The sequence below is a fragment of the Aulonocara stuartgranti genome (genome assembly GCF_965226115.1).
Source record: "Aulonocara stuartgranti genome assembly, chromosome: 7".
Classification (NCBI taxonomy): Eukaryota; Metazoa; Chordata; class Actinopteri; order Cichliformes; family Cichlidae; genus Aulonocara; species Aulonocara stuartgranti.
In genome coordinates, this window is record NC_138945.1 from 21,333,887 (window position 1) to 21,462,813 (window position 128,927).

Here is a 128,927-nt window from a genome sequence, read left to right on the forward strand (position 1 = left end):
ACTTGGTCATGAAGAAGTATAGAAAGTCTCATGGTGATTTTTTGGTCACTAGCAGGTTGTCCAATTTACCAGGAGCTTGTATGGAAGATGCCATCTTGTCTGCACTTGCCTAGTGGAAGTGAAAAAGTGAAAAGTGTGACGCAAACTGGAAACCATTCACCTATAAAGTAAAAGTTGTCAACTGTGAAATGTGCAGGTTTCAGCAGTAAGGCACAACTTTTACTTTCAGTACTACTTGGATAGTTGTTGGCCAGCATTTGCAGACAATTCGGTATCCTCCCTGTGAACTATCCGCAACGCCGCCATTCTGCAAGCAACCAGGGGTTGTTTTGTGCAGCAGCCTCTTTGTGACTGATTTTGACCTACACTGAAAAAAAGGCCATGTTGGATTTACTTGATTCAATAGTGGACATTAGTTGCACACAAATGTTTTGCTTTGGCAGAAACTTAAACAACTGAGTTAAATCAACACAACTTTTTCATATTCAGTAAACCTGTGCATTTTGTGTTCATAAAACGCGATTGAAACATGTTTAGATGAAGTAAGTTGAGCTCTTGGAATATTTTAATTCTTTACAATTCTGTCATTTTATTTCAACACTATTCAATAACTTTTACCCCAATACTACTTGGTCACTTAAATACTACATGCTGTCTTCATATTACATAATCTTCAACAAAGTCTAGAGTCTGGTTACTATAAAAATTGAATGGGTCTTCAACAACTACCATCCTTCTATCTTTATCCTGGTTGCAGGAGGGCTGGGAAATAACCCTGAAGTGATAGGTTACAAGGCAGGGTACACCCTGGACAGCTGACCAGTCTATCACATAGAAACAAACAACCATTTACACTTACATTCACAGGTAATTTAGAATCACCAGTTAACCCTAACTCTAATAACTGCATGACTTTTAACTGCAGGAGGAAACCAGAATACCCAGAGAGAAACCTGCAAACTAGCCAGAATGTGGATTTGAACCCAGGACCTTCTTACTGTGAAGCAACAGCACTAACCACCATGCCAACAATCTAGGAAATGTAGGAAAGCTATTCAAAGGAGCTTGGAAAGAAAAGCGTCTGGACTTCTTTAAGTTGCTTGAAGACGTTTCACCTCTCATCCGAGAAGCTTCTTCAGTTCTAAGGTCAAATGGTGGAGAGTCCCAGATATAAACCTAGTGGGAGGACCCCCCACAGAGGGACAAAAGGACCCCCTGATGATCCTCTAATCGCCTGAGCCAAGGTGGGAAACTGGGCGTGGGTCCCAATCAGCCAGAGTTTCGGGTGTGTTCATTGTGAAACCTGGCCCCACCTTATCATGCGAATTCCTGAGGTCAGATGGCCCAGGATGTGAGTGGGCGTTAAGGCGTCTGGGAAGGGATCTCAAAACTGGATTATAGATGGTAGAGAGTTGGTGTCGTAAACCACCGCCTCTGTTCAAAGATGGTCGCTCACAGTGGACATAGATGGCTTCTTTCACTCCTCTTTCAAACCATCTGTCCTCTCTGTCCAAAATGTGAACATTGGCATCCTCGAAAGAGTGTCCTTTATCCTTAAGATGCAGATGGACTGCTGAGTCTTGTCCTGTGCAGGTGGCTCTTCTGTGTTGTGCCATGCGCTTGTGAAGTGGCTGTTTGGTCTCTCCAATGTAGAGGTCTGGGCATTCCTCGCTGCACTGTACAGCATACACCACATTGTTAAGTCTGTGTTTTGGAGTTTTGTCTTTCGGGTGAACCAGTTTCTGTCTGAGCGTGTTGCTGGGTCTGAAATACACTGGGATGTCGTGCTTGGAGAAAACTCTCCTGAGTTTCTCTGATACGCCGGCTACATAGGGGATGACAATGTTGTTGCGTCTGTCCTCCCTCGCTGGTGTCTGATCTTCTTTTCTGTGCCTCTTTGCTGACTTTAAGAACGCCCATTTAGGATAGCCGCACGTTTTGAGTGCTTCCTTTACATGTGTGTGTTCCTTCTTTTTTCCTTCAGGCTTAGAGGGAACATGTTCTGCCGGTGGTGTAGGGTCCTGATTACTCCAAGTTTGTGTTCCAAAGGGTGATGGGAGTCAAAGAGGAGGTACTGGTCCGTGTGTGTGGGCTTCCGGTAAACTTCGATGTTGCTGCTTCATGCCCTGGAGGACGGGGCTGTGGCCCCCCCACACCCTCTAGCAGATTATTACAAGAAGGAACCTTTTAAAAAACAAAAAACAAGCGCGTCCATGCTCACAGGTGTACACACGAGTGATCACACCCACAAACTGCACCCGTTCTGTTGGTTTTTGTCTTTTGCCCTTCTCCCCCGTCCCTCTTCTCAGCTGTTTCTCTTTCCCTCTTTCTTTCTCCCCGTCTTTCCCCCAGTCAAGTCTGTCCCGTATTCAGTAAGTGAAAATAAAAGAAACAATAAAAGGTGAATCAAATGGACCATTACGGCAAGGCTGGGATGGTCAATTTGGTAAAGTAAATCCGTTGGGCATCTTTCTTTGCCTTTAGACAACAATTCTGATGGCAAAAGAGCCAAACGGGACAGGCACAAAAAAAAAAACAAAAAACAAAAAAAAACAAACTTCGATGTTGAGTTTGCCGTTCTCTTCAATGTGCACGGCGCAGTCCAGGAAAGGAAGAGTACCCAGCCACTGGTACAGATATGTGGACGACACCTGGGTCAAAATCAAGACACAAGAAGTGGAATCCTTCACTGCGCACATTAACGCTGTGGATAAGAACATCAAGTTCACCAGGGAAGACACAAAGGACAACTGTCTGCCTTTCCTGGACTGCGCCGTGCACATTGAAGAGAACGGCAAACTCAACATCGAAGTTTACCGGAAGCCCACACACACTGACAGTATGCTGTACAGTGCAGCGAGGAATGCCCAGACCTCTACATTGGAGAGACCAAACAGCCACTTCACAAGCGCATGGCACAACACAGAAGAGCCACCTCCACAGGACAAGACTCAGCAGTCCATCTGCATCTTAAGGATAAAGGACACTCTTTCGAGGATGTTCACATTTTGGACAGAGAGGACAGATGGTTTGAAAGAGGAGTGAAAGAAGCCATCTATGTCCACTGTGAGCGACCATCTTTGAACAGAGGCGGGGGTTTACAACACCAACTCTCTGCCATCTATAATCCAGTTTTGAGATCCCTTCCCAGACGCCTTAACGCCCACTCACATCCTGGGCCATCTGACCTCAGGAATTCGCATGATAAGGTGGGGCCAGGTTTCACAATGAACACACCCGAAACTCTGGCTGATTGGGACCCACGCCCAGTTTCCCACCTTGGCTCAGGCGATTAGAGGATCATCAGGGGGTCCTTTTGTCCCTCTGTGGGGGGTCCTCCCACTAGGTTTATATCTGGGACTCTCCACCATTTGACCTTAGAACTGAAGAAGCTTCTCGGATGAGAGGTGAAACGTCTTCAAGCAACTTAAAGAAGTCCAGACGCTTTTCTTTGCAAGCTCCTTTGACTACGATGACCTGGATGACTGAGAACCTTCACAGACGTAGGAAAGCTATGATTTCCTGTATTTGATGCAGAATTTTTTTGTTTTTGTAATAATACACAATAAATAGCAATAGCATGCACGTGGTGCGTGTGTAGTTGTCTGCCTCTTCTAACTCCAGTGATTTTCCTGCAGTTTGAAATCTTGTGCGATCTTGTGAATTTCATGAGTTCAGCAACTAAGCACTCTTACTAGATTGTATCATGTCGTCTCAACAAGAACAAATTAAGTTGTTGAATTTTGTACAGATTCTTCATGATTTAACTACGTTCATAGAAACATGAAATTATTGTGTTCAAATTACAAGTTAGACTTTTTTAATGCAACAACCACCCAATTTACTTTTTTTGGTATACTAAAAAAACTAGAGGTGGCTGCTCGACTTGACTGAGATGGATGCCTTCCTGAAACCACGATCTAAAGAGCGCGAGTCTGAAACCCGTGCAGTGTCGCGGGATTTAACATTGATATATTATTGACTTACTTCACTTGAACATGATATGAACAATTTAATCTAGCCTCTCTGCATATCATGTCGTTTCTACACTATGTAGTTACACTTAACTTTAAAGCATGAGGCAATTGTGTTAAATACACGCAAGATGCTTACGTAAGAGCTGGCCAATCCCTTTTTTTCACTATAGTGAAAGTCAGAAACCTCAAGTAACCATTCGTCAGCTGGATGGGGAATACACATTTTTACCTAGCAACCAGTGGTTACCATGGGGTCACTTATCAGACTCAGGGCCTGCATGACTGGGTCTTAGCAACTGAGTTTTCATCAACTCTGCCAACCAACCAGTGTGGGAATGCTCATTCTTTTCTTGCTAGTTATCGGTGGTTGCCAAATGGTCACCAATTTTTTGTTGTTTTTTTATTTTGTTTTTCTCGCTATTTGTTTGTTTGTTTGTTTGTGTTTTCAAGTTTTACCCTGGCCTGGTGATGGGGAAGGAGGGCTTACTATATTTCCAAATTTTCCCAAGAGTCTTGCAAAGTTTGTTCGCTTTGCCCTTGCAGTCATGAAGCTGTTACTAATTAAATACTAGGATATTTTTTCAGGTGGGAATTAACGGGGGAAGGGGGGGCATTTGATGGCATCAATAAAGTTATACAAAATAAAACACAGGGTGCAAAAAACTTGAGTGCAGCTGTGTAGAAGAGCTGGTGAGCAAGGCTGATTTCCAAAGCTCTGCTCTCAATAACGGAGAAAAACCTGACATTTTAGTAGGTTACCAGACTCGTGACAGATTACATTGGTATGATACTTCATGATAAAGCCAAGTTTTCTGTAACCCTTGATCTGGGATCATGTTATTGTTTATAATGGCATCAAGCAAACCAAACTAAATAACTGCAATGCTCATTAAAACTCCAAATTAAATCCAGGTTATAAAGTGTATATGAATCCAGTAAAGCTGGCTTTTTCTTATTGCAATAAAAGCCTACAGAAAAACAAAGCTAACGAGGCAGTGATCCTAACAAGTATTTGCTAATTTAAACAATGAACATGCACGCTCAAGATTAATTTTAAGTCAGTCCAACATACATGTACTGTACAGCTCTGAAGCTGCATTTAAAAAGACAAAGGCAACAACTCCGTCTTTATATCTTTCTCTTTACCTTTCCTACTAAATTTATATCCATTTATATCCAATCCAATTTTTCACTCTGTCATCATATTTTTTCTCCACTTTTCCTGCTGTCGATGCAGCAGTGCTGTGCTGACCCACCTTACAGTACTGACACCTTCCTGTCTTGTCCCATCCCATCCTGTCATGCCTCGCCTTTCCCTGTCACCCCACCCCATCCTGTCCACTTCTGTCCCATCCATACTGATTTCCATACCTCTTCTCAGACTGTCGCTTCCCTTAGTCAGTTTCTCTTAGTCTTTGTCTCTAAACTACCTTGCATTCCTTCCAGTTTTAGTCTTTAATGAACGTAATCATTGTGATATTTACCAGGCAGCTAAAATATTGACAAACACGATTTGAATCTGAGCAGAGAGCCCTTTATAAACTGTACAAATTAGCGCAAGAAAGCCAAGCCTCAGATTGTTTAAATTAGAGCAACTGCGTCTTTCAGCCTCGCTTCTTCTACACACACACACACACACACACACACACACACACACACACACACACACACACACACACACACACACACACACACACACACACACACACACAGGCAGTGGGTGAAGGAATTGTTACAATCCAGCTGCCTCCCATCTGAGACTTTTCCAACCCAAGCCAAAAGATGATGCTGATGATGATGAAGTTACACTGGACAGCAGGCCAGCGTTGGTCCCATGATGACATCACAGGCTGATGTCAAGCAGATGGGTGTGGTGATTAGACAGGCAGCTGAGAGGGGTATGTGTACTTGGTGTGTGTGTGTGTGTGCTTGTTAGGGCAGGGTGAAAATATGCAGTGTCCTCTGGGGTTTTCTGCAGTCAGAGTTTTGGATGGACACTCGCTATTACATTTGTGCTGGAGCAGGATAAGATTGAGGAAGAGGAGTAGAAGGAAGTGGAGGGGGAGGAGGAGAAAAGAGGAAAGATTAGCAGGAAGGAAAAGAGCTCAGATGATTGATTTAGAGGTGGAAACGATAATGGAGACTAAGAGACTGAAGTCGTTTTCACACATACACTGAAGCTCTGAAGTTTTCCAGACCAGAAAGCAAATGTCTGAAGCAGTTAGACTGGATACTAGCCCTTTAACCTGCCGGGTCCCAAGTGCAAAGTCTATCTGATGTTGGACTGTAGCAACGTGTAACTAACATATCTAAAAGTGTGCTTGTGTCCTGCTCGTTGCACACTTTATCCAGTTTTTGCCTTTACATATACCAGATAGTCAAAACTGGAAAACTAAAGGAATGTGTGGAAAAAATGCATTTTAGATAACAGTAAAAAATAAAATTTAACCTTTTTTAATGCAAAAAACAAACAAACAAACTGAAATAATGTGCACCTAACTAATACAGTGAATTCCCCTTTGCAAGTCAGCAAAGTGTTACTTGTATTGCTTTTCTATGTCTGTTATTATTATTAGTTTGTGCTCACAAACTGCAGTTCCTCCTATGGCCACTTGAGGCTGGCTATAACAACAAGTCAATACTAATAAGACTCCAACTGATCCATTTGCTCACAACCCCAAAACCTGGCTCAAAGGTGGGAGCTAGTTAACATTAGTTATCTTACCTGACAACTCCCCAGGTTTAAATATAAATTTATAAAAACATGTGGCATCCAGATCTAAAATCCAGAAGTATCTCAAACCTGTTTTCTTTCCAATGACCAGCAGTCCCGTGGTTATAAAAAGTCCAGGATACAGTAACACTGCCCTCTTCTCCATTTCTCTATGACTTCAAGAACTTTCCTGATGACTGAATACAGTCTGAGTTTGAAACGCCAAAGTGTCTACGGCAGAAATGCTCATCAACAATCAGTACTTTAAATTCAAAACTGTGTTTTCTCTAAGTCGATGTATGGAGCTGAGAACTGGCATGATGTGCCCTCTCTTCTCGGTTTTTGTTAAAGTTCTACATAAAATGTGTTAATCAACATGTCACATCTCCAACATGCAACACGCATCTCCAGTGTTGAACTGTTACTCCAAACAGACATGTTATTACACATTATTTGATACTATGATACTTTGATAAGTAACAGTGCATTATATTGTTTAATTACTTCCTGGAGAAAGAATTCTGTTGCCTTTATCACTACTGTCATATAACTGTCATATTACATCTCAATTACTGAAGTGCATTGTCAGTATAATGACCAGTTGACAGTACAGTAACACACGCTGACACAAACTTCTAATGATGACAAATACAAATAAAGGAATATCTACAGGTGACTGCAGTGATAGTGCACAGGGAACAAAAGCATATTTGATGATTTTTGGGGTAAATAGTTTCTTTCTATTTGCTTCTTTCTACTTACTTGAGGAGCCACTGTAACACAAGTAAAAACACAACTGTAACTTTAATGTGATTACTGAATTTAGTCTTTAGTCTTTATGTACTATAACACATTACTATGTTACAGTACATTGTAATGTATAACACTGTAAAGTAACTGTAACACATTACACTATAACATGTTACACTTTGTAACCTTTAATGCTTTAAGAAATTACACCTTGTAATGTTTAGCACTGGGTAGCATATTACACTTTGTAACATAATACACTTTTTAACAGATTACACCTTGTAATGTATAACACTTTGTGATTATAACATACGGTAACATATTACACCGAACACCTCTACACCTATTCTCAGTTTAGTATGTTGTCATATAGCATTTTCTTTCTCTCTCTCTTTTTACACACACACACACACACACACACACACACACACACACACACACACACACACACACACACACATAGGATTAGGATGTTTTTTGTCTTTCATCCACAACCAAAATAAGTTTTAATTAAGTTGGAACATTTTGGCATTCATGTCACCAAACTTGTTACTGGAAATCCATAAACCATCTGTAATCACTGATTTAGCTCATACGTGGTCCACAATACCGCATACATTTGATAGCAACTCTAATCTAATCTCTACAGTTGCTTACAGTACACCGGAGTAGTGGGTTTGGCTTAAAGCTTAATTTTGTCCTCTCCTTCCTGTCAGTAAGCAAAACCCTGTATAATTTCTTGGACTTTGCGTGGCCTCCTTGTGGCACTACATTGCACGACAAACCTCCCACGCAGTGCACAAGCGATAAGACTATATCAGCAGCTGTGGCTGCTCATAACTTTAGGTTATGACAACAGTAAACGAGGCACATTATGCGGTACTGCCAGCATTAAGAAAGCAAAAATATTATTTGAGGAATGGGTAGGATATTTGAAAATAGTAACAGGAGACACGCAGGTACACAAACTTGCTTTCTCAAAATAGAGGCCAGGACAAAGAGTCTTTATCAGATAGCAGGCTAGAGATGAGTCATGTGTGGGTGAAAGTAGGGCAGTCAGAGAACGAGAGACACAGGTATTCATGGGTGGAATGTTACCATGGAGCGGAGCCACAAATCATAGCCTCACCTGTCTGCTTATACACTGCAGAAAATGTATGGATAACTATGCGTATGACTGAATGGATAGAGTCTTAAAGAAAATGATACAAAGAAATAACATAAATCAGTTACAGTGTAGAAAATGTAACATGAGAGTCAAATGGGACACCACATTTACGCAGAAGAAATTTCTAGTATCTTACACTGACAAGTTTTGACTAGCTAACATGCTACTGAACGGAGAATGACTAACAGATTTGAATGGAGTAAACAGTTGTTTATACCACAGTGGAAAGGACTTTTGTATTTGAAAAGTACAAAATCATAAAAACTGTGCGCTGTTAAGCATTGAGGGTTTAGATGAGAAAGCTGTGGCTCGGTTTGGTGATCTTCTTTAAAAATAGAAACTTAACATTTTGTTGATAATGTAGGACTTTTGTCAAAAACAGATAAAGGAAGAAGCTTGGCAACCCAAACCAACTTGATACTTTATTAATTAATTAATTAATTAATTTTTGGTGTAGAGAGTATGACTGCATGTTACATAACTTAGGGTTTGTTTTGCTGCAGTGAAGCAACTTCGAATATGGCCCCACAAACCCAGGAGGTTCGTTTATAGACATGCAATTTACTTTTATAAGCTCAACTTTTAGTAGATGAGAGTCAGGGATGAGGAAGGAAAAAATAAGTCTGCCAATGTTTGCATGGCCCGCTTAAGAAACGGTGCCCAGCAGAATGATAAAAGATTATGTGTGCGCAGTTATGAACGCGTCTTAAAATAAAATGACCAACACAGAAACTGATATGTTATGGTAAACATACAGATTTAGTGATACGGTGGAAGTCTGTAAGTGTTTGGACAGTGATAGACTTTAATTGTTTTGGCCCTGCTCCAGCACTTAGTGCAGTACTTGTGAGAGGAACAATGCCTTTGAGGTTCAAGTGTTGACTCTTGGTATAAAGGGGTTTCTGGGTGTTCCATACTAGTTGAACATTACAGGAATATTTACACACTGTAAGCCAGCTATTTTTAATTCCTTATCTGTTCATCCATTTCTTCAATTTCTTAACTGCTTGTGTTCCAGTGCAGTTAGTGCAAAGCATAAAGCAGCCGAAAAATTTGCCTCAGGGCAAGAAAATACAAAACAAAGGCAAAAAAAAAGAAGATGTGACGTGCAAAAATTTACACTTCAGACAATGTTTACCTTTTTTTAAAAAAAAGAGTGTTTAATATACTAGCTGCTGACACTGTGGAGGGCAGGGCAGGAATGCTGACTGCCAGACTGTAACAGTCGAGGCAGACAGGTAGTGAGGTCTGTAGTGGTTGATTGCTGGCCAAGGGGGTGTGGGTCCACTTCCTTTGCCAGCGTCGTGTCAAATCTTTGCTACTAGGTGGATGGAGAGATTCTGATGATGAAGTGCCCCGTCATGGCACAAGAATTAGGGAGGAGATGAAAGACTTAGGGTAGGCATGGATGCTGTCTACACTGACTTTTTAAATATAAGGTGAGTAGATCCAAATATCTCCAGCACTGGTAAGCAGATAGGCTTACATGGGTGTGTTTGCATTCCTTGTTTTTGGCTGGGCCCTTCTTGTGTGTATCCCTCCAGTTGACAGAAGCTTCCTGATGTAGTAATTGTCTTCTCTTTTTTTTAACTAGACTGAGGCGCCCTGTAGTCCACAGCACTTCAATCACCTGCTAGACAGCCGAGAACAAGTTCAGTGAAGGACTGGAAAGTAAAGCGGAAGAGAACAGACAAGGCTTTGAGGTGAGTGTAGGAATGTTAAAAATGTCACAAGGCGCAGAGGCCAGTCACTAAAGCACTTCAACTAGCATGAAGTGGCAGTAGCCATTCTCGACGCTGCATAAGTTTGGCTTCATTCAGTTCCCCTTGAACTACATGGATCTGAATTATGGCCTTCTCTATAAAAGGAGCCTATAATTGTTAGTGAAATGAATAGTAACAAGATTAGACCTGGCTTGCCTTTGTGTCTGTAATAACTCCACCTCTGTGGCATTCATAACACAAGCCTGGGTCAGAGTTAAGAAAGCGAAAGGATAAAATAAAGCAGCAGCAACATTCTTATCCAGTGCTCCCCTCCCTTCTCTTTTCCTTCCTGCAAAATCATATCTGGCTTGTCTCTGCTCCTGGCCCCCGGAGAGCGAGAGGGGGAGATCTGTCTGTCCTCAGCGCTTCCTCCCTAGCCTCGCCAACATGGGTGGCGCTGGGAATGTTGCATAATTGCGGGTGGACAACATAAAATTATGAGGTCATCGCCCTTTGACCGAAGGTATGCCTCCTTACACTCGAGCAAGTCCTTTCCTTTCCTCTGATGTAGTGAAAGTAGGTCAGTCTAAGGTTACGTCAGGCTACAATAGGTGCATGAATGTATGTAAGGATAGAGACAATGACACTGAGGTATTATGTCATAGTTCAAAAAATAAAATAAAATAATGGCAGAGGCTGAAGCAAAAAACAAACAAAACAAAAAAAGCTACAAAAAAAGCATTAGTTGTGATTTACTAATCACACTGATGGACAGAACCAACAAGGATTGGCCACTTCAAAGAGTAACTGGAATAATATCAGTATTAGTCTCACATGGAACTATTGCAGCCACTATTTGACAGATCAGTGTGAAATGTAGTACATGCATAATGCACAGCATTTAAGAATGATGATGGTAGAGTTATTCAGTAGCACCATAGTGATGATGATTTATAGCCTGTGCTGCGGACATTACTTTAAAAAGTATTGTATTACACATTACACATTAGTTTTCTTAAAAGTAACGCAGTGCATTACGTAGGACCACTACTTGTCACATTACTATAACATTACTGAATAACAAGAGCTGAAATACACTGTCGCATGATTGTCAGTCAACAAAATACCTGAGGCTATAGTCCCAAGCACCAACACATAACAACACATCAAAAGTTGTTGATTCTTTTCCTCCTCCCTGCATATGAACCAAAATCAGCTAATTGTAGTGCAAGTGTGGATTAATAAAAACACATATTTTATGTTTTTTTAATGAGTGTTATGCAGATAACTTAAGAATCCTTGTGACGCAAGTTAAAATATAATTATGATATTGAGTTCGATTGTGAATTACATTAGAGCATCACTGATGCAAAATTGTAATATGATTACAGTAACATGGACATGTTACCCCAAACACTACTTATAGCTGTACAGAGTTAAATATACAAAATTATTTTTATTCAGCTTGCAGAATGCTATAAGGGCAGACCTGTCCTTTCCATTCAAGATTTTAAAAAGATTCGTGTAGCCATTGTGACATCACGCACCGGTTCATGATGTCATGCTGCATTTTAAAGGCTATAAAAAAAAAGAAAATGCATGACATATGAATAGACTGGATTGGCACACTGCACGGTAACAAACCAGCTTCCTAATCAGCATTAGTATATAGCCTAATTCGTTAGCTTTATGCTATAACAACATTTTTGGTGGGCATTTTAACATTGAAGTCAGCGCACTTGGTATAAACACGCTATGCCTTTAGAAGTAGTTAGATTTTGTTTCAGGCATACTTACTTGTGTTACTGAGTGCTTTTGCCTTAATGGATGCCTTGATTCTCTCGAACAGTGTTTTGAACTACACTCACGTCTGGCTCAAATGGGCCTACATGAACAAAAATTACATTATGACACCTTCCAGCTTCAACTTCTCTACTTTTAGACTGGTGCCTGCAATCGGCGATAATATGAGAGTGTGTCTTTGTGCTTATCAGTGGAAGCATCAGTGAACTCAAACAGGAAATGTCTTTTTAATGACCACGCTGTCCTTGTACCGTAACGCTATGCTAGCCAATTAGTTGCCAATAATTGCGTGCTTGTGTGTGTTTAAGAAATGGACCTTAGCTCTGAGCACATTTATTCGTTTTGTTTAGACAGTGAAGTCACAAACAGTCCCTTTGAGAAGCTCCTCAGGTGTATTCTGTCACTGTGGTCTGTGAGGCCAGCTTTCTGTGGTCGACTTTAATGTTTCCTATTGCAAAATTGTAACATTTTGTGCCGTAGCTGGCCACGACATAGAGTGGAGACCAAGTGGCGCACTGAAATTGCGATAAGCATCAAATTGCTCCCGTCAGTGACAAAAAACGCCTCTGTTTCTCAACTTTTGCGGCTCGGGCAATGATCCTTAGAAAAAGGACGCCCTTTGAAAAGGAGCTGAATAACATATTATGGAGGAGTGAATAGAAAAGGAGAGCTATTTCAGCGTCTAGTTAGGGAATGACAAGTGGCTGAACCCTGTAGCATGTATATTAACGTTTATATCAACATTTTTCAGACAGGCAGCACAGCTAGAGCACTTGACATGCGATGCAGTCTGGCCTTAAATGCATATTTATTTACCATTTTATTCATTTTTAAAACTTTCCGTGTTCACTAAAGATGCTCCATCAGCAGTTTCTCATTGCTCTGTGCTGTTAGTTTTCTGTCTGGTCACCATTACAGAGCCTGTGTGTGTATAGTTTAAGATAAAAGGCTCCTCCTATCTGTGGGCAGAGGGTGTGTACTCCAGATCAGCACGCATGCCATCGTCAAGTGGATATTTACCCTCTGGCACGGTTCCCTAGCGTTTTTCTCACAATGGCATGTGACGTGGTTTCTGTGCCTTCGTGCTTGCTGAGCATGTCCCAACAGTGGCCGGTGCCACACTTTGATCCGTGCCCAAGCAAATTTTCACATTCGTATATGCCATTTTTCCTCTCGGTTTCAGACACTGACCAGAGCTGTGTCTAATATTGTCATACAGAAAAGCTGATACAGTGACAGGTTTGATATTTTATGAAGCCAAGTGTAATAGTATTGCTGGCAGTAGCCACTGTGACATTATAATTTAGGTAACACCCTCATTATAGCTTAATGGAGCTGTAAGAGTGACATAATACTACAGAGACCCTAAACTTCACTGGAAAATCCCCCTGACGCAGTCTTTCTTTGACCCAGAGTTGAGTTTCTTCGTCCTCAGCACCTGCTGATTGCCTTCGCTGGCTTTCTCCTGGACTTCACATCTTCACATCCTCACTCTTTCACTCCAAATATCCCTCTCTGCTTTCACATACTTTTGCCGCTTGTCACTATGTAGTTAGTGGATTGTTTTACTACCCAGACTTAGCAGTCCAATCTTAAATTGCACTTTAAGAAAAAGAAACAAATTCAACAGCTGAACATTTCTATGAAGGTGCAACCTAACCCAACTGCTACATCTTTTTGCATAGCTGTCAGTTACAGCAGCTTGGCACGGGGAACCGGCACTACAGCAACACCAACCATGATGATGATGCCGGTGAAGACGACATGACGGTAGTAGATAATGGCAGGAGTCATGGAATACTACTCTATGGCATGTAGCGGCTGCTTACGCTCTTATGAGAATGAGTCACAGGGAGGGGAGGGTCCTTCCTCCCTCTGCAGCTTTGTGGTTTGGTATTTAAGTAGTGAGGAGAAAAAAAACTGGTTTGACAGACGGTTACACAATCAGGATTCTTCTGTTATGTGTCGTGTCCAAATTCATGGGCTGCATTCTCCTGAGGCCGCATTTGTAGACCGATTACGTCACAGCGACGCGCCGAAGGCTGTCCAAATTCGTAGACCCCTCCGAATGCAGCCGACAAATGCGTGCTCCTTTTTCCGAATTTGAAGGATGGGTCGGGTGTGTCCTTCGTGGCCCACCATATCCCAGAATTCATAGCGCGGCCCAGCCAAGCTCCAGTTTCCGGCTAATGGCGGCCGCTACTAAGTTTTAAAATTACTCTTATTAATCTTTCTGGGTCACAAAATAAACTTTTAACATATTTTCAGGCGAGAAAGTAGCTGTGTAAACATCAAGATATCGCATCTTTGCTAAAGTGCTTCGACGTTTTCGGAGACGTCTGCTACCCACCAGCTCGATAGCGAGCCGGGAGCTCGAGGGTTACTGATGCGGCCGAGAATGGCACAACTCCCGGCACATCATTTTCAGATCACCGCGGACTTTCGCTGCTCGGGTTAAACGTTGTCAGCGGGGCCGGGGTTAAAAGAGAGACGCCACCCACCTGTTCGCCACTCAGACATCATTCTCTTCGTGTCAGGAGCTCCGAAACTCTGCCGACGTCAGTCTCCGCCTGATTCAGCAACCGTGAGTGATTATCCCTTCAATCCTTTTTCTCTTCCCGGCTCCGCTCGCTCTCTGTCGGTAACGACCGTTCCGAAGCCACGCTTCGTGCACTGATCGTTACTAGAATAACTGCGTGCCTGCTCCAAACCCACCGCTAGCCTTCGCCGCGCTTGGGTCTAGCCAGCACGCCACACGGGCACGCCGAATTACTGTGTGTAACCCGCCCGGCCGTGACAAACGTAATATATAAGTCACTTAGACAACCTAAAAATGTTATTGTTGGGCTTTTTTCAGTGTTTTGTTTGTTCGTGAGTAAATCGGTTTGGCTGAGATTAAAGTTATTAGATTAGATAAAATAAGACTTTATTAATCCCCCGGGTGGGTTCCTCCTTGGTTTTTACACAGCTGACTAAACGTCAAACAGAAAACTGATTAAACAGAAGTGTGAGATGGCCGAGAGTTTACTCCAGTGTCCTGTTATATTTTAGACAGCAAGGAGCAGACGGCTGAGTTTATTAAACTCCACCGAGACAGCGGTGACGCTAATCAGAAGGCTAGACCATCCAATTTCACGGCCGTTTACTTCCGGCCTACCCGATCTTCTGAGGACCCGGCCCACGTAGACCGCGAAGGCCGGGTCCTCAGGAGGATGCAGCCCATGAATTTGGACACGACCATGGAACGAGGGAAAGTAATTGTTGATGTGCTGGTGAGAGGCAACCGTGCACATGCCTGTGCTGTAAATGCGAGGACAAACAAGGCGACGTGCAAGTATTGTTTAAAGGAGAAAAATAAAAAGACAAAAAAGTCAGTGTGGTATTTGAAACAGATCACATTTTTTATTACATCCTCCGTCCTCCACTTTACCTTAAAGGAGCCAAACTGGAACCTAAAAATGACTTTGGTGGGAACATTTAGGACAAATATGTCTTGGCATAATGTAACCTGCATGTGTGAGCAACTAAATACATTTCGGTGTCACTGTATATGCAGAGTAGTTTGGTGTAAGAAAATAGTGAAGTCTGCAACTTGATGTTTAGAGTAAACATCTTGGGGTAAATCTTTACTGCTTGCTTTTATTTTTTCAAACAATTCGAACCCTAGACTTTGTTTAAAATCACCATTGTCAAAAGCATTGTCTGTCTTGACCCATAATGCTTCTTTTAAGCAGTGCTACTGGCAAGGATTGGTCATTTGAAGGAGGCTGCCTATTCCCAGATTGGAGCAAATAACTTGATATGTATAATTCGATTATTACTTTGGATGGTTCTGAGCCCAAGCTATGTTTAAAATCCTTTGGGGGAGTACTGAAGCCTCTGACTGGTCTGTTTGCCTGCATAGAGTAGCAGCACACACCCTTTGAATCAGGTTGCATGTGCCAGCTTTCATTGACAATTGGGTTAAAATTGCATGTAGTGCATGGACTGTGCATGTAGACTCCACTTTATTTACAATTTGTCAGCTTAGATAACATTAAACAACAACACAAGGCTTGCAGATGGATTCTTTTCCCCAATTTTTCATAATAAAATGTGAGGGTCACACTTTCAGTTATGGGATTTGCCTAAGAAAAAAAGGCAAAAATACTGGAGAAACCATGGACGGACAGGAGTGTTGGCAGGTATAACACAAATGAAGTGAAGACCTCTTTGACATGCAGTACCATTCGGGAGACAATGTTATTCATTAAACAACTCTATTACAATACTCTAAAAACTAGAACGCAGCAGAGGCTTCAATTTCAGCGCCTCCATTAAGAGCAGAAGAGTCGTGGCAGATGCTGATTGGCTGCGTCTAACTGAAAACCTCTCCCTTGAAGCAGCCATTCCTCTTATGCAACCCTATTCACCCCCTATGGACACATTATGAAGGGGAAAATAGGGGAAAAGCCAAAGTGTTTTTTATACCAGGATGTAAACATCCATTTTAATGTTGTAAAGCTAGACATTTTAATATAGGAGTCTTTTTTGGGCTAGCTTACTTTTCTAGCCAGCCTCAGGTGGCCACTAGAGAAACTTTCCAACTTTTTTTGGTGCTGTATTGGCTTCTTTTTTAACTCCCCAGAGTCTGATGCTTGAGTGAAACCACATATCGCATATAAATGTGGATTTAGCCTTAATGATACACAGTGGATGACTGGCCCTGCCTAAGGTTCTGTCAGGGGGGTTTTCCTGTTGAAATGGGATTTTCCTTCCCTCTGTCACTACGTGCTTGCTCATAGGGCATTGCATAATTGTTGGGGTCTCTTTAATTTAAAGAAATACCTTCAAAAAGTAAGAAATTAGCTATTTATACAACCTATCCAAATCCGTTTTGGAGGGCCTTTCCCCAGCAATCTCTTCCAGCACATTTGAGGGTGCACTGAGGAATTCCCAAGCCAGCAAGAGGTATAATCTCTCCATCATGTCCCAGGTCTGACTCTGGACCTCCTCCCAGTAGGACATGCCAGAAGTATCTTAGCTGCTTCTATTCAATGTGGAGGAAAAGTGGCTCCCTGTATCTGTGACCTCGATCTTTTGGTCACTACCCAGAGCTCATGGTCATATGTGATTGTGAATATGTTAATACAATAATACCTTTAATTAACAAATAGATTGTAACCAAAATACATCTCAAAATCTGTATACCTGCATATGAAATGCTGACTCACATCATTGCGTAACATTTTTCTCAGATGAAGTTCTGCCCACTTGTCACCTGACCTGTGTAAACTTTTTGACCCCCTAAAAAATGTTTCACTTCAACAGCTACTGAAAGTCAAACACAGCCAGAGGGACTGAACGGTGACTGCTGTGTTTACTGCTGTGTTTCCTACACAGGATTCACTTTTGCCAGTTATATTTAAGCTATTTTTAAAGTTTATTTGTAATTTATCTTTATCAAGAGCATCCATGACCGATGAACAGACTCTGAACATCTGTCTCTTGGTCACTCTGTTATTATATTAGAAGACATGGACACTCCACATGGAGTGTCCATGTCTTGACATGGAGCTCCACCACAACCAGAACCTCCAGTGTGAGCTCTGAGGTCACAGATGCCTCAGAGTGGGATGAGATGCTCGCCAGTCATGCAGCTACCCCAGGGACCACACCTCTGCCACAGTGATACTCCACCAATCCAAGTCTAGTGTGTCAACTTGAGATCAGACTCCCAGGACCTCTGCCCCTGACTGCCAACTGGTCTACAAAGCACCGAACGCCTACAGTCCTTTCAGTGAGGGAGTCACTGGAAGGGCGGGCCCATTTAGCGCTTTCAGGCCATGCCTGAACTGGAACGATGGGCTAAGGACCCAGCCACGGGCTGGTCTCCTGCAAGCACCCCCCTCTGCCCTATCCTGGGCATTGTCCCTTGGTTTTCTTAAGCAATTAGACACTGAAACCAACAGTTTTATTTATATTAGGTTGTAAAAATGTTTATATCTGCTATACAGTTGGCATTTTAACATGGGAGTCTATAGGGATTGATCCACTTTTGGAGCCAGCCTGAGCTGGCCAACCAATGAACATTTAGCTTTTGGCACATGGACCTTGGCTTCATTTTTCAGCCCTGGAGGTTGCCACTTCACCGAAACTGATGGTGTAATCATTTTAAGTCCATACAGTTGTCTTCTTTAAGGATTGTTTTCAGACACACACAACCACATGTAGAAACAGAAAATGAGGATAGTCATAGCTCCTGGCTAACTCTGAGCATAAGAACACCACCGTTTAGTCTCAGTGACCTCTCCGTCACAACAGGTACACAAACTGCTGATTGTTCCTGTCTTCACGTCATTCTGCAGACTGTGGAGCCAGCTCATGCACTTATTTGCTCTAGTCAGGAAGGAGTCCCTAACCTATTTAATAGGAAAATACACAGGTGCACTTTAAATAGCAGCATGACTTTCGTGCAGTATGTGAATGTGGCGAAACAGGTGCTGAAACCTCCAAGGCAAACAAAAGTTGTATTTTTCCTAAAGCACACAGAGTCGAGGTGTGTGAAAGTGTGTGAAGGAATATGCTTACATGGCGTTTGCATGCTCACGTCATACTGGCTTTTTGTTAAGTTCCTTAATGTTGACAGCACAGACCCTGCATCAATTTTTCCCTGCTACAGATGTAACTAGCTCATGTCTGCCATGTATGTGAGCAGGCATACATACTGTATCTTGGCATAATGGAATAAGTCCACACGCTCTCACACCATCAACAAGCTGGAGAGCTTCCACTCTGACTGTAAGGGCTATAAACCAGTGCAGGGGCAACAAGGTCACGTAGCTTGAAAAAACCACAGAGTGAGTCTCCCAGTCCTCTTAAAGAGGTCGGTGACTGTATTGTTGGAAAAGCATTTAAGGTAAATTGTGCTAAAGTACTAAAGAACTAAATATGTTCAAGGAAAGACATCTGAACTGTAATACATGTGCACTGTATACAGTAGCTGAAAAATGTTTGAAAAATGACAACTGATTATCTGCCTTCCATTTGTGCTCAAAGCAGACCAAGAAAGAAAACTGGCTTAAAGCACAGTAAATAAATAATACCATTAAGTGTAAGTTGTTTTGCTGTAGTGAAATCTCTTTAGCTCTTTCTCAGTGTGCACCCCTAACAGTGTTCTTGTATGAGCAGCTGACGCTAATGGGATCAGTGCTTTATCTTATAAGTTCCATCAGTTCCAGTGGTTTAATGAGTGCTTTTTGCAGTGTTTCCGATACAGTAATGAACACTGATGTGGATTCTTTTTTCTAATCCATCTTTCTTATTAAACATCAATAAAATCTGTGCGCAAAAAATACTGTTCAGAGTGACAAAATGGCCAAACTTTAATGAGTGCCATGCTTTTGTCATCTTTATGGCCATTTATGTGGAAGGTTCTGCCAGGGAAACCCTAATTTAATTCTTAAGGACGTCTCAGTGTTTTTTCTTCTTCTATTTGCTCACAGTGCCATATAGTCTCCATGCTGTGTCATAAATGTCATTAGCAGCTGGTGAATTTACTTTAATGCCTTCTAAGTGCACAATTGATCGCAGTTGGTATAAAATCACAAAGCCTCTGATGTCTTTTCAAAAATGTCTGCAAATGAAAGTGCTTTGCTAATGTGGCAAATTTCCCATTTTGGTTCTAAAGAAATTCATGTGAACCTACTAATTTAGTGCACTTCTAACATCCAGTTTTCTCTTCAGACTCATTAAATCCATGTGTCTAATGAACAGCCTATGCAATAGTTCTCTCTCTTCCTCTCTAACAGTGCATGCACATGTATACTTTTACTTTGGGCTCAAAGAAGAACTTTGACAGTTTGACATTTGGAGAAATGCACTTATTTTCTGTTGTGCTGAAAAGACTGACACCACCCCTGAGACTGTCTAACAAATAGACAGCGGAAACCAGAGGAACCAGTTAGCTTAGCAAAACAGAATGAAATCATGAGAAAAGAGTTAGCCTCAGTGCAGATGCATAAAGTACAGTGCAAAAATCTGGAGCCACCCCACATTTTGTTATATATTTATATTTTCTTTTATAAAGTGGTGTTCTCCAGGCTCCCCTAAGGTTTTCCAATTGTTTCTATAGACACTGGCTGTGTTTTTGTTCATTTCTAATCCAGTCCTTGTACCTGACCATTTTCAGAGAAAAGGCACCTAATATGAGGAATGAACCAGTCTACACATGACAGTCACCTTAGCAAGGAACCAGTTTTAAATTGTGTCTTTAGGCACTTTGTTACCATCAGCCTGTTGCACAACATCACGTATTTGCACTTCCTTGGTTGAATCTACAAAAAATGTCAAAAATAATATAGTTTGGCAGGCATGCAACAGAATTTAAACACCAACGAGGTTATTCCAAAAGAGCTACTAGGCAACCTGGCATATCTCGGTATGCTGTGCAGTGTATCATTAAAAAACTGGACAAGTGGAGAACAAAAGAAGAAGTGGGAGGCCTAAAACTATCTACAGCATATAAAAAAATTACAGAAAGTCATAATCTTAAGGAATGGGGGGGGGGGGGAGTCCAGCAAAGACCTGACGCAGGACCTGAGAGGTTCATCTGGCTCTTCAGTTGATCCATCTACTGTTCCTTTAAGAGTGGCTTCTTGACAGCCAACCTTCCACTTATGCCAGTTCTGACGAGGCTTTGGCAAACAAGGAGAAAACACTGATGCACATAAATTACTGCAAAATAACAACTGGACTGTGTTATGGAGTGATGAATCCAAATTTAGAATTTCTGGTTCAAATCCAATCTCAGCATGACAATGATCCCAGACACACTGTCAATGCAGTAAAAACATACCTGGATAGAAAAATACAGAGTTGAACACCATCAGTCATGGATTGGCCTCCCCAGAACTTAGACATTATCAAAGCAGTTCAGGATTGTCTTCACAGAGAAGGAAAAAAAAGGCACCAATCCAAAATAGAGATTTAAATGTCTTTTAAGAAACCTGAAGAACTATTCCTGCAGAATACTAAATTATTTTAAGAAGGTTTGCTTCACCTAGTTACCATTTTCCTAGTGAAATATAAAGAAATTAGGGGTAGCTCGAGAATTTTCAACAGTACATCCCCCCAAGTTTGTTGTGAGACATCAAGGGGACCATCTACATGTATACTGGAAAAACAAATGCACTGTAATAATGCATTAAGAGCTGGTCTTTATATAATGTTCCCAGACTTTCAAAAAAATAATACAGTGCTTTCTGATAGACTGCAATCTCCTGAACACACCCTCCGAGCAAACTTGAAAGTAGCAGGCTAAGAGCGAGCTACATGTTTATGGTTCCCTCAGTAGTCTGTTTGTGTGTCCACCACTAAAGTTAACACATTAACATATTATACCTGGTTTATCCTACAACCAGGTCAGCATATAGCCCTAAATTAGTCATAACATCATATTTAGAGATGCTGGTACATTTATTTCACAGAGCCAGGCTAGATGATTCTTGGCTTTTCCAATTTAGAGAGTTAAGCTAAGCTAATGGCTATAGGAGCTATAGCTCCAGCTATATTTACCATATGGTTATGTGATTGGTATCTAACTGTTGGCAAGAAAACAAAATGTCAGACTATTCCCTCAAGGGGATTCATTAGTCTATCCTGGCTGTTCCAACAAGAAAATCTGATGTAAAATCAGAGGATTTTAAGATGAAAAGACAGGACTTTCGCCATTTACCCTGCCATAGCGTCTTTATGATAAATGGCATAGTATCAAATTCCTACAATCAGTACAAATAGGTCAGTTTTACGACATTTTATTTCATAGTTAAGTATTTCATTGAGCCAGAGTAGCCCTGTAAGTGTAAGAGAAAGAGAAAGCCAGCGAGAGAGAGTAGAGTTGGGGAGGGGGGCTTTAAGTTCATGAGCTGGTGGCCCATCTGGTTTGAGTTACAGAAACCCCCCTTCTCAATTAGAGGCAGCATGATGTCAATAAAACGTCAGACTGGAGAAGCCATCACTTAAATTGTGCCTGTCAAGTTTTGTTCTTTCTTCAGCATTCCAGCCGGGCCGATGGGTCTGAAATGATTTGTAGTTTGATTAAGGTTACCACAATGTGCCATTTCTGATTTGATTTGGGTGCTTGCCTCACAAAAGTTGCCACAAAAGTTGTTTGCCTGTTACTGGAGATGCATGCACAGAGCAAAGTGAGGAAGGAAGGTGGCTTCCCCAGTCAATGTGCTTTTTGAGCAAGAAATCAGCTTTTGCTTTTAACTTTTAATTAGTTTTCCAACTCTAATTTTTCCATGTCTCTGCTCTTCACAACAGTTGTCTTTTTTCCAACTGTTACAGAGTTCTGCCCTGCACCTCTTAGATTTATGCTTGAATATTAAACCATGGGGAGGTTTGGAGACGCAGTCGTGACATTTATGTTTCTCCTCTCTTATTGCACATAAAATTTATTAGGAGTTCCCTGGTTTTTCAATGGGGCTTTCCCACCAAGACAGTTTTCTCTCTTCTACAAACCATGGATCATCCAGCAGTATGTACGTGCTGATATTTTGGATTATTAGTGTCATTTTAATTCTCAGAACGTTACTCACTTGCAGGTATGTTTCCAGCACGACAATCTGAAAAACCTGAAAAACAGCAATACACAAAAGGGGTCAACCATTCCCAACCACTCCCAGTGGGAAAACTTGGTGCACAAGGAACCCAGGAGCCTGCTACCCTCAAATCTGAAAACAATTATCATATGAATTTCAGGACTTTATAACACTAGAGAGTAAACCTGTAGCCAAAGGTGTTCATCCAGTCTGGAGATCATCAGGATGTGATGTGTTGGCAGTTTAGCAGTTTTACATGTAAAGCTTGTGCATTCAAATATTTAGCCCTCAACCACTCTTGAATTTAATCCACATCATAAAAGCTTTAAAATTCCAAGTGCAATAGCATGCAAGCTCTAAGCCGTGTAAATCACAAACTTTTGGCCCCATTTCTATGTCGCTGAACCGCTGAGCGTCTATCACATTGCATCTTAGATTCCTGTAAGCCTCACAAACATAAAGATTTAATCAAGCGATGTAAAAATATGACAGGTCTGGTTTAACAGCACTGCATCAAGAGGATCGACGACCTGTTAGCTGCCTTTGAGTCAATGCCAGTGTTCTTCTTAAGCATTTGAAAAGTGCTTGTGATTGGCATATTAGCTGCGCAGGGTCTGATGCACTCATACAGTGAAACAGAAAACTTTAATACTCATATGGAACCTCTCTAACATTGTAAAGATCCTGGTTTACTCACTGAACTGTACACTTAGCTTTTATGGTACAAGCATGACTGAAATTCCTCGTGTTAAATTAGACTGTTTTGTATAGCTCATGTTCCCCTGGCCTGTACTTTAAAAATCATAGTTACAGGTTGGACAAAATAAAGAGAACCTTTTCAGAAAGATGCATGGCTACAGATGTGTACAGATGTGTGTTTCTGGTTATGAAACAATGCATCAATGTCTTTGTAAACATGCTATAGTTTGTGCTCTATAGTTTGTGCTCGTGCACTGAAGACTTGGCCACTCTGGCTTGGTTAACTAACTGCATCCTGTTGTCTACATGCTGTGGACAATGTGTGTGCCTAGCCACAAACAGTGTGTGTGTGTCTGCCTGTTTTTTTTTTTTTTTATAGACTTTGCCTTGTTTATGCAGACAACTAAACCCAAGAGTGACCCTCAGCAATGCAAAATGACCATCATGTGACTATTTAACAATTTTTTGACTATTCTTTTAATCCTAAACCATATACGCACGATTTAACTTGATGCCATTTCAAAAATCATAGTGACACTAACAGTATTAAAAACATTGTATTTAAGTCTGATATTAAATGGATTCAAGGAACCTACAGCACTGTGCAGAACTTTTGAGTCACCCTTCATTTCTTTAGATTTTGCTTCCAAGGAGCCAGACTTTTTAAAGTGCTCTTGAGCAATAGTTGTCCAGGCTTTCTGAAAGCCTTTCAAAGTTTTTCTTTGAACACTGGCTGCTCTCTCACTCATCTTCATTCCACTCCATGTCGTCTGGCAATTTTCAGAGGAATGGGTTTTTTATTTGTTTGTTTGTTTGTTGAACCACTTAAAACCGACCGGTCTAACAGAAGGGATGAACCAGTGTATTTTAGGCACTTTGTTGTTCTAAAAACTCACAGTTGAATGTGTGATAACACATTTTGACAGAAATAAAATTGTGTTTTTCCACCAAAAAGGTGATTCCCAAAGAGCCAGTGGCTGAAAACCTTGCATATCTGAGCATGGCGTCCAGTACGTCCATATAAAAAAAAAAAAAAAGAGGAACATGTACAAGTGAAGGAAAAAAGAAAAAGTGGCAGGCCTAGAATTTTTAAAAAGGACCCAAGAGATGCATCTGGCCCAGTTGATCCAGCTACTGTTCAGTGAAGCCTCATCAAAAATGGTCTTGATCGGTGCTCGAAAAGAAGACATTCTTAAGGAAGGGGGAAAAAAACCTTAAGAGAATCCAAAATTAGACAAAAACTGCCCTGAAAGTCAGTAGCAACAGGTCTCATGAAAAATATAAAATTTTTGGTTCAAATCAACATTGGAGTGTATGGAGGAAGTCAGGAGTACAGAGAGGTTCAACAGTGAGTGTTCACAGCCATCTGTGAAACAGAATGGAGGCTCTGCCAAGGTTTGGATCTGCATTTCAGCCAGTGGTGGTGGGGAGCTTGTCAAAACTGATGGAGTTATAAACACAGAAAAGTACCACTATCAGATTTTAATGTGAAAAGTATCAGATTAGAAACAGCTTCATTTTTTTTATGCATGACAGTGATGTTGATGACAATGCAGTAAGCATACCTGGATGGAAAAACACACGTTGGAACACTATAAGTCATGGATTAACCTCCCCACAGCCTGAACATCAACATTACAACATCCAACAGTATGGGATTGTCGTGACAAAGAATGTAACAAAAGGTCAAAGGAGCTTGCAAAGAAAAGCGTCTGGACTTCTTTAAGTTGCTTGTAGACGTTTCACCTCTCATCCGAGAAGCTTCTTCAGTTCTAAGGTCAAATGGTGGAGAGTCCCAGATATAAACCTAGTGGGAGTGACCCCCCACAGAGGGACAAAAGGACCCCCTGATGATCCTCTAATCACCTGAGCCAAGGTGGGAAACTGTGCGTGGGTCCCAATCAACCAGAGTTTCGGGTGTGTTCATTGTGAAACCTGGCCCCACCTTATCATGCGAATTCCTGAGGTCAGATGACCCAGGATGTGAGTGGGCGTTAAGGCGTCTGGGAAGGGATCTCAAAACTGGATTATAGATGGCAGAGAGTTGGTGTCGTAAACCCCCGCCTCTATTCAAAGATGGTCGCTCACAGTGGACATAGATGGCTTCTTTCACTCCTCTTTCAAACCATCTGTCCTCTCTGTCCAAAATGTGATCATTGGCATCCTCGAAAGAGTGTCAAGCAACTTAAAGAAGTCCAGACGCTTTTCTTTGCAAGCTCCTTTGACTACGATGACCTGGATGACTGAGAACCTTCACAGACAATGTAACAAAAGGCAGCCAGCAGCCAAAATAGAGCTGTGAATGTCCTTCAGGAAGCCCGGAAAACTATTCCCTACGTCTATTTAAAGAAATGACAAGAAGGCTTGTCTGAGAGGTGAGGCTATTCTGAAGAATAAAGGTGGTCACACCAAATATTGACTTTTCCCATTTTCCGAGCAAAAACTGAAGAAATTAAGCGTCTCTTGACTTTGTGCAGTACTGTACTTCCAAACAAAATGCCTTCATTTGCACTTTATATAATTACAGTACTCAAGGATGTCATTCATTTCTAAACGAAAATCCCTATTTTCCTGCCATTCACAAAGTTTATTGGAAGCGATGCAAACACCTTTAGGGGCTTTAAACTTTAAACAGAGTCAAATGTACACAGATTGGCCAGATCATTGAGTCACTAAGCAAACCTAAGATAACTGGCTTAAAAACAAGAAAGAAAGCCAAGCAAGCATGGGCAGATATTTGAGTTAGTCCTCATGCTCAACTGATGTTAATCCCAAACAAGCTAAATCGTTGTTATAGTTGGAAAATGTTCCCACTTGAAAGGACCTGCTTGAAGGACACTCCCATTAACGATCGGAAGCAAAAAGTGATGTCTAAACTGAAACTATGTGGGTGCTCAACAGAAAGGTTCACAGTAAAACCCTGTATTGGCCTACATTTCATGCTGGACAAATATTAAACTGTATTATATCGAGTGACTGGAAAATTAAAAACCAAACATAAGGCCCAGGGGCCAGAATCGGCCTGGCAAAGACTCAAATCCGGCCCACTGGGTGGCCTTGGAAAATGTGAAGGAGAACATCAATTTTGGACTTTTAACTGTATTTTCATAATTTTCCAGCTTTTCCTGAGATAAAGATCTCCCCTCATGGTCATTCATTTTAGGTCAAAGTAATTAATATATAGATTTCTGTAATTTCACGCATTTAATTCTTACAATTTAAGCCTAGACAATTTTCTTTCCAGCCCACATAATATCCAAGTGGGTTGTATATGCCTGCAACGTAAAATTAGTTTTAAGCAGAAACCCAAAGATCACCTACAGGTCACATGACCAATCTTGTCAGTGTTTGAAAGAAAGCCTTATGAGTCTGTCTTTTACTGGCTCACTAACTCACAAATATCCTGCAGTCAACCTGACTACAATCTAGACTCAGGTAGTTTCTGGCTGGTCACAGTTACAGCAGTCCCATTTATGTCTCACTGGCCATACTTGATCAGGGAAGCTGTTTTTAAATCTCAAAGAATGAGCAGATAAGAGAACAGATGTGTGCAGGGAGGGAAGTGAACTTAAGTGTGTGTTTCCTACATGGGAAATGTTCACCACAGGCAAAATGTTTGTAACATCATGCCACTAATTATATGTATTTACATTAAATTAAGGCAGACATATTTTATATTATCATCTAATTAACTGAGCCCCATTTGGATGAGACACAATATAAATCTGACAAACATCACAGGCTGTAATGTGAGGTTGGTAATGATTTCAGATTCCAGATTGAGACTCGAAGCGGTCCAAGTTCTCCATATGTCAACAAGGTGAGCTCATGGTAAGTCCCTGATTCTCCCATGTCAAACACAGAAACACATTCTCTCCAGCTCTGGCAGCCCAGTCCCAGGCCTTTTCTTTTTAGAGGCTTCTAATCCTGGTGGGTCCCTGGCCTGACGTCACACGGCCCTCTCCCCACCCCTCTGTCTGCTGATGTGCTGTACCCACGCTCTCATTTCCTTTGCAGCTCACGAACACCAATCACTGCCCCGGTCCTTTTGCCTTCTTACGTCTGAGCATCTGATTAAAACAGACTGCCTCATCCGACGCCTCATTTGGCCAGCTGAGGCGTTTAAACCTTACAGAAAGGAGGCGCTGAGCGCTGATTCTGTGGGCTGGTGTGAGTACAAAGTAGCCAACCAGGCTCCCTCTCCTTCCCTCACTCGCCCTTCCCCACTCCTGTTGCATGTTCAGCTTCTTAGGCTTGATCACGTGACCAGGAAGTGTGGCTCTCTTCCATTTCCCCTCCTGAAGGAAAGAAAATATTTAAAAGGGGGCTGGCGCTAGGCTCTGTTACGTGGGCCTGGTTAAAAATAACTTAGATATTTAAGGCTGGAATCCCAGGGCAGGCAAAGGCTGGACAGCTTGCCGCCCGACAGGAGCTCTCGCCTCCCTCTCACTCTGTTTCTTGCTAACTTCTTCCTAACAGTGCTCCGTCGTCTGAAGCCATTTCGCCTTACCCACGATCAACACCCTGCACCTCAGAAACATTTTCCTACAACCAGTGGATGCTCAGGTCTACATTATTAAATGTTATGAAAATTCAGTTGGTGCTTCTCAGCCCAGCCGCAACTTTGTTTGGCTACTGAGGTTTGGCCGGAAACGTCCAAACAAAGCAGCCGGACAAACCCAGACTTCATCCATTTGCATACCATGACAGAACTGTAAACCAACAACTATCCATCAACTATCAAAAATTTTCACCACTGCAGTGATTTACATACAAGGCCACAGCACCACATGTGATATACTGTTGATCTAAAATAAGTACTGAACTGGACACCAAATCTAAATCCTTCAATAATTTGATTTAGCTTTAGATGATTAGAAAATGAATGCAACTCATCAGATCTGCCCCTAACCTAAGGTTATTTGAAAGAAGCACATCCAGTGAAAAGATGCTATATTGCATATTATTATAATATTTTAAACTGTAAACATATATTTTAATTTGGGAACAACTATTTGAAACAATGTTAACACCCATAAACTAATATATTAAGTACATTACATAATAATAATAATATTACTCACATAATATTTCAGTCAAATAACTAATAACAATTAGCCAGCTAGCAGAATAGCAATGCCTCAATTCCTTTTTCAGCTACAACTGCATAAAATTAACTGAAAATGTTTACGGTAATTTATTATTGTCCTTTCTTTCAGGTCTTTTCCACATTTGGGTTTTGGGCTGTAGGTCAGCAATTTAAATATAATCATTAGTGACATTTTTCTGTAAACCTGAAATGCTCAAAGAGCAGTTTGGGATTTTTGAACAGATGCTGTTGTCAAATAGTGCGCTGTAAGGGTAAGTTTAGCTGCGAATGTTACAAACATTTGCTGCTTTTGTGCCGCTTTTTTTCTTTTGTGCAGCACCAGTGAAGGAATTGAGACTCGTAGCTGTCTGAGTGCTACAAACCACAGCGATAGGGGAAATAATTTGATTACAGCCACAGTCAGTACCTCGTTGCTCGTGCTGTTCGAAAGCAAATAATCAGAAAGTCATCTGAACTTGAGTTCCTCTCTGGCTTTGCACTGGCTTTGCAAAACAAAAAGTTCCTACATATATAATTGTATTAAACCTAATGCGAGGTGGAGTAGTGGGGAAAGTACAGCGCTGAGATTCAGCAAAGCTTGACTCAGCTTTCAAGAATTAGGGAAAGAATGAAAGCTATTTTTTAATTACTGAACAGCATCTGGAAGAGAGCACAGCAAACCTCAATATCTGGAGTTATGATCCGCTGATACTCATATGCACTTGGGCGCTTTCCAGGAGGGGGAACTTGACTGAGGGACACCAGTGGAAACAATGCCAGAAAAGCTCAAATTCTCCAGTGATAGGCAGTTAAGCGTTTTGTTATTCAGTGTTCACAAGTGTGTTGTTAGACTATAAAATACGTTTTTTTTATTTGAATAGCCACAGATTATGTCAGCAAACATTTTAGAAACAAAACCAAAAAAAAACCCCTCTCAGCACAGCCAACAACAACACCCCCGTTCTTCTTCAGGTAGGCATCATAGCACTCACACTTTATCCATGTTGATAAGCAGAAACAATACCAGGACACTTGTTGAAGTTAATCAGAGGGAAATATTACACCGTACAGATACTAAACAGTTATGCTTGCTCATACAAAAACATTACCTCAGTCTCACCACCTCCGATTCTTATGTCATCAATGCCTTGCAAAAAAAAAAAGTCTAAAACTGGGTATTGCAGATTTGTCTTTCATATTCTCAGCCGATACTGTGAGTGTTACATTAACATGTTCTATACAAGCGTCTGGTGTGAGTTACTAAATCACCACGACTTCATTGTGTCAGAAAAAGAACACAGCCTACAGTGGTGTCACCTTCTCCTCCTTTATCTCTTTCCTCTGTTCCTCCTCTGCCTGTCATTATTGCAAAAGCAACTCAGTTGTCAAAGCCAGGCCTTTGTTTTCAGGATCACTTTCACCACCATTATCTTCCATCATAAAGAATATGGCTATATTCACACAGGTTCCTTTATCTTCCTACCTGCTGTAGGAAGCAGGTCTTGAAGAACAAAAGATGTAGTGCAAACGTTGTTGGTGTGAAGCCATCACTTCCCACCGCACATTTACAGGCGTTAAAAGACAACGCAGGTTCGGATTTTAAGTCTCATAGTATTAGTATATCAAATTATTGCAGTGAGCTAACCAACAGGATACACTTGCTATTTACCAAAGAATATTTACATTTTAGTCTGCAATTTTCCCACGAGACTTGTTTGCCAGCCCAAGCGCTGTGCATTTGTGCAATTTCAAACGGTGAATGAAGATATTCACTGAGATGTGTCCTGTTGAAATGACGGCACATTTGTTGACATGCCTAACAGACAAGATCCTGATGCAGCAGGATCAGCAGCGAGCGCTTTGTTTGCTCTTGCACTGAACTCTTGATTCAATGTGTCTAATTATGCTGGATAGAGAGGTCTGTGTTAGTTCTCCTGTTCTGTGCAAACACTGCTGAGCCCAGTTCAAACGCAGCTCAAATGAGAAGTGTACTTTAATGCTTGCAGGAAAGGTTAAGTTTACAGTGCTGTTTATAGTTTTTCATGTGTTTTTTTTTTTTTTTTTTTTTTTTATGGGTTAAAAGTGACAGCAAGATAATTATTATGTGTCGTTTCTTGAAGAAACGTAGTAAAATGTTAAAAGGGATTTAATTCTAGTTGCCTATATTTCAAGCACACCACATAGCATTTGTTTCAGAATGATAACATATTTTGTATATTGAAGGCCCATTTAAGGATAAGCATTGCACGTTACCTTTGGCTTTGGTGTGTAGCATGGCTAGCTCTCAGAATTTTGGCCATGCATAAACTGCAGTGTGTTTGCAATACAGTGTAAACATTCTAAATAATTATTAAAAATATTGTCCTAACATAATCATATTATTTTATAAATAATAAAATGATACATTTTGCAGAGCAGTGGGAACATTTGTTGCATGAAGGCTGGCCATAGACTGTATATAAAAGACAGGCATAGTCACCGTGGTCTCATTGATTTGTGGAGTGCCATTTTTTAAGTTTTTTTGTTTGGTTCTTTGATGTAAACCAGACGTCATAATTTAGAAAGGGAACTGAACATACCAGATGCTCATATAGTAGTGATCTGTCAGTGTCAGCCACGCCCTAAGGCAGGTCACATGTACGTCACAGTTCACACTGATTCACGTCAGGCTTCAGTGCTCTCTCTTCGCAATCATTTTGAGTTGGGCAGTGTCACGTGGATCTATTTCTTTGTTCTTCATGAATAAAAAACAGAACAAAACGTACTTTTATATAGTGCTTAGACAGTCATTAGCCACCCAGTCAAATCAGTTTAATCAAATGTTCCAGCCAATGAAATCATGAAAAATATTCCTGAGAGAGTGAGATGGTTGCAGGTCAGAATGAAATTTAAAAGAAGATGGCTGTTACTTAGCTTTTTATATACAGTGTCGTGTGTAACATGTTACAAAGTAACGTCTTACATGTTTCAGTAACACAGTAGTGTAACGTGTCACTGTAGTAATTCAGTAACTACACTACATTTAATACTATGTCGTTACTTGTGTTGCAAGTGTTCTTTAGACATCTGTGTGCTGGGCGAAAAAAAAACACATCCTGCACAATCCTGCTAGAAGATTATAGCTATAGGTTTATATTACTGGTGATAATATGACAGAGCATTTCCGGTCATTTGATCTATTAATAAATTAGTAATGCAACAAGTAGTGCAACAAATTACTTTCTCAATTTAGAAATCAAGTAATATATTTCATTACTTAATACATTACCTTTTCTTGAGTAACAACTCAGATGCTGGTTATGTATGAAAAAGCTTTGTAACAGCTAGATGGTCTCATGGTAACTGCTAATTAAAGATATGTTAACTTGATTTGTGAGTGATTGATGGTTGGTGCTCCAAAAATTCCTCTTGAAGACACGTCGATAAGTAACAGGAGTATATCCTACCCATGGCATACTGTCTTTTCATCTATTTTAACTTAGACTAATTTATCTTAAACTATAATTTACAAATAATTTACAAAAATGAAACCTGAGTTGGATTAAATACGATGTTTCACTAAGGATTAAGACCATGCACTGAATAAGAAGGTGTCTACTGAGATTATAAATCAGGTGAGCAAGATAAAATCTGACATATTTTTTTAAAAACAGAAGAGTCGCCTGCAGGACTTTGGAAAGACAGCAGGGTGCAACATTGGATTTACTTGCTTCCGGCATTTCCGTCATTTATATACAGGCTGTGTGAAGCAACTCAGTACTCAGTATGTCCAGGACTAGATAGTGTTTTCACTGCCTTACAGGTCTGTCCGAAAGCAAAGTATTCAACCCTCAGTATTGTCTGTGATTTATTTTTTGTGTTCAATAAAGCACTTTTTAATTATGTTTTTAAAGTGCTATACAAATGAAGGTTTGCATTATTAATTATTATTATTTCACAAACTATAAAGCCATCATGCATTATTCTGAAGATGAAAAAAACGACCACAAAGTTGATTAATTTGGAAGAAAAGCACTCAGCATAATATTTGCTTTAATTGCGTGACACAAATTAGATATTTAATGGGGGATATGAAACGACTCCCTATGCGGTCCTTTACACAGAGCTCCCTATTTCACAGTGAGTGGGGAGTAGTGAGTGGCCGAATGATTTCCAACACAGGGTCCTTGTCCCGGCTCGTGATGTAACATAGATAAACATAATGTTTACCCACAATAATTTGCATATTTACCTGTCATGGGATAGGCCACCGCTTTTGGCACTACTCTGTGCCACTAAATAACAAATCCACAATTACGACGGGAAACAAACGCAGCAATGACAAACACAAATAGAGTTGTTGTTATTGGATAAATACGCCAAAAGCAGAGGTACCTGGTGTTTTTACAACTCAGGGTTAGCTAATGAAACTAGGCCCTAATATCACCTGCTCACGTCAGGTGACTCTCCAGTCGTTATTAACGAAAGTCTCAGGTATTCCCATGTCAGCCGTGTGCAGAATTTAGAACAACGCGGTTCTTCAACCACATTTCGCACGACTAACAAAAAGTAAGGAGAGTCACGGTTGCTATGAATACAAACAAACTTCTCTCTCCAATCTTTCGCTCTCCTTGCCTCTCCCTCCAGTCCCCTCCCCTCCTCCCCCTTCCGCTAATGTTTTGTTGCCGGGGCGACAGAGGCGGTTCCCTTCGCTCCAGTGATTTAAGACGAATACCTCTCACGCGCTTCCCTCAGTTCAGACTGCCGGTCCCTGCATGGCAACAGGAGCAAGGGATTCCCCCCCTGCCCCGTCGCCCCAGTCTATCTTCCCGTTTAGCATCGTTTCAGCTTTAAAAATGCAGCAGCCCGGCAGCTTTTAACCCGTTCGCGGTGGCATGTCCTGGAACCAAAGTGTAATGCGCGACGCGGAGCAGAAACTTTAAAATCCGGGGGATATTCAAAGCAGTGCAGCCGCATCCTCAGAAGAATCTTTTCAAACGGGACTCCGCATATATATACATTTATATATATGTGTGTATATATAAACTCTAAGCGATGAGGTGTGGACCTGACAAACTTTTAATGACAACATCTGACTGACTAACATCTCCTTGTTGGACTACAACAGCCTGCGCTCTCCCCAGGGATCAGCCCGCGAGGATTTACGTTATTTTTCTGTTTAAATTTCAGGCAGCCTCCAAATGACGTCGAGATGGCATTAGGTGGAACCCTTCTGCCCTCCATATCCACCTTTGCCAGCGGCCCCACTATCAAGAGTAAATCTATAGGAAACGCCAATTTAGTGAGTATCCTGTGGTCACTTCATATTATGCGCGCATGCCAAAAAAAATAGCACTGTGTGGGGTAAAAAACAAAAATAAAAAAAGCATCAAAGAATTGGGTGCAGTGTATTTCTAGCGTGCTTGTTTTTCCAATGTGTCTCTCCCATGTTGTTACACTACAGCCAGGGCTTGACACCACGCTCCAATGGGGCGTGCACCAGTTTACACAGGCTGCTTTAGCGTGGAGACAGTGAGACATGCACGGGAAGCGCACATGGGCTACTGTATTGCTCCGTGGAGAGCATCCAGCTCGATTAGCTTTCCAATTAAATGCAGTTCAAATTCAAAATATTGAAAGGAAGATTATTCTGAGTCTGATCATTAAAAAAAGGGCCCACTCTTTCAGCTACAAATCAGTATTCTTGGGAAGTGCTTACAGCCAAGGACACTTTCTGCACCACACTCAGCTCTGTAGCTAAGCTGTCATAATAATCAGTCTCCATACTGCAGATCCAGGTTCCCTTCACTCTAAATTACCCTGTTTTAGGGCTGTTTTCAAGCAGGACAGACAGGATAAAACCCTAGTGTGATTTTCTCGACTCTGTGCCTGTAAAAACAGCAACATGACACAAATGATCAAATTGTGCCAGCACACTCATAATTGCCTCTATAACTTTCCCGTAGAGATGGAAGGAGGAGTTGTCCCATCTTAAGAGATCCAGCGTGCCAGACGAAAGCAGCTGCCCCGACCCAGACCATCCCACTGCCACCAGCATGTCCAAGAAAGACACAGAGCTGGACCTGGACTTAGACTATGACTTTATTTTGTCCAACTCTATTCTGCAGCAGCAACAACTGCAGCAGCAACAGCAGGAGGATGCCATGGCATGCACCTCTGCCCAGGGACTGTCTCCTTCCCCTGGGTCTTTCACCTCATCTTACCCTCTCCCTTCCCCTCAGGGAACTGCCAGCGAGCTGCTCTACACCATTCCAGACATCAACGATGTTTCGCCCTCTGGAGGCTTCGTGGCCGAGCTCATGAGACCCGAGCTGGATCCGGCTTACCTCCAACCCACGAGCCTCCATGGGAAGTTTGTAGTCAAGACAACAATGGACATGGGAGATTACAACCAAAGCATGAATGTTAGCAAGGCCTGTGTTAACGCTGTGTCAGACCCGACTCCCTCACGTGCCTCGACGACCTTCGCGTGCCACAGGATAAAGCAGGAAAACCCCAGTAATTGCACCATCTCACAACCCATGGACCTACACCTGGCTGGAGTAAACTCCCATGGACGAGGAAGCCAGCAGCAGCAGCGTCCCAGCCACTTGGATCTTGGGTTCCATGGCAGAGGGCGCTCCATGACAAACAGCAGGTTATCCTCATCCTCTTCCCTCTCCCCGGACCACCCCTTGACCCGGGAACACCAGGTGTTGGGCCATTCCCACTCTCAGATCCCTCTTCCTCCCCAGGGATACCACCATAGTTCGCCACCGGGATACACGTCCTACGCCCAGACATCATCCATGCAGTACCAAGGTTAGAGAGCATTTATTATAATAGAGAGTTCTTAAAACTGTGTTTTCTTAAAATCTGTCTAAGAACACAACTTATACAGAGTCAATGGTTTTAAACGAGCCATTGGTTCAAAGTATTGCACTTAAAAGGATCTTGTCCTCGTAAAACTCTTTAAAAGTCTAGCCCGCATACAGAATTTGAATTTCTATAGAATCTGTGTTGTTTGTTACTTTAAAACATTAAAACGAACCACTTCTCTGTTGTGGTGGGGTTTTTTTTTAATTAATTGTGGCACTGTGCAGTGTTTTGCAGAGAAGTATTAAAGCTTTTAGAATAGCAGCTTTATTTTGCACAAGCCTTTTATATGATTTAAGAGAGGCTGATGTTTTCTGAGTCCCTTCAAAGTTCGAGACAGAAGATACATTCTTTTTAAACAAATATTGAATTTTTATGCCTCTGTTATATCGGCTATAAGCCTACCCCACTGTTCAGTGACCTCTGATATAGTTATAAGTTTTCTCTGCTCATGTGGAGTATGATTAGGGACCATGATAACAGTTATTGTCACCTCTGTTTTTTGACTCCACAGAACCCCTCATGATATCTACTGGTGACTGCATGCCGGAGGAGCCAAAGCCTAAACGTGGTCGACGGTCCTGGCCGAGGAAGAGAGTGGCGACACACACGTGTGACTTTGTCGGCTGCGGGAAGACATACACAAAGAGCTCGCACCTTAAAGCGCACCATCGTACACACACAGGTATGCAGATGGGTGTTTGACGCTTCTGGCGTCCGCTTACACTAGTGTTAGCTTTTAGCCTTAGCACGCTCTCATTAAGCTTATTCTCTTATTTTCGTGATAGTTTCCTTGTTGAACATCACTTGCTCATTATGGACAAACATGTTTGAATAGGGGCTGGAAGGGTGGGGGCTGGGAGGGGGACTTGTTTAGCAGGTGCAGTAAAACAGGTTGATACTGATCCCTTTTCAAATACAAACCCCAGGCCGGATGGTTTGGCCTTTACACACTAGCTGCAGGACAGGATGGACCTCTTTTTCTCCTGAATGTGGGGAAGGCTGGGCCATTTTTAACCTCAGGGCCAGTGCTAACCGCTCTGTGTGTATTGTGTTTCCATCAAAGGGGAGAAGCCTTACCACTGCGACTGGGAGGGCTGTGGCTGGAAGTTTGCGCGTTCGGATGAGCTCACCCGCCACTACAGGAAACACACAGGCCACCGGCCGTTCCAGTGCCAGAAATGCGACCGGGCGTTTTCAAGGTCAGATCACCTAGCTCTCCACATGAAGAGACACTTATGAGACTTGGATGGTCGGTGGATGAAGGCTCCAGTGGGCGGGGAAGGGGACATATATGTACGTTAGCAGAACCCTGAACAAACCTGTGACCTACAGTTGTTTTTTTTTTTTCTTTTAAACCACGATTTGCCTTCAAACTGGCGTCAAGCAACAAGACAAGCTGTGGTGTTCATGGCAAGAAACAAAAATGAAAGAGCGCTGGATCTTTAAGAGCCAAGAATTTCTCTCAAGACTGATCCCGTGCTCGCACGTTGTGCAGGTGACTCGACAAGACCTCTCAGCCAGGGTTGTAAACTTTTTTATGAAAGGGACCAAACTGGAATTTGTGTTATTTAACCGACAAAACTTGGAGGACCAGGTGCCAACTGTTTTTTTGGGGTTTTTTTCGAACTGGAAGTGTATTTTTGTCAGGGAAACCAGGAGCAACAGAAAAAACATCTCCAGAGGCCTTTACCAGCAACATGTCTTCATAGGCCCTGTAAACGACACACTGTACAATTAAATACATATATATTTATATACACATTTCACCTGCAATGCCATTGATTTCAGGTACAATGTTAATTTATACAGAATGGTGCTCAGTGACTCTGAAGGGTTTTTTTGTAATAAAAGGTACCAAAGATTATACAAAAAGGGTGAAATGAAAAAGTGCCATATGGTTTTTGTGTTTCTTGGAAACCTCTCTTCCGCAATCTGACTTAAATCAGGTAAACACTTCATTTTTTTTAAAGGTGATGGCAATCTTCAATGCACTGCAGCTGCAAAGTGCAATAATTTATATGAGACGCTTGTATTTTTGTATTGAATGAATAACTCTGAACAAATATTTGTTTGTTTATAGCCAAAATATGTAATATAATCTTGAACTTTGTACATTTGTAAATAATAATTCTTTGTTATTGTTTTGTATTTTACATTATAATAAAATGTATTTGGTATAAGAAGAAAAATCTTTATGACCTTTATGCCATTTCATTGACAACCTTTGATATCTAAAGACATGAACAGTTGGCAGGATGAAAGACATTAGTCCTATAAAAAAAAGTTTTACAGTAGGTTGAAGATTACTGCACTGACCTCTGTGGTAATGGTGAGATCACTCCAGGCGACCTAACACAATGTTGCCGTTAAAAAAGGTTTTCCAAAGAAAATTCACTCCTACAATGTCGCACTTCCATGGAGTTCTCTTTCCACCTGTCAGGCGGATGAATTGGGAGGACAACTGAGTTGGTGGCTGACGTTCAAGGGTGACACCAAATCTGACACCGATGTGCACAATAGGAGTACAAGCACTCAGATATGCTGCGGTGAGATAGATGACCTGAGACTTACAGCACTGAAAAGAGCTCAGTAGAAAGGTGATGTTGCTGAGCCGTTAAGGCTCTGTGCAGGCCTCACAGTGTGACCTCGTAGAGATTTGGACTATAATAACCGTACTTATTTTTATGTATGTCAAATAAGTTTAAAATACAGATGGTGATCATTTTTAGATATTTAAATAGCCCTTCATTTTGACAGGGGATGTCAAAATGTAATAAATCTACCACTGTATCTAACACTGGGTTTGCAACAGCTGTGTTATTTATCACTAAGTATTTGGATTTGTAGCGTGATGACATTATAGCACCTTGCAAAGAATTTTATTAAATTTATCAAGAAAGAAAAAAGTAATTTACATCCTGATAAGAAAGAAAAGGGTAAAAACATAAGAACCCATGTATGAGTATTTACTTGTGTATTTAGATGTTGACACATTTGCTGTATAGTTACATTTATTAAAGTGGCACTTGGCAGGTGGGTGAAGCCTGAGATCAGATGTTGTGGTGAAGCAACGATAATAACAAAAACCCATAGAGACTCACCTTAAATTAAATCCTGAGTGAATTTGTACTGTGGCCTCCATTGGATTTGTTTTCTTTGAGGATTACGTGATCGCCTGAGTGGTGCTGCTGTGTCTCTGAGGTTTACTGCTCTTTGAGAGTGTACAGCCTTTGAATAATACAAAATTTTTATTATAATTTTTTAACAATATGAATTTATAAGATGATTCAAAACATCACATACTGATTACAGGGAAAAAGCATCCTATAGTTAGGACATTACAGCATTCTTTAGAGACTTAAGTACCACAGCACAGGGATGACAAGGGGAAAAGAAGGATGTGGACCATGCAGGTAGCATTGCTTTCCATTTGTTGTGAGTAGTAGCCCCCAGTCACACATCTTCAGGCTTGGAAGTTGGAAATATATTGTGGTCTATGTTGCCCCCTATAGGTTTATTTGGTTCAAGCACAGCACGATCCCTTCAGAATCTCCCTTTTAATTAAGAATTACACTTCTTAAACCAGACGGCTATAATTGCAGGTGTCATTTGTAGTGCTTGTTGCTACAGAAAGAATATGCTAATTTTCAATGTCTTTTAATTCAGCATTTTAATGACTAAAGTGTCAGACGGATTGTGGATTTCTTGTGTATGTGTGTTTATTTATTTTTTACATATAGATGTAAAAGTGAGTATACACATTTATTAACAGCAAAAAAAAAAAAAAAAAAAAAAAAAAAAACAGCACTGTATTACTTCTCCCAAAGCTTTGACCCTCTTTATACAGTGCTCTGAAAAATCATCTCCTCCAAATGTGGTACAACTGGTTTTCAGGCGTTTTCCTACACCAGGCCTGGCAAGTTTGGGAACATTAACATTTTCACATTAATAAATGAAAAACTGGATTTTGTATTTATTCAAGTTACCTCTAATATTACATTTGTTTGATTATTTGAAAATAAAAAAATAAAAAAAATAAATCAGGAAGAAGGCTAATACTTCTCCATAGCACCACACATGTTAAAATGCATGCATATCTATCCATCTATGCGTATTGCAGATTCACCAGTTTAGTGTACCCTACTGGGACAGGCTCCAGATCCACCTCCGAAACACAACACTAACTCAGATAAGCAGTTAATCGTGGTGTTTTTTCATGCTGAAAAACAAAGATGAATAAAAAAAATAAATACAAACAAAACTCCACGTTGCTTGTGTTGAACACTTTAATTTTTCAAATCTCCATTTTAAGTCAACTCCAAAAATCAAATAAGAGTGCATGAATACTGTCAGAACCTTTCAGATGAACCCAGAACTCATCTCACATAACAGAAAAAAAACTTAACATAAAACATACTGGTCTTAAGTATAACAAATAATAAACAGATTATTTCTGATGCAAAATTATTGTAATTTAATTTTTACTTCATTTTTAACCAATAACAAACAAAATCCTCCCCTCGTACAGCAGCCACCAGCTGATAAAGATCCAGTGTTACAAAGAAAGTAGAACGTGGAAGTGGTGAATAAAATAGTTTTTTTGGAAACTAAAAGGCTTATTGTGCACATTTATCAAAAAAAAAATCTGCAATCAAAACATAGAGAAAGTGGTATGAAGATGGCTTGTTTAATCCTCATCAAAGTTCTGTTGTAAAAGGAAGTTGGCAGCCAAGTTCTCATTCTTCTCACAAGCAAAGTAGGCTTGTATAACAAGTCCCTCTGGAAATCCTAAGGCTTTTAGCTGGAATCAGAGAGTCATAGCTTAAAGTTAGTCAATCAATACGTTAATACATACTCCCCAGTCAGTAATATCCCTTCATTTGACATTTTGTTGAGTAAATGTTGCACAAATGTGACATGTAAGGGAAACTGGTTCACATAGATAGTCCACCATGTTTGGTAAAGGAGCCTTGAGCTTTGCAATTATGGAAAATGTGTCATGTGTCATCCATGTGTCGTTCTCCTCACCCTCTCAATGGCCTCCTTCTCCTGTGGTGTGACCTGGATATAGTTCATTTGATTTCCGCCGCCGCCGCCACCTCCTCCTCCTCCTCCTCCTCCTGCTCCACTGCTGCCACCTCCTGGCACTGGCTCTGGGACGGGTTCATTTAACATCTGAATGAACTGCTCTTGGTGGCTGCTGATCTCCTAGTGTGGTAGATAAAAAGAAGACTCCATAGCAATGGAAACTCTCTACTGCAGAAATAAATAATACATTAAAAATAAAGACTACAAACGATAATTTTATAATTAGAAAAAAATAGGTGATTAGGTATAGTAGTTTCCTAGAGTCACAAGACTCGCAAACACCAAGGGTCTAAAGGTTTATTTGCACAAAGCAGCTGGAATCTCATGAATTTGCTGTGCAGTCACACAACTCAACACAACATGAAGCCAGAAAGTTTCACTTCTAAAATAAACAAATTAAAAAAAAATACATATTTTCTGACTTAAAGTCAATTTGTCTGCGCTCCCCTTATAAGTAGTCTCCTCATGGCAGCACTCCACTACTTCCAGCGCTTTTGCTACTACAGCCCGTGTCACAGTTTAGGTGGTTTGAGTTTAATGTTCTTCCTCAGACACCCCTTTATGCTACAGGCTACAGCAGAGCTGTATGTTTATAGTTAGAGACAAATTCATGCCGTAAGCTCTTTGTTGCATTCTTAACTCGATGAACTGACTCGGACCTTGGTCATCCATGGTGAAGTGGTGCAAGTAATCAGATTTGGAGTCCTAGGACGCGTACTAAAAACAGAAACTACTCTGGAAACGGTCCAGAGGTGCCTAAGGAGACAACCTGGAAGGGGAGACAATCACTCTACAATTTGCTCTCAATGTAGAGCAATTTTGATATAATTTTTTTTCTAATCTTATGGTTAAACTTGTTAATATGCCAAGTTAGGAATGAACTGATCTGATATATGGACAGTATATCAGACTATTCCCCACTTGAAAAGCCAGATTAGATATGCTCACAACAGGCTGAAGCAATTCTTCATTTCTGTGTTCCTTGCCAACTGTGAGTCAGCAGCACTGTAACAGTTGCTGGCAGGAGTGATACTGGCAGCACCGGAAACGTGCTCGTCATCTCCGAGCATGATGTGAGGAGAGCCTTCAAGAGAGTGAACACCAGGAAAGCAGCAGGACCAGACCCCCAGGTCGTATCCTCAGAGACTGCGCATACCAGCTAGCTCCTGTGTTCACTGAGATATTCAACATCTCTTTATCTCAGTCAGTGATCCCCACATGCTTCAAAGAGTCCATCATTGTTCCTGGCCCAAAGAAACCCCACCCTGCTTCTCTCAATGACTATCGCCCTGTAGCCCTCACCTCAGTAGTGATGAAGTGCTTTGAACGCCTGGTCAGAGACTTCATCATTTCTTCACTACCAGACACACTGGACCCACTACAGTTCGCTTACCGTCCAAATCGTTCCACAGACGATGCCATCTCTCATCTCCTCCACACATCACTCACTCACTTGGACACTAGAAGGGGGAATTATGGTAAAACGCTCTTCATAGACTACAGCTCTGCATTTAATACCATAATTCCCTCCACACTCACCACCAAGCTGGAGCATCTGGGACTCAGGTCATTTATGTGTCAGTGGATCTCCAACTTCCTAACTGGTAGACCACAGGCAGTAAGGATGGGCGGACATGTCTCAGCCTCCACCACTCTCAGCACTGGAGCCCCCCAGGGGTGTGTTCTGAGCCCCCTGCTGTACTCTCTGTACACATATGACTGTGTGGCCACTACCAGCTCCACCACCATCATCAAGTTTGCTGACGACACCGTCGTGGTGGGCCTGATCTCTGATAACAACGAGACGGCCTACCTGAAGGAGATTAGGAATCTGGAGAACTGGTGCCAGAGGAACAACCTCCTAAACGTCAGTAAGACAAAGGAGCTGATAGTGGACTTCAGCACTAAGCAGGAGAGGAACTACCAGACCCCCGTCATCAACGAGTGCCCAGTGGAGAGAGTGGACAGCTTCAAATACCTCGGAGTTCACATCACGCAGGACCTGTCATGGTCCTGTCACATCAACACCGTGGTGAAAAAGGCCCGTCAGCGTCTCTACCACCTCAGACGCTTGAGAGACTTCCAACTGCCCTCCAAGGTGCTCAGGAACTTTTACTCGTGCACCATAGAGAGCATCCTGACGGGAAACATCTTAACCTGGTTCGGGAACAGCACCATGCAGGACAGACGAGCTCTACAGAGGGTTGTGCGGTCAGCTGAGCTCACCATCCGCTCTGAGCTCCCTGACCTGCACTCAATCTACAGCAGGCAGTGCTGGACCAAGGCCAGGAAGATCGTGAAGGACCTCAGCCATCCCAACAACAGACTGTTCTCTCTGTTGAGGTCAGGAAAGCGATTCCGCTCCCTGAAGACCAACACAGAGAGACTGAGGAGGAGCTTCTTCCCGCAGGCGATACGGTCTCTCAATCACACCACCACACAGTACTGACCCACACATATAGTTCTTACACACACACACACACTGGACATTCTGGACATTGTTTTCACTTCATCACTTAAAGCATATTTGCACTGCACAAGACATAATGTGGAGTGCACAACTCTGGTCACTATATTCTTCATTTCCAGTTAATACTTGTACAGCTGCTGTTATTGTGTGTGTGTGTGTGTGTGTGTGTGTGTGTGTGTGTGTGTGTGTGTGTGTATGTATATTTTTTTATTTTTTTATATTACTTCATACATTCTTATATAGTTCTATACTGTGTATTTTGTTGTACAGTTGTTTCATTTTTAACCTTAATTTATATTTTATTCCTTCCTAGTTAAATTTACCCTTTTTAATTTTTCATATTTATTTCCTATCTTATTCATAGCCTTTTCCTTTTTTTTTTTTTTTTCCCCTTTAGGTCACGAGCAGTTGTCTAAGCATTTCACTGCATATCGTACTGTGTATGACTGTGTACGTGACAAATAAAATTTGAATTTGAATTTTGAATTTGAGTGCTAACAGCATAGCAGAAGCTAACAGCAAAGTGTGAGCAGTTTGAGCAGAGGTATTTCACATCTGCCATAACTGAAAATCTCCAGTCATGGTGCTTTTCAAATTCCCATTATGTAAGCTTGAGGACTCATCTTCTTCAACTTATACGATTTCGGTTTCACGGTAAAGATGTGCACTTGTGATAGTGATTCCCAACTAGCTAAAAGAAAGCAATGCAAATACATACATTTGAACTGAGCAACGCAAAAAAAAATGTTAAAAATACCACTTCACTAAATTAGAATTATTTCATTAAATTATTTGTTGTAACGCTTAAATTCAGTCTGATGCTTCCTTAAATATAAAAGAGTGATTCTCTGAGCCCCTCCTTCAGAGTAAGGGATATAGCTTATCAACTTAACACTGATATCAGGCCTTCCAAAGGGAAGGTGTATTCTATCCAAACTGGAAAAACAGTTAATCTTGCATTGAGTAAGTAGAAGTATGAACTGGTCAAGTGACCTGTTAAGTGAAATGTGACTTTTTAACCCCTTAATTATATTAAATAAGAATTATGTTAAAAGCCTTTACTACATCCATGTTTCCAACAACATTTTTATTTTTTGACACATAAGGTTCTGTCCTGTCACCTGCAGCAGCTCTGGATTTTCCCTGCCGATCTCTTGCAGCAGGGCGGGAAGAAGGGCTGCGTTCTGCTGGATCAGCTGTCGCATCACCTGGAATTGGGGCTGATTTCTTAGGAAGTTCAGTGGATTGCCTACAAGTATGAGTCACACAGCGCAGGCAAAAAATTGAAAGAAAAAAGACACAAAGACAAGGGGGGAAAAAAAAAAAAAAAAGAGCCACAGGAAGAAGAACAAAGAAAAACATTTTTTCATTGAAGCTGCAGAACAATATAAGGCCATTTACCTCCCCCAGCACTTGGTGAAGACCTAGTATTGGCAGGAGCACTAGCATTGCCTGCAGGTACAGCTGGAGCTCCACTCGCTGGAGGCGCCGCTGCATCACGACCTGATGCATTACCCTGATTTCTGCTTGGGATACCCTGTGGGGAAATTGATGACATACACCTGTTTGTTTGCTATGACACAGTTACTGAATATACAATACTCTGTTAAAAATTTCACTGCTCTTACTGTGAGGAGGTATTCCATAGCTCTGTCGGGGTTGTTAAAGCTTGCTCTCAGAGCAGCCACCACCTGCTCCCTCTCGTAACCCATGAGCATCATCTCATTCACCATGGCATCATATGAAGAGCCTGTCACTGTACGGATACAAACACAAAGACGGAACATTTCGTTATTACAAACTGAAAGTCAAGTTTTGCTTTCCGACATTTAGTACGTCATCAGCCACTTCTAGAAGAATGTAGTAAACTTAGGAACTTCTGCTCAATGGTGCAACATTGTAATGACCCAATATCTGCATATATGTTCGGTTTCAACAGGGACATGGGCTGTGCGATATAGAGATGGACCGATCCGATATTACGTATCGGTATCGGTCCGATACTGACCTAAATTACTGGATCGGATATCGGAGAAAAATAAAAAATGTAATCCGATCCATTAAATATCACGAAAGCACCTCACAAAACTTGCAACACGCCGTAACTCGCGTCAGAACGTTAGCACGTCGGAGCAGTATGCATCACGTGATAGAGCGGCTGTGGCATGCGGGACCTGTCGGTGGTCTGGATAGCATGTGGAGCTTCGCTAGCAACCCGGCATTTCATCTCCGACAAAGTTATCCAGAGAGAAGTAAAGCAAGTTTGTAAGTCCATCTCTGAATGTTTGTAAAGCATTCCTGCGTTAAGCTTAACAAGCGACTGCCTCTCCTGCTGCTACTTCAATCATGAAACTGCTTAACGATCAGCTGATCGGCTTTTCTGTCGCGAGTCCGTGACTCTAGTTTGCTTTTGGCCCACTTTGCACCAGAAAGAGGAAACCAGCGGCTGAGCAACAGCAGCACGTTTAAGCTTGATAAGTTGTTGTTAGAATTTATTTAATATTACTTTCTACTCCAGGATCTTTTTCTACGTAGCTGACGCTGGTAACTGTGCAGGGGCGGATCTAGCAAAGTTTAGCCAGGGGGGCCGATAGGGCATGAACAGGGAAAAGGGGGCACAAAGACATACTTTTCTTTCTTATTCTCATTTAAAATGTCTAGCTTTTAATAAATAATTATCTGACACCCAAACTTTTAATTTGATGTAAAATGAATAGAAGTCAATTACTGTATATAGTGACTATTAAGTCTAATATATATACCCTAGTAAGCTATAGTACTTTTTCCTTTGGGAAGGTACCATCTGTGCAGTCTGCAATTTTGTTGAAGAAAGATGTTGAATCTATTTAATATTTCTTGAAAAATAATTGATTTCTGTGCATTTTTTTTTTCACACTTCATCAAATTAAGGTTGATTACGTCGATTAAGCATCATGAGGTGGAGCGTGAGGGGTGGTTCCCTATTTTTTATTTATTTATTTTTGTTGTTGCTGGGAGTTGGAACCCTATTAGTTAGGTTGCTTAATATTTATGCTAAGTACTCTTTAAAATACCAGAATAGGGAGGATGGTGTAGGTTTAAGTTTATTAGATTGATCAGTATTGCTGAACTATGAAATATTTTTTTTTGCATACAGGTATAACAGAATAGCTTTAGTGTAGTTGTTGTTTTAAACTTGAGTATGAACTTATACAAAATGCAGCAAGATATTTAAAAAAACAGTTTTGTTGATTAAAAAAACACTATATCGGATTCATATCGGTATCGGCAGATATCCAAATTTATGATATCGGTATCGGTATCGGACATAAAAAAGTGGTATCGTGCCATCTCTAGTGCGATATGACCAAAATCTCATATCCTGATATAAGACATCTATCGATAACGATATTAAAAAAAATAAAATAAAAAAAAATAAAAAATTAACATTTTAAATTCTGTGAATCTCGGGCAGCTCGACTTGCGTGAAGTGTTTCCAGCTGCGCGTCATGTACCTGGAGTTGAGTGTTTTAACCGATGCATGAAACGATACATTTTTAGACATAAGCTGTAACAGCCGCTATTTTCTTTGTGAATATTTATTGCACGGCGTGCTGCGGGGAAAAGCCCGTTCCAACGTTTGAGTCTAGGGTTTATTTTTTAGCACCTGGCGGCTCTTTTTTGCTTCTCATCCGTAAACACTGCATACTCTTTCATGTGAATTAGTTTATTTTGAAAAGTCTCAACAGTATCTTGAACTTTATTGTGAAAGCTTTATGTGGAAAATAAAAAAGCGGACACGCGATGGTTTTACCGTTGTTGTTGCTAACGACAACGCATAAAAACAGGCGCTTGTCCGTCCGTAGTGTGGTTATATTAAATATAAGAGAAAGAGAAAACTTTAAGAAATTAATATAGCCACTACAGTGACCATCAAAACGATGAAAAATTATTGCCGTAAATGGTTTATTTTGTGACACCACGAAACAAACGATAGCGTAAAAGGAAATGATAGACGTTTTTATACAGTCATCCGATATATATTGTTATATCAAACAGCCCTACTTTAGCCATTATAAAATCTTTCCCCTCAAATACAACAACAAGAAAAAATAGAAATCCAACAACAATAGAACGCAATAGAATACTAAACCTCACAAAAACAAGCTTACCTAGATTTGAAACTGCTTCACTGATTAAGTTTGTTGAATCTCCAGAGCGTCTGTAACAGAAGGAGACCTTGGATTAGGTCTAAAAGTCGTTTCTCAAAGCCACACACTGAACAGTTAAAGAGAAGCATCAGCCCGTCTTTACCCGACAGAAGTGGAAGATGCTTCAGTTGTTGAAGGCTGGCTCTCCTCTGGTTTGTCGTCTGTAGAAGATTGCTCTGCTGGTTTGTCTGAAGTGGATGATGAATCAGACTGTGCAGCTGGAGCTGTAGTGCTGGGAGCAGGCACTGCTGTTGAACGCTGTGAGGCAGCGGGGGCTTTTTTAGGCTGCAAAACAAATTTGTAGTTTTTTTTTTTCTCTTTTAGTTGTAATCAAAATGGTAAATTTGGGCTGTATTTTACTTAAGGCTGCTCTCTGCTGGATCAGCTGTCGCATCACATGGAATTTGGGACTGATTCCTTAGGAAGCTCAGTGGGCTGCTATGGGTCAGACAGTGTGAGCAACAAAAAGACAGCCTCAGGAAATATCCAGCCAAAGACAAGGATTTGCTCACTGAACGATTGCTTGGATATAAAAAGTTCTAAGGTTGTAGCCGATTATGTGACTATGTGAATCCTTAGAAGGCCCAAAACTTCACTATTGATGTAGGTATTTGGGACAGCCCTCATTTTTTAATACCATAAACCTATAGCTTCTAGATACATAAGCAACAATTTTGGCACTGCAGTCGCTCCTCTCTCATAATCAGCATTTTACCTCATGGATCTTAAACTTGGAACTACACCATTCTCCAAAGTATAAAACTGTAAAAGCACCTGCTCATACCCAAAACAACAACATGTTTTAAATACACAAAGACATTGCCTTCATTTTCTGTGGCTTACAACTCAGCCTCAAACATGAATCAGAGCCCAAGTAATTGTGCTACTTTTACATTACTCATCATTAGGAGAAACTGATTTTCATTACCTTTGTTGGGCCTACTTTTGCTCTGGACTGTGCAATCTATTTCAGTTGTGGCGGCTGTATTCCTCAGGACTCCAGTGTGAAGTTTGTGAAGTGATGTAGAAGAGGGGGTTCTGATATTTTGGGCAATATTTGGCTTCTTATTATCAGTATTTTTTCTAGACTACTCTGCACTGCTGAGCAAATAAGATTAGAGGCCTACAGACACACAGTGTAAACTGCACATTCTCTGCGAAACAGGGAGCACAGGAGTGGAGAGAGAAAGAGTACAGTAGCTCACATGAAAGTGCAGATAAAAGAGCCAATTAACAAATTAAAACTTTTTGTTTTTGTTTTATGTTTTTCTGCACTTTATTTTTTAATCTATTTTAAGTTTGGTTGGAGAGTTTACAAACTTATTGAAGGCTACAATCAGCCTATTTCTTATAGACACATTTTCACAGGCAGGGGACCATTATGTAGCACAATAGAGTTAAAAAACAAACAAACAAAAAACAACCCCCCCCCCAAAAAAAAGAAAATTTAAAAAAAATTTAAATTTTTTTTTAAAAAAAAATCGTAAAAAAGTAATTCTTGTACGTTTTGAGGATAATCCCTGCTTGGAACAACTAATTTTCCATGCAGTGGAATAGACAGCAGAGCTAAACAGTGACCTTCTATCCATACTGTACTGATCATGCTGTGAGCACTCGTTCCTGTGCAGAAGAGGATATTTAATAGCAGACAAGTGGTTGGAAATGCCGAATCATAGTCGAGTATGAGCTTTTACTCATAATATGCAAGGACATGGCGTTCTACAGAAACATCACAAGATGTGCTTGACAAAGAACACCTGCAATTTACTAAAACTATTCCTAATTTCCAAACCTTTGTCACCATGACGACCACAAAGTTCTTCTCGTCGATTTTGTATTCTTTGAGCGGTGAGTCATCACTGAGGATTTTTCCTGTAACACACAAAAAAAAAAGTCAAAACTTCAGGGCATTCCCTCCCTTAACCTCAACAACAGATAATATCAAACTATGTCAGTAAACAGATGAATCATCTGAATTTATCACCACAACTTGTTCTTCATGATATGATTTGCTACACGGCTTTTGTTTTGTACTTTATGTATGTCGGAGAATTTTTTAGCAGGTCAAGCAAAACCCTGAGGTCTAAATGGCAATACAGTATTGTTATATAGACAAAGCTTCTAAAGTACAATGAGCCCCCGATGGTTTTCAAAAACACAAAAGCTCAGCTGTGTCACTTAAGTTTGAGGGAGACAAAAATCTATATTTTTAATGCAGCTTTTCCCTCTATTGCACTTTTTGAAATATAGACACTAGCAAAAATTATTTAAACAAAGGAAAATTAGCATTTGTGGTGACTTCAATTGCAACAGGTTCCCTGAATATACTTGATTAAGGACTCAGTCACATAGCCCTAGAGCCTAGTCAGCCCAACAAAGGGTTGGCCAGTAACCCTGGAAACCCTTTGAAGGCTAGGAAAAAAATATGTATTCATTCACTGGTTGACGAGCGGTTGTTGGAGGTTGCTGACTGCACCCTCATTATTCTTTTGTTTGCTAGCCGACTATCATGGTCGCCAAAAGCTCACATGGAAGATACCAAGTTGTCCGCAAACACTCGATTGTGCAACACAAGTTAGAAACAGAACATTCACCTTCAAAGTAAAAGCAGTGCTTTATTGCAACTCCAACGTGTTTCAAAAGACAACCTTTAGTTTGAAGATGAATGTTTTGTTTACAGTTTGCACAGCTTCTTTAACACACAGCTTGTACATCAAGTGTATTTGCAGACAAGTTGTTGTCTTCCATATTAACTACAAGCAAACGCAGCAGTCTGCTAAGACATGACTGATGTAAAGACCAGGTTACAGATGTGTTCACGCACACTGGAGATGTGTGAGTTAATCCTATTATAGTATTTACAAGCCCATTTGAAGGTTGTCTAGAGGACTTGATTTCACATGAGTAGTTGCCTGGGGGTCTACGTATAGCGGAAGTACAGGCCCTCTACGACTCAATTCAAAATGCCAACATTGATGCTAAGGGCAATTTCCCTCCACGAGTTGTTGCACGTGTGACCGTCTTTGCATTATTTCAAAGGGGAATTGTACAGATGTGGGTACCATGGATGGATAAATTGGTTCTTAACAAAATGGATAAATTTAGTGTTCATTCTGCCCTGGTCGCCTTGCGATGCTGTGATTGCCCAACTGTTTTTGACGATTTGCTAATCACCAGACACAGTCAGGCATGTAGACATCCGCACAGACCCTCAACTCTCACTCACAGTGTGACAATGAAACGTCATGAGGACCTGAGCGAACCCTGAGACTATAATCAACGCTTTAGTGTCTAAAGTTCAAAGGTTTTCAGGGCAGCACTGAATACCTTTTTGTGACCAATTCCATATAGCCACTACTAGTAACTTCCTGCAACCACTTGACAGCTGGTCAGGGAATGCACATTTTCCCTAGCAACAGGGGATAACCAGTGGGTCGCTGACAGCAGGTTGCTAACTGGTCATTAGGGCTGTGTGACTACAGCCAATAATACCAATAATGGTTTAAAAGCATACATACAAAAAGCAACAAAAATTGGGACAACTTCAGTCAGTTCAATGGCTCTGCAATGGTCGTCTTTCATTGAACTGTAAACCTAAAAAAAGCCCTAGCCTACAACTCAAAAATACAAATAAAAAAATCAGCTCCTGCATATATAGCAACACTACTGAGACCTTATAACAGCTGTCAACCTCTTCGATAATCTGATCAGGGTCTTTTAACAGTTCCCCGCCCTCATTTTAAATCTCAAGGTGATCATACTTTTGAGGCTGTAGCTCCTAAATTCTGGACCAGTGTAGTTTAAACGACTGTTAGTGTTTTCTTAAATGTTCACTCATGTTTCATTATGCGTTTATTGGAGTTGTGTGTATGTAGGACTGAATGTAAGCCAATGTTGGCATGTTTGACGCTTTTCTTTAATGTGTGATTTTATCCAAACTTTGAAGCACTTTGTAACTGTGTGCTTAAAAAGGGCTAAAAGAATAAAGTAATTTTTAAAAAATGAATATTTCCTTGAAGAAAGAAAGAAGTTAAGAAGATACAAGAGCATATAACATACCAGCATAAATCAGTTTCTGTCCGGCAACTGAAAAGATTTCCTTCCCCTTTTCCTGCTCAATCCTCTCTTTCAATGTCCTCACCTGTGAAATAAACATATGCATTTTTACTTCATATTTTCATCCCTTACCAACAAAACCATTAAGATGTTTTACTGGCACCATTTTGTCCAGCCCTGCAACGCTAACAGGAGTAAAAGTCCAAAGTGTGACCCAACTGTGTCAGCTGTGTCATCGGTGATTATGCAAAACCATACATTTAAAAGCAGTGCAACTATAATCTGGCGACTAATATGCATACAAGCACGTCGAAAGTAAAAGTAAAGTGTCTGCACTAAAGTTAATCATATTAGAATGAGATGTAATGAGATGTGCTGTAGCCAGCCGGCCTTCAGTAGCCGACGGTTAAAGCTAACGCTAGCTCAAAGATTTATATCTTTGCCCAAAGACAAAAGGGAGTTTATACAAGCTTAATAACAAGTACAACATGTTTTAATTACTTTAAATAACACTACTTTCTCTAAATGGCACCAATGTTTTCTTGTTTTACCTTAACCCAAATGTTCCAATTACAATAAGTTTTACAAGCTAACATAAAAAGACTGAGAAACACTAAAATGGTAAGGTTCAAGCTAACCTGTCAACCCCACCCCGCCCCCCGTAACACTCACATTTGGAGCCTTAAGTGGGCTACGGCTAAATGCTGAAAACAAAAACAATTTCCTGATTGGTTTTTAAAAATAATGCGCATCTGCATTAAGCCGAACTTCTAATGCACGTCAGACGCATCCAAAAAGAATCTTACGTTATAACCCAGACTTGCCTATAAAACGCCAAAACTGGAAATGGTCAAAACAAATCATGTCGATTTCAGGACATACTCAACTCCCATTCCACTCCCCTGTCACAAAATGCATGATTATTAACTCTCACCGTCTCCTCTTCATCGATGTCGATTTTGAAAGTCTGCTGCTGTAAGGTCTTCAAAGTTATTAGCATTTTGTCGGTGGAGTTTTATTATTCCTGCGTCCGGTTTAAACGCTTTAAATCCAACTTGCACGAGTCTTTACTGTTTTCGTTAAATCATCGTAAACTGTCAGCCGCCATGACGTATCGCTTTTCTTCTTCTATGTTAAATACTTGACGGACAGCGCTCCTGCTGGATTGCTTCGGTACTGCAGTAAATTGAGCATTGGTCACAATGCTCAGGTGTGCTCGTTGATGAGTTTTCCAACACGCTTGATTCCAATGAAGTATTACAATGCAGAAACACTGCGAGCTGGTTAACTGAAGGCACACAAGTATAATCGGCAAAATGACGCAGAAAAACTTAAGTAAGCCAAGAGTCTTGTGGATTATAATTTCAATAACATGCAAAAACATATTTTATAAGCTGATGTTTTATGGCTATTTATAATACCTGCAAATCCAGCATTAACTGGAGATGAATGTGAATTAACAGAAAACAGAAATTCTCCAGTACAGTTAAGCACATTACTTAAGAACATTTTTACTGCTCATCATTCATTTTGTTTCATGTGATGCATAAGGGCATACACATAAAAAGCCACTCCCCCAGCTACTAGTCCCCAGGTGAGCTTGCAAACTTTCCTTTCTTTTCTACTCATTTATTTGTAATACAGTACAGGGTAAGGTACTGCGCAAAAGTCCAGAGTCACCTGTCATTAGTTTATATTTTGCTTCGAAAGAGCCAGACTTTCTTGTACTTTTTCAAAGTGGTCTTGAGCAGGTCTTGGCTTTCTGAAGGTCATTTAAAGTTTTTCTTTGGACAATGGCTGCTTTTTCACTCATGTTCAGTCCTTTTACGTGACCATTTTCAGGGAAATGTTTGCTTGTTTGTTTCTTGAACCACTTAACTTACGTATGACTCACTAACCACAATAAAACACTTAACTCGAGCGATGAACACAGTGTCTTTCTACACATAACAGACATCTTGGCAAATTGTATTAAATTGTATCTTTAGGCACTTTATTACTAGCAGCCTGTCACAAAAGCACATCATTTGTTCCCATTTCTTTAGTTAAATCTACAAAAAATGCCAAAGATAACACAGTTTGAAAGGCATGAAATAATATTTCTGTACCAATGAGATGAGTCCCAAAGATCTATGAGCTGAAAACTTGGCATATCTCAGCATGCTGTGCACTGTGTCCTTAAAGATTTTGATGAAACTAGACAAGTGGAGGAAGAAAAAACAAACATACCCCCCCCCCCCCCCCACACACACACATCAGCAGATGAACAGTATCTGAAAGTCATGTTCCTAAGAAATAGGAAGTAAAAATCATAGGTCTGACACAGGTCTGATAGCTGTTGATCCATCTACTGCTCACTGAAGCCTCATCAGGAAAGAGGGAGAAAAGACTGGACCGAACTGAAAATCAGCTGCAACAGAATATAGGAGAGAGTATCTACAACCATCTGTCAAAATTGATGAATTGAATGTGAACACAGATAAGCACCACCAGATTTTGATCCACTGTGCAATACCATCTGGAAAGCATTCATTCAGCAGGCTTCATTTTTCAGCATGACTATGATCAAAGAAGAGCTTTGAGTGTCCTTCAAGAAGCCGGGAGAGCGATTCCTGAAGGCTACTTCAAGAAAGCCTGCCTAAGTTCTGGCTTTGTTGAAGAAAGAGGCAGTCATACCAAATATTGACTTTCAAGGTTTTATTTTACAAACTCAGTTTTCGTCTCATATACTTTACTGCTGGTTATGTCTGCATATGTTTCAATAAATTGCTGCATTTATTTCCCATTTTCCTTGTAAAATATGAATATAAATGAGGGATAGTTCAATAGACACAAAAACAATTTTCAGTGCAATAGTGTTAACAGCTCTTTTTTCATGGTATGCATTTTGCCTTGTCAACACAGGACAAACACATGAAATTAAAATAGTAACAAACTAAGTAACCAAGTAAGCCATTATAACAAGTCAAAAAGGCCTATATCTTCAATTTAATCCTTCAAAGGTCATTGTAGCCTGTTGCATACACTCGTATTCTACAGTACTAACCTCTTCAAATTAGATGCAAATTGTTTTCAAAGCAGGGACAGCATCATCTGAGCAGATGCGAAGGCTTGCAGTATGTAACCACTGACATGCAATGCATTACTTGAATGTTTTTGCTGCTTGTTCATTACATTTGTCTCAAGACTGACGTTTTAGGAAAAACTCTCTCTCCTTAGTAAACATGAGCTGGCAGTTTATTCCGTTATCAACCTTTCAACAATCCCAGGTCCTTCTGGCATGCATAGAGGAATTTCAATATCACCCATCCAGCACTCAGCATTCAGAGGTTTTATTGGCTTCTATCGTCCAGCTGCCCAGCCCTGACTTTAAACAGGACTGTTGAGTGCAAAGATGATATGCTGGAGGCCGATGGGGTCTCTTCCCCAGGTCATTTCGCCCTTATTCTTATATCGCTCCCTCTTACCTGCAATGACTGTTTGTATGACTCTGTCTGTCCTTATCTACCACTCCTCTCAACTGCCTTTGTCCTTCTGCCTTCCTTGTATCCTGCCTTCCCCTCCTCTTTCTCTCCACTCAATCCTCTCCCTCTATCATCCAGTTATTACGACGGGGGCAGTGCCCTCGCCTGCCTTGGCCCGAGCGCTCATCAGGCATTCCTTATGTTGCTCCACTCAGCAGCGGCCGCACGAGAAACAATAGTGTCCTCCTTTCCCCTCTCCCACTGTGGCTGTGACTCTTGCTCCTGTCTCCAGGGGTCGTCAGTCTGCCGTCAGCCCCCCTCTGAAGTGAAGAGCCACAGAGATTACAGTCTGATCCCTGGTGACTTCAAGATATTTTTAAGAGATGATGTTAGACATGTGAAATCAAGACGTTGCAGGCAGGAGAGGAAATGCGGCAAAATAAAGGCTTTCTGGAGGAAGACAGCGATAATGGAGTAGTCAGAGTGGTGCCTCTTGGTCCAGCGTAATGGTGAGAAAATGAGGAGCTCGTGGAACATGAAAGCGTAGCTAAATGTACCTTTGGTGTCGGTGACTTGTGACATCCAGAGCTGCAGCATTTCATGCATGTGCAATAAACAGACACAAGGACTCACACAAGTACACAACAGACACAACTGGTATTTGCAGGAATCTGTGGTTTTGGTCAGCGGAGCTGTTGGAGGGTGTGGAGTGGTGTAGAGACACAGAGAGAGAGAGAGAGAGAGAGAGAGAGAGAGAGAGAGAGAGAGAGAGAGAGAGAGAGAGGGTGGAACACAGACTGAAGGCCACTGAGATGCCTTCTCAGCCCAAAGCTATTTCCTGTGAAAAAGGTGTAGGCACTGTTATTGGCTGGTACTGGGGAGATGTGTTACACTGGAAATCCAAAACATTGCTGAGTACATTGCTCTAAAGTTAAGTGCCAACCATTAAAGTTTTACAAAGTACAGAATATAACTGGAATCATAATTCACCAGATGTGTGAACAAAGAATCCAAACACAGTCTTCCATCTGAGCAAGTGAAATGTCTACTGCTGGTGGTTTCCGGATCTGGGTGGTGGCTGGTACCGTCAGATAAAGCCAACACGCAGTGTAAGCTAAAATGCACACAGTGATGATGCTGACATAGCCACTGCATTTTTTAAACAATCTTCACTATTTCAGTGCAGCATGTACTGTAGTTGTGCCAAGTTTTGCTAATTATCCCTAAGCACACAGCCGGGGCTGATGGCAGCATGCAGCCTATTACAATAAATCCTGTGCAAAAAATAAAATAAGGAGGAAAAGAATGCTAGATCAGCAACACCAAAAAGGGCTGGAAAAGCACAGGAGACAAGTGAAGTGGGATGATCGCAGAATTCTTTCTTTGGTTAACTAAAAAGACTTCATGAAACCAAGATGGACATGCCCTTGAATGATGGGAAGAGGAAAAGTATGGAGGAAGAGTGAAATGCTTATGATCCAAAGCATATTACATTATCTGTCAAACATGTTGGAGGCAATATTATGGCATAGGCACTCTGGCAGCCAACAAAAGTGGGTCACTCGTGTTTACTAATGATGTGAAAGCTGATAGAAACAGCAAGATGAACTCTGAAGTGTACAGGGCTAGGCTCTGCTAGGTTCAAATGAATGCTGCAAAACTGATCAGACAACACTTCACAGTGTAAGTGAAGGATGACCCAAGGCAAGCTGCAAAAGCAACCCGAGAGTTTCCCAAGGCAAAGAAATGGGATATTCTTCAATGGCTGAGTCAGTCACCTGATCTCAACCCAACAGAGCAGCTTTTTAGTTTCTGGAGACAACGATTGCAGGATGTCCCACATACAAGCAGCAACTTCAGGGATTTTGGTGTCCATAGGTTCTAGAATTCAGGCAGGTTGAGAATCCTTAGACTGCAAAGGATTCTCAACCAAGTAATAAATATTCAGATTGTTTTTGGAGCTTTTTGTTTTTTCCAATTACTTTTGAGCATCTGAAAATGGGGGACTGTATAAATGATAATAACAGTTAATGAAAAACCTTCGTAAAACCTTCCCATGAATTAAAGCTGAAGGTCTGCACTTCAGTCACTTTAACACCTTTAAATCAAAATAGTTGAAGGAGACTGTATTAGGGAAACAAAATTTTCTTTGTAGTTCCTTTGGATTCACTTAATCCCTATTGTCCATTTGCATACTTACTTTAAACTTTAATAAATAAAGCACAATTCTCTGATTTAAATAGCTCCAAAAAACATTATCAAACATATCAAGTCAAATGTACAAAACTAATAAAGTTGTTTTTAGTTCAAGTTCCACAGCTCTGTATTTTAACTAAACCTTTGTGCTAAGCAAGGAAAATTGGAAAAAATAGAAAAAACCCAACAATTAACTGTTATCTGATAACTTTATTATCAAGTTAAAAAAAGACAATGAATTACAATATTTACAGAATATCCAGAGATAAATGGAATAAAATTGTAAACAATCATTCTAGGCAACATCACAACCCACCATCAGGTAATCAGATTTATATGGGGAAAGGCAAGAAGGAGAGATTCTAGTGTCAAACTATGGAGACAACAGTCTGAAAGGAGAAATGCATTGGAAACAAACTAAACATATATACAAGTATCCAGTGTGTTGTCAGCAGGGGCGTAACTTTGGGTAAACTGGGAACATTACAGTCTAGAGACTGCACACAGTGAGGGATTCATAGTCCTTCTCTATTAAAATGATCACAGAACAACAAACAATTTTGGGTCGACAGCTTCATCACCCACATTGTCCCAGATTATCATCTGGTTTAACCCTGGGATTTCAAGCTGGGTAACAAGCTGCCTTACAAAGCTTATTTCTACAACAACTATTTTCAAAGAGTTTTGCTTTCAAGAAAAAAAGGATACAAGCTGGTTCAGTAAAACAGAAAAAAAGGGCTTTGAGATTCAGCACCAACTCAACTGGTTTGAGGGTATTAGAAGGACCGGGGAGTCCGACTCTCAGAGTGCCACCTATGGTACTGTTGAGTGGGTAGACGATGGAAGGGTACACTTGGAGAACATGAGCTGGTGCCCCTACTTGCCATGGACAGAAGATAATGGTGTGTCAGATTTGGGCTTGGACAAGAATAAGCTAAATCTTAGAGCAGGTCAAGAGGCTCACTAGGAACTGGAATCCAGATGTTGATGATGGTCAAGCCCAGAAATAGAACAGTTTAGGTAAATGCTCCCAAAGCAAACTATTCTTTACTTGTCTCTTCCTCAACAGTAAAAGCCCTGGCCATCAATCAGTAGAGAATTGCATTAATTTCCTTTATGTTTACTATTGTACAACCACACTGTGCTTCCTATCTGCTCATTCCCATTACGATACAAAATAGGGATGCATTTCCATTGGAACCAGACATTGCACAACAGGATAATAATGTTCGATTGGGGACTCAAAGCCCCCCAAGGGTTAGCTATGATCTTTAGATTTATTTTTTTCCCTTTAAAAAAAAAAAAAAAAAAGAGTCAACACTTAAAGAAAAAAAAGGGTTAAGTTATCCTTTCTGAAACACCACAGTTCAAAACACTTAACGAGTAGTTTTGTTGTCTATACATGGCTGCAAACATGTACTTCGTCCAAGTTCAACCCATAGAACAAGTCTATGGTTCAAACCCAGATTTGCCATTTCCATCAACAGTTCAATGCTTATGAAAGCCGATTCCAGCAGCAAACACATCAGGCGTGGTAAATATTTTGGTACCAAGAACACATTGCTTTATTACGTGTTCCTCTTAACATTGGAGTTATTAGCCATTCTTTTTTTCCCTCTCCAGACTGTTTAATTGTTCTTGCTGGTCTTATTGGAGTTGGATGCAAATTTGACTTCATTGCTATTCACTTCTCATAAGGCTTATGGGCATTCAAGCAGCAGCTTCCAACAAATACAATCTCTGCCTTTTGTCAATATTAACAATTATATAACAGCTTTGTCTAACAAGAAGCACACAAATGCAGACTATGACAGGTGCGTCAAAACAGAAAAAAAAAATTCCAGAGGTCTTTAAGATCAGGGAATTTGAGACCTTTAAAAACAGTGAATCTTTAACATTGTCTCATATTTTTCCTATAGATTTTTCCTATACACGTAGAAACAAATGTTTTCAGAGCTTCCTGCTCAGGTTACACTTGTCTTTTCATTGTATTTTTTTAAAACTGGGCCGGAGACTATAGCAAAACAGGGCCATTCCCTTAGCCTCAGCCATGTGTTTCTGAAGAGACATTTCAAAGCCTATGTTTGAATGCTCAACGCAAGCACATACAAATACAGTAGAGCAACCTTTCCATAATCTAATCAACAGAGGTGACAGTGAAAGGTCCAGACATTTTTCAAAGAAACAAAGAAGGCTGCAAACATACTCAGTTTAGCCCGGGATATCATTTGTGGTGCGAAAACATGAAACAAACACTCAAAAATAATCAAAAGCAGCTTTTCCTTCTATATACACACCATCCTCCTTATCGAACTCTCAATAATGTGAGCATAACTAATTAAATCCCATGTGCTTACAGTGGATCGGGGAGGTCAAAAGAAATAAAATGCACTATATAGTTGAGTGACTAAAACTATATCTGGCGGATTAGATTAGAATAGGTTTTTTTTGGTAATCTGGTTACGCTAAAAGTCTCAATATCTTTGCGCTACATGATAAATCACATTTTACTTTTCTGGTACTTGCTCTGTGCAATTACAATAAAGATAAATTTAACTCGATCTGATCTGATCTTAATTATTGCCAATAAGGCACACATTGGAATAGATTCATATAGAGCAAATTCTTGCGGAAAAACACACAACTTTAACTTGAAATTTTAGAGGGACGTTTGGTGTTTTCCTTATTACTGTTAAAGCAATCAAAAGCCATATAGCGGCCGTAAGGGGAGCTGCATTTTAAGGCACTTGTGCACTGGTTTTGAAACACAGCTGTGGTGGGTTGACACTTGGCGTGGTCCGATCCCCCGTGCACAGTGTAATCCAGTGAACCAGACCACTCCAATACGGTTAGAACCTCCTGATCTCGGCGGAGGCGTGGACTCTTACTCCTCCGCAAAGGACGAGGAGAGAGCGGGATTTCAGGCACACCTGATTACACATTTTGCATTGAAAAGACAAGTGTAATCTTTGTCTCTCAGAAAAGTTGCCATTGATCGTAAAACTGGTAGTTGCAATCCAGGCTAATCCTTAACGGACACAGGTAAGGTCATGACACATTAAACAAATCACTAGGTCAATCCATGTTAAAGTCACTTCCACCTCACAATCAGCCTTTTTTGGTATAATAACTTCAGTATATTCAATGAAGCAATGCAAAATCGTGGTGAATGACAAATGGAGTGGTACTTATACATTGCTTTTCTTTTTTACCTTCATGCTATGGAAATCAATTTAAGTAATAATGATAACTTTATTCTTCTGTAAAGATCCTTCTGTCCCTTACAGGTTATGGGGGTTCAAAAAGGCTAGAATATGAAATAGAAAGTGGCAATAGCAACCATCGTGTACTTGGGGAGGCTGTAACTCGGAAGAATTTCAAAGTATGAAGGTAAAATGTTCCACGGTTTCATTTAATATTCTAAAATTATTGGACCAAAAAAACAATAAATCAGCTGGCTGTGGAGAGGCGTTGTGGGATCTGCTGAGGGCAAAGGAAAACCCGGACTACACTCAACATAATATCTTACAGGAGATTAAAGCCGATCCCATTATTTCTATGATTTTCACAGTGAATTTCTGGACAATAAAAAAAAACCCCAAAAAAAACAAAAGGAGTAGAAGTAAAATGCAAAGGGTGCCACAGGCCAAAGATTTATACATAGTATAATACTAAAGGGACCAAAAATTATAGCAATTCCGATCAAACGTTGGGGCAATTTGCAGAGGGAGAGAACAAGATTTGTGATTTTACTCAAATACATAAGGTGCCACTATTTCTCCAAAAATACTTCCACACACTTCACTAAAAAAAAAAAAATAAAATAAACCTCTGAAATTTTGATAAAATATAAGAAAAGCTTGGTCTACAGTGGGTCACAGCTGTAAATGCTTTCACGCCTTTTTGTTTTAGGTAAAATTTCAGTACCACTGTGTTGAATCAGCAGGGGAGGAGTGTGAAAGGTGCTTCAAATAATAAAATGCTAAAATTTAGTTTCTCGTTTTGGACAACATTCTCTATAAATAGTGGAGTTTATCTAGGTGGGAACTTTTACTGTGGATTTGACCAGAATGTCAGCAATAAAGAGTTCTGTTCACTATTGGTTACCAATATATTAAAATCTGTCCTAGGGGACCGCCCATTTAAAGAGCTTAGCCGTTTTATGCAGCACAACCTAATACTTATATATGTAACATCTAAAATCTAATAATGCACCAACTCATAAAAACTCTTTTTTTTTTTGTTTCGACCTTTTGTTTCCTTTGACATCTTATTTACTGATCCCACTACTCGGCGCTGATCCTACCCAATCTTATCACTTCCTAGCACAGCATCTCAAGAGGCCACAATCGCTTCAGCTGAACTGTTGATCCTTTTTGGTGTCAAGCTTTTCTTTGTCTTCCACATACTGGCTTTGACTTGCCAAAGATAGATCAGTGGGGTTCCCGTCCTCTTTTCTGTTGCTGGACAGGTCCAGTCTTGTGTCTGCAAACACAGAGGAGCTGGTGGAAGATGAAGCTGAGGCCTCTATTGCTGAAGTGGTGCTGGTGTCCAGTCGACTGTTGTTAACCATCCTAAAGCCAGAGGAACAATGCACAGAAAAACATCAATGAGTGTGTGAGTTTGCAAAAAATACAGCAATTAAACAAAGTGGTGTGCACCGACAATGACACTAGCAGCAAAAGTGGTAACATATCTCAGTTACACTACAGTCATATTATGGAAAACAGTAGTTTGTGACTGTGGCACAACCAAAATTATTGCGACTGTTTGCAAGGAACTTTGAAATGACTCAAAAGACAAGGCCCCCGTTTGTGACCACTTGCAGTCAGTTGTTGTATTTATAACAATTTTAGTGCATCTAGGTGGTGGTAAACATTCAGACTCCAGCCAGAACACCATAGATTTGACAGATTTGATAATAGAAAATTCAGAGATTCCTCTGCAAATGAGTCTTGATTCCAGTAAGGAAATCCTAGGAAGTTGATTCTGTTCATCTGGAGCCAGAGATTGGTTTTTGATCAGTTATTATACAAATTGTCATGACCATTGAACAATGACCATGTGTCTGATTCACAGAGAGTTGGGGAACGGTCATGAAACTGATCTTGTGGCTCAGTGTTAAGCAGTGGTGCTGGTTTCAGTCGTTATGCAAAAGTACTGTTTGTAAGTTTGGAGAAACTTGCAGTCAACTGAGACTGAAGATGTCACTTGGATAAGTAATGAAAATTTTCTCCCACTGAAAACACTCTATATGAACAGAATTGGCTTCTTGCATTTAGTTACATTCAGACTTTAGCCAGATCCTCAGATTTAATTCAGATATAGCTTCACAAATAGTGACATAGTTGCTGCAAGAAAGCAATTTAACTGCAGACTGAAATAGGTACTAAGCAACGTTTGTCATACAGTATATGAATATTGGCAAACAGTTCATGAGTTGAATTCTGTGCAGATGAACTCAGATTGATTGCAATTTGTAGGCAATATTTCTGCATTCATAAGTTAGATGGCAATTATTTGCAAACAAGACAGGTTGCCTCCCATCCCATCGGTGCAACTGCCTTGAAATCGAAAGTCAGTCTCCACAAACGCATGCAACTGCTCTCCAAGAACAAAAACAATTCAAAGCAATTGCTGGGCAGCTACAGATGTAAGATGAAGAGCTCCAGCAGAACACAGGGAGAGGCAGCCATTTGCTGAGACAGGTTTGGGTTGACCTTAAGTAACATTAACGCTTGAATGCAAACATCTTTGAAAAGGATGCACCTGGTGCTTTACCAAAGTCACGTTTCTCCACAGCTGCACACCAAAGACAAAATATGGAAAAACCTCATTTTCATCAATTCATGTCAACCATGTCAACAAACATCTTAACTCTCGAATGATTTGTCAACTTTTTCCTTAGGTTTTGTATCAGCACAACCTTTCATCAGTTGAACTGAATGCAGATTTTTTTTGTACATAAATGACAGCAGAGAAATGGCTAAAAAGGGCCACAGAGGGCATTTAAAAGTAGGCTGGAAGAGCTGACTGGGTAGGGAAAGTATGCAGGCTCACACACAAAGAGACAGTTACGAAGAAGAGAGAGAGGAAAAAAAAAATAGACTTACATGCCATGTCGAAGGACATGTCGTTCCCATTCGAGGCTGTTTGTGAAGCAGCGGCCGCAGAACTCGCATGGAATACGCTTCTCTGCACTGCTTGGCCCAGAGCTGTTGCTGCTGCTGTTGCTGATGGGAGATGCAAGGACTTCTGGGAAATAGAGTTTCAGAATACAGCAAATTCACACATGTTTAAAAACAAGCCTCCACATCCCCATACCTACAGATTGATCAGATTTTTTTTCCATACTTAATGTACTTTTTGCAGACATACCAATATAGTTAAGTACAGCAAAATAGAAGCTAAAATGATAAAATAAGAAAATCAGCTCAGAATGACAATCTGGTTTCTGAAAGCTGGACTACAAATAAAGAACATAAACATGAATAATTGACAAAGAGATAAATGTTATGGAATTGAGATAAATCATACTTCCAGAATATTGTTGCATGTCCTACTTATGGGCATATTTACTGAGATCAAAGAGCGACACAGGAGATAATGTATAGCACAAACATAGGTCAGCTATACTTCACATAATCCCTTGCACTGTGGTCCCCAGTAATCTTCGTCAAAGAGTCTATTCCGCTTTTATAGTCTAGTTTGTTTGTTTTTTAAAGTCATAATATAGAGTTTTGGATTTGACAGGCCAGTCGTAAAATAACAGTTTTTTGGATATGACGTTACCTTGAGGGGCAGGCTTCCCTTCCCCCACTTCCTGGACTTCCTCTTCGTCCTCCTCATCCTCCACTTCTTCCACCTCATCGTCTTCGTCTTTGACGTTTTCCTCCATCTCTTCATCGTCCATCTCTGTCTGGCCCTCCACCATGTTCTCAATGATTTCCATTCCCACATCATTATCGTCATTCTCCTCCTCCGCTTCCTCCTCTTCCTCCTCCAGAGCCACTTTTCCATCTGACACCATCTCCATAGTTTCTCTCTCCTCCTCCTCCTCCTCAGCACTGCTGCCTTGATCCTTTATCATGTCCAGCTGGTCCAGGTTGACCCGGCCCATCAGTTCAAAGTTGCGGATTACCTAATCGGACACAGGAGATGTGTGTTTTTCAGGTTAGTGTGGTGTTCGTCAGCCAGGGTTTATTTCAAGGAGCTCCCCCTGCTTGCTCCCCAAAATCAGAGTTGAAACTTTCCAGGCTTTGACAACATCAGAATGTGCATGTTTGGCCTTCTTTGTTTGTTTGATTTTAAGCAGGAAAATGAAAACCTGTTAGAAATTCCAGATCTGGGTTGAGACCACAAAGCTAACTGTTTCTGCTTGGATTTGGTTTTTGATGCAATTTTTCCTCCAGCAGCTATGTTTCTCTGACCTATATTCATTCACTGTAACACAAGTCCACATCCTGCCTGTATGGGATACGACAGTCATGGTGAAAGCGGTATATTTTTAGCACAAGCACAGAAATTCCTGGTATCAGTCAAAGTGAGTTTTGGTGGTTATTTATAGACCAAAGTGCTCAAACAACTGAAATGTCTGGTTTTTGTAAGACCTTAGCAGGTGAACGCCTGTCTTTTTTTAAACAGTTGTAGCTTTTGCTGAACGCTCTACTTCTCAGTCAAAGTTCCGTCTGATTCGCAAGAATTATGCAAGGAGATTTTTGTATCTCTAGTTGACAAACTCAGATAATCTAAAATAGAACATTTAACAAAGGAAGGAAACTTGTTCCAATATCTCATTCATCTTGTCACCTATTATCTCATACTTTCTGAGTAATTTCCTCCTCCCATACTCCCTGAAGACACGGAACAGCAACCCTCCAAACCTCAACTCACATCATCCTTTAGCATGAATAAGCTTTAGCCTGCTGCCTCACCCAGGAAGAAACCTGATCTGTCATGCTTCCTTCTAACAGTCTGAAAGTTTTTCAGAACTACCATTAATCTGAAACAGGAAAAAACAAAACAAAGATGATCTGAAATAGCTCTGAATTCATATAAATTCATAGAAAAACTCAAAACTGACTTTTTATATATAGGTTAAACACACAACAACCAGTGAAGAGGCAGGGGAAAAAAGGTCGTACTGACCTCTTCCATTGTAAATAAAACTATCGCAAACGTCAACCCCAAAAAAGTATTTATAGGCGTCTGATAAAAAGAGCATCGCACGGTTTAATCAAAGAGATATGATTATAAATTATATGTGAAAATCATGGCTCTGAAGCAAGCAAATTGTTTTTCAACTAAAAGCTGGGTTTGACTTTATCCCAACAAGCACTGGGTGAAATCTCAGGTAAAGGTTGAAAAAGAACTTAAGAGGGTGCCCTTTAAAGCTCTTTCCACCTACCATCGCACATCATCTCATCATCTTATCCCTATTAAGAGAGAGTAACAGATGAACTCTTTTTCCTCTCCTGGGCTGATTTGTAAGAATATATTGAAACTGTAGCAATATGACACCTACACAATGTATCAATGCACTGCCCTTCTTTAGTTTTGTTACACCTTGATAGATAAAGGGAGACTTTGAAATGGAGCCTATTGATAATATGAGAGCATCTACATATTTTTATTCGAATTGCAGACACTCCAATCCTCTAGTTTATGACCAACTAAGGTTTCATGTAAAAATAAATGAATAAAATCGCAGGCGTAACAAATGTCAGCAGAATCACTGAGGCAGTTTTTTTCTACCTTAAAATGAGCAGATTTTAATGTCAAACCCAGAGCAGCCTCTTTACAAATTTTACCCCATGCTGAGCTACTATTTGGAAAAATGTGGCTCTTTTTTTTTTTGGTCATTTGATTAGTTATATAAAAAAAAATGCTTAGCAGTGAGTTGCCTGCTCTTAATAAGGTTAACCTACAACACTCAAGTAAACAGTAAAGACTTTCCTATTTATTCCCGGTGCAACTTTTCAAATACCACAAATATATGCTAATGGGGACTGATTATTGTTGTTCCAATTTAAATGTGATTTATCATTACATAGTCAGAGGGAGGGAAAAAAAAAAAAAAAAAGGAGGTATACATCTAGTCTGACGGCCGCGCTCACTGACAGCCTTGAGGTTGTTACTTCTTACCTCTGACGAGGAGGTTATATTTTGTTATTCGCTTGCCTGCGTTCCTGTCATTCTGCCTGTAAACACGATACAGTAGCTCCAACAGTTCTGAATAAATTCTGGTAAAACTGAATGTTAAATATCCATTAAAATCTGGGTTACATACACCGAGGTCAACTTCATTATTGGTTGAAAACTCAGAAAAAGCTTTACGACTCAGAAACTCTGATTCTTACAAGTGTGCTGAGTATTGTCAACGTATAGAAAGTACTGTATAAAGATTTAAAACATTGTGTTACATTTGACCTCTGACCTCTCCTTCAAGGTCAAAGGCTTGATCTGAAGGTCAACTTGCTAACAACGTGTCAACAATGCTATATAGAGCTATTTAAACCTGTGTGCAAATATAGGCATAAAGGTAAAGATCTATGGGGATTCTAAATATGACGTAACCTTGACCTCTGACCTCTTCTCGAGGTCAAACTTTCATAAAATGCATTTTTTATTTTTAAAATTGTGCTTATTGCCTTTACTTGTATTGGCAACATTACAAACAAAGGCAATGTATTGGCAATGACACTGGCATTTCATTTTACATTTCCGCCTTTCTTTCAATATGACCCTAAAATATGGTACATATATAGATACCATTTTTAGAAAGAGAAGGAGCTGCCTAGTTGGTTAGAAATATATACTGTAGCATAATATTATGTAATAAGCTCAATTTATTCATGCCCAGTTATTTACAAATCAATACTTATTACCATTACCTACTCCTACACGTGTTTGTGTAATCAAAGTAAACGTCTGTCAAGTTGCCCTTTTCTGATTTTTACTGCACTACAAACGTCTTAACGTACATTTAAAAAGAACAAAGAAAACAGAATGAGTATATAAAAAATACAACAGTACTCCCTTAAAAGTAAATACTGCCTTGAGCGAGCTGCCTTGGTGGTAGTTTGTGCTCTCGAGAGTGCTTCTTGTTACTTAAAAGTACGTTTGTAAATGTTTTACAAATTACTCGTGCTTTGAAAAAAGAAAAAGACAAAGCAATGCAGTATTTTGCTCATTTCCTCCCTTTAGGAGGTACAGTACTTTTATGCAACACTGCCTGGGGTCCAGAAAACTGCCAACTGTACAGTGTTCCCCTGATCTGTTGCTTTATTGTACTGTAAGTACCATTTCCACTGGATTTTGGTGCGTTAACGTGAAACTCCTTTTCTTGCCAAATAACAATCTGTATTTTAAATGCTTAATGTGTTTTTTAAATGCTTAATTTCTTTAAATGTAATGCTAATATTTAAAAAAATGAATGTGTGTTTGTGTGTAATGTTTTTATAATACTAGATTTTCCGTCTTTACACATTGAGAGCGAGTAAGACTATTCAGTGTTTCAGTGATGAACATCTCACGTTACACCAAGTGAGAAGAGCAATAATTAAATACAAACATGTTTATTAAGACACTCTTACAGTGAAAAGCAAGACTCTCTCGTCTGCCAAACGACACCACGATTCAGAACTACTAGTTTGAATTTACTTGAACACCACACCATTATACGTGAACTCCAACCGACCTTGTGCTCAAGGCGTAGATGGTCCTCTAGCTGGATCCGTCTATTGGTGTCATAATAGCAGAGCTGGCACTGGTAGGGCTTGATCTCAGCGTGCTTTTGCAGGTGCAGCTGCAGGGCCTGGTCACTGGAGCATGTGAAGGTGCATTTGTGACAACGGAAAACCAGGCCCTGAAGGTGACGCGACAGCTTGGAGCGGCTGACCTCCAATGGAGCCACGCGCTCCTCTGGTGGAGTGAGAGGAGAGAGTGACGGGGAGAAAGTAAGGAGGAAATACAGGTAGTGGATGGTAAAAGCTTTCTATCATAAAAAGTACCCGAACACTATAAATGCAGTCGCACTTTCTTTGCTTGCTTTTGTTATCTGTCACTTTAAACGCTTTCATTTACAGAAAAACGCTCCACATAACATGTAAAGACCGTTGGTATCGCTTGTGTTACCGTTACTTTTACTGGTGTGTCTTTATTCCTCGTGATAAAAATACATGAAAAACATTCTTGTCAGGAGAAATTTAAATGTTTGCCTTGTCCATCAAGCCGAGCTCAGCTGCAGTTCCGGCAGATCAGCTGACCACAGTGCTAGCCCACATCAGCTGACGGCTCAGATGAGAAACCTCTATGTATCAGATTGGCAAATCTGACATGGGGCGTGTTTATTTAAGCCGCTTTAGCCTGCCTACAATTCGCTGTGGCTGCAACCCACCTCCACACCAGCTCCTTTCATGTTGGGTCTCTCATCAGTGTCATATCTACAGACGCTAACGCCTGCTCTCCCCTGCACGGGGGATCTGTGCTGTCCTACTCCACAGCCGAGGCATACCGCCAAGTATAAATTACAGCAGATGGAAATAACAATCTTCCTTTGACTGTAGTAGTCCTGACTCAAATATCATTTAACCGTCTCCCTCATGTTGAACACTGCAAATGCCAGCACAGGCAGTATGACGCCGACTTTGAATCTAATGGTGTTTGCTGTAAAAGGAATGTTTTGACATTTTAGAAAATGCACTGTTTTTCGGTCTTGCCGGCAGTTATATAAGATGATTGATATCTCTGATGGCTCATGTCTGTTTACTGCACAGAAAGAACAAGAGCTAAAGAACAACTCAAGAGCTAGCAAACATTCGCCAAACTGGCCGCAGCGCCGACACCAAAGGTCTTCAGATCTCACCACAACACACGCCTTTCCTTTTGTAGCTGGTTTCACTCCTAAATGGTAAGTGCTAGAAAAAAAACCAATATTCACGCGGACTGACCCTTTGACCCTGAGGTTAATTCTACCACCTGAGCCACAGCATTGAAAACCAGTCTCCCACAGCATGACCCACCAATAAAGTTGACTTGTAAAAAAACAGAAAAACATGCTATGTGGCCGGTTCCATTTTGAAGGCAGCGTACCTCTGTGCAGAACAATGTGGTCGATCATGTTGCTCTTGCGTTTGGTGTGGTAGAGGCAGAGAGGGCAGCGCAGGTCTTTAGCGAGGTCCTCTGGCATGTTGTTGTAGTGACCCGCCTCTACGTGCATGGTGAAGGTATTCCTGAGGCAGATTAAAAGACAGACAGACCCTGTAAGGTTTTCATATTTGATCCGAGAGTTTTTGTGAATTAAGACGAAAGTGAGATTTTTGTTTTCCTGAAAAAGCTGAATACATTGTAGAATATGTTTTTAAGCAGTAAACTGCACAAAAGCGCCAACTGTGGCAAAAAATGATGGAAATTAAAACTCATATATGCAAATATTTAATTTCTTTAAAAAAAAAAAAAATAGTCAGAAACTTCAGTAAACACTCCAGTTTCCAAAAAAAAAGTGAATTTTCAGGCAATTATTTGACGGTTCAGACTTTATGAAGTTAAATGAGCACCTGCAAATGTGCCAATACTAAGTGCAACGTGTGCACATCTTTCTACGTTTCTCTGTTAAATTTTGTTTTTCACTTACTTGTAGCAGGTGAAAAAGGAACAGTCTTTGCACTTGAAGAGCTTCTTGCCACCGTGACGGTCCCTGTAGTGACGCCGTAGACTCTGCATGTATCCGGAGCTGAACTCACAGAACTCGCACGTGAGGATATTCTCAGGACGATTGTCGGCCACCGTTGAGCCACCAGGTGTCGAGCTGGAAGACATTTGACTGCGGGAGGCCAGCTGGTAATGACTGAGCTGCTGACGAACATCCACTGGCTCCAGGTATGACGGATCTGAGGGAGAGGCGGAGGCGTTTAGACAACCTCAGGGTTTAATAAAAGGTGACGCAGTGTATGCGGACATGGGGAAAATGTAACGTCTGGCAAGTAAGATCGCTTTTTACACTGACGTTTTATCTTTAGATGTTCTATGTTTTACCATAGGACAGGATTTGTATACAAGGTGGCAGGACTTGATTATTTTCTTCCCTCACCAAGTAACCCCTCCAACCACAACTCATCATCATCATCATCATCATCAGTCACCGACTGACTCCAGCGCACGGTGAAGTTGTCGAGCTGATGAATTTTTTTGCACAGCAGGGTGGAGTTTAACCTACTTTATCTACTTGGATCAATTGATCTCCCAGTTTTGTTCAGTTTATGTAAGAAGTCTGATTACATTTCATTAACATTAAATTTTTTTTAGAGTAAACATTACACCAGGGAATTTATTATGAGCGCCATAACTAACACTGGGAAAAGCTTCGATTTGCTCTCGACAGACCCTCAGTTATTTGCAGCACAGATTCCACAAATGCTGGAAACTTTCCTTTGAGATTCTCCTCCACGCCGACATGATTGCTTCGCATAATTTCCGCAGATTTGTCAGCTGCATGCTATGAACCACACTTTACGCCACATACCAAAGGTGTTAGACTCGGATCTGGTGACTGGGGGGGTGTCACCGAGGAGCACGGTTGTGTCATTTTAATGAAACCAGTGTGCAATCTTTTACTTACTTACTTACTTACTATGCTTAAATGTCGCTATTAGAGGGTTAACTGTATCATAAAGGGATGTGTGAGGTCAGCGACGGTCCTCCGATAGGCTGTAGCATTCAAACAATATCCGACTGCCATCGAGGTGCTCAGTAGTGAACTCTAAGAGACTGTGTAAAAATCTCATGAGATCAGCAGCTTCGAAAACACAGCCCGTCTGGAACTGACAATTATGCCACTAACACAAGCTTCTAACGTGTATCAGCAAGATTGTGCTACTACACTGCTGGAAAATAAGTGTCTGTTTAGATACACATACGAAAAGGTACGTGGTCCTAATAAAGTCTTCAGTAAGTGGATAGAAAGAATACATAACGTTGAATAAAAGGGCCATATATGATTCATGCCTCTGTAAAGAAGAGGTGTTCAGATGTGCTTACACCAAATGTCCCTCACACCCCCGCCGAAGTGTAACTGTGACTGTTGTCATTTTGTACCCTGCCTCTTTCCCTCCTCTATAATATCATCGAGCCGGCTCATATTCTCGTCCTAGTTTGAGCCTCCAACACATCAATAAATAAACTACAGTGACACTAACAGAGTATCTCTCCGTGCGAAAAATACCTCATTCAGCACTAAGAGTAGGCGAAAGCAAGCAGGGAATGGGGAAAAAAAAAAACTCAACAACTTTTCTTTGAAACTTTGCTGTTACAAAATTCTTGAGATCCATTTTTTGACTTAGGCAGAGGAGACGGAAGAGCTCTATTAAATTAAACAGCGCCACGCTTGATTAATTCCTGTAATATCTTCTCCGCGATGTGGAGGAGGTATGGAGATGAGACGGAAGATGAAGAGCAGATTCTGTAGTTAGGTGGGGACGTCGCTTCTTAAATTGTTCATTAAGGGCTAAAACTATTTATTGTACTGCATTAGAGATGGAATACCTGTGTGGGAAAGTTAAGGGAAAGGAGGAGAAAACCTTACGATAGCGGCTGTCTACACTAACTGCCAAGCTGTCGGCCTCAAATTGGAAAAACTAACACGGAAGTCATAAAGGAGTTACCTGCAAGCTAACACACATTGTAAGTACAGCTGAAACCTTTAGAAACTCACTCGCTTTGCAGGTATTTGGTCATAAACTAAAGCACAGGAAAAATTTAACCTAATCCTTTGCTTTATAGAGTTCCTAAAGCTATTAATTATACATCCTGCGGGGATGATGAGCGTGTATAGCAGTTTAGTAGTCACCGAGATATGGTGTGGATCAAACTAATACGCCTGCTCTGCCATTTTGCTAAAAGCGATGATGAGGCTGGATTTCAAAGACCTTTTGGTTTTATTTTCATAATTCTGCCAGGTACAACTGTTAAGAGGAATTTTCCAAGAAATTCAAGTAAACATTGCCGCTAATAACGGGCGATCAAATGGAAATCTTTTTCAAGACACCCTGCCAACAAGACAAACTCCCTCTGTTTGAATTTCAGACATTCAGCTGAAGGTAGCTAGTTTGGCTCAGTAAAGAGACATTCAATATGTCAGCCCTGCTCTCTCAATGCTTCATTTGTCTTGGTGGGGCACAGCTGACAGTGGTGGATGGTGCATTGAGGAATGCTGCCCCGCTTCAGCTCCAGGGAAGATTCCACAGCTCCAGCAGCAAGGTGACAGCTGCTGCCAAGAACAGTCTGCAAGCTAAAGCAGCCGCTGCAAAGCCACTATAACACCTCAAACATGGGATTACATCAAGGGGTTTACTTCTACACCAGCCTAGAGTCACGGCGCGTCCCCGTCTGAACATATTCTGTGGAAAAACAGTGTCTTACGTAGTCAAATCTAAACAGCCACAGTACTACATTAAAGCATTTCTCCAACATGAATGCATGACTCACGAATACCAGACTCACTTCTACAGATGGCTATGCTTGTTAGGCATCCCCGCTTAATTTTATTAACACTATTCCCCCTCAATGTGACGGCACTTTCCTGCCTGCATATCCAAGCATACATTGAGAATGTCTGATACTTCGGGGATGGGAGGATCGTGACATTCAAGTGACTGAAATGTGTGTTTCGACAGACGTGATTGGGTGTGAGAGGTTGTTTCCCAATGATACCCCATATAGACACCTGAGATTACCCTGGCAACCAGTTATACAGTTAAATGCATACACCCTCAGTGACAGCTACTTCATGCTGACTCCTATTTGACTATAAAAAAAAAAACATTACACATGAGCTCCTGCAGTTTTCTATATAACTTCTTTGCAGTGAATTTCATTAAATGTAAGATTCAAAGCTGGAAAATGCTGTAGTCGACTGTGGTGAGCCAGGAGCATGCTGCTTACCAGCACCTATAAATCTCACTAGATAAAATATTATAATTTGTTCCTTTTACCCAGAGACAAACCGAAGAAAACAATGCTTAATGAAGATTACGCATGATCTCATACCATCAGGTGCTATGGGAGTCTGTTCTGGATTACTGGCCGGTCGGGGGGGCCTGAGGGTGGCATGCGCAGCCTGGTTGGCTGCTCGGAGTTTGGGAAGGGTCAAGACTTCACCGTGGTCTCTCAGAGAGTGCTCCTTCAGCTGGCTGATGGTCATAGAAGTGAAGGGGCAGGACAAGCACTTGTATGTGTGCTGCTCACCTGGAAGAATATTGAGGATCATGAGGCGTTGGACTTGATTTTTACATCAACACAGAAGTATTATACATACCAGGCTTGCAAAGACCTGCACATGGTTCTAGATAGCTAATTAGGGAGCATTTGTTAATGAAAGCGGTGATGATAAACACATCCCCGACCACAAACAAAGCCCTTTGAGGAAATCTGGAGCAAATGTAATAACCTATTGGCAACAGGGCTCCTCCTGCGTTACAGCGTTTATTAAAGCTTCTTAAACTTCAAGCAAAAATGCTGAAGCTGGTCCCATATTTTAGACTTAGAAGAAATTTGATTTGATTGCTATTTGAAAGTTTGAATTTGCACCTGAACGAAGAGCTCATAAAAACTGTAATCCTTGGTTCATTAAAAAGCGTTCAGCGCAGGTTAGTGAGCCAACAAAAAGAGTACTTCATAAAATACAAAAGGTTACAATGAGGTTGTCACAGCTTATCTCTCATTTACAAATTGAAGCCCAATACAGTGACCCATTTTATTATTTTATGCTCTATTATAGCATCTAACTGCACACTGGTGCACGCTTTACTTTATAATTTTTGGTTTTGATGTTCTGAATGTTCCCATGGGGATTTCCAGCCTTGTATTTCCTGCTTCTGTTAAATGTATTTGCTTAACATCTTAAAAGGAAGCAGCATCCTGATCCAAATCTAACTCTAACACTGGCTTGCCACACAGCACTGAACTATTTCTAGTAAGAATATCTTCAATATAAATTCCTGGTAGCTTCAATACAAAAGCAGTGTGAATGGAAACATTCAATGCTGATTGTTTTCACAATTCCACTTATTGAATGTAACTAAACATTGGTTTGCCTCAAAGATCTAGAGCGGGGAAGTCAGACTTTGATCTTAACCAGTGAACCTGCTCTTTCTGTCAGTGTAAAGAGGTTTAACTACACTTGCAGCCATAACAAATTAAAGGAATCTTTGGGCTTAAACTGTAAGAAATAAATTGTAAACTATGGACCCACTGTAAAATTTCTGACCTTTACAGATCAGATTGACTTATTACAAACTGAAAAAAAGTTAAATCAGTATACATCCATCCATTCGCGTCCGCTGGAGCCTATCCCAGCTGTCATAGGGCGAGAGGCGGTGTACACCCTGGACAGGTCGCCAGTCTGTCGCAGGGCTAACACACAGAGACAGACAACCATTCGCACTCACATTCACACCTATGGGCAATTTGGATTAACCAATTAACCTATCCCCACTAAGTGCATGTCTTTGGACTGTGGGAGGAAGCCGGAGTACCCGGAGAGAACCCACGCAAACACGGGGAGAACATGCAAACTCCACACAGAAAGACCCCGGCCTGATGGTGGAATCGGTATACATTTTTTGATTATTTTGGTGTAGTGTGAATGCATGTGGTGGAGGTCTTTATCATTAGGAAAACCTATAAAAGATATGAAAATACATTTCACATTTTCCAGAGCCTCACAGGATTGGAGTCTTTGCTGGACAGATTCTGGCCCCCGAGCCTTATATTTGACATCCCGGATATAGCACATCAGTATTATTCAAATCCTCCGTAGGACTAGCTTATCTGCCTCACCAGTTTCAAGGTTGCTTCATTTTGCTTGTGTTTTGATAGCTCAGGTGGAGATTTTCCACATTTGCATTAACATGAATTCAAATTGCTGTCTGCTGTCTGGCTCCTTCGACAACAAAAATAATCTCATTATGCCACAACGGCCAGTAAACCTTCACTTTTGTAGCATGCTAGGTTCCCCAATGAAGAAAATGTTAATAATAGAATTAAATTAATACATAATATTAAAAATACAAATGCTCACTTGGCCTTTAAGTGTTAAAATAGGAATTCAAACTAAATCCCTGGATTTAGTGAATGGTTAAAATGCTGCTAAGGCTAACCCACTAGTTGAGTTGTGCTCGATAATCACACAGAACATCTTTTTGGAGAAGATAAACAGGAAGTTGGTAGGTATATGGGTCTAGGAATAGCTTGTTAGTCAGAGATACAGCTGTATGTGACAATGTTCTGTGTCTGCTTGTGTTATTTTTTATTTACCTGTGTGTGCCTTATGCAGGTGGCTCTTCAAGCGGCTCACGTAGGCAGATTTAAAGGGGCAGAGCTTACACCTGAAGGGCTTGTGGTGCCCGTGGTGAGACTGCACATGTCGGTCCAGACTGGCAATGAAACAAAATTTAAAAAAAGAAGTTAAAAACAACAACAACAACAGCAAAACACAGAAGGGAGGATATGAGATAAGAGGATAAAATGAGAAAAATGGATGAAATGAGGACAAGAGAGAGAGACGGTGACAAGACGGGAGTACGAGAAAGAAAGAGAAAGCAGCTCTACAGCATCCACTTTGATGATTTCAACAGCGGGGGTTTTTTCCCTTCTTCTTTTCAGCGGCGTCTAAAGCGCTCGATTCTGTTTACCTCGCAAACAACAGCCACACATTTCCAATGACTACAGAACAAGGAGCCGTGGGGTGAACTCATCTACCCACAATCCCCTGGTGGGAATGAGTGTGTGAGTGCCTGTGGGGACGGTAGCTGTGTTTTTAATGCCAGCCTCCTAGGTGGCATGGGAATGCGGCTTCTTTCTGGGTCAGGGCACATACAGTACAGAGGGATTACACCTGGGAGCTCAGAGGAGATGAGGACTCTCTCTTTCCCCTCTCGCTCTGTGTCTCTGTGATGGATAAAACAAATCACGCTACCAAAAAAAATAAAAAAAAAATGTCTGCCTCGCTTGTAATGCTTGTCTTTCTCTCCTAGGAGGCAGGAAATCTTGGAGAAGATTGAAGATTCAAAGGGATTGTGATAGGGTAAACAGAATAAGGTGTAAAACTGTGCTCTGTACAAAATGACTTTAACATCTAGTTGATCTAAAGAGCAGCTGGTATAAAGGCTGGTGAGGCGTTTAGCTTAAATATACACCGCTTACTGGGGCTGCAAAGGGTTCAAACCACTCATCCGTTTTTAACTGTAATTTTTAATAGATTAATGTCTGACTCACTGCCTCCTGCCAAGTGACTGCTAACGCAAACTAAACATTTCCAAGTAATGCTGCTTCACAGTCAGAGCATTCAAATACCACAGGGTGCACAATGTGTATCGCTGAGGTTAACACTGATCGCACTTCCTCAAGGCTGCATCTGCTAATCCAGCCACTTAGCCAAACAGCACTAGCAATAGCCAAATAACAGGAAGAAGCTTCTCAGCAAGAAGTAGCTGCATGTAAGAGCTCCCCATAAAGCTGGACTGACATCTTAAAGAAAATGGTCTTTGCATTCATCCTGCATGCATGGCGATCGTTATGAAACTTCCCCTGCTTAAGGGCTAACATTAAGGCAATTTTTCTAACGACAAGTGGCCATTATCTGTCTAAATACGTGACAATTTGCTTTTCCAGAACCTAATTCTGAACATCGGACACAGGCTTCGTTTTGGTGGCATGCAAGAGACCATATTTCTTCTTTTACAGAGGGATTGTGGCATGTTTTTAAAATCGATTCACAGATGTGAAAAACTGATCAAAAGCCAGAAAATTCTAATTTTACACATATTTTGAGATTGTAAATGTTTGATAGTCACATACTCCTCTACAAAAAAAGAAAAGAAAAAGAAAACACTAAAATTGGAAAGTTTGGTGTATCCAAGTCACACTAAAGCACTGATTCCTGGATATAATTTTAATTAATTTTATTTATCTAATATCACTCTAATTCATTTTTTCTTCCTGTCCCTTGTGTTGCAGTAACAAGTAAATTCCCCCACTTAAATAAAGTCTCTGTCTTAAAAAATCTGCACCTATGTGTATATAAATGTGCATTTGGATTTTCTTTGCACTATTCTAAAAGGAGACAGAAGCAAAACAGCCACTAAATCTTAAAACTTCATCTTAATGAAAAGCAAAAAATCTAAAGAACTGGAAAGTGAGGAAAGATAAAATGTTCAAAGGAGAGTCAACAGATAACACAGCAATATGGTGAATATGTGCTTGCCTCAGCCAAAGTGTCAATTTACTGCGCTCTACTCTTTAAAAACAGTACCACAGTACACACAAGGGACAGCACTGTGGAAGCGGTGTTAAAGGTGTCAGTCACAAACCCCGATCCTCCCCACTTACTTGTGTCTGAAGGGCGAGACAAACTGGCAGTACTGGCAGCTGTATTTGTCTTCTTTGCTGAACAGTGCCATGGCTGAGTGGCTCCTCTCATGGGACCTCAGGCCCTGCATGGACATGAAGACTCGATCGCACTGGGCGCACGGGTGACCCCCTGCTGCCAGCCGCTGCTTCAGCTGGCCCTCTGACACTACGGCCCTGGCTGCGGCCACCAAGGCCGCTGCCCTTCCTTCACCAGCGTCTGTCTCAGGATCCAGGTTCTCCACGGTAACAGCGGCATCATCAGAATCTTTGGGCGTGGCTCCGGGTCTCTCCAGGCCGTCGACTTCGGCAGCTTCATCCCCCTCCATGTTGCCATTAGTTAGGCTCTCGGAAGGTAGGATCAGGGGGACCTCGCTGACTTCCTGCTGCAATGCAAAAAGAGGAAAGGTCTCAGATGTTCAGCAACCTCTCAGTTCATGCTGATTTTTATCTGCCAACACCTTTTTTCATGTGGTTGCTGAATGCTGAAATGAAGAGATCGCTTTAATATAAATATCGCTTCAAGTCTAGCACCTACAGTTATTTTTTACTACATTATCTGCATACAGGCGACAGTTAAGCAGCTGCCTAACACTTCTGCTTCCATCCATGCAGTCACTGTCAGTCAGGCCTCAGTTACAGTTTCTCACACTCTGCCTTTGACCCCCCCTGTTTTTCTTTCCATCTCTCTGTGTTATCTGAAGATCAGCACTTTGGTTAACTTTAACTCAGACATAAAACTCTTCAGTGTGTTGGTTGAGAGAAACCGCACTTGGCTTATATTTAGCAGAATATGACAGAAAAATTCCTCGCCTCATGCATCAAGTGTGATAACTGTAACCAACCATAAGCATTTATTCGGGGTGACTAATCGAGACAAATTTTTCTAAAAACAAAGATCTTGCAACCGTGCAGTTCTACCAACAATTACTGAAAGGAACTGGAAAAACATTTCTTTCCCCCCCTCCCTTCATCTGCCAGAGTGCAGGCTGCTTGCAGCAGTCATCGTGAGCAAGCAGACGATCACCATGACTTTTTTATTGCCTCAAGGAAACTCATTCTTTCTGTGGAAGGACCTGACCCTGCACTTTGTGAATCCATAAATAAGATGTGGCATCCACAGCCCCAGCCTTACCATCCAGTCCCTGAATGCACCGTCAGTCTGCTCTTCACGCTCCCCTCTGAGAAACCAGCGCTGTTCTCGAATTTAACTCCCATCTTTGAACACTATGACCTCGTTACCAAAACGAATACAGTGCTTTTTCACTGGATCACTCTCGTTGGCGGAAAACATGGCGTCTTAGACACATAAAGAGAGACCGAGTGTCTGATGGAAGATCCAGGCCTCCATTTGGGTGAGGCATTGGGTCCTTAGGCCTGTTCCCCTCACTGGCAGCCTCACTGGAATACTAATGTTCGAATGGTTACCCGCCACTGCCCTAAAAGTTATGGCTCACCACTCCAACCCCCCTGCTTCTCTACAGCAATGGGACAGCACTGCTTGTTTTCTCTCGGGGTAGCTGACAGACTGTCTACCCAGAAGCCTCTGTCAGTAATAAACAAAATGGGAAACAGAACCCCAGTCCAGTAAAACAGATCACTGCAGTGCTAGGAGGATGAGAGATGGAAAATAATACAGAAGCACAGGGGACCGGAAAAAAAATGTGCCTTTGAAATATAGTTAGGAGGATATTACACTGATATCACATTAGCACAGTGGAATAAATTACATGTACTGTATATGTGGTCACGATTTATAAAAGGAAAGGTTTAAGAGTCATAACATCACAATAAATATGATGCTGCAGATATTTGATGTTTGGCTCATCATCTCTAACCCCTAAAGCACACTAATGCCCTGCTGCCCAATATGAGAACAATAAGAAGAAGGCAAGATATTCTTATAAGAATATATTCTATATTCTTAATAGTAAAATAACTTGTTTAATATATTTGACAAACGACTTACTTCTACTGTTGCCACACATTTTAAATAACGACTTATTTTATATAGGATATGGATAGTGAATATACACTATAGTATTTATTTGACGCAAGAAATATAACTATATATTATAAGCACACAAACCACCTGCAACTCAACACCTCAAAGACTAAGGAACTGGTTGTGGACTTCGGGAGGTCTAGAGCAGGTCCACTGCCGGTTCAGATAGAGGGGGAGGAGGTGGAGGTGGTCAACAAGTACAAGTACCTCGGGCTGTGGGTGGACAATAAACTGGACTGGTCATGCAACACAGAGCACCTGTATAAAAAAGCCCAAAGCCGACTGTACTTCCTCAGGAGGCTGAGGTCTTTTAACATCTGCAGGAAGCTCCTGAGGATGTTTTACCAGTCGGTGGTTGCTGGAGTACTTTTCTATGCTGTGGTGTGCTGGGGGAGCAGCACAGCAAAGAAGGACTCATCCAGGCTGGAAAAACTGATCAGGAGGGCTAGCTCTGTGGTCGGCATGAAGCTGGACACTCTGGTGACAGTGGCAGAGAAAAGGACATTAAAGAAACTGATGGACATTATGGACAATGCTGGGCATCCTCTGCACACGGCCATTAACAACCAGAAGAGTCTGTTCAGTGACAGGTTGCTTCTCCCAAAGACAAGAACTAACAGACTTAAAAACTCCTTTGTCCCACACGCCATCAGACTGTTTAACCCCTCCCTGGAGGGGAGAGGGAGGGGAAACAGGAGGACAAAGGAGGGGGGAACAACTAAGCTGTAGTGCCTCTTCACCTCACTGTGCAATACCTTTTGTAAATAGTCAACGGTGCAATAGACTCAATACTTGAAATGTGCAATTCACTTGTATTTTTATTTTTATTCCTATTTATTCTATTTATCCCCTTCGTATATTTTATTTATATTGTCTCTGTATTTTTTTATTTATTTATTTATATATATATATATATAAAAAATATTCTGTAACTCTGTAACTTCTGTCGGTGCTGTGCTTTTTTGGAAATCGAATTTCCCAGAGGAACCCACCCGAGGGATTAATAAAGTTCTATCTAATCTAATCTAATCTAATCTTTAAGAAGCTTTAAAAGCAGCTTCTCTTACCTTGACATGCCCCTCTTTGACCTCACCATACTGGACATGCTTCCTAAGGTGGTTGCAGATGGCTCGGAGGGTTGGGTGTATCTCTACACAGAAGTTACACCTGAATCCGATGGGAGTTTTATTTACAGGACTCTCCTGTGCACAGAAAAGGAAAGATTTTCTTTTTTAAATGTCCTATTTAATAATATATAACAAAAATACACGCCATTAAAGCACCATAACTACCTAATTTAACATGAGTTGTGTGAATGGTTTCCACAAGCCAACATATCTGCCACAGTCAGACGACGGCATTATTTTAGTCTTGGTTTACAATTTTCACAAGAAAAACTACAGAATATTACCGTTCTATAATTTAACATGAAGTTAATATGAAACTAATTGGCAGATCATCAAATCACCCCATCATGCACAGTTAGCAGCTTGCAAATTGGCTCAATGAGCGAAAGATCTCTGGTTCAATCCTGGAAGGAGACACAAAATAGCATCTTCTAAAGGTAGCTTCTTCTACCATTACTTTTACCGTTTACTGCCAATGAAGTGCAGGGGCAAAGCCACCCATTAGCTTTAGCACAATGCCACAAATGGTTGTTTAAAAAAAAAAAAAAAAAAAACAGGAGGAAGCTTCCATCTTACAAGAAGATGAAGAACACAGGTAGAGCATTGGTATGTGACTCTCATGTAAATCACAGTATGCCATCACACACATTAATGGTAGGTAGAGAATTCTATTACGCCTTAATTCTTTCTTTGATGAGATTTCGGGACGACTATGTTTGCTCACCTTCTCCTGTTTGCTCTCAGGCAGCTCTGTGGCTTTCTGCTTGCTGAGGAGCTGCCTCCTTCTCTCGTGCCTCATCGCCTTTTTCTGAAACTCCTCATTGTGCTTCAGGAGATGTTTCGCAAGAGCGGGGAGATATAGGAACTTAAGCTCACAGTGAGAACACCGATATAAATCGGGATCCTCGTCCCAGAGACCAGGAGATACCACAAAGTCCCGCTTCAAGTCGTTGCAGTGGTGGTTGTTGTAGTGCATAGAGAGCAGCTCGCCGGTGCTAAAAGACAACCTGAAGCATTTCAGACACTTGAATGGCAGCCAGTCCACATCTCCATCCTGCTCAGGTTCGAGCGGGACCTCTATCACTTCCTTATCGTCCTCTGCTGATGCACTTGCGGCAGTCTTTTCGGGTTCTTTGGCATAAATGACAGTGAAGTAGCGGCCGAGTTTGCTCGAATGCTGCTTCTTAGGGAAGACACCCGGGTGGCGTTTAATGTAGTGTGAGACAATGCTCTTCCTGCTGAAGGCCTGGAAGGGGCAAAGAGAGCACCTCCGTCTCTCCACAGCTAATCGCAAATCTTCGCTCATTTCTGAATTGTCCCCTTCAGTCGGCGGGGGTGCCATCACTTTGTTCACCTTTTCATTCATAGTCTTCGAAGCAGCCAGACAGTGGGTGTAATAGGCATCGATATCATGCCGCTTCTGGTAGTGTGCTGCCAGGCCTTTGCGTATGGGGTTTGTGTATGAGCACAGAGCACATTTGAAGACGTTATTTTTACCCTCCGGCTGAGCACGGACGTTGTTGTGCTTGATACGGTAGTGGCGAGCGATGCCCTTCCTGGTCGAGCAGAAGTATTTGCAGAGCTGACACTTGAACACAGCGTGTTTTTCTGTCTTATTGATGGGTAACTGAGAGAGGGCAAGGTCCAACTCACTGACCTCCTGGACTTTTGCTGCACTTGATATATGACTTGCGCTGCACTCACCTGCTAGCTCTGTTTCTTTACCAGAAGAAAAATGAGTCAGAGAAGGAGAGAACATGTCGGAAGCAGACTGATTGTGATATTTCTCATAATGGATTTTGAGTTTCTCCAGAGTCCCATGTGTATACGGGCACATTTTGCATCTGTACGCGCCGTAGCCCTGCCTTTGAGTTTTGAACTTGTCGTCCCCTTCGTGCAACTCTGTGATTTGCTCTATGTCGTCTGCAAAGTCTTCCGCTGTGACTTTGACCAACGGGTGTCTTTTCTGATAGTGGGTGAGGACTCCGTGGATCCGGGAGTTCACATACGGACAGTGGCGACATTTATACACAGAACTGGGGTTGAGGTCTGCCTCCTGTGCAAAATCTGCAGCTTTCACTTTCATGCCAGGGTGCTTCTTTCCATAGTGGGTGAGGAGGCCATGCAGACTGTTGTACTCTGACAGACATACAGTACACTGATAAGGATTGTTAGAGATGGAAAGGCGTGGGTGGTGAGGCTGGGGATTGCTTTCTTGAGGTGGGGTGGCAATAACCAACGGGCCGTCATCTTCAACAGTCTGGCAATTCAGAGGCGTCTGCTCTTTGGAAACCTGCTGTTGGGCTTTTTCAGTTGAGCCGTTTCCTTTGATTATATCCAAAAGCACGGATTCGTCCCCTTTGATAGCCCAGGGGTGGACCGCCTGATAGTGATTGGTGATGTCCCATATTGTGCAAGCCTCAAAGGCACAGTCCCTACACTTGTAATGTTTTGTCTCTGCATTGCCTCCCTGTTGGGTTGTCTCAGGCCCAGCCCACAGCTTGCTGGCCATGTATGTGTAATCAACATTATGCTCAGGGTGGCGTCTTTGGTAATGGAGCAAAAGACCCTGGGGTTCAGCATGGGAGTAAATGCACCACTCGCAGTGGTAGCCAGCCTCCAAGATACCATCTTGATAAGCCCAGTGTAAAATTGTCATGGCTGTGGCTTTCACAGTAGGGTGCTCTTTCTTTAGGTGCTTCTTCAGAGCATAGACGTAGGGAGATGTGTAGGAACAGTGCCTGCACTTCAGGGAACGCAGAGGTGTAGTGTTTTCAGGGTCTGGAGGAGCTGGGACAGCGGCAGACGAGGCGACGCTGGACTGAACCATCTGCGCTCGCTCACGTTGACTCCGGACGACTGCAGTGTGGCGGCGCACAAGGTCAGCGTTGGCCTTGGTCTCCCTGTGCTTTTTCTGATAGTGAATAAGCACGCCTTTTACAGTGCGGTTGCCGTAATCACAGTGCTGGCAAAAGAACAGCTCATCCTCGCCTTTCTCACCACTTCCGGGTTTGGGGCTCGAGTTATTAGATCCGTCGTGACCGTTATTTTGAAACTGCTTCATAAACTGCTTGGGTGCTGCAATCTGTAGCTCATCCATGAGCTTCATCAATCCAGGGGTAGGAGCGCCATGTTTGATGTATTTCGCTGTCACTTTCACCTCCGGGTGTCTTTTCTGATAATGGACCAAAACACCAACAACAGATCTATTGCTGTACACGCAGTGCTTGCAGTAATACATTTCTTCATCTGATCCATAAACTGCTGCACTTGATTGTTTTGGAGTCGAAGACATGCTGGTGTTAAACGAAGAGTTGGCTACAGGCTGTGACTGATCCACTGAGATGACCTTCATGGTTTTCTGTATACGGAAATAAGACGCCTTTTGCTCTGGGTGTTTCTTCTGGTAGTGGACCAGAACAGAGTGCATATTGGGGCTTGCAAAGGAGCACACGTCACAATCGTAGACGACAACATTGCTGCCTTCTTTGAGAGGTTCTGGGTCAGCGCTAGCTTCAGGGGATTTGGAAACCGCTTTCTGCACCGGGCTTGAGGTGGACCTGGGCATCGAAGTGGGAGAGTTAAAATTTTTCGGTCCCGAATTGAGTATTTCCCTCAGAGTCTGTGATTCACTGCTTTTGTGGGACTGCTCTACAATATAGCTGGAAAAGATCATGGCGTTGTTGATTTTCACGGTGGGGTGCATTCTTTGGTAATGGGGCATTAGGCTCCTCACGTTAGGGCTCGTGTACGAACAAAACCGGCACATGTATAAGAGATGGGGCTGGTTGAAGTTGAGCACATTGCTTGCTTCAGGGTGGTGGTCCATGTAGTGTTGGTGCAGATCGTTGTAATTTGTGTATTCGATGTAGCACTCTAAGCAGCGGAAGACTGCACTCTGGTCTTCAGGGTCCAGGATGTACTTAAAACTAAACTTGATGTAAGGGTGCATCCTCTGGTAATGGGTGCTGACGCTACGAGCCGACTTGTTGTGGTAATCACAGTGTTTGCAGTAGAAGCGTGTAATTCCAGGATCCTCTGAATATTCCATGTTCTCTTGGATAGCACTGTCACTGGCATCAGCGGAGATATTTTCACTATCGTCCGAGAGAGTCAGCGATATGGGGATGTTTCTAGGCTTGGACCTAGGGTTGCTTTTTCTTTTCCCTATTCTGCTGCCCTCATTAGAGCTGGCAGAGTCTCTTGCATAAAGCTGCTGTGTGTTGTAAGCAAAGACAGAGTTGTTTTCATTGTTTCTCCCCTCATCAGCGCTGGCATGATTTTCTCCCGCGTCTTCATCATCCATGTCATCCAGATTAATGACGGTGTCCTGCTGGCTTTGGCTTATCTTGCTTTGAAGGTTACTGGCAATTTCATCAATTCTGGTTCTCTTTTTGACTGAGGACAAATCCAAAGGCAAGTCATTAATGGACTTCCTGGCTCTTTTCCCTGTTACTAAGGGCTTTTTGGTGGCAAGCCCTAAAATGGGGGTCTGGGTTTTTTGTAGGAAGATTGGAGAAGCATCTACTTCAGAGTCTGGCTGGTCAGACAGCTGGGCTTCAAAGACAGTGGAGTCGAGGTCATCACAGTAGGAATGCTTATGCTGCTGGTGGACCCTCAGACCTTTCAGGGTGGTGGTGGAGAAGCTGCAGAGGGTGCAGCGGTGAGGGTTCTGCTGGTCATTTGGTGTGCTGGTTGTCTTTTTCCCATTGACTTTAGAACTCACGTTACCCTCATTAACTGGCTCTGCTGCGCTGTCATTCTGAGGTCCTGGGCTATCACCTGTCAGGTCCAAGGTTTCTAAATCTGAAAAATTGTGGCTCTGTTTGTGTGTGCCTAGTTTCAGAGGGCTGGTGCAAATAAATGGGCACTCATCGCATTTGTACACCGTGGCTTTTCCAGAGAGGTGAATATTTTCAATGTGGCGGGAGATGCTCCGCCTGTGCATGGTGAGGAAGGAGCAGAATGGGCACTGAAATCGGTTCATGTACTTTCTGAAGGGAATTCCTTTAGTTTCCAATAATTTATTATCTTCATCTGTTAATAGCTGCTTTGCATCTGCGGACAGGGTTCCAGTGTAGCTGGGATCGTCCATATCACCCAGCTCTTCGTCGTCGTCATCGTCCTCTAAGCTGCTCCTCGAGTCTTCCTCATTGAGTAGGTTGGTGTCCATAGCTATCGCACTGTTGGGGACATCGGATGATGCAAACCTCTTGGATAGGATAGAAGAACCTGTGCTGTTGGGTGTAACTGCACTTATCTGTGCATATTGAAAGGATGAGATCTCTGAGGTGGACTTCTCCCCTGTGTTTTCTGGTGTTTTTGCTACAGACTCCTCCTTTCCGCCAACATTAGCACGGGAAGAGGAGGGAGAATCCGGTTTGGGGGAGCTTGCACTTGCTTGCTCTTCCACCTCTGCAATGCAGGAAACTATCTTGACCTTGTCACTGTGCTCCTTCACCACATGATTGGTCCAGCTGTCCTTCTGGTTGGTCTGATAGTCACACCACTCGCAGGCAAACGTTCCCTTCATGAGCTCAGTAGCAGAGTCCGATTTCTCACCGCTTTCATTGCACTCCGGGGGATCTCCAGCACTATCCGAAGGAACTTTGTTGTGATACATTAGTTGGTGTTTCATTATCCGTGCTTTCCTTGGGGACTTATATGTGCAATACTGACAGGAATACACTTTTGAATGGTCACTGTGCATTATGACAGTGTAGCTGGGCTGCTTTGCAGTCTTTGAGGAGACACTTGCATCCGAATCTGGCTCTATGACATTATGCACCTTTTTGGTGTGGTTTCTTAAGAAAGACTTTGATCTGAAGTAACGGACACAGAACTTGCACTGATAAAACTGCAGATGAGTTTCAGCTGTTGGCTTTTGTGATGTTTGGTTGGGACTGTCAGTAGAGTTGGGGCCTAAAAAGAAAGAAAAAGAAAGAAAAGAGAAAGATTATTAGACACATGCTGGAAAACAGTAAATTATTTTGTTGTAATTTCTTTCCCTTTCTGTTGTTTCTGCTGATAAAGTCCATCCACAACTCTTTACATTACCCAACTTTGTAAAATGTATGATCACCTTACTTTGTAGACTTCTTTATAACAGACACAGACATGATCCTAATCCTCAACAAAACAACAGCAACATCTAAATGAATGTGGTAGGCATACTCATTCCAGATTTAGGAGGCGTATAATCCTTGTCATCTTTATCATCATAGTCCTCTTCTTCTTCCTCGTCTTCATCTTCATCTTTCAGGGAATCAGACTCATCTGCATCTGCAGGCTGCAGAAAAACAGTGTGCACTTCCTGTATGTGAGTCTTCAAGTCGTCGTATGACTCGGCTCGGAAGTCACAGCCATCACATTGCAACACCTCCATTATTAAAACTGGGGAGAACTCCCTGGAAAATCAGGGAAACCTGCAAAACACAAAGAGAGAAAATCATGAGGACACAGAACCTTTTTTAAGAAAAGCCAAAGTAATATAAAACAATTGAGCTGACACTTTCACACGTGAGGTCAGGGCCCGAATTTTGTCAGACAGAAAGTATATACAGAGAGAGTCCAGTCCTAGACTTCAGGGCTGTCATCACCCTGTTCACTGCATTAAACATGCTGTTCCATAAAAAATGAGCTCAGTGATGATCTGATATGATTATCAGTGATGATTACTGCTCCTTGAGCAAAGAATAATCAGGCGCAGGAAGGTACACACACCTTCACCAAATAACAACACTACGAAAGAAAAAAAAAAAGAGAGAGAGAGAGAACAGACGCTTATGTGTATCAGCTCAAAAGATATGCTCCAAATGCAAACCCTAATTTCATAGCTTAAAGGACTCAGCCTAATAGAACCTCCTTTCCATTTTCACCTGTTACACTGTGAGGGGATATGTATTGGATAAAGTGCCACCTTTGAATGCACCTTTCAGGACTGCTTTGAAATGACACAATTAAAAGGACCAAAATCAATGGAAATGCCACCGAATTATTATTTTTTAAAAAGCAAAAAAACTGCAATAAAACAAGTACAGATAACAAAAAACAAACCCCAAAAAAGACACCCCCCCCCACCCCCCCCAAAAAACAACCCAAAACCCCACAAGAAGCAAAGAAATAAAAAATTTATCTGTTCTCCTTTTGATAAAAACCCGCACGGATCAAGCGCCATAAATTCACATACAAATATTATCTATCGCTAAAATGACAGGAGATGACACAAAGCAAACAAAACATGACACAGAGGCAAATCAGCAGTCGCCGATGTTATTCTGAATACTAAGAAGGTTCCTTTTTTTTTTTTTTTTTTTTTTTGCATAGCATCATTCCAAGAACAATGGAGGGACTGAGGAGGGATTATGGGCTGATTTGTCCCATTTTTATTACCTTGGGATAAGCAACAGCTGGAGAGCAGCTCCACAGCTCAGTATTTAGAGCAGACTATTCCATCAGATTGTATCAACTGCTCTGAAATAAGATTGAATGAATCAACTAAGAAATGATGGCTTTATGTCTTTGGGCTTCTCTGTAGTTTGGACATAGCCAGTAAAATGAAAGCTGACGGCGTGGCCGTTATTTCAAATCTCTGTCATTGTGGCTCTCTGATCACCAGCAGTGATTTTTCCCCCCCTCAAAACTACAAAAAACATGTAGCTGGCATTGGTTTTTGAAGAGCTGGTTAAAAGGGCAAAGTTTACAGCCTTTACTCTAGAATTAAAACACATTCAATCTGATTTTTTCTCCTGAACGCAGCAAATTAAATGACAGCAAAGTTTTTCTCTAACATGTTACATTTTTTAGGATGAGCTTCAAAGTGGGTTCATCTTTTCAGTAAATGTAACTAATATGTGAGCTATATGGTGTTATGGTCCACATAACCCCAGAAAATCTGAGATTCTTTTTTAATATACAAGTATGGTTCATTCCATAAATGCCTGAATACTGTGGGCAGATAAGGTTAAAACTGAGGTTTACTACCAGGCAGCAATTGATTTAACAAAGAAAAGGCTGTGTGTCAGCACACGTAGACGGGAAAAACGGAAGAATTCGTCCATGAACTACTTCTGCTTTCATAAAACACAAGCTGAAGCTTTTGTCCTTTAACATGACTGCAAAATCTGTGGAGCAGATCTTAACATGAAACATCTCAGAACCTGAAATGAAAAAGAAAGGATTTCTAAAATCAAAAGACAGAAAACTTGTGACAAAACTGAGATAAACAGACCGTTTATCTCAGTTTCTCACTTATTAAAAAATAACTAGTTTTAATAAGTGAGCAAATAAAAGCAAACTATGCCACAAATCGACGGTTAAGAGATTACATTACTTTGGTACTAAATCAGCACCTCTGTGGCCTGATTTCAACAGGAACTGTATAATTTGAATTTACCTAAGCTGACATCTTTGGCAAGTTTCCCAACCAAACTGCTTGTGTCCAAGGACAGGGCACACAAAAAACACACAACCAACAAATGTCTAACAAGTATGGATGAGTAAGGTTGTGGTGTGGGAGTTTTTAGGTTTGTTCAACACAACCGGCATGGAGCCGTTTCACAGAACAAGACACACCCTGCTGTGCAAACAGCAGCTCCTCATGCTGTTTCTATATTTCAGGATGATTACACCTTCAAACCAAAAAGAGTTTCATGAAAAGTACCTGGAACATTTCAGGATGGATTAAAGCACCTCTGAAAGCACAGGTGGCCCTTCCTCACTGCCTGCTTGATGAAGTGCGATGAGTTCCCTTTGTTTTTCTACAGCACTGCATGTCCGCAGGATGGATAAAAAAATAATAATAAAAAAAAAAAGACTAAAACAACAATGAAAAAAAAAAAGAGAAAAAAAACCACACACACGGGAAGTTGTGCACACAAGTGGTATGTACACAAATGAACACCAAACACAAACACACTTTGCGTACACTGCACGCCACTTCTGCTCGAATCTGTTAAAAGTGGAAGAGATGAGAAGCCCCAGACTATAACAAAAGTGCTCTTTTGCACAATTTATAAATTTTTTTCCTGTCTTTATTGTACAACTTTGCAGTTTAATAATGACGAATGACAAGTGACGTTCCCCACACTACTCCCTGGCTCGATTCACAAATGGACGTCAGGGTTACAATGGACTGTATGCCCGTGTCTGACATCCCAGGAAGACTACTTTGGTATGCACTGAGTTAAATGTAACCCTTTTGGTCTTACCAACGGAAAAACATTTTCAAGCTGAAAATCAAGCCTCTTTTCCAAGACCCACTTCTTTGCAATGACTATTCATTTGTTTTCTATTAGGCGACGGCCAAAGTGTTTTGAATATATTCAAAGAAGATTAATGATTCACACTTCCAGTGTGACCCTTGTCGATCCCTTGTTGTTTTAATAAAATAAATAAATAAAAGAAAATAGTCTACACTGCACTGTTCTTGGATGTCTGGAATATGACTAAATCCTATCTTACTGCTGTACTTTTTGTCATTGAAAGAAATAAAAATATATGACTGGCACAAAATAAATAGTATCCCATAAACCTAAAGCCTTGAATCTAAAATTTTTTAAAGCAAAAAAATATATATAAAAACAAATAGACTAGTAAAATATTAATCTGCTTAGGCCTGTTCATTTGAATGCTGCAGTGCATTAAATGTCTACAACACGACTAAATTAGACCAAGAACACCACAGTTGAAATTTGTGGGCATGGGTCTGGAACAGATGACTAAACACCGAAATCAGGTCATGTCAACTAGCGATGTACTTTGGAAAAAAACCAAGACAAGTACTGTTAACCAAGTATTTAGAACAACGTGAATTTAAAAAATAAAGCACAGTCGAATCGTGCCTTCACCAGATGGAAAAACCATTCATGGACACTTCATCTGAAAGTAGATATCAGCAGCCAGAGATAAGACATCCGAAGCAACATTAGTAGCCTACAAATGATCACTAAACGCTCCACGATGTGAAACCATAGAAAGTCAAAAAACTGACCTGTCTTTCAGGTCTTAAATGTTACGGCAAAGCAGAAGCGCCTTAAACCTGCTTTATTAACAGCCACTAGGGGGCGATACACATGGTTACAAAAAGACATCCAGTTCTATGTCTGACTGTAAACCTGCTCTTACAGACTTTATAGACTCAGTCTCTCATTTCAAGTCATACAGATTTTGTTTTTCTTACAAAAAGTTCATATTATATTAAGATTTATCAAAGCCTTCATTGCACAGGCATTATTGCATGCAACTACCTGACAAGTACCAGTTGCGAGAAAAAGTAGCACTCACGAAGGCCAACAGACTGGTCAGTGACCCTCTGGTAACCTGGATACTAGGGACCAATGGGCACAATTAGTGGTCAGTGGTTGCTGGCAGTGGTAATATTAAGTTGGTTCACAAAGAGGTATACGAAACCACACCACAAACCTCTACACAATTGCTTTGGTAGCAGGTTGCACCAGTTGCCTGTGTGGAAGATGCAGATTTTCTTGCCAGCCAGTTGCAAAGGTCGCGCCAAGTGGAAACGTGAAGAGTACAATGCAAATCAGAAATGGAAGCTGTACGCTATTAAAGTAAAAGTTGCGCCTTTGGAAATGTTTTAGCAGTAAGGTACAGCTTTTACCTTGAAGGTGAATTTTCTGTGAAACTTATAAGCAAGTGTTTGCAGACAAGTCTGCATCTTCCATACAAACTACCTGCAATCACAGCACTGGTTACCATCTCTATGGTTTAGGACGTTAGCCAACAAGGAAGCAGTTTTACACTCAGGCCTGCCCGCTACATCCATCTTGCATACAGTGTGTGTATGGAACTGAGAGGGAAATAAAAAGCAATACACAATCACCCTATATTAACCTGTGTTAAGTGGAGAATTACACTTATTTTAGGAAAGGTCCAAAAAACCATTTGTTGCTATTGGTTTTTTCACACACCCCCCCCCCCCCCCACCACCCATTCATGAGTTCAATTCTGAAACAACAACAATTGAAAAAAGACAAAAAAAGAAAAGAAAACTAGTATAAAGTATTTTAAGTGAAGAAAAAAAAAATACTTCCAGTGTAACTGAACTACTAGAAGAAAAAAAAGAATTATACTTCTACTTATATTTATTATGTCAGGTTTAAGTTGGATAGCTATCTGTGAAATGTAGTTTCAGTAACACTATCGTTTTCAGTCCCCCCACTCTCACTCCCACTGCAATTCAAATGAGATCCAGCCAGAGACAGTTGGGAATCCTACCGTGCTTCCCACACCCAACTGACCAGCCAGTGGAGTGCTCCACGAGAGCCAGCCAAACTGCCAGCATGTCCCTGAGCAACCAGGGGAGCCATTGTTGTTCAGGGTCAGGTTACAACTTCACCACGTGGCCCCACCCTGCTCTCTTGGCAGTTCACTGCTGTTTTGAACAAAGTTGTCTCCTAATGAAGGGTTCCTTGACATGGATATCAAGAGAATCCCGTTGGAGAAGGAGGGGAGAGAGATGGCCAGGGAGGAGAGTGGGAGAGAAATAAAAACAACCCTTGTACACAACCAGAATTTGCCTCAGAGTTCACTGTGTCTTTTCAGGCAGTCAGTCCCTGCACCACACCAAGTTAATGGGTGAGATTGTGTAACTGCTTTCATCTAGTCAGCTGGGGCTCTAACAGACAGCGACTGAGCTGCTCAGATCCTCCTCTGAGCCGAGCTTCAAGGGCAGCCATTTTAGGAGCTGACTATGTGCGCTTAGGTGTTCAGCCAGCACACAACATGGACCCACAGATCTGATCCTCTTCCTCAAAGGCAGGCAGCCTGTCGCTGGAGAGCTGCTGACAGAAATCTATCTGCCAGATGTACAGTACTATACCCGAGCTCTCTGCCCACACGGCTCAGCAGAAAACATCTCACGCTCTTGCCAGCCTGACTTTGTGCAGTCTTTTCATTTCTCGGCGACATTATCTCTCACATCAAGAGATTCTCGGAGAAATGCTGGATGTCCCTCTCTAAAAGGAAGAAAGCGGAGGTCAGAGCAAGCGGCATCCACCGCCACTCTGCGGAGCAAAATACGGCAAAAGCATTTTGCGGAAGCCGCCAGCAACGTTCCACAAGGGGGTCTAAAAATGTGAGGCATGTCTGAACTTCTTTATCTCAGAGCGCTCTGCAACCCTGAGCCCTGAGGAGACAGGGGCACACAGAAGCAAAAAGGGAAGAGCAGATCTGAGAGGGAAAGGACGAGAAGGGAAGGGAAGGGTGGGAGGCGGTGAAAGTGCATGACGGAGCCACCTGGAAGACCTTCAGTGCAAGCAAAAGAGGACAAAGCCATCAGACTGGGCTCCCCAGATTCCAAAGTCTACTGACATTTGTTAATCACCAACCGGTCTCACTGCATTGGCAAGCTCTGCCAGCAGTCACACCCTCTACTCAAACTGGCTTACAGCAGCTGCTCTGTCTGAAAGAGGGCCTTTGAATAAGCCAGCATTAAGCTGATTAGGAGTACAGAGGTTTGTCCTTAACTGTTGGTTAGCGCAACCATCTCATGCTGTCTGTGAGAGAGAAGTCCACAGATGTGTTAAATTATTATATGGCATGCATCCTGGCGACAGAGAAGTCATCTGGCAAGCAAGGCAGGATGTGCATCTCGTCAACCTGCACATCCTCAATAATTAATGACCCAGTGAATGAAAACGACAGCCTGATTTTTTAAAGGGGAAAAAAAATGATAGTGGCAATAACAGCAGGTAGCCAGAATCATGGAAATGTATTTATTCGTGTTTTCTGCAGAGTTTAGATGACCACAACAGAGAAGAAATCAATATGTTTAATTTTAGAAAATTTTAAAAGCAGAGAGACAGAAATGTGTAGGAAACCACACAATACTCCAAATCCTGATCTCTTTAGCCCGCAGTGCTTCACCAGGGTTTACCCAGAAGAAAAAGGAAAAGCCGGAGAAAGATCTCATTGTGTCTCGCAGAGGAGAAAACGTTGCGTCATGATACCAGTGAGAATTTGGCCTCTTGCACAAACAAGAGAAAGAGAGATCTGGAGATCAAGATGTCTACTCCCATCCTCTGATGTCAGCGGACCCGGAGAACTCAAGACACCGGATCAGAGTGTGTGCTTTAAGAGTTTCTCAAACACAAATAGCACGCAACATCTAACACAGCTATGAGTAACTCATAAAATAAACAAGTTACTGCCCGTCACAGGTTTGAGGGAAAACAAAGCAAGACGCTGAAATATAAACAATAAAATAAACATGGATTCAACTGTCGAGCTTCTCTATACAGATGTTTGTTTGCTACATGGGGCAAAGATTACAGAGATTATCGAGGCGTATTATGTCATCTAAATCTAATTTACCATTAAAATATAGTTTTTTCCTGGTATTTATTATGAGACACAGTAAATGTAAAGTTTGATTTTCCCATTCGCACTCCAGTTGTGGAGGTAATGGACCGTGATGCTGCTTACAAACCACCAGAAAAATCAAGAAGAAGAGCAAAATGTTAGCAAAGGTAATATTCACCAGAGCACACTCAGCAAATGAGTGAAAAACAGTGAATTTGTCAAACTCAAGCACGTTAATAGTAGTTAAGTAATGGCCAAACACAGCAGCAGCAGGAGCAGACCATTCACAGCCATGTCTTAGTTTTCAGGATTACAATAGTTGCTTTGAATGTTTGGAACTAGCTTAAGAACCTGACATAAATCTTCTTCACAGCAGTGATACTTCAGTTCGTCTCATTATTGCTACCTTAGTGACTCTGTCACAACACCCAGCCAGTTTTAACAGCCTTTAGTAACTTTTTCTAAAAATGCACCAAGCGTCATATGTAATGTTTCCATCGTGTAATGGTTAGCACATTTGCCTCCTTGCCAGGAACCACACCCAGCCTAAGGGTTCACAAGGTACACCTAGCCACAAATCTAGTCCAGATAAATGAGACGTTAGAGGAAAAGGAAATAAAATTCAATAAAATCTGCACCTTTCCATCCCTCCTTCATGAGCAGTCTTTCTACCCTGCCAGAAGTCACCTCTGAGAAGTAGACCTTTTTCTTACTCATTCAGCGTGCTGCAGCACCCAACACCGGTACAACAACATCACCAGCGGAGCTTTAAATATTCACAGTTAGCTACCACTTTAGCAAGCAGTAGTATATCGAAAATAATGGAAGAGACAGTGTACAAAATGTACCTGCAGTTGCAAGATTATATGCATTGAGCAGAAAACCATGCTGAGCTGTCGCTGCTTAACAGCAACTTGCCAAGACTGTTAAGTTTACACCTAAAACATCAAAAACCTTGCATCAACTTGGACATATCGGGCGTACAGCAGACTGCAGTGACTCTCACTAATAGAAGATTAGTTCACCCAAGTGAAATCTTTGCTTTATTTTATGGGGGTTTTTTTCCACAAGGAGTCAAATTTTGCAGCTCTTTGCTATGATTGTTTTATCATAAAGCCACAGAGCCACAAGAGACAAGACTTCTGCTGCACACCACTACAAAACAAGCAGGTTCATAACCAGCAGCGTCTGCATGCTGGCACACTGACTCTGTGAAAATAACTCATATTTATATCCAATGATAGGTTTTCACAAGGATGACAAAAAGACTGCCTATACAAAAAAAAAAAAAAAAAGAAAGAAAAAAATCAGTAATCTCTTCTTCAACATTTTCCTCTCAGTAGTCTATACACACCTGTCTTTTGAACATTATTCATGAAATATGGCAGGTTGCGGCAGAGTGCTGCTGCAATAGAAAGATTTAATCAAGAGTATTAAACAATATGATATTCAGCCAAAAAGAATGAATCTGACAATGAGAACTTAAATTCCAACGTTTATCTCACAAGTTTGCCGTCAATCTTGATATATGCTTGCTTTTTTCTTTAAAGAGTTGGTCATACCAGATTTTGACTTTTAAGTTTGTTAGAATTACACAACTTGGTTTTTTTTTCTGAAATATTTCATTTTCATTTATATGTGCACATTTCAATAAGTCACTGGCAGAAGATAAAGAAATGAGGGGAGGCTCGAGGGTTCTGCACAGTACTATATAAATCACTGTAACTAGAACCTGAGTTGAATTGAAACAAAGTGAAGCTGCAAGCACATCATGCACACCGACATACAGCTGAAATAAACCTTTTTATTAGTTTATCTGTTTACTGATTGTTTGAACTGTGAAATCCAAGGAGAGCATGACCATCAAAATCTCTCTATGAATTTTAACCCACTTTTCCCTGCATATCATGTCAGGTTCTGTGATATGTTTATGCCTTCTTGCACACACAGCATGTTTAAGATGTCTACCCAGAGACTTTGAATGTTCTTCAATTCAGGGGACTATGAAGGCCACTCCAAAGCTTCAGCCTGAGTTTCTTTAAGTAGGTCATGCTAGATTTTAAAGGTATGCTTTGGAAACTCGTCTCGATGTGGGAACCTGTCTCTTTTCAGTTTCACATTTATTTTTATTTTTTTTGAATGACTGCATGACTGACGCATCCAGACTGTTCTATATTTAAGTGCAATCCAATCGTCCTCATATCTGTGCAGTGTTGTCTGTTGCAATGGGTTACAGACAATGCTAAAGCAGAATATTTCTTCTCCCAAGCTAAACAATTGGCAAGCTATACGCAATTTAATCTTCATGCGTCCACCGTTTTCCAAAATAACGTGCTTTTGCAGGTGTTTTGCATGCTTCCCATGTCGATTTTTGTGAGGTTTCCTGATGACTCTTCCGTGTAGACCCTGTTTTTGCAAGCAGCTCTATACAGAGGAATGGTGCCCCGATCTCATGTGGGAAGGTTCAGCTGACACATTCAATACAGATTTTGCTTTTTGCATTTTTCTAAGTCCCGACTTCCTCTGTTAAGAGAAACTACTCACCGGGCTTTTTTTTCAGATCCTCAATTATTAATTCAAATGACGATTCTTGAGCCATCTTACAAGTCTTGACAAGTCAATGACTGTCTAGTTATTCCCTAAAGCCTTTGGTAGTTGTGTTTGGGGTTTTTTCCACATGAAGAAAGTTTAAAAATGTAGTCAAATTTAGTCAAACACAACTGCAGCACTGTGAGGCCAAATGAACAAATGGATCAGACACTTGGGAGAATTATGACTGGCATATAATATGTAAGAAAATTTTAACTGCAGCTGTAACTTTTCATCTTGGTTTTAATTCAGGCAATACTTTTTAAACGACACCACCATTGTGTCCTCAGGCTTTCAAGCTTGTCTGATGAATTTAACTGTTAATCCTATCAGCTCTAAAAGATGTTGCTGACAGGCACCGTTTAAATAACAATAATGGGCTACAAATAACAGGATTTGATATTTAACAGAATTCTAAGTAGTGGATGAGTATGGGTCAGTTCATCATTTATTATCGAATTATGCCTTAAGCATTTTTCCCCCCTGCTCCTTTGCATGCTTTCCCGCTCATCTTTAATGGAACATATTTTAAGTTTAGTAAACATTGAACTACAACATTTGTTTCTGAATGGGGCACTTCTACTTACATGTCTAAATCGACACAGATAAAATATAAAAATCAAGCATGTATGTATACAGACTGCTTCTGCAAACATTAGTGAAAGAATGGGTCACTCTCAGGAGTGAATTCCACCTTGGTACCATGAAAGGATGCCACCTGTGTAACAAGCCCAGTCGTGAAAGTGAAAGCGACTGGGAAATGACAGCAAGTCAGACATGAAGTGATAGGCCGTGTAAAAGCACAGAGAGGGATCAGGGGATGTTGAGTGTGCAGAGGTTGCTGACTTCCTGCAGAGTCGGTTGCCACAGATCTCCAAACTTCATGTGGCCTTGAGATCATCTCCATGTGTAGAAAGCTTCATGGAATGAATTTCCATGGCTGAGCAGCTGCATCCAAGCCTTACGTCACCAAGTGCAATGCAAAGCGTTGGATGCAGTGGTGTAAAGCACTGCATCCGCCACTGGACTCTAGAGCAGTGGAGATGTGCTCTCTGGAGTGACGAATCACTCTTCTCCATCTGGCAACCAAATGGAAGAGTCTGGGTTTGGCAGTTGCCATGAGAACGCGACTTGTCTGACTGCACTTTGCCAAGTGTAGAGTTTGGTGGAGGGGAGCAGGGGGGTTAACAGTGTGGGGTTGTTTTTCAGAAGTTGGGCTCGTCCCTTTAGTTCCAATGAAAGAAACTCTTCATGCTTCAGCACACCAAGACATTTTAGACAATGTCATGCCTCCAACATTGTAGGAACAGTTTGGGAAGCATCAGCGCACCAAACGCAGCATCCATAAAATCATGGATGAGTTTGGTGTAGAAGAACTTGACTGGCCTGAGTCCTGATCTCAACCCATGGAACACCTCTGGGATGACTCAAGTTTATACAGGAATGAGGGCATTGTGAATGAATGTATGGTTCATGATTTTGCTTGGAAAAAGAAAAAGGATTTTGTCTCCATTTTCATCTCAGTACATACACATTAAATTTTTTTTTTTTTAGAAGACCTCTTTCCTGCCTAACAGTTCCTTAACATTGCAAGTCAGTCTTTATAAGTGGAGGCTCAAATTATCTTCGTGAAATCAACTGATGCAAGTGTGGGTCAAGTCAAGCAGCAGCAGGAAATATTTATTTTGGCACCAAACTGTTAAACCTTTTCTTTACCTGATACTGTGAGACTTTGAAACCAGAAAACCAACAATGTAAGGCCTCAGATTCATTTTTTGCGGTCATATTACACCTGTTCACGCACTGTAATCATTAGACGGAGTATTAGATCCCGTTGGTCTTTTATTGTTAAATTATTTACCAGCTGTTTTGACACAAACAGGAAAACCAGCTCGGCTGATGTAAAGCAGTAGTGACTTAATGAAGCTTGGCAGTTTGATGATGATGAACCATATTTAAATGGACAAACTTGATTTGGTGCCTAATGTGGTGGAGAACAGTTAAATAAAAAAAATAAAAAAAACATCTGAAGCTCCTATTTAAATTAGACTGAAACTTCCTGAAAGCAAATATTTGATGCTTAATTAAATAATTCAAGCAAAAATGCCAGTGTATATACCGTGACGATTTGCTGACTTGCTCGATCATATTTGAGATTATATTGCCTGAAAACAATGCAACCAATCTAAAAAATGTCACAATTTGCTTTTAAGAAACTGGAAAAGGTCCTTCTCACTTTTTTCTAACAACCTTGTAGACTAGAGATCGCCTAAAAGTGAAACAAATAATGGTTGTTATCTTTCAGCAATGTGCACACAAAAGTAGGGGGTATATTAATATATTAAGAGCTCATGTTACCTGGCATATGTATGTTGAAAAGAGCAAAACTGAAATGGACAGCTTTAATGAACCGAACATCCGAGAACTTTTTTTTTTTTTTTTTTTTTAAATCTCTACAGACTTGTCAGGAGCACCTTTAAACAAACAGCCTTGTTGCTTACCAATCGGACATGGTACATACAGATGGACAATGGGATAAATCATGAATCAGTACCATGGTGTTGGAAGACTTGTTACAGCAAGTCTGATTTGCTTCAGCTGCTCCTTACAACTTAAAGGATTTAAAGGATCTGCTAATTTCTCACTGTCAGATACAACAGGGCACCTTAAATGCCTTATAGAGTCCATGTGGGTTTGATTAGATTATGGCAGCACTTAATAGACCAACATCATACTAGGCAGAGGTGATTAGAAGCTACTAAACTATAGACAACATTGACTAGTTCCCCTTTTATTAAAAAAATTGAGTTAATTGTTTAATGGGAAGCACTTTACAGACAGCATTTAAGCTTTTTAAATTATGACAGTTCCACTTAAACTTGCATGCGTTTGAACGTAAAGGCAAAATAACAAAGCGCAAACGACAACCCAGTTTTTGGAAAAACACAAAGCTCCCACTAGCACTGAGACTGCTCAGTTGCATATAGAGCCACCACAGACACTGACTAGATGGTCAGGACAACTGACTCACTCCTTCCACATCTGTGGGAAATCTTAACATACTATTTTTATATTTTTGTTAGGGCTTTAGCAAATCCCATTAAAACGTATCTGTTAAAAAAGGCCTGTTCTGTGATGACTACCTTTTCCGCCTTAACACAGCTCCCTACTCAACTATTAACAACCATTGCTGCTTTTACCATGTGTGCGCTCATGGCGTCAGAGCGAAAAAAATGGTCCTTGAGCGACCTATTGTAGCAAGAACCAACACAAGAGCTAAAAGAGAGCAATCATTGGATTTCAGAATTTTCACATGGCTCAAAATAAATTGATTTGTTGTATAACGGGTGCATTTAGAAAAAAGTTACTCTTTAAGATAAAACACTTTATTGTGAGGCCCAATAAATATGGAGCTGATATATCGTACGATATTAGCTTTTAGACGATATTTCAATTTTGGCTTTTATAATGGGCGATAAATGAAAATTTTGAAAGTACATAAAAGACGAGAGAAACACCCTTCAACCATGCTATAAGTGTTGATATTAACACCACAAACGACAACCAGCGGCCCGTATACTGGATTTTCTTAATAATCAAATATCGTTATCGGTTTTAAAAATCCTGCATTTTGGGGGGTTTCGTTTATTTTTTCCAAATTTTTTAAATTAATGCATTGCAGTAGCGAAAACTGATTTGCTAAACGTTCATCGTAATGACTCAAAAAGGTGATATGTCACTGATATGTTGACAGCGTATCATAATAGCAGGTAAAATGTTATTTTAAAGAAAGGTTAACAGTGTTAACAGTGTGATAAAGCCACACATTTATCAGTTAATTTAATTTGTTAGGGTCAGCAAACACAGGATGCTACAGGCCCTGAGACAGCAGCCAAAGGGCAGCCAGGAAGCATAATTAACATTTGTACTGTCAGCTTACATGCACCCATATGCGTCTAAATTTACTGCACTGCACACACACACACAACAATCACAAAGATTACACAGCATAACATCCTAAAATACAATGTGCAGAGTTCCAGCAGCAACTTGTCTCAGACTTTTCGTGGTGTAGCTTCACCTGAAGGTCTCAACAAACAATAAAACCATGGGGTGTGAATATGCCACAGCGCATTAATCCCCTGAAAAGGATCAAGAATTACTTTGCATGAGCGTTGAAAGTTGCCTTGGTTCATTTTGGAAGGGTGCCCTCAAATACAACCTAGAAATATAAGTCGGGCTTGAAGAACGAAAAAAATTTGCATGCAGCTTAGAGTTTTGTTGCTGCACAGTTGAAGTTTTATCTGTTGGCAGTGTAGCAGACAACAACACTGGCTCAAAACAGAAAGGCTTGTCCAACCTGACTGACCTTCTCAGTCCAATCACAGAAGATTTAACATACTGAAAGACAGAAAAAACACTGTATAGTAGTTTCCTTTTGCATAGTAAAACTCTAATGTAGAGATCCTGCATGTAGGGGCTGTGCATCGCTAATGTGGGATTGATTACTGATTGCTTGCACCTAAAGTTGCGATGTGCTTGTTGGTTCAACACTTAATCTAATGTGTTTCAACAACCACATGATTTTTTCTATTAAATCTGTTGCCATCATTGATGGTGCACATTGGAGGACTCTTGGCAACTTATCATGCAGAGTGATTGCATTTGTTTTTAGTCAAATGTCTCACCTACTGTTTTGGTATTTAATGCAATTTCTATTTCTCACTTCAGTAATCAGTTCAAACCTGGCATGACTTTTAACATGAAACAGTCCTTATTTTAGCACGGGACACTGTCATTGTATTTAGCTAAAAGTAACTGTGTGAAAGTGCAACCTCAGAGCTAACTCTTTCCCACCAATGTAGTCAGTGTTCAAACAATGTGATGATTTCCACCAAAAAAACAAAAAGAAAAAACTGGTGCCCAAAATCTGTCACCAGTGTGGCACCACAAAAAAGTGTTGAGTCCAAAGGTGGAATAATTCATCATTAACTATGGAAGGGTTTTTTTCCTACATTCAGCACCAGTTTAAATGACTGGATAGACCCAATAAGTGAGTGTGTTCAAATGTTTGACAGGTACCAACAAGCATGCAACTGGTTTTAGAAACTGATGAAGTGAAAGCTGGTTCTGAAAGACACCAAACGCTCCGCACTTGCACAGCTGCACCAATCCAAAGTTGGAAGAGATGTAATAGATGAAGTAATGAAGTAATCTCTTTTGTAACATATTTGTTACTAGTTTACAGCTTTGGGCACAAAAAAGGCACTAATAAATAACACAAAAGTGCTTCCAAATAATATTAGCACCAAATCATTATGGTGGATGACCACTGTTTGCTTTTGAAACAGTACCAGTGCTTAAGCATACTTTCTTTCTGGTTTGTAGAATGCCCTGAGCAACTTCAGGAACTTCAGCAGTCTTCCTGTGAATTTAGACTGCTTCAGCCTCTTCATGTAATCCCAGGCTTACTCAATGTTGTTGAGGTCTGGACTCTGGAGTGAGGTGGGGGTGGGGTGGAATGAGGTAAGTGTGCACTACCGTCTGTTGCAGAACTCCTTGTTCTTCTTGTTGCAGAAGATAGCTCGTTTATGCTCTGGCTGTATATTTGGGGAGCTGCAGGATATATTTGGGACTTGCTCAGATATCCCGACTGATTTCACAGTCTGGAGTTCTTGAATAGAAATACCAAAACAGAAAGTAGCAACCCCATATATTATACTCAAATTGGTGCTCCTGCTACTTTGGCAGTGTTGATAATTAAAACAATGACATTGATAGGTTTAAGCAACCTGAATCTGACAGATATTTATCTTGCCACTATATTACTGATGAGCATATCTGTCTCGTTACAACAGCTTGTGCGATAAGAGCAGTTAGTTGGACACTGACCTCATTCTTCTGTGCCTGTGATCAGAGCACAGAGCTTCCTTAAATGACGTGATCACATGATCCTACTCATTTGAGGAAGTCTGAATGTGCCGAGATGAAACATCGATCCCACCTGGCCGATCAATGAACCAGGCCTTTTCAGAGAAGATGTGAGGAATCAATAATGTTCAGTATGAACATTTTGTCATAACATTCATCAGACATCTGCTGGAATTGAATGAAAGGGATGGGGAAGGGTATGAAAGGCAACAGAAAAAGGGCTGAAAATACATCAGCAATGCCACCACGCAATGCTCTTCCTGTCGAGTATTAGCATATATTTGAACTTAAATATTCTCTGTCACATTTCTGTTCAGTTTTAGTTTTGGTTCTAAGAAGACAGTGTTTTTTTTAAAATAACAGCGCGGTTTGACCAGCATTATTACTCAGTTTAGGAAAAACCAAAAAAAGAAAAAAAATACCATAATAGTCATGGCATTTCTATCATGTTTCAAATGAATCAGCCAACTCTGCAGAGTCTAAAAGTCACAAACATCTTCCAGAACACCAGAAATCCACCACATTGTCATGAGATATGATCAGCTATCTGACTAATAACTAAAGGAGAAGTCACAAAGTCAATGTGTTTTCAGACCACACCCATCTTTAAACACGGCTATAATACTGACCTCAGCTACCCACCTGTACATGGTGCCATCATGCTGACAAAATCTGTCGTCAGGCACACAGACCTATAAACACATGCCAAAGTACCCAGGAGTGGCCTTTCTACTAGTTCTGGCTCTTTTGGGCTACATTTTGCAACGGAGCCCTAAACACCAAAGCCTGAAAACAACACCATAATCACCATTGTGGCTGATAAAAATGCTGGGTGTAAAATCTGAGAAGAGATCTGTTTCAGGAGGTGTATGTATATATATATATATATATATATATATATATAAACAAACCATAACCAGCTAAACAGCATCTCTCTGACCAAAGACATTCTTCAGCCTTACTTGGTTTGATTTGACCGGCAGCTGATAATGACTAATATCACGTAATGTCCGCCAACATAAGACTGAGATTCTCCTGCCTTCCTAAAGTCAGTTTTTTCCAAAGACCCCAGGAATATTTTCAGTCAGAGTCATGATAAATATTTCTATTTACATTTTCTCTCAAAATCTTCTGAATTTATTCTCTCTTCCATCTACACAACAGCTGTATAAAGGTTTTGACCTGCACTCTGAAACGTACCACTCCTCCATATTTGGCGAGTAAGATCAAAACATTCAACCTTGATTTCATCGGACCACAAGTTCCATTTCCTGTCATGGGAATTAACCACATGCTTGCAACATTAAAATGTGCCTTTTGGAGAAGAGAAATCTTCATGCCGCTGCCCCGCAGAGAGTTCAGAAGTGTGCAGAACACATGAATCTCTTGCTAACTGCATGTTGTGGACAGACTCTGCTATATAGTCCTTCAGATATTTTTAGCTTGCTGCTGGCCTCTTGGTAGTTTTTCCTTTTGAGCTTCCTCTTTATAAGTGTCCATCATAGGAAGATGACCTGATCTACATGTGGTCCTCATGGTTCTATAATTCCTTCCATGACATCCATCTATGCTGTGTTTCAGAGAAAACCTTCATCTAATTTTTTACCTTTTTTCCCCCCATCTGAAACGTTACTTTTTTAGCATGCAGGCTCTTTATGCTTATTAACTGCACTATTTTGACGTTGGAAAAATCAGCTTTTTCTAATCAGAATGAACACAAGCAACACTGGACCGTACATCAGCACAAGTCTCAAAAACAGCAGACAAAGCAGAAGTAGCCCATTTTTGCATAGACAAACAGCAGTCATTTGTGTCTAAACTTTAACTGCAATTGAGCAGAATGAATGAAAAGCAGTGAAGATTTTTGTGAACATCCAGCTCAGTAATCCTGGTTTGTGTCAGAGAGACTGCTAAATGCAGGTGCAGAGCCTTTCAGACGCTGCAATCCAGCAAGCTTTGCTGATCTGCCGCAGCCTGACCTTCACGAGTGTCACATTCAAAGGGCGTAAAAGAGAAACAACTCATCGCAGCAGGATCAGGCAACCCTTAAGGATTCTGGGTAACTGAGAAGATCATGTAGGCTAACCGCCATACCGTTAAGATGACTAAAGGGAAACCAAATGAAACACAAAGATATGTTTTTCTAGTGTCAGTTGATAAAGGTTTAGAAAATCGTTACTGCTCTTCAAACTGATTGCTATTGCAATACACTGCACGCAGTTACAATAGTATCACAATACAGCATGATATCTGTGTAACTAAAGAAGAGCAAACAACGTTAAAAAACTGCAAAAGCCCGAATTGTGATGTTATTCAGTGGCTTCTTCACATTTTCCCTCTGTGAGTTTTACTTCTAAACCGCAAGTTAGTTAACTTTTTTGCAAGCGGCACCGTATCAGTTATAATGCACCAACTCTGAACAATAAAACTGGAGGAACAAGTTTTTTTTATACAATTATTAATACTGGCCTGCACATTTATATTGAAATCGTGCTGAAAGAGGAAGCTCAAGAATACAACATCTGGTCCCAACTCGCCACACGGTCAAGACATTAAACAAAAGGAAGACACGCCACCTTTGTAATAAATGTCAGCAACGCCCCCCCAGTCCAGAGATTTTGATCTCTGGACCTCAAAGTATTTGAGTGACTGAAGCCTTCAAGCAAATCCTCACATCAAAAAGAGGAAAGTTGGAATTCTTTTAGCACGGCACCTAGTTGGAATGCTATGATGAGCCCAGAATAACTTTCTCTTTCAAAAAAACTAGAAGGAAAAAAAAATCAAACAAACACATGCACATTTATAGCAAAAAGCTTGACCAAGAACAAGTAAACATAAACTGAACCACGAAAACAGTTTCAAATGCAGACCTCAATAAGAAGAATAAAAGAAAATATCAAGCATACTTTTTCTTCTTCCTGTTTTTACTTTCTAGTTTATGTCAGTCATGTATAATACAAGGTCAGACAGCGCCTGGATCAGCCTGTCTCTCTGACACGTTACCTGACATCACCCATCACCAGTCACTTGGCCTTTTCCATTTAACATCAGTGTACTTGCTGACCTCTATATAGACTTACTTTGCAAAGCAAGACATTCCCTTTGTCAATCAAAAGACATCCAACTTGCCAAATCCATGTCTCTCTAAAGCTGCATTTGAACAAAAAAAAAAAAAAAAAGCAAAAGAAGAAGAAGAAGAAGAAGAAGAAGCAGCTGGCCATCATGGTACAAGTAACCTTGCACCAAGGGTAGCCTTTGTGCTTAGCAAAGGGCTCAGATTGTTCCTTCTGAACAGGAGGACGACTGCAGAGCACTCAGTAGTAACATTTGGTCCTTTTTTTTGCACAGATGATAATGACCGAGCAGATTAGGAAGGGACAAGCATTAATGGTTATCTGCTGTGAGGCTGCCGTCTTCAGGTTGTCATGGTGAAAACTAACCAATAAGAAAAAAAAAATACAAGTCCACTTAATATGCAGCGCTGACACTCTTTTAAATCTCGTGAATTTGCGTTTTAATCACGAGCCTGAGAGATATTTATGTGACCTTCAAGGCTGAAAGCAGCAAAACAAGGGTCTGGTAAATCCCTCAGCTTGAGCCTGCTGGGTGTGAAGGTTAGATACCGAGATACCGAACACTCTTACACAGACACTTTCTTCATTCCTACAAACGAAGCCAAAACATAAATCCCAACTGATTCCTTCCTAACCTGTTACAGGTCTGTTTAAAGCTAAAAAGCACCAAAATATATATTTTTAAATAGCTATTAATAGAAATCAGAACCCGGGAGATCAAGTAGGACAGCAGATTAGAAGATAAGAAACAGAAGCAAGCAGACACAAACATGGCTCGAGTCCTCTGCCTTCTTTTAGTATAGTCACCTCACTTGGCTGCTCTCTCGTCTCTCTCTCTCGAGGCTGACAGAATTATCTTCTGCATCAGAGCTGAGGCTGGGCCAACGCTCAGCACAGAGGACTCCATTTCACACAGCCAGCCCCACAGTGGCCAAGGAGACACGCAGCCAATCATGCTGGAGAATCAGTGGTATGGCCATCCACCATTTTGTGCTCCTCAAGGTCTTTGACTGTCCTGCTCAGCTGAGTGGAGCTGCCTCTGCTTGCTCTGCTATCTTGTTACACAGATGGAAGTGTTTAACTTTAAGAGCGCAGACCTGAGCAAGCTGCTTCCCCTCCTGTCGGTTCCTCTGCACGCTGTCATTGCAGTCAGCGAGAAAAGCAGAAGTGAAAAGCGTGGTTTTGTGAACTGCAAAGATGGCCTCCTGCGAACCTGCCTTTTGCTGTTCTTCCGAGGGTGAAGACAAGAGCCCAGATCTGATTGTCGTGCATCTAAAACGTGGCTCCTTCGACCGCCCGGTCGAATACACTTTAGAGGCGATGTCGCGTCCTGAACCTTCTGCGAGCGACATCATACTTATATGGGCGACCTAACGTGGTCTAATCAAGATTTCCATGAAAGAGGTTAGAGCTTCTTTTCTACACTGAAAAGCATAAGAGAGGAAAACTTGGGGCAACCCTCAGCAACACGATTAAATATTCCATCCAAAAATGATTAAGTGCACAATTTAATTAATAGCCTCAGGCGTGATTATTTTTACAATTTTATATGGGAATAAGTAGATATTTTTGGTTTTCTCGAGAGGTTTCTTCCCTTGAGCTTAAAAGAGAAAAAAAAATCCTGACAAAAGATGTGGTGTACACAAGTAGGCTAGAGCAAAAAAAAAAGAAGTTGTTCTGCACACAACACATAAGTCAGACACATGAGCCTGAAGACATGCTTGAGTCAGATCTCTCCAAAGTGAAACATAAGGGTTCATGGGCTAAACAAACAAGAGTGGGGCAAGTGAAGGACAGATCTTGGAGAGAAACCAGGAAGTGTTTTTCCACAAGGACAATTAGGTCCAGGAAACCTTGCATTCCGTGCAGCCTTGAAGCCCATCTCTCCTAGGAAACCATTTCCTGACGTAAATCAATCCACTGCTGTCTCAGATAAATCGGCATCATCTCACAAAAATTGTCCATAAATGACCCCGAAGTTTTGCTCTTGAGGTACCAAACTTTACAATCGAGGGAAATGTTTAGTATAACTGAAATGCCTACTTACTGTCAGGAAAATTACCCTCAGCTGGAGGCTGAGGCTGGAGGCAACAGGAATTTTACTCCTGTTTTTCCATTTTACACATCAAAATGCCTTTTGGTTGTATTCTATTCGCCCAATTCACAAAAAAAGTAAGGAAAGGGGGGGAAAGGATTACATGAAAGGACTGCAAGATGCACTGAAGGGTTTCTTGTAAGTAGTGCTCAGTGGACAAATGCCAGAAAAGCTTGCAATGCTGACTTCCTTGTAAGCCTGACATGGCAGTTACTACAGTTACAAGGACTGGGTGAGGTTACAAGCTAGCCAGGATGGAGTGTTTCACAGTGACCATGAGAGGACACAGGAAGAAGCTGAAAAAAAAAAGGGGGGGGGGGGGGGGGGGTCAGAAAAATTCAAAAGCCAGCTGCAGGAAACACTGCAAACAAACTCTGTGAAGGTTCAAAGTTTTTTAAGAAGAAAAGAAGGTAGGTTCCTCTCCAGACCTGCTAAACCAACCTCTTGAGTCAACTCAACAAGTTTGAGAAGGGAAAGATGAGACCCATCAATATTAACTTACCACTGAGACCTCCTTTCCAAGCTCTTAAATATTTAATCGTCCTTGGACAGTTCTGTTGCTTCGGAGGCTGAGCCACTGTGGATCCCATCTACAAGACCACTCCTGTTTCTGCTCAATGAAGGCCTTGTCTGGTGGCACCACACTGCCCAAGGAACGGGCGTCTCCAAAGAATTTTTTTCTCCTTTTTTTTTTTCCTCCCCACCACAGGCAGCTCGAGACTGACAGAGCTGGTTCACTGTGTCTTAGCAGAGAACAGCACAAATCCTGAATTTAGGCTGGAAACCTGAGGACGCCGTGTAGACTGCTTAATTTATCCCACCAGACGAGCTGTCTCTTCAGCACGGCCGCTTTAGACCTTGAATTTCAACAAAACGAGTCCCTCACACGCCTAAAATATGCACCCTGAAAAGATCAGCAGATCTAGATAAAGGTAGGGCACAACTGCAAGCTTCACTGAGCTACACAAGCATTTTTTTCTCTTCCTCGGGACACAGTTGAATTGTTGATGTTCTGATGGAAAGCAGAGAGGAGGAACCAGTTTTGCAGCAGTATAACGTCGCAACTGACAACAGAAACTGGAATGACACCTCTAAGAAGCTACTTCCTTGTTCCACTTAAACCCTGACATGATATTGCCTTTTAGTTCTTCAAATATACCCGCTACAGTTAAACAGCATTAAATTATTCAGATGGGCAGAGCAGGTTTGGGCATATTGTAAGAGCATGCATGTGTTTGGTGGCTACTTATGAAGGCAGGAAGGTCAGGAGAAAATAGTGAGGGGTTTTTTTTCCCCCCCTTGCAGCTGTGCTGTGATGACTGTGGTGTTTTGGATCTACACTTGCAGCCTGGCCCTGCTGCTACACTTGCATCTTGTGAGCCATGCATCACGTCAAGAAAGCACTCACTGGAGCATTTCAATTTGCTTTTGTGCGTCTCCTTAGCCTTCTTCAGTGCCCCAGGTAGAGAAGAATGGAGACGTGCATCACCCAGTGTGAGTGAGTGAGTGAGAGATGGAGGGAGGGGAGGGAAGGACAGAGAGAGAGAGCAGCTGTATGCATGTATGTGTGTTTGTGTGTGTAGAGGGGGGTGATGAGCTTCATGACCACTTCCTCCGAGCGTTCAAACCATCACAGAAGTCTCTCTTGTTTGATCCTCCGTCCTCTCTGTCAAGCTTTTCTAACATAATCCTGAAATACCTTGCAAACAAATCCAGTTATGTAATTCCTCCCCCCGCCACCTTAAAGCTGAGCTATGGTAACACTGAGTATTAAAATTTTCTTTCTATGCCGCGCTAAAATTCAAACAGTTTAATACGAGCGTGCGCTACATGCAAATATTCAGTCAGACAGAAAGTGGTCCATCAAAAAAATAAAATAAAACCCAAAACACTACTGTCTGCTGCACCACATCACAAGTGAGAGGGGGACCCGATCAGAGATGATCTTGATCTGCTTTTCAGACCATTTATTACTAAACAAACAACAGCACTGCCCAACTGCCATTCTCCACTTCAAACTTAATGCAAATTAAGGCAACATTCGCTGGAATTACTACAGGTCCTGGAGGTGTAGTCTCTTTAGAACAAACAGTAATCGAGCAGTGGAGGTCACAGTGTCACGGCGTTTGGTCGGGACTTTCAGAATAAAACAGGAAGAGTGAGACAACAGGAAGAAGGGAATGCGCATTGGGACATTCAGCGATAGCCTTTCAGTCCAACATGATGGTGCACATCTGCTCGTGTCATCACATGACTTCAGTTAAATCTTAGAAGATCATTCAGAAACATGCAGCTCAAAGACCCAACACATGTGCTCCCACACAGCCCTGCCCCAAGGTTTTCTGTACGTCACTGGTGATGATTACACCAGCAGAGAAATGCTTTTGTAGACACGAAGCGAGCAGAAGAGTGAAACACTAAACAGAGCAGCAGAAAAGTCCAAGATCAAATTTGAGTAGAGCATTCTGGCTCTGTGAAATTCTTAGTTTAGTCTCAGAAATACAAGCAGGAAAGGGGCACAAGATGTTTCCTCTTATTTACAGTCTAAATTCCAAGCCTATTTTGTTTACCAGCACACTAGTTTCCACTTACAAAATACATATTTCCCAAGGAAAGATTGATTTTCTTATGGGCGTTACAGATAGTTGCCTTCCAGGCTATGTAAAAATACAGGAGCCACTTTAAGGACCCTGCGTTGTTCAGTTTTTAATTCATATGTGTGGCACATATATATGTTACTGCCACACATGAGTGTCATTTGCCGAATTATAACAAAGAAATTCCTACAGGGAACTTCAGGGGCCCTCACGCAGTCCAGGGGGCTTTGGTATATGACTATAGGTCACCCGCCAGCGTAGTACGAATAGGCCACGAATGTGCTGGAGACTTGTGAAAGTTATTACAGGAACTGCAAGTGCAAAGAGAAGCACACTCTGAGCGGGAACAAAACACTGCGATCACGGGGGCTTGTTTCTGCAGAACATCCACCATCCACCTGACTGCATCCATTGCATTGCAGCGATGCAAATGTGTCGCCGCAGCAGATTCCTGCCCGTCTCTGTCCTCTATTGGCTCCTCCTCGAGAACCTGTTTGCCCTGCCACGCCGGGGAGAAGGAGCCTCGCCACCATTTTGATTGCTCCTCTCAGCCCCGGCATTGTCGCAGCACAGTGTGTCAAGCTCACAGTCTCCTTGTCAGCAAGATTTCACACAGTGGCCAGGGGAACTGCAGAGCGTAGCACAACCTCACACACTCCCTCTCTCTCCTTCTCTGTCACACACACACACAGAACGTCTACCCACACACAGACAAACACACTACAGCTTTCAAGCCCCCCACCCCCACACTCTCCTGCCAGGCTGGTCAACAGACACCTTTTGGATATAATGTGTGAAAAGTCACCCAAGGCTTGCAGAGCGAACGCGGAGCGCATTGCAACCGAGAGGCTGTTAATAAATGACCAACAACCTCAATCGCAAGTCTAAAATAAGTTTTCCAAAAGGACCCAGAATCTCAAATAAGTCCCAAACAAGTCTGTAGAGCCTTACAGTAACGTGCACAGTGGAGGCTCCTGCTTCCTTTGCAAATTATGGGGAAGCCATAAGGGAGCAAAATTTAAAGCACATTCATGACAGTATCTGAACCCTCGTCTGACCAGAGCACGGAGTAAAAAAAGAAGAAGAAAAAAAAGAATCATCTTGAGAACTTCCTTTAAGAAACTGTTTGCGACAGTCATTACTTCACCCTCACACACTCAACCAGAAGAGAGAGAAGAGAGCGAGAGAGCATGTGTGAGTGTGTGTGTTGACTCCACTTTTTGTTGAACATTAACTACTTGCATGGTCAAAACACTGCATTATTGAGCCTTAGGATTCCTGTCTCATCCATGTGCTCCCCCCCAGCCAATCACAAGCGCACACTTTCCAGAAGCCTCAGCAGTACATCTCTAGCAAAAATAAAGAAATATTTGAAAAGCAAGTTTTTCAAATCAAGATGACTTAAACAAGCAAGCCAGGGGTTAAAAATGAAGAAGTTAACCTCGAAAGGCCCCCCACACACACAAACACACACACTGGAGGATCTAACCTCACTTTTTAGAGTTCTTCTGCTTCCTCTTAGACTAAAACTTCCGAGCTGAAAACGAAGCAGAAGAGGAGGAAGAAGAGGATGTGGCCGAGCTTTTCTTTTTTTAACCCCCCCCCCCTTCTCTCTCTTTCTTTCTTTCTTTTTCTAAACACAACCTTTGTTCTGGCGTGAGGTGGGGGGGAGGTGGGGGGAGATCCTGCCTATCTGACTCCAGGGCTCTCCTTGGATACTCATCTGCCTTCCTCCATTTTATGGTGAAGCCCTCACTAGTGTGACATACCTGACTTGAGACCAGTGACAGCAAATAGACATCCAAAACAGTGCAAGGGCACATGCGGGTTAAGAGTGTAGCAAGAAGCACCCAAGAAGAAAAGCAAAAGGAGGACCAAAAAAACCCGTTTGAATTAAAAAAAAAAAACATCTAAAAAGAAAGAGCAGAAGAAGAAGCCACACTGCGCTTTTAAATTGATTTCACGACCAGCAAGACGTGTAGTAGCTCCAGCACTGTGGACTCAAAAATCGCCACCACGTTAAGGTTTCCTTTTTAAAAATTGAGAGAAGCAAGGGGAGGTGGAGAGCGCATATAGCCTCCACACAGTGGACATGGCTTTTCATGGTGTGTGTGTGTGTGTGTGTGAGACTGGACCAGCGGCTATGCCAGCTCCACTGTGTCGCTAATGGAGGCTGGTTGGTAAAGGAGAGCAATCCGTGCAATGGCTTCTCCATGAAGCTAACGCGCAACAACACGCACGGCCGAAGAGAGGGGGGGGGGTGCACAGCCGGGGCCAATAATTCCCCTGACCAGACATGTCAGAATAACAAAACACTGGCGCTCCGGTGCTGCCGAAACACGCAGGCGAGCCTCTTTACACCGCCGCGTCCATTTCCTTGTGTCACTTTGACAACAAACCGAAAGGCGACATAGCGAGGAAGCGCTAGGCTGGTTAGGATATTAACTGGGAAGCGAGAAGACCCACTTGACTTTGGCTGCACGGGTGCCAGCAAGAGCGACCACCCGATTAAAAAAGAGAGAGAGAGGAGAAAATCTCGCCCCGACTTCCTTCTCAGTGGTAGCATGGACCTCGACTACAAAAAAATGGGGGAGAAACGAGGGGAGATCAGCTCTTTCCAGGTCATTCACGAGGCGCTCTCCAAATTATATCCCATGATCTACCATACCGACGTTCTCGCAGACCTTGAAAGCTCAGCCGAAATCTTGACGAAACTGGAAATATAGAGCAAGAGCACACACAAAAAAACTCACTGGTACAATCTTCTCCTCAAGCGATCCTCCCAAAAGTTGTCCTCCGTATTTCATGCGTGCGCTCGGTCGGTCTAGTGGATGATCGCCATCTTTCCTGCTTCTCCTTTGCTGCAGCTGCAGATGACCTGAGATCCGTCTGTCTCTGAATAATGAGCAACCACACAGACAAGGAAGACAATCTGCAAAGCAGGCTACACAAAGAAGTTTGGGAGACTAGCAAGCACCAGAGGGTGCACAAGAGTTTACGATGAGACGAGGGAGCATCAGCAGGATGGACAACGTCTGTGCCTGAGAAGCTCATCCTTCATCTAGACTGAAGTCAGATAGTCTGCAAAGCCTTATCAAGCGACGCAGACCACCACCAGATACATGCGGCCACCGTCAATTTTATATAGGGTTGCATACCATGTCTGCAACGTCATGAGGTTATCTGCAGTTCACTTTGGTGGTGATGCTGCTTCCCAAGTCAACCAAACACACAGATAGACACATAGATACACAGATTCACTATACACACCCCGATATTAAAAGATAGATATAATTTAAACTGTATATTTTTACACATCCCAATATATATAAAATATAGAATATAAAAAAATCTCCCAGTGACTGACAAACAAAATGTTTATTGTTTTCATCCAAATAATAAAAAATCAAGAATTCAAAGTATTCTATTTAAATTAAATTAAACAATTAATTATATATAATTCTATATATGTATATTAGATTTAATATTTTTTAATATATATTTTATGCTTGATTGATAGTCAGAAAAAAAAAAGGTAAATGGCTGATGAGATGCAGTTTTCTGTCACTTCCCTGTTACTGTAGACATGCGGCATGCAGGCTGCTGCTGCTGCTGCTGTGTCCACCAGCCACTAACAAAGGAGGGAGCCCAAGACAAAAGGTGCTGGGTCCTGCTCAGATGTATGTCAGTGTAAACGGTGGGTGGGTGGGTGGGGGTTTGAGCGGCAGGAAGGGCACGCATGGGTGGGTGGGTGGTGAGAAGAAGAGTCTACCTTGAGTGGTTGAGTAACTACAATGTGAGCGGGGAAATGTGTCTCCCTCCATGACTTTTTGTTGGGAAGAAGTGTATATTTTTACCTGTTATGTATGGGCTTGCTTTTAAATCGATGCTGTTTACATTATATCTCTGCACAATATTTCTGATATGGCAACAGCTTATTGTCACACACTGCATGTCTGAATATTTAAAAGCTTTGTATGATGTCAGGCACTTTGATTTTTCACATAAATGCAGTTGCAGCTGCAGAATTGGGCTGAAGTTGCAAGTATTTGCTTTAAAGCAAGCGTCTTTTGTCATTGGTAGTTTTTACTTATCAGTTAACCTAAAATGAAATGAAATCATTTTTTAAAAACTTTATTAAAAATGGAGATCTGTGTTTGGTTCGGCAGCAGTTAGGTGGCTCTGTGTATCTTGGAGACCTTGTTGTGGTTCTTCAGTGGATTTAGGCTGTCTCGTTTGCTTCTGTTTTTTCATGTAATCCCAGTCTGATTCCATGTTGTTGATATCAGGGCCCTGGGGGGGAGGGGGGGCAGGGTAGGGGGTAATACCATCTGTTTCTGGACTCTTTGTTCTTCTTGTTGTTGAAGATCTTTGGTGCAAGCACTGTGTGTAAGCCATGCATTATACAAACCACCCAATAAAACTCAATTTCCTTTCATTGCATCTACTTGACTACACTTGTATATGTGTAAATGGTGGTAAAACATGCTTATTAATACTGTACAGTATATGTAATAGTTGCACTATGTTCATCTAAAGGCCGATGTGATTACTCTTTAATACTCACGCAGAGTAATTACTTCACTCTACATGATGTGCACAAGGAGATTGGTTGTTTGTTGTTTTGTCTTTTCAAGACAGAAGACAGAAAAGCCCAAGCAAAAAGGGGGGGGGGGGGGTAGTTTGGATTCCAGAAACTTTTCCTTTCCTGTGACATTCAAACCCACAAAAAACCTCAGCCACAAATCTTGCGAGCATGCTCACTGGTGATTGTTGCCTGATTTACAGGCAGAGACACAGAGAGGAATTAAATTTGTGTAAGATACAGACGTAGTTAATCATGTTTGACAAGTGTTGATGTTGCCTCTTGCGAGGTTCGGTTATGAATTATGGATTGTGGAATGCATTTTTTTTTTTGTCTTGAATTTAATAGAAAGCTTGGGTTAGCAAATTATATTCAGTCACTCTTTCTATCACCATCGCCGCTGCTCGTGTCAGCAGAGCTAATGCTCGAGTAGATTCTCCGCAACACTACTAAGCAATGTGATACAAGTGGTGTCTAAAATGTGACACCTTGTGAGCTGAGTCATGTGCAAATATGAAATGTATACAGTGCTTATAAGCATAAGGTGACAGATGGAAACAGGACTCGGCCTTTGTTAATGCACTTCCATTGTGCCAGTTCTTCTGTCGCCGTGACGTACATAGCCCCATGTATTTCCCAAACACTGTGGCAAATGATCATTTGGCCCAAAAGTGACTTCCCCCTCCTTCAGGGTTATTGCTCATAACCTGTGTTATATATTTTCTTTTTAAGTCAGAGCATCTCAAAGAAAAAGAAACACACACACAAACAGAAAAGGCCTAAGATATTCATGCCAAGCATTTTTGATGTCTCAACAGATCTTTGAAGGAATGTCTCTGGAGTAAAAGACTTGTGAAATATACACACCTGCGCAGATGAACACACACTCTGTTGACAGTGAGTCCTTTGGGTGCCAGGTAGCAGCCGGGGTTTATCACGCTGCTTGGACATATGGCTGCTGCGGCAAATCTGATTAATATGGGATGGCCAGGAGACCAGCGTGCAGCGTGGGACAGACTGCGCCAGGACATCCCCACTGGTCCGGCCTCCCCCTCACACCGTGCCAGGCCTCCACCCGGCGCAGCTAAAAACAGACCCGTCGTCAGGGATTCAGATGGTCTGAGCAGTGGGAGAGCGGGAGCAGAGGAGGTGTTGTACAGATTTAGAAGGTGACCGATGACTTTTTGGATACGCTTACATCAGCGTGCCACCATTTCAGTGTAAATATTTACTGCTAATTAAAAACGAGGGTCTTCAGTTAATTCAGTCAATTATTTCTTAAGAGTTTTGCAAATAAAAAGAATCAGTTTAACAGATATTTTGTGTTGTATATGTTCTTAAATGCTTTTAGGAGTCTTTTGGAACTCAAAAACACTTAAATTGAGTCCTACAGCATTTGAGTCAGCAAAAGTTGCTAGATATGTGACCACACATAGACGGAGGTGATACAAGCGGATAAAGTGATTGCTGCTGTTACGGGACTTTTCATGGACATCTACCTTCAGCTACAGGTCTAAACATGCTGCCTGTGTCCTCTTAAATTCTCATTTTTCCCCTTTCACAGCATAACAGCACACGTACGTTCACAATGAGCACAACAAAGTGCACACGAACTGTTTGTGCCGGTTCTGTCGTGACGTAATTTTGTTGTAATCAAGCAGGCAATGAAATAATTATTTCAGTTGTCGGACAGATTTTTAAATATGTACTCCGTTTAAATGTACGAGATTATGATGAAAGAAAAAGAAACTCATACAGTTTCTTTCTGTATGTATTTCCCAGAATAACTTCTTTTAAACTGTCATTGCATTTTTGATATATCTCTTAAATTACAAAACACACCATTACAATGTGTATAAAGTGGAAATAAATCCACTAACTGCTGCCTGCAAGGACCTTTAGACAGAGATGTTACATTCAGCAAATTACCACGGCTTAGGCCTAAATGGATAAATGATCCTGAATTATTAATGCTTGAACTACTATTTTATATAGTTAAGCCCTTTAACTGTCTTTATATGTCTTTTAAGGATTACCAGAAACTGTTGCACTCCTCCACTTTTTTGCGAATGTTTAACTTTCTTCCAGAAGCCTGAACATCTTTCTGGCAGTGTTTATTTTAAAGGAATATTATTATATTTTGTATACAATCTTTACGTAGGAGTAATGAATAATAGGTATTGATTTGTAAATAACTGGCCATGAACAACTTGGACTTATTACATAATATTATGCTACGGTATATTTTTTACTAACTGGGCAGCTCAATCTCTTTCTGTTGCTGTGACACATGAAAGAAAGATGAACATGAAAGGTAAAAGTGAGGTCAGAAGTTAAGTGTGACATGATACTTGGATGCAAAGTATAATCCGATATTTAGAATCCCCATATAAGAAGGTCAGTTTTGAAATGTTGCTAATACAAACAGAAAGTAATTTCAAAGATAGGTTTTTTTTTATGACGGTTTGACCATATTTGACCTTGAAGAAGAGGTCAGAGGTCCAAAGTAATGTCATATTTAGAATCCCCATATATCATTGCCTTTGCCTATATGTTGTTAATACAAGTGTGATGGCTGCATGCAACCACACAGTTGAGATACTTAGGCAATATTCATTTGGTCTTTTGTCTTATGTTTACGTTATGCTCTAAAGCTTCTGTGAGCATAAGTTAACTAATTTGATATTTTGAGTTTACCTGTAATGCATGACAGCACTAAGCTATAGCCCAAATGGTGGCATAGACTTTGCTTTGCATTGTTTGTTATTTTATATAGGTATGTCAAATTCAAATTCAAATTCAAATTTTATTTGTCACGTACACAGTCATACACAGTACGATATGTAGTGAAATGCTTGGACAACTGCTCGTGACCTAAAGAAAACAAAAAAAGGAAAGGCTATGAATAAGATAGGAAATAAATATGAAAAATTAAAAAGGGTAAATTTAACTAGGAAGGAATAAAATATAAATTAAGGTTAAAAATGAAATAACTGTACAACACAAATTAGAATGAAGGGTAAATTTAACTGTGAAGAATAAGATAAAATATATAAATTAAAGTTGAAAATAAAATAACTGTACAACAAAATACACAATACACAATATAGAACTATATAAGAATGTATGAAGAAATCTAAATATAAATAAATATATACACAATAACAGCAGCTGTACAAGTATTAACTGGAAATGAAGAATATAGTGACCAGTGTTGTGCAAAAACAATGTCCAGAATGTCCAGTGTGTGTGTGTAAGAACTATATGTGTGGGTCAGTACTGTGTGGTGGTGTGATTGAGAGACCGTATCGCCTGCGGGAAGAAGCTCCTCCTCAGTCTCTCTGTGTTGGTCTTCAGGGAGCGGAATCGCTTTCCTGACCTCAGCAGAGAGAACAGTCTGTTGTTGGGATGGCTGAGGTCCTTCACGATCTTCCTGGCCTTGGTCCGGCACCGCCTGCTGTAGATTGAGTGCAGGTCAGGGAGCTCGGAGCGGATGGTGCGCTCAGCTGACCGCACAACCCTCTGTAGAGCTCGTCTGTCCTGCATGGTGCTGTTCCCGAACCAGGTTAAGATGTTTCCCGCCAGGATGCTCTCTATGGTGCACGAGTAAAAGTTCCTGAGCACCTTGGAGGGCAGTTGGAAGTCTCTCAAGCGTCTGAGGTGGTAGAGACGCTGTCGGGCCTTTTTCACCATGGTGTTGATGTGACAGGACCATGACAGGTCCTGCGTGATGTGAACTCCGAGGTATTTGAAGCTGTCCACTCTCTCCACTGGGCACTCGTTGATGACGGGGGTCTGGTAGTTCCTCTCCTGCTTAGTGCTGAAGTCCACTATCAGCTCCTTTGTCTTACTGACGTTTAGAAGGAGGTTGTTCCTCTGGCACCAGTTCTCCAGATTCCTAATCTCCTTCACGTAGGCCGTCTCGTTGTTATCAGAGATCAGGCCCACCACGACGGTGTCGTCAGCAAACTTGATGATGGTGGTGGAGCTGGTAGTGGCCACACAGTCATATGTGTACAAAGAGTACAGCAGGGGGCTCAGAACACACCCCTGGGGGGCTCCAGTGCTGAGAGTGGTGGAGGCTGAGACATGTCCGCCCATCCTTACTGCCTGTGGTCTGCCAGTTAGGAAGTTGGAGATCCACTGACACATAGATGAGCTGAGTCCCAGATGCTCCAGCTTGGTGGTGAGTGTGGAGGGAATTATGGTATTAAATGCAGAGCTGTAGTCTATGAAGAGCATTTTAACATAATTCCCCCTTCTAGTGTCCAAGTGAGTGAGTGATGTGTGGAGGAGATGAGAGATGGCATCGTCTGTGGAACGATTTGGACGGTAAGCGAACTGTAGTGGGTCCAGTGTGTCTGGTAGTGAAGAAATGATGAAGTCTCTGACCAGGCGTTCAAAGCACTTCATCACTACTGAGGTGAGGGCTACAGGGCGATAGTCATTGAGAGAAGCAGGGTGGGGTTTCTTCGGGACAGGAACAATGATGGACTCTTTGAAGCATGTGGGGATCACTGACTGAGATAAAGAGATGTTGAATATCTCAGTGAACACAGGAGCTAGCTGGTATGCGCAGTCTCTTAGGATACGACCTGGGATGCCGTCTGGTCCTGCTGCTTTCCTGGTGTTCACTCTCTTGAAGGCTCTCCTTACTTCATGCTCGGAGATGACGAGCACGTTTCCGGTGCTGGCAGTATCTTCCTGTCTGCAGCCGTTAGCCCCGCTAACACTAGCATTGTTGGAGACCTTAGCTGCAGCCTCGAAGTGAGCATAGAAAGTGTTCAGCTTGTCTGCCAAAGTCACGGCCGCGTTCGTCATACCGGTTGTTGGTGCTTTATAGTCCGTTATTGTCCTTAGTCCCCGCCACAGGCTCCTAGAGTCACTCTGTTGGAGTTGTGACTCTAGTTTCCTCCCGTAGCGCTGCTTCGCCTCTTTCACCGCCCTCCGCACGTTATATGACGCGGCTTTGTACGGGTCCATGTCCCCCGTCATGAGTCCCGTGTTGTAGGCAGCGGTGCGGGATCTCAGAGCGTCGCGGATGGTTTTATCCACCCACGGCTTCTGGTTGGGAAACGTTGTGATAGTCTTTGTCTCCACGGTATCATCCGCTAGTTTCCCAATGAATCCCACAACCGCTTCCGTAAACACGTTGACGTCATCGTCGGAGCTGTTTCTGAACATGCCCCAGTCTGCGTCATCGAGTGCGTCCTGTAACGCGGCCACCGATTGATCCGTCCAGCGCGCGACCTTCCTCTGAACCAGAACTTCCTGTTTCAGCCTTTGTTTGTATTTTGGCATGAGGAAGATGGCGGCGTGATCAGATTTGCCAAACGGGGGGCGGGATTGTGCCTTGTAGCCGTCCTTGACCGTAGTGTAGCAGTGGTCCAGTGTCCTTTCACCCCTGGTGGGGCAGGTGATGTGTCGATAAAAGTTCGGTGCTGCGCGTTTGAGGTTGGCGCTATTAAAGTCCCCCGTCACAATAAGCGCAGCGTCCCGGTGTTGTGTCTGGTGCTGTGTGAGTGCCTCATGCAGCTCGCATAAGGCGGTGACCGTGTCCGCTTGTGGTGGAATATAAACGGCACTTACAATGACCGATGTAAATTCCCGAGGTAGATAAAAAGGACGACACATGATGGACAGTAGTTCCAGATTTGGTGTGCAGGAGCGTGTGAGAGGAACAACGTTCGCACTGTTGCGCCAATTGTTGTTCACCATTAAACACACGCCGCCTCCCCTTGACTTCCCCGAGTCCCGTGTCCTGTCCATGCGGTGAACCGAGAAGAACTCGGCCGGCTGGATGGCGTGGTCCGGCACCGCTGGGTTCAGCCATGTCTCGGTGAAGCAGAGGAGATTGCAGTCCCGAATGTCTCTCTGGAACTTTACCCTGGCCCTGAGGTCGTCAAGCTTGTTCTCCAGTGACTGGACGTTGGCGAGCAGGATGCTAGGCAGAGGTGTGCGGTGTGCACGAGCTCTCAGCCTGTTCCTGACGCCGGCTCGCTTCCCTCTAGGCCGCCGCCGCTTCCCTTTGTTCTCCCTCGAGATCTCACTCGGCCAGCTCGGATCTGGAGTTAAAAACTTCGAATTGTGAGTACATTGTATACCAATAGAAACAAGAGTGTCACTGTCATACCTAATGTACCCAATGGTGATGATTTTGCCAATTTAGAAACGCTGAAAACTAACTTAAAAAACAAAGACAAAGAAAAAGTGGTCGGAGCAGTCGTGACGGCAGCCGACCTCACCGGCGCCATCTTACTCACTATGTTATATTGATTATATTTCTGCTCTTTCTGAGTTACCTGACCTCCGCTCCAGTCCTTCCTGGTTTGGCTGAGGGTGGAGCTGGTTTAAATGCAGAAGCCAATAAAGTGGACTGGACCATCTATTGTGATCATGCAGGGGGAATGGGGTTCTTCTTGAATGATGGTTAGCTGTAATCTCTTTAGTTTTCACCTTTGGTGTATATAATGGTTTATTCATTTGCTATATAACTGGAGCTGTTTCTCATTTGGGCAGGTCAGTTTGTTGAGTTATGTTTTTGTTAAGTGGCTTTTGAGTAGTGTTCTGTTAGTTAACCTCTTTTATGGGCCCACTTGGTTCTTAAAAACTTTATTTTTGTTATTTTGAATTTTTGTAATCATCTTGTCCTTTTTGGGGGTGTAATAAAACCCATTTTTGAAGATTACATTTGTGCCTGTGTGTTCCTGGCTGCTTGGATCATGACAACAAGTAATGGGAGTAAGAAACATTTTTAAATATCTCTGTATAGCCTTATTATCACTTTAGATCAATCTATTAAGAGATCAGAGGTCAAATGTACCATGATATTTCTAATCTTTATGTGACACTTTTTATATGTTGACATTACAGGTGTGTAGAAATCATAATTTCTATGTTATAAGGCTTTTTTTTTCTTCTTCAAATTTTTAACCAATAACAGTATTGTGGCATGGTGGTTATGCCAGTACTCTTACTCTTGCCGCACAGCACGAAGGTCCTGAGTTCAATTCCACCATCAGGCCGGGGTCTTTCTGCGTGGAGTTTGCATGTTCTCCCCGTGTTTGCGTGGGTTCTTCCTGGGTACTCTGCCTTACTCCCACAGTCCAATGACATATAGGTTAATTGATCAATCTAAATTGCCCATAGGTGTGAATGTGAGTGCGACTGGTTGTTTGTCTCTGTGTGTTAGCCCCCTGACAGACTGGGGACCTGTCCAGAGTGTACCCTGCCTCTCGCCCTATGACAGCTGGGATGGGCTCCAGTGCCCCTGAAAAAATGATAAGCGAATGGATGGATAACCAATAGCTTATTAAGTAGACCTTGGTGGATGTAAGCCAAGTTTTAATAAATTGTCAACACGACCCAACTCTGCACCCCTACAAAGTGTAATCCGAATTCTCCAAAACATTTTGCCTTATTGTATTTTCAGACAGAATGATTCTCACGTAAGCGCGCAGGTAAACACTATCAAAAACATATCATCCGTGGTGGCAGTAATCAGGAAGGGGGCAAATACTTTTTCGCAGCACTGCATCTTCATTAGTATTTGCATTAGTTTCCCCCTCCTTGTCTTTGTGATTCTTTGTCTCATTCTTGTTAAGTGTTAGCATTTACGCTCATGGTATACTGAGTTCATGGTCAGTTCCTTAACTGCAAGGTGATCCCTCTCCCACCATGCTTGTGAATTTTGGCCAAACATCTCCACGTTGGTCTGTCCAAAGGTTTTGTGGTTTAATTCCTCATCTGTGTGCCATGGGGCTCTTTGTGCCTAAATCGTCCTGTCTTCTCCTCTGTTTTTGAGTATCTATTATACTCCCCAGCTGTGCCCCAATCCCCCGCTCCTTGTTTCTGTGAGAATTTGGTTTTTGCATTTAATATTTGGTGTATTTTGATCAGCCTCAATAAATGACTGACTTTTTGTTAAGTTTGAATCCCATATTTGGATCAAAACTCTGAATCTCATGTCTTTGGGACAAAGAGCATTTTAAATTTTGTGCTTCCTAGCAATTTCTGACAAAATAATGGACTGATGCAAACATTTCATTAAAGATATGAAAGGTATAACATGCTAAAGGTAAGAGGAACTAGACAAATAGTATGCAATGTGTTTACTTCAATTAGCATTTAATACATATAAAGCAATTTATTTTGGTACACATCTAAGTAGATTGAAGTTTTTTCATGTTGACCTACGTACATTGTTTGAAGAAGACATTTATTTGTCATCTGAACATGACAGAACCACCTTGGCATTAGACTGTCAGAAAACTGCTGCCCAGTGATTTTCATAACCTTTCCATAACTCATTTGGCTATGATCTCCTAATCTGTTGATGTTATCAGTGAATATATTACCTTTCCAAGGGCTGAAGGATTGCTCCGCCATTCTTGCTTATGCTTCACATTCCTCATGGTTGACTGACTGACCCGCTGATGGCACTGAAGTAAGAACAATCTGTGTATTAGGACTGGATGCAGTACACATGGGTAGATCCTGTGCGATTTCTCAAATGATTAGCAAGTAGGCAAGTCATCGGTTAAAGCACAAAAAACATCCCAAATGCTTGCTCATAAATGGTATTTCAAAAACACGATTCAGTCTCTATCAGCCACCTGACTCAGCTGGTCAGCTAATAGTAGCACTTGCCAATTTTAATCTAATGTCTTTTTTGTGTTCACTTTTGCACAAATGAAAATGTTTTGTTTGATATTGTTTAAAACCTGATTAGATGGGTTGCTATATATTTTTGAACAATAGAAATATCATTATGGGTGTGAGTGGGTGATGGTGGTTAATTTCTCTTTGTGATGAATTTTATTGCTTTCAAGATCTCATTCTCTGACCTCACTGAAGTGATTGTATCTGATAATGCCATTAACCACTGCCCTGCAATTCTCCAGAGAACAATCAGGCCACTAGAATAGAAAATACTTTGATTTCTGAAAGAGGTGTGGATTTTTCTCAGTCCTGATTTATCAAAGGAGAAGATTGACTGCACTATATTTGCCTCTAAGTAACTAAATCATGCATTGATCTGTCCACACCTGCTAAGCCTTTCATTAGTATGCCAATGGCTGATGGAAAGAACGAGAGTAAAATTAATTGGTAATAATAAAAGACTCACTGATGTTTCATAAGCCCTTTTGTCATACGCCATTTGTTGTTGTAAACAGCAATAGAGCAGGGCATAAAACTATTCCTTTGATATTTAGCCATTATACAACACTGTGAAATCGTCTTTAGCCACCCCTCATTTCTTTAGATTTTGATGGGAAATGGGTTATCTACTGAAACATGCAAACATGAATGGAAACAGACTATATAGGGTGACTGCAGAGTTCTGAAAAATACAGTTCTACAATTCTAAAAAGCCTGAAAGTCAATTTGTCACCTTTACTGTTCAATGCAGCCCGAACTCTTAGAGCCATGCTTTCTTGTCATTTGTTAAGTAGTCTTCAGGAATCATTCTCCCGGGTTCTTGTAGGACATTTAAAGCTCATCTTTGGATGTTGGCTGCTTTTTGTTCTGTTCTCTGTCACAGTGATCCCACTCTTGCATCAATAGCGCTAAGGTCTGGGCTGTGGGAAGGCCAGTCCATGACTGCTAGTGTTCCACTGTGTTTTTCTATCCAGGTGTGCTTTTACTCTACTGGCAGTGTGTTTGGGATGATTGTCATGATGAAAAAATGAAACTGAATAGTATTGCATATTGGATAAAAATCAGAAACTGCTTTTCTGCATTTATAATACCATCAATTTTGACAAGATCCACAACACCACTGGCTGAAATGCAGCCTCAAACCTTTACTGATTTACTTTACAGATGGTCATAGACACTATTGTACCTCACTGTACTCCTGACCTTCTACTATGCACTGGCAACATGGATCAACAGAAGGGCCAGATGCATCTCTTAGGGTCTGTGTCAGGTCTCTGCAGGATTTCTTTCCTATGTCTTAAGGACATGACTTTCACATACTGTTCTACATGCCATGCAGATATATGCAAAGTTTGCTAAGCAAAGTAATAATCTGAACATAGTAATGTAGCAAATATTACACCTGCTAAACATCAGTATGTTCATCACATGCTGCTATGCTGATGTTAAAGCTAGCATTTTTACTCAGTGTTCTTTAGTCTGTGACTCTTTGTAGCTTCATTTAAATCATTTTGAGGTACATCTTAAGCGCGAGAGGTGTTACACAAATACATTCCACTGTTGTTAGTATTATATTATTATGTTGTCCTTGTCTCATAGGCCATCTCAATTACACATACAACTTTTGGCAGAAATTGATGTTGACAGTACATAGATGATGCAAAGGCAGAAAGTAAAGACATTTTGTGCAGCCAATATAAAATCTACGCATACTACTTCACCCAAATCTGCTTGCATCTTCTTTCTCTGTCGCTCCCTCGTACTTTTATCTATGTTTCTGTCTGCTGGCACAGTCCAAGGTGCCCAGTCTTTATCCCCATCTATGCAACAATAAATCTGCTCTGCCACAGGAACTTTAAAGTCCCCAGGTGAGAGCTGCGAAAGGAAGGCCCTCCTATCAGAGAACAGCCAAGCATATAGTGGACAGTGTCATCTCTGGGATTAAAAACTGCTGCATCCACTGTTCCCCTGGCCCATTGACTGATGGATAAAGCCTTGGACTTCACCTTATTGAAAGAAGGAGAGAGCGCCCGGGGAGCCATGAAATCCATAGACCCTTCTTTAAATGGGTTTGTAAGAGGCTTCCGCCTAGCAAACCACGGCTGAAAGAGCCCATTAAATAAAGCCCAGCTCCTCGCTGAGGAGCTGGGGCAGATTCATCAGAGAGAAGAAGGCAAAGATAATGATTGCTCATGGCCAGATGTGAGACGTTGGCTCCACTCACATGCCACGTGGGACAAAGTCAGTAACAGCAACAGACACACAAACAGTCTTTTCGAACTCATCTCTAGCTGAGAATTGTGTTTGCAGAAGCAGCTACATGCAGACAGACATATGGACACACAATATACCCACAGATCTGAGATATACAGAAGAGAATGGGGTTGGATATTTTTTTCTTAAGCAGTCTGAAAGTGTTTTATTAACCACCTTCAGCTGATTTAATCAGTGATCTTAGGTTAGTAACATGGAAATGAGTCTGCAAAGCACAAACCATAGCATAAGTCAATTTCATATATCCAACTGTTGAGTCAAAGTGGGGAACTTTTTTCCTCTCTCTTTGGTTTGGTGAGACCTTCACGATGAGAGGAGATGGAACGCAGCCGGGGCAGATTTGAATATCAATGCGGTCAGATAGGATGGAAAGGTGCTGGAAGGAGGGAGGAAACAGCCAAAGAGGGCCTCTGGCAGGACAGTGGGAGAGATGGCGAGAGAGAGATTTGTCATTTGCTCTCCGTTCCACCTGCTCCCTTGTCATGCATCCTGCCGGGGGGGAAATACGCCCTGATGTCTGAGGGAGACATGAGGGGAAAAGGGTGAGTGAGGTGGGGGGATGGGGTGGAGAAGAAAAGAAGCAAATAGATGAGGAGAAAAGATGGACGGGGCTGAGAAGGAGACAAAGGAGGGTGAAATAGAAGAAGAAATGGACAGAGCTGTTGAAAAAAGGAAGAAAATCCATGCATACCCAAGCGTATCTAAGGTGCCAAGTCCTGAAATGCAGGAGCTAACTACAAGGGCTGGCAGGTATGCAAATAGAAGGATGTACCAGTGCGCCACCAGATTACTTTTCCTGCATTTGCTATTCATATATTTGCAAGGTGACTCACTTCAGACAAAGCAGGTGATCAAGAGCTCTTTCCTTTTCCCTCCAGCTCGCCTCTTTCTCTCTTCCTCCACATCTGAATAGCGAGGAAAAGAGGAGAGCAGGCAAGTAGTGATGGATCCACACCCTCAGCAGGAGTCATAAGCCTTGCAAAACCCGCAGCCAACAATTGCATGCCCTCAGATTTGATATGTATTCCGTCAGCAAACCCCATTTAATCCATTTTCCTGTCAGCCCTCCTTAAAAGCATCTCAGCTACTACAAGGAGAGTTCAGAGTGTAGGAGAGAGACAAACAAGGCACCAACATCCACGGCTAACAATCAAACCCCAATCACTGAGAAATGTTTTATGTTTTCAACTTCACACTCATCACTTTTGCTTTTGATGAATGATTCTTTTCACATTTTTATCTTTATCTTTTGGAGAGACAAGAGTGTACATAAAGGGATGGCCTTCCTTAGAGCACCAAAGCATCCAACATATCTATTTTCTAATAAAAGAGGATTCAAATTGACTGAAATTCTTTTGGCGCAAAGAAGCTCAGTCTGAACTGTTTTCTGTTGTTCATTTAGTGAACATGTAGTGCCTCTGCATAAAAATATATCAATATATTAACAATACAATATTCATAGTGTAAATTACATATTCACTACCATCAGTGGGAGCTTTCATCATCCTCTCTAGTTCTCATCTTAGCTCCCTTTCTTCCTTTAGCCTCTCATTTTCTTTCTCTTTGGTGTTACTAGGTGGTTCGCTTACACGTGCTTCTCCTTTCTCCATTACTGTGCTCGCTGCTTGGCCACTGCTTATTTATCTTGCCAGATACAAAAATCTCACGGGATCCAAGCTACGCTACTTTCAACAATTTGTGGTCTGCAAGGGTTATGCTGGGTTATATAAGTCTGAGTCGGATGCGTGTCACGCAAGGTGTTGCACACCACTAAAGAAGATTCACTGGCTGTGCTTGACTCAGAGACTGGCTGGTCTACTGAATTTCATTTTTTAAGTTAAATGTGACTATAAGATATTAATAAAAGCATTTCAATGTAAAGAGGACCTCAAAGAAATTCAGTTTCGAACCAAGGAAGAGCTCCTACTCAAATGCTGCTGTCACAGACATCTATTTTTCACTGCAGCACACTTGCAACACGAGATACGTAATAGTTTTCCACCTTTTTGAAGCTGCAAGATGTGAAGGTGGCTGCATAACTGGGTGTGAAATAAGACATGAAAGTCACTTTGTATGGATTATCAGTTGCCAAAATACTGCATAGCACTTTATAATCCTCAACATTTTTATCTTTTTTTTTATCTTCTATTAAATTATTTGACCATGGACAATGTTGCACCTTGGCAGATGGCATAGAAGTCGAGCAAATTCAAAGTATTTTTGAAGTTTTGTGGAGTTCATTTCGTTTTAAACTTACTATATTAACTGACATTCTCTATTCCAATGAATCAGAAGACTTTGTTTGAATGGCTGCTTGGTAATTTGTTAGCAGGAGTAATCAAAAGGATTTACATTTAAAAAAAAATTATGATATTTTGCTGCTTTAGCTGTCGGACAGATGGCTTTGTATCTGACAAGAATACGCTGGTATACATAGAAGTTTGTGAACAACTCAGTGATTGCAAGGTGCCTGGGTCCTGTGGTTGTCATGAACCTTTAACATTTAACATGCTAACTGAGGCCTGCAGAGTCTAAGATGCAGCTCTTGAGTGTTTTCCTGAGCTTTGCACGATTTGACCTTGGGGTGAATTTTTAGTGATGTCCACTCCTGGGAAAACTGAAACTGCCTTGAATGTTTTCCACTTGTGAATAATCTTTCTCGCTGTAGAATGATGGACTTTAAATTGCTTGGAAATGGCTTTTTATAACCCTTTACAGATTGATGGGGAGCAACAACTGTTTCTCTAAGACATAATCGCTGTTGTATTTCCTGCTTGCCTTTGTGTTAACACATGCCTGAATACTCCAGAACAGCAAACTCCTTCCGCTTTTATAGAGGTTCTCACACTTGGTGGTGATCATTTAATCCAGTGCTTTTGATTAGCAGCAGCTGACTGCTTCCTACCCTCTTGATTCCGTAAGACTGCACATAGTTTTTCACCCAGCTTCTGCATTTTTCCTTAATCTTTACTAAGTAAATAACAATAATAAATGATAACATGATTTAATAGGTCATGTGTTATTGTTTATCTGAGGCTATATTTACCTATATTTAAGACCTAGTAAAGATTAGAAAAAAAAAATGATTTCATGAAAGGTAAAAACTTTGTACTTGTACCTGAAATGCTTTTTCTCATGGGACTTTTGGCCACATTGCGGTAATGACCCCACATACATTACGTGGCACTCAGTTGTGATGGAAAACAACCAAAATTAGAATTAAAATGAGTAGAGCTGAGTCGTGTCAAACTGAGCTGAGTAGGTACTAGTGAAGGAGAGGCTTTTGTTTTTCACATTTATTTGTTCCATCCTACTTACCATCTATTTTCTAATTGGTTCTAAACACAAAGTGAAGGGCTTTTGCAGCTGATTATATTAAAAAAGGTTAAACCAGTACATTATCATTTACAGTGTGTCAAATATTGCCTTTTTGTCAAAGCTACGAGCATCTCAGAGACA

General features: G+C 41.4%; 3 protein-coding genes across 4 annotated transcripts; 1 reads left to right on the top strand and 2 right to left on the bottom strand.

Annotated features, from left to right (window-relative positions):
- The first annotated feature begins 33,202 nt into the window (after positions 1 to 33,202).
- klf4 (Kruppel like factor 4) lies at positions 33,203 to 38,472 on the top strand. The gene is made up of 5 exons (XM_082538225.1): positions 33,203 to 33,524; positions 33,655 to 33,766; positions 34,431 to 35,286; positions 35,855 to 36,025; positions 36,407 to 38,472. Exons 1-5 carry the CDS (start codon positions 33,520 to 33,522, stop codon positions 36,580 to 36,582), a joined length of 1,320 nt encoding a protein of 439 aa, XP_082394351.1. The 5' UTR covers positions 33,203 to 33,519; the 3' UTR covers positions 36,583 to 38,472.
- A 1,143-nt stretch (positions 38,473 to 39,615) lies between these two features.
- rad23b (RAD23 homolog B, nucleotide excision repair protein) lies at positions 39,616 to 52,307 on the bottom strand. The gene is made up of 10 exons (XM_082538734.1): positions 52,082 to 52,307; positions 51,151 to 51,232; positions 48,884 to 48,963; positions 47,195 to 47,376; positions 47,053 to 47,102; positions 44,530 to 44,657; positions 44,303 to 44,438; positions 44,023 to 44,150; positions 40,372 to 40,551; positions 39,616 to 40,144 (listed from the first exon to the last, which is right to left on the bottom strand). The coding sequence occupies exons 1-10, from the start codon at positions 52,145 to 52,147 to the stop codon at positions 40,031 to 40,033; spliced, it is 1,146 nt and encodes a 381-aa protein (XP_082394860.1). The 5' UTR covers positions 52,148 to 52,307; the 3' UTR covers positions 39,616 to 40,030.
- Positions 52,308 to 56,997: 4,690 nt separating this feature from the next.
- On the bottom strand, positions 56,998 to 113,335 carry znf462 (zinc finger protein 462). 2 transcript variants are annotated; one of them, XM_082541570.1, is made up of 13 exons: positions 112,702 to 113,335; positions 86,517 to 86,767; positions 81,067 to 86,264; positions 80,283 to 80,417; positions 77,193 to 77,596; positions 75,120 to 75,238; positions 72,852 to 73,049; positions 69,442 to 69,697; positions 68,901 to 69,040; positions 67,507 to 67,730; positions 63,600 to 63,948; positions 62,921 to 63,062; positions 56,998 to 61,381 (listed from the first exon to the last, which is right to left on the bottom strand). In XM_082541570.1, exons 2-13 carry the CDS (start codon positions 86,725 to 86,727, stop codon positions 61,162 to 61,164), a joined length of 7,596 nt encoding a protein of 2,531 aa, XP_082397696.1. In that variant the 5' UTR covers positions 86,728 to 86,767; positions 112,702 to 113,335; the 3' UTR covers positions 56,998 to 61,161. The 2 variants fall into 2 exon arrangements, with proteins under 2 accessions (XP_082397696.1, XP_082397697.1); XM_082541571.1 differs by lacking the exon at positions 112,702 to 113,335 and adding an exon at positions 106,064 to 106,188.
- Between the last annotated feature and the right edge of the window lie 15,592 nt (positions 113,336 to 128,927).

Bases quoted from the DNA above. Each gene is read 5' to 3' on its own strand.
- klf4 (XM_082538225.1), top strand. The intron at 35,287-35,854 runs GTTAGAGAGCAT...TTGACTCCACAG, and splicing joins ATCATCCATGCAGTACCAAG to AACCCCTCATGATATCTACT. The intron at 36,026-36,406 runs GTATGCAGATGG...TTTCCATCAAAG, and splicing joins GCACCATCGTACACACACAG to GGGAGAAGCCTTACCACTGC.
- rad23b (XM_082538734.1), bottom strand. From the start codon at position 52,147: ATGCTAATAACTTTGAAGACCTTACAGCAGCAGACTTTCAAAATCGAC. The intron at 44,658-47,052 runs GTAAGCTTGTTT...GTATCCGTACAG, and splicing joins TGAAGCAGTTTCAAATCTAG to TGACAGGCTCTTCATATGAT. The intron at 44,151-44,302 runs GTAAATGGCCTT...TCATACTTGTAG, and splicing joins TTCACCAAGTGCTGGGGGAG to GCAATCCACTGAACTTCCTA.
- znf462 (XM_082541570.1), bottom strand. From the start codon at position 86,727: ATGGAGGTGTTGCAATGTGATGGCTGTGACTTCCGAGCCGAGTCATAC. The intron at 69,698-72,851 runs GTATGAGATCAT...CCTCTCCCTCAG, and splicing joins GACTCCCATAGCACCTGATG to ATCCGTCATACCTGGAGCCA. The intron at 69,041-69,441 runs GTAAGTGAAAAA...AATCTGCCTCAG, and splicing joins TCCTTTTTCACCTGCTACAA to GAATACCTTCACCATGCACG.